We start from the raw sequence: 137755 nt of genomic DNA on the forward strand, positions 1-137755 counted from the left end.
GTAAACATGCTTTTCTCCCCCAAGCCAAAGAGCTGGAATTTTTGGATTTAGAGGTCTGATCTTCTTGATCTCAAGTCACAGGATGCGGTAGATAAACCAGAAAATGGAGCCCTGGGAAAAGAAACTCTTCTAAGAAGGGAAGAGAATTCCTTATAAACCGTTAGGTTTTTAAACTGAACTAAGGTCATTCCTGAACTAAGACACATAAGGGCCCACAATATCAAAGACTAAAGACCAAGAGGGATAAAGTGAAGTGCTCCTTTTTGAGGGCAAGTAGGAAAATCTTAGGACCCATTAATTAAGTCCCTAAGTAATAATCTGCCTATGTTATCCTTAATGGGATAAGGACCATTCCCTTTTGCCCTCTGGCTGATCATATGGATGGAGTTAGAGCCAAGGCTACCACTACTCTACGTATTCAGGATGGCAAATTCCATTTCTATAACCTACATTCTTTAAAGGGAGTGCCTACGGTGTGCGAAGAACAAGCCCTTCTACCTGTCTGCGTCTTGGTTTTCCTATACCAAAAAGAAAATTGAAGTAGATCATCTCTAAGGCCCCTTCCCTCTTAAAGACTGTACGAAGCTGTGTTTTTCTGCTAACTGTGGGGCAGAACTAGGTAAAAGTAAAAGAGGCTTATTTTGGCTTCTCCCCAAGGAGAAAGGATTCATCTGGGCGGCTTCCTGAGGCTCTTGGAAAGGTAAATAAAGACTGGGGTTGCGATGCTGGCATTAGCCCAGCCCCACAATGGCACCGAAATGAGATCAAGGGGGAGAGGCCACCTTTCCTTCCTCCCGGAGGATGGGGAATGGGGAACCAGCATGGGTCCACGGAGGTTTCCGGCTCCGAAGCCCCATAGGGCTCAGAGATGTTTCTGGCAGAAACAGAACTGCCCTGCGTCCCTGGCCTCCGCGAGCAGGAGGCTCGTGTGCTGCTCCTCTTTTCCCCTTTGCAGCGGCCCCTCCGAGGGCAAGACACACCCTCTCTGCTGCCTTTTTTTTTTTTTTTTTTAAATCACAACTCAAATTTGGGTATTTTTCGCCCACTACCAGCCCCGCCAAAACTTTCAGCGGACTCCGCCCACTCCACGTGTACCTCCCTTCCCGGTCCCAGCAGCCCCTGCGAGAACCGCCCCCCCAAACACGTGACCAATTGTTATGTTTCCTTCCTGGGGCTCCCTTGTCTCTGGCACCAACGACTGAACAAAAGTGCCCCCTTCAGGGTGAATGTGGGGCAGCAGCCTGGGAGGAGAGGAAGGTTGAGGTGTGCAGTGCAATATGGGAACGTGGCTGTGTCTACTTAAATAATGATTTCATGCCGCATAGCTCCCCCATTAATAACCTTAAGGATCACATAGTTTAAAAGACGAGGCAAATTCAAGAGGAGATATCATCAAAGAAAACGGCCAGGGGTGGAGTTGGGTAAAGTTTTAATCCCTCACTGCACAGTTGGTTACCTCTACTCCAACTCCCATTTCTCCCAGAGTTCTTCATTGTTGTTGGCAGAGCTCTCTGAAATCCACAGATAGCAGACAAGAACCAGGAGTTCTTTAATTACATGGCCTCTCCTAGAGCAAGTGTTCTGCTTCTTGCCTCCTTCATCACCTCCCCTTCCCCAGCCCACACTGGAAGCAGTTCTCCCTCTATGGGCTGGTATTCCTCCAGAGCTGACATAAATTTTATTTCCAAAGCGGAGTTTTTTGTCTCAGCGTTAAGGACATCTGCCCTAGATGGGAAGAGCACAGGGGATCATGTTGGAGGGAGAGGTGGGCAGGACAGCAAAATTAGTCCAGTGGGAAGGCTTGATGCATGGATCAAGAGGACTAATCAGGGAAGGCTAGAATATAGGTCAAATGAAATCAAGCAGGGAACCAGCTTTCTTTGGAAAAAAAAAAAATTCTCACCTGGCTTTGTCCATTCATCCCCACTCCCTTTCCCCACATGGGATGTGAGGTTGGGAGATTGCGTTGGGAATTGGGGTGATGGAAGGCATATGTTAGGAGGTTGACTAGGAGAAAGAGTTATCTATCAGGCAGTGCTTAGAGAAGGAAGGGTAGGGAAGGGTAAATTTAAAATCAGAATGAGGGATCCCTGGGTGGCGCAGCGGTTTAGCGCCTGCCTTTGGCCCGGGGCGCGATCCGGTGCATGGAGCCTGCTTCTCCCTCTGCCTGTGTCTCTGCCTCTCCCTCTCTCTGTGTGACTACCATAAATAAATAAAAAAATAAAAAAAATTAAAAAAAGATTTAAAAAATCAGAATGATCACAGGGCCATTTGTCATTCACAGTCATAGAGGTCATGAATAGTAGTCGAAGAGCTACAGGTCCAGGGGCCCCAAAAAGGGGGACCTTAGTGTAACCAAGTAGCAGGCTCTCCGTGTGCATGTTAAGGAGCAATGTGTGGAAGGGAATGGGACGAGTCCAAGGGCACCTATTTTCAAGGGAAACAGCCGAAAAGCGAGTAAGCTAGGACATTAAAGACTAGGGACACTTGCTCTCCTATAACTCAACATCTGTCAGCGCTCCCATTACCAGGTGCTATTTCCAGAGTCCCGGGCCTAGAGGAGGAAAAGGAGGGGCCCGGGTGGAGAGACAGTGGGAGACCCATTGGGCTCCTCCCCCAGCCCAGCTGCAGTTCCAGACTTTCGCCACTGCGGGGCTCCAGAGCTCAACCACAGCCCCAGAGTAAGGGACGAAGAGAGAACCTCCCGACTGCGTGAGACGTCAGTGACAACCGGGCGCAGAGAGGTGACCTGGAGGTCATCTGCTCTGAAGCTCCAGACCCTTCACAGGGCCGTTGGGAAGGCATCCAGCCTCAACTCTTCTGTCTAAAAGGGACTTGTGGCACTGGGAACTAGCTCTCCATCTCTTACCCTTACCCTCTTCTCTGTGGTCATTTCCTCCCCCGCGTGTTTCCTTACCCTCTCCCCAAACTCAGGGTGGGAGCACCACCACCATTCCCCCAGCCCCCAGCCTGTCAGAGTCCTGAGGAATGCTCTCACTCTGGCTGGGTGCCAGGCTGTGGACTTCCTGGGCTTTGGGGGTGGGGCTTGGCGGAGGGGAAGCCCTTTGGAGAGAAGAGCCATCCAGTCCTGCACTGGCTGTGTGCTCTCCCCCTCAGGAGTTTGAGCAATCTCCCCCCCCCCCATCCCCACCCACCCCCACCCCGTAAGTAAACGGCTCATCTATCATTCTCTGTCACCACCACCTAATTTCTTCCCCTACAATAGCATTTCCTTACCAGGACAAAAAAAATCCACAATCTGGAGGTAGCGGGCATCCTAAACACTGGTTTATAGTGAGAGAGAGGGAAAACACCTATTTCGAACCTGCCTTCCAGTTCCAGAAGCCTATAGCTGGAAGGAGAGGTTCATCTGCCAGGGTCCTGAGGTAAGGGAGTTATAAATGGTAATTCAGTTATAGGGCTTCTTTTGAATCCTGCTCAGAACCTCAGATCCAAGGAAGCACATGGGTCTCTATATAGTAAAGCTTGGGAGTGGATTTCTGCATATCTGACCACCTCTACTCAGCCTTCATATCCCTGAAATAAATCAGCCGAAATCTGAACTCACTGATCCACATCAAGCCAAGGAAATCTTTCCAGCCTCTGCAGGCTGGGGTGGGTTCAACAAGAATGGGGAGCAAGCGGGCAGAAACCACTTCCAAATCTAGTGAATAGAGACCAGGGCCTGTAAGAGACCTCTGCCTCTGATCCAAGGGGTCCTCTGCTCAGAAATGTTTTCATATTTGAGGTTTGGATTGTCTTCTGATGTTGTCCACCAACGACAAACTGAGAATGCAGTCCTGCAGTATCCCCTGCCTGTGGTGCCTCAGTGCCACTTTTGCAGCCTCTCTCCCTGACGTCATCTGCAGACCTGTGCCAGATTCCCAAGTTCCTATCTTGAAACCTCAGCCCCCACACCCAGGGCCTAGGGGAGAGCCAATGTAGGTCACTGCAGCTGAGCCTGCAGGGCTGTCTGCTCCTTGAGCCCACAGCCTTTCAGGCACAGAGAGGAACCCTTGCAGAGAGAAGTGAGAGAAATGGCTCTGTGAGAACCAGAGGAAAGCATATTCCTCAAAAAATGAAGCAGGAAGAGGCCAGGAGTCAATCTGTCACACCTGAGACAATAATAGGACCTCTCCTCCTGAGAAGCTACATGGTGATGCAGGAGAAAAGACCAGAGGAGACTGGCTGAGCATGGCTCCCGTCTCTGCTCTCCACCAACCCCACCCCCACCCCACCCTGCCCCATGCCTCATCCTTGTTCTGTTTGCTTGTGAAAGGGAACCCTTCTTTTTTTTTTTTTTTTTTTTAAGATTTTATCTATTTATTTGAGAAAGAGAGATAGCTAGAAAGAGCACACGCAGGGAGAGAGGGAGAGGGAGAAGAACCAGGCAGGAAGCCCAATGTGGGGCCAGTACCAGGACCCTGGGATCATGACCTGAGCCAAAGGCAGACACTTAACCAACTGAGCCACCCAGGCACCCTGAAAGGGAACCCTTCTGATCTGATGTCCATTCCCCTACTTCCCTACTCGCTTTGCTTTCCAGGTTCGGGTTTCATTCTCAGGAGCCTTTGTGATTTGCTTCAGAGACCCTCTGCTTCCTCTGGTTGCAGTTTCTGGGGCTTAGGAAGCTAGAATAGGCCAGAGTTGTCCCCACCCTCCCCCATTGAAAGACTTTTCCTGCTTGTTATCTGTTAAACTCATTTTGCCTGGGGTACTTCCAACCCTCTGGGATCTCATTCCTTTTCTTGGCTGTCCCTGCCCATCTCCGAGATCCCAAGGAGGGTGTGTGTGCGTGTGTGTGCATGTGCCTATATGACAGTGCTCATATTCTCTTAGTTATGCATGAGGAGTCAAGGAACTATGGCTCTAACTAGCTTGTGGTTCCCATGGTCAGCAAAAATAGACAAGGAACCAGTTTCTATCTCCAGCCTCAAAACAATTTAAGCCACAACCAACTGTTCTAGTAGAAGCCTCAGGAGAGGACAAAGAGTAGGTAAGATGGAAAAAGGACAAATTATTACAACCCTAACCCTCGCTTCCTTTATCCCTCTCACCCAGTACCTTTCCTGCCCTTTTCAGTTCTGTCACTCATCCTCCCAATACTTTTCTGCTCTCGTTTCCAGAATCCTTGCACACAGTAGGCACTTGATAAATGCTTTTTACACTGAGTCAAACTGAATCCAGTTGTGCTCTCTGGCTAAACTTAGCTGAAGCAGCACGAAAGGGGAAAGTGGACATTCCACAGATCTTGGGCTGGATCCTGCAGGACTGATTGCTGGGGAACAAAACCTCAGAGCAGTGGTGCTCACCTCAGCGTGCATCTGAATCCCCTGCAGGGCTAGGCCCTACTGCCAGAGTTTCTGATTCAGTAGGCCTGGAATGGGACCAGAGAATTTGTATTTCTAATAGGGGCTCAGGGTATGCTTGGGTGGCTCAGTGGTTGAGCCTTTGGCTCAGGTTATGATCCCAGGAACCTGGGATAGAGTCCTGCATTGGGTTCCCCACAGGAAGCCTGTTTCTCCCTCTGCCTGTATCTCTGCCTCTGTGTGTATGTCTCTCATGAATAAATAAATAAAATCCTTAAAAAATAAACATAAAGGGCAGCCTGGGTGGCTCAGCGGTTGAGCGCCGCCTTCAGCCCAGGGCATGATCCTGGAGACCAGAAATTGAGTCCCACATCCGCTCCCAGCATGGAGCCTGCTTCTCCCTCTGCCTGTGTCTCTTCCTTTCTCTCTCTGTCTCTCTGCCTCTCATGAATAAATAAATAAAACCTTAAAAAAAACATAAAAAGAATAGGTGCCTAGGTGATATTGACCCCACTACTAATCCTGGGATCACCAGTGGATCCTGAGAACTACTGTGTTTGGGAAGCATAGTCCCTGACCCCAGTGCTCACCATGGGGACCTGACTGGTTCCAATATTATATAGTTTAAGAGGAAAAGACAGGTGAGAATTGGAAATGTGAAACGTGATTCCTGCTCAGCCCTCCACCCCAACGTGTATAGGGATCTAAGAAAGATAGGGCAAGGGCAGCAGAAGTTGGTGTCGGGCTGATTATCTCTTCTACGTCGTTTAAAATAGCCCATGGACTTGATCCTGGTTGAAAGTCACTTCCCAAAAACATGTTTTGCAGCAGCAGCAAAGGAGCACTAGGAATTTCCTGTGGCGAGGCAGCGCCAGCGTGGGGAGGGGAGAGGCAGTGCTGAGCGAGAGCCTTCCCTTGGCTCGGGCAGGGCCACGTGCCCCACCCCCTCGCTTGCACATGTCTCCGCCACCACCGCCGCAGCAGCCGGGCTGTTTATGAGCGAGTTGTTGTGGTAGAAATGGAGCAGGCTGCACATGCCCAGGCCATGTGACCTGGGCAGCCCGCGTGAGCCTCGGCCGGCGCAAACACCCTCGGCCCTGTCCTCCACGGGCCAGAGAACCAGGAGGAAAGATGGGGAAGGAGCAAAAGGGCACTAGGCTTGCTTCTCCCTGCCTCCTGGCTCTTTATCCTGCTTCTGTCTCCTTTTGTCTCTCCTGAACCACTGGGGGAGCAAATACCCGGGTAGGAAACATGGTTTCTCCAGGCATATTCTCCTCCCAGGCAACCCCTTGGCGTTTATACTACCCAAAGCCTTAGACCCCACATGAACAAAGGGCCTTCCCAAGCCAAGAGCACAGAGTGGCCCCCCCAGCCCTGGAGTTGATGTGCCAATGTCAGCCCGGAGCCAAGACTTGGTTTCCCTGAAGCCTGGGCTCCCCAAATCAGGCTGCCTGGCCCCCTCTTTCTAGGAAGAAAGATGCCACACAGAGATGCAGCAAATGCCCATTCCAGGATTAGAACAAGGAGAGTTCGGGAATTTGTGGGGTCAGGGATGGGAAGACAGGGTTCTTTCTGCAGCAGTGGTCTATGGGACAGGAAAAGGAAAGTCCTTCTGCCAATCGGGGATAGGGAGGAGCTGAGGGTGGGGTGGGGGGTGGGGGATCTGGAGGAACTTCACACTAACGTCGGTCCAGCTGGAGAACAAACGCTAGTGCTAAAGACAAGCTCAGCCTCCATCCCTCATGGAAGCGTCCCCTCCCATCCACCTGGCCCTCCCAGCCCCATAGAGTCCTTCTCTCAGTACTTAACCCCAGACCCCCACTTCAGCCCTCTGCTCAGGGCCCCCTGCCCCGTGACCCCGTTTTTGAGCAGCAGTGCCTCTTGCTGGGATGTGAGACCGCGCTGGAGTCAGGCGGACAGTAGGTTAGCAGGAACAAGCAAACGAAACGAGCACGACCCACATTTCCTCATCGCACCAAAACTTCGCAGATCCTGCATTGCAGAGCTAGCGCTTTTTTTTTTTTTTTTTAATCTCCGCTGGGCCCCTACACACGTCTGCATTTTTGCAACCAGCACAGATTTTTTTTTCAGGGTGCAAACTGTGCATTCTAATGAGCCAAAGCTCCTTCCTGTGGCATTGAAAATCTCTTTGGCAAATTGCTTCTCCCCCTTTCACCCCCCCAATTTAGAAGAAGGGGGGGATCCCAAATTTGCAAAGTCGCATTCTCTCTCTCCCTCCTTCTCCTGCCCCCCCCCCCTCAAGATACTGCAGTCTTTCCGGGCCCAACTCACAGCTGCAGACCAGGGGAGAGGGATGGGAGGACGAAAATGAGCTTCTTTCCTTCTTTCCATGCAGGCTGAACTAGAGGGGCCAAAGCTGCTTTTTTTCCTGGGCAGCCCATTGCACCCTTCTTTTCCCTCCCCATCCTAGCCAGTGTTTATGTAGGCCTCCCAGAAGCTATGCACAGCCCCTAATGTCTGCCCAGGCCGTCACTCCTCCGAAGGTCCATTCTGCTCACCAGGACTGTCATGAGCCTCTGGCCTCCCCAAGCAGCTAGGAGAAGATCCATTCCAAGGTATGGGAATAAGGAGAGGGTTTGACCTAGAGCTTGTGGTAAGAGGTGGAAACAGAGGCAGGCACACAGGTACCCCTCCACTCCCCCTCTCACTCCCCTGTATCTCAGTCCTACAGAGGCTCAAGGACAGACAATAGGCTTTTGCCAGACCTGGAATAAAGAAACACCAGTAGGCTCCAGAAGCAGCATAGCTTCTGGTTGGACAGGATGGCCTTAGCATAGCATGTGCTGGATGGCACCATTCCCCAACCCAGGAGAAGGAACCCCATGCCAAAAAGAGGGTAATCTGAGACTTAAGTCTTTCGCTGCCAAGGCCAGTCATGTACCTCCTGGATCCTGGGATGTGAGTTGGATCCTGGGCTCTGAAAGGGGGACCCTCCTTCCAGTTCCCCAAAGCATCTGATGAAGCATGGCCTAGGATGGTGGAAGGCTTTAGGAGGGGCACATTGTTCAAGCAGGTAAATGGGGAAGTGGGAATTGTTTCATTAGGGCTTTGTACACAATTATTTAGGGGGCCTTCTCTTTTTTAAAAAATACTTTTTTCTTTATTTATTTATGATAGTCACACAGAGAGAGAGAGAGAGAGGCAGAGACACAGGCAGAGGGAGAAGCAGGCTCCATGCACCGGGAGCCTGATGTGGGATTCGATCCCGGGTCTCCAGGATCGCGCCCTGGGCCAAAGGCAGGCGCTAAACCACTGCGCCACCCAGGGATCCCACAAATTTTTATTTTACTATTATTTTTTTACAACATAGTGATTCAACATACCTATACATTACAAAATGCTCACCATGGTGAGCATAGCTACCATCTGTCACCATGCAAAGTCATATGAACCAATCCGTTCTTAATTTTTTTTTTTAAGATTTATTGACTTATGATAGACATAGAGAGAGAGAGGCAGAGACACAGGCAGAGGGAGAAGCAGGCTCCATGCACCGGGAGCCCGACGTGGGATTCGATCCCGGGTCCCCAGGATCGCGCCCTGGGCCAAAGGCAGGCGCCAAACCACTGCGCCACCCAGGGATCCCCGAACCAATCCGTTCTTAATACATCCACTGAAGGAAGCACAGTGGTGCTTTAAAGGGCCCTGACCTACCTGCCCCCTCCACCTGCTGTGGATCCCAAAGTCAGAGGGAGACAAGAGGGTTCAGGTGTCTGCTTCAATGACTCATCTGTGAAGCAGTCACTGTGGTCATTTGTTTGCTTTGTTTGTTGTACCCTATTCTGGCCCCTGTCTACCTTTACAATCATGCAAGGAGAATGTGGGAGGGAGACAGGGGAGAGGATGAGGAAAAAGGAAATGGCTCTGGGAAGGTGAGGTACTTGTGGGACAGGGGTTAGGGTGCTTCAGGCTTCTCTTCTTGTTGACACCTCACGTTAGGAAACACCAGGATGAGATGGCTGCTCAGACGTTTCAGTGTTTGAGTCGAAGTGATCACTTTCTCCAGGAAGGGCAGTCTTGCTAGTGGAAATAGTTGCACCCTCATACTTGAGGTCAGATTCCCAACACCCCTGAGTCTTCACTGTGACACTGGCAGTGGTAGTTCTAAGAGATAGCTGAGGGAGCTTCAGCCTCTCCAAAATTCTCTATCGACTCCACCACTATTTGATGTGACATCTTCTCTTTGGTTTTCTTTAAAAAAAAAAAAAAAAAGATTTGTTTATTTACTTGAGAGAGAGAGAGCATGAGCAGGGGTAAGGGCAGAGGGAGAAGGAGAAGCAGGCTCCCTGCTGAGCAGGGAGCCCAATGTGGGGCTCGAGCCAGGAACCTGAAATCATGACCTGAGCTGAAGGGAGACACCCAACCAACTGAACCCCCCAGGCACCCCTGATGTGACATCTTCTCAATTCTCAGTGCTTCACTTCAAGTAGAGCTTCAAGGCAAATCGCCTAGCCTCTACTGCATCTCAGGCAAGCTAACAAACATCTCAAAGTCTCGGGTTCCCTCTCTCTAAAATAAGAATGAGACCTTCATCATAGTGTTGTTATGGATATTAAATGAGATAATATGTGTAAAACACAACACAGTGCCTGGCATACAGTTGGTACTTAATGTGTGCTTATTATTTCCTTTCCTTGGAGAAAGGAGTAGTAGCGAGGTGAGGATAGAATCTGAGGCAAAACATATCCATGGAACTCAACCCTAGACTATGCTTCACCTTCTCTTTCTCCAGTTCCCCCAAAGAACAAATCAGCTCAGATTTAAGCCCTCCTGTGGCATGTTGTTGAAATTCTCCCCAAGAGTAGGTAGGTGAAGGAAAGCCACCTAGCCCTTTAGAGACTAGGAAAAGAACGTAGGAGGGCAAGGCAGGAGTCTTTCCCAGGCACATGGCTGCTTCCCTGATTCTGGGAATCCCCGGGGTTTCTGACCCAGGTTTGCATCACCTGGGCAGGGAGGTTACTCCCCTGGGCCATAGTTTGCTTGGTGAGAAAGGAGAGGGAAGGGAAGGCACCTACTGAAGCCTGACCTGGTTTCTAGAAAGGATCCACCCTCAGACAGTCAGTCAAGCAGTCAGCCCAAGATTTAGGCCACCCAGGATTTGTACGGGGCGTTGCCCTGTTACCCAGAACAACACACTGGCAAGGAGCATAGATCCTGGATCGAACACACGCATCCCTGCACACTCATACCATTCACACACACTCACACATGCAGTTTTTCACTCATAAACAATTGCATGCATACTTCGGGTAGAGTTTGGAGCTCTTGATCCCTCTCCTTCCACTGCTTTATCTGTGCTGTCCACTCCCCTAACCCCCAGTCCAAAGAAATCCAGGAGAATTGAAGACATATTTGGAAACACACACACACACACACACACACACACACACACACACGATCCAACCCTGCCCCCAAATGGTGAGATCAGTCCCTAAATCCCAGACTCTGAGAAATCTAAGTAGAAGTATGTGCAACATGGAGCCAGGGCTTGCCTTGCTGTGTCAGGTCTTGGATACGTATCCTTCCACACGGTTCTAATCTGAGTACTGTTTATTAAGAACCCAGTTACTTCTTGAGCTGAATTTGGCTATAGGAGGAATGGTTGTGTGTGTGTGTGTGTGTGTGTGTGTGTGTAGTGTAGAAGTGAACTGGAATGTCCAGCTGGCAGGAGAGGTGGGAGGCTGTGTTGAATTGCACCTGTTGTCTTAAGGTCAAGGTTGAGGTTAAAGAGAGGCCAAAGCTAGATTCTATTCCAGGTCCCCAAAGGCAAGACAACTCAGCCTTTTCTCCCTCCCTTTGGTGGCTCTGGGTTCCATGGGCCTCTGTACTTCTGCCAGTTGCTGCTGGCAGTAGAAGGAACAGGGCAGATAGACTAGAAGCTTCTGGAGCCAAAGAAGAGTCCTGCCTCTTCATTCTTCTGTATCCTTCCCTCCAATTGTAGAAGGAAGATCCCAAAGTTACCTCTTTGTCAGGGAAAAAAAGAAAGTGGGGCCCTATTAGAAGCGCTGCAGAGTAAGGAGGCAGCAGAGGTAACCCCCCTCCTTTACTTTCTTCCTCCCAGCCTCCGCTTTCATACCTCACTCAGACTGCAAAACAACCCAAGTCCTTGCCAAGAGTTAGGCTGACTGAATTTCAGTGCTCCCTGCTTCTGCTTCCTCTTCCCTCTCCCTGGCTGCAAACGCAGGGAGTCTTGACCCCTGGCCCTTTCCCCATAGGGAAAAAGACCAACAAGCAGAACAGGGGGTGGACAGGATCATGAGCAATGAACAGAGCTCTGGGCCTCAGGGAGGGTCCAGGACAAGCAAGGGGAGTGTGCTGGTGTTGTTGGTGGAACTGGTGGAGTACTAGAGCTCATGCCAAGGGCCCTGATTTTGAATCTAGCCCTGGCCCTGGCTGTGAGGAAGAGGCAGGGAGAACACAGAGGGCATGCAATACTGGACATGGCAGCTCATCTCCCAGCATTCCCTCCAGAGCCGGGCAGGAGGGGGAGGGGAGAAGGCTGAGGTCAGAACCAAATTTTCCTGAAAAGCCTCTTTCCGTGTTTGTCCTAGCCCCTCCCAGGCCCTCCCACGCTCTGCCACAGCTTCCCAGCTCTAGGCTAGAGGACCAGGGCAGGCCAGGGAAGAGCTCACTGTCTGCTCTCTCCCACATTTCCTGGGGTCGAGGGGGGTGGGGTGGATAAGGCTGAAACCCAGGGTATTCAAAGGAATCCATTTTAGACAGCACATCTCCTGGGAGTCAGAGGGTCAGTGGTCAAGGCAGCTATTCAGTCACCTCCTCTCAACCTCATGGTCCACTCGGTTCGCTGGTTTCCTCACTACCCAGGTCCCTCCTTCCTTAGTGCCCACACTCCTTTTCTCTACCTCTCTGGTTACTGTCATGTTTCCAGGGACCTCTCAGTGCTGCCCCAGGAGCTGTCTGTGAACAAGTGGGGAAGGGCTTCCTGTGCAGAACAAAACCCTCCCTAGAAACCCTGGGACAGGAAGGAACTAGTAGGAAGCAGCAGGTGGCTCAGGCTCCCTTGGTTGCTTGAAGAGGCCCCATCTCTCCCCACAGTCCAAATCCTCAAGCGGGAGGGGACCCATTTTCACCAGTGGGGCAATTGCTGCTCTGAAGGGAGATGCTGGCCATCTCTAACCCCTCTGGGCAGTGTTTCCCTTGCAGGTCTGTCCATCTCCCTGCTATTTAGGGTGGGCAGAGGGAACTAGGAATGAATGTCTGACCTTGGGCCACTCACTTCTAAGCTTCATTTTCTTCTTACCAAGGAAAGGATGCTAAGGAAAGGGGAAGGAGTTAAGATGATCTTTGGGTTCCCTTCTGTGGGATCTACATGCTGCATTCAAGCACCAGGTGTTGGGGGTGGGAATGGGTCACTCTGCCCCCAGACCCCTGCCTCACGTTTTGCCCCATTACTTTAGGACCTCAAAGCACTTTCACCATAAAGTTCCCCTCCCTGGTCTTTTTTATTTCCCAGACAAAGGGAAGTGACTCACCCCAAAGTCACCTCGAATGAATGGGGTGGTGTCATACAAGCAAACAGGGAGTCCCTAGGGACAACCTCACCCCCATAGCAACTCCTTTTCCTAAAGATGTTCTCCCTAAGGAGAGTGGAGGGAAAAGGGGTCACATTTCCTTTTGGTCTCAGGACTTGGTTCTGCAGCAGAAATTCAGCTTAAGTTCCTGACTCTGGGAATATCTCCCTTCCCTACTTGTCATCTCTCCCTGTGTCACCAGTAACCTCAAGGCGCAGTCCTGCAATCACGTGAAGCCCTCACGTTTGCAAGGTTTGCAGAAAGAGCCTGTTAGTTTTGATCTGCCAGGGAGCAGCCAAGCTTGCCAGTCCCTCCCCAGGAATTCACATGCCTCTGCCATACAAGCTTTCCAAACACGCCACCCTGACTTTTCAGTGTACCCCACCCCATTCGGCTCTTAGCTCCTCCCGCGTCCCAGTAGCCGCTTCTTGCAAGGCAGAAAGGGGGAAATAGACGCAGTCCGCCCCCTTTGCCAGTGGACTACAAATCCCGACAGGCTTGGCGTTACGCAGGCGCACGGAGCTCAACGTGCCTGCTGCTGGAAAAGTGTGTCACTGGGGCACGAGGCGCTCCCTGGGATCACATGGTACCTGCTCCAGTGCCGCGTGCGGCCCGGGAACCCTGGGTTGCTGGCGCCTGCGCAGAGCCCTCTGTCCCAGGGAAAAAGGCTGGGGCAAAAGGCGGCTGAGATTGGCAGAGTGAAATATTGCTGCCGAGGGAACGTAGCAGGGCACACGTCTCGCTTCTTTGCGCCTGGGTGCCCCGTTTCTCCCCATCACCTACTTACTTCCTGACTGCAACCTCTCTCCCTCTGGGACTTTGGCACCGGGAGCTCCAGATTCGCTACCCTGCAGCGCTGTGAAGCCGTCAGGCAGTGGCACCCCGTGCACTGCAGAGACCCGACTCTCCTAGCTACCTTCCAGCCAGAACTACAGCAGGCTGATTCCCCCTCCCCCACACCCTGCTCTTCCCATGCAAAGCAGACCTCCGTTGCCTCTGCGTCCTACCCTTCTGCAGGGCTGCAGTCCGGCCACCCCGAGACCTTGCTGCAGCGTGCCTCGGATCCTGCTTGTGATCCGCGGGGTCCATTCCCCGCCCTCAATCAGTGCCCAGGGGGAGACAGCGGCAATTGCAACCTCCAGCCTGTGTCAAGGTCCGGTTTGAATGACCGCTCTCGGCCAGTGAAGACATGACGACCCTGGACTCCAACAATAACACAGGTACTGAGATTCCTTTACCGTCATCATCCTTTGTAGTTGTCTCCTCACTTTCATATATGCCTTAGAACAGGAGGAACTTTGTAAGGCACTGGGGACTCCCTCGGCCCGGGGATTTGCTAGCATAATGGGGACCATAGGCTGGGATTTCCTGAGCGAGTTGTTCGTTCTGGGAAAGAGCCCGGAGGCGCCCCACCACCTCTCAGAGTCCCAAAGCTCCTTTTAGCCTGAAGGACTCGGATCCCGGGCAGGAGGAAAAGGAGAGCGGGTACGTGTGGTAAGATGCACAGTTTTGAGGGACTGGGAGCCTTGGAGCAGTGCCCCAAACACCCCTATCTCCCCTCCCCCCTCGCCTGCAGCTGTGGCATGCCTGGCCTTCTCAGAAAGGGGACCCCCTCCTCTCTCTCTTCCTCTTCCCCTAGTTCCTGCAAGCTCAAGGGAACCTGAGAAGCAGTGGGGCGATAGGGGCTCGGGGCAGGAGGGGCTGAGGGAATGGGTCGGATCTCACTGGGGAATCCTCAGTGACAATAGGGAGCGGCCCTGAAGGAGCCAGCAGAGTAGTTGGTGCTCTGCCCCGGGGAGGACACCCACAACGCCCGGGAGGCCAGGAGGGCTCACATGGCTGCGGAGTCCGGCCCACGTGCTGCGTTTGTTTTCATTCAGCAGAAGCCGTGGCCGCCACCCCATTGGTCGTTGCCTTCCGGCCCCGTTACATAATGAGCTCCGCCCCCCGGTCGCCCCGGCAACGCGTGTTCCCTTCCCTCCTTCCCTCAGTTGCCCCGGCCGGGCTGGCGTTTGGGGCCCAGCCCAGGACCCGGAGGCCCGGGAGGGGCGGGACGGGGGCGGGGCCGCCGCTCCCGATTGACGGGAAGCGGAGAGGGCGGGGCCTCGGGTTCCGGGGTTCCTCGTTGGGGAGCCACGTGCAGGAGGCACACGTGGAGTGGGGACGTGAGGCCGGCTGAGGGCTCGGCTCCCGCCCCGCCCCTCCAAGATCTGGGTGAAGCCGGGCTGACTCACCGCCCCCGCCTGCCTCTTTTCCTGTCCGCCTGCCTGGGGCCCCCCTTCTCCCCATCATCGAAGCAGAGTAAGATGGAGACATCCCTGACCTCTCGTGGCCTCATGTTTACTCTCCTCAATGGTACCTCCTGTCTAGCTGACCTTCGCCTCTTTCCTTTCCTCTCACTTTAATGCCTTTAGACTCGGTGTTACCATGGTCCAAATTCCTTCTGTTCCTGGAGCATCTCTTTCCTTAGTTCCGCAAACACTGTCTCATTCCCCATCCCCACCAAGCAAGCAGCAGTTGTCATGAAGGACTTTCCCAGAATCATAACTGAAGGTCTCCTTCACCTTTCCCCCCCCTCCCTTCCTCACAGAAAGGAAAACTGACACCCAGAGAGTGGAGTTAATTTCCTCTAAATCAAGTTGGTTGTGATAGATCTAGATCTAGACTAGACCCTTTTGGGCATGCCCCTCACTTCCAGGTAGGATTATCTTTGGATGAAGGTCTTATTCCCCTTTGGGGGGATGGGTGAACTAGGTCAAATTCATTTACCACTCAGTAATATCCCATCCCCCTCCATCTCTGATGGGATATTCAGTTCCAACCCTGAAACTGTAGGAGCTGATCTATTGTGCAACTACTTTTACTGGGAGCTAGGTTCACCCTGACCAACCTTGAGCTATTTTAGGGTTGCCCTGCCCAGCTCAGTGTGTGTCAGTGGGTGAGCAAGACATGTGCTCTGGATACACGGTGACATGGCTTGTGTTGGCTCACACGTGTCCTAGGATCCTCCCTTCTCCCACCCGCCTGTGGCAGGCCAGGCTAGGTGCCTGGCAAAGGTGTGGCAAGCAGGTCACCTTTTCTCCTAATACCACGGGAACACAGCCACCTGGTTGGGCCAAAGTTCCTGAATGGCCAGAGAGCCAAGGTCGTTGTCACCAGGCTGAGAGATCTAGAAGGGGATTTCCAAAGCCCTATGCTGGACAATTTGTTTTTCATGTCCACCTCCTGCAATGTGCACTGCTAAGTCTTTCCTGGACTCAGAGGGAGAGTCCACTCTGACTCTTGCTCTTGGAGCCCAGGGCAACCAGCCTGGGCATGTTCAGTACCCTCAGTATCTTCGGAGAATATGTCTTCCAGTTTTGGGGGAATGTGACTGGTTACTCTTGTAAGACCTCTACTCTCCTCAGTGTTGGCTAGCTGGCCTTCCATAGTCTCATCCCTGGAATGCATCAGCCACGGGTTTTTTTTTTTTTTTTTTTTTTTTTGGTGAGGGGAGGGGAAACTGGGCATGCTGAATGGGTCTCAGTGGCTCATCCATCCTCAGGTCTGCCACTGACCACTAGGTCATCAGCTGCAGTCCATAGTCCCAAGGACAGCGTTCAGGGCAGAGGGGATACATACGTGAGATGCCTGCAGAGGTCCCGCCTCTAGGGAGGCACCTCACACCCAAGGCAGAAGCTGAATGTACCCTGCAAAGGGTCTTAGGGTATTGGTTGGCCATGTTATGTCTGATATGTGTTGGGGAATTGCTCACTGCAGCTCTTCCTGGGACTCCCAAGATTAAAGGTTCCACACGGTTAAGTTCTGAGCATCCAGCAGTATTTGGAGGAGGGAGGTGGGGGGATGAGCAAAGTGGTACCCTGGGACCAAAGATGTGTGACGGCTGACATCCCTTCCCTTGTGTTTTCCTGCCAGGTGGTGTCATCACCTACATTGGCTCCAGCAGCTCCTCCCCAAGCCGCACCAGCCCTGAGTCTCTCTACAGCGACAGCTCCAATGGCAGCTTCCAGTCCCTGACTCAAGGCTGCCCTGCCTACTTCCCACCGTCACCCACTGGCTCCCTCACTCAGGACCCAGCTCGCTCCTTTGGGAGCATTCCACCCAGCTTGAGTGATGATGGCTCCCCTTCTTCATCTTCCTCATCGTCATCCTCCTCCTTCTATAATGGGAGCCCCCCAGGGGGTCTACAAGTGGCCCTGGAAGATAGTAGCCGAGTGTCCCCCAGCAAGAGCACCAGCAACATCACCAGTGCGTAAATTTCCAGCTGATTTGGGGAAAGGCGGACAGGCCTAGGTTGGGACATGGTGTTCACATGATACAGTTATTCCCAGGGCCTTCCCTGGCCTCAGGGATTTCTCCTAGAGTTGCACCAACTGCTGTCCAGCCCAGAAAACCTCCACGTCTCTGGCCATTCAGATGGCCCTCCTGCTCACCCGCTGCCTCTTTCTCCCCACAGAGCTGAATGGCATGGTGCTACTGTGTAAAGTGTGTGGGGATGTTGCCTCAGGCTTCCACTATGGCGTGCATGCCTGTGAGGGCTGCAAGGTGAGGCAGGATGGGGGTAAGGGCAGAGGCATGTGACCTCATCCTTCCGGACACATAGGCCTGGCCTGGATGGAGTGGCTCACTAGCTGCCCCTGTCCTTCCAGGGCTTTTTCCGTCGGAGCATCCAGCAGAATATCCAGTACAAGAGGTGTCTGAAAAATGAAAATTGTTCCATTGTCCGCATCAACCGGAACCGCTGCCAGCAGTGTCGCTTCAAGAAGTGTCTCTCCGTGGGCATGTCTCGAGATGGTAAGGCAGCACCGTTGCCCCACAATGTCCCCTCCCTTCCTTCCACCCAAAGTTTCTGAGCTAATCCCTCCCTTTAAAAAGTCCCAACGGAGACCCGTCACACTGGGAGTCTCCTTTGCACAGGGGACACCCATCTTTCATAAAGATAAACGCGCTTCTTTCCTGTTAGTTCCTCTGGCCACCTCCTAAGCAATCCCTACTTGGAAAACCCCCCTCAGTGGGCGTGGCTGTGGTTCTGGTTTTGATGTGAAACCCCAAGCGTTCAGGGCCTTGCCCTTTCAGGAGGAAGGAAGGAAGAGAAGCATGTGAGTGTGTGTGAGAACTTCCTGACGCTGCTCTCATCCTGTCACAGCTGTGCGTTTTGGGCGCATCCCCAAACGAGAGAAGCAGCGGATGCTTGCCGAGATGCAGAGCGCCATGAACCTGGCCAACAACCAAATGAGCAGCCAGTGTCCATTGGAAACCTCACCCACCCAGCATCCAGCCCCAGGCCCCATGGGCCCCTCACCACCTCCCGCTCCGGCTCCCTCACCCTTGGTGGGCTTCTCCCAATTTCCACAACAGCTGACGCCTCCCCGATCCCCAAGTCCTGAGCCCACAGTGGAGGATGTGATATCCCAGGTGGCTCGGGCCCACCGAGAAATCTTCACCTATGCGCATGACAAGCTGGGCACCTCACCTGGCAACTTCAATGCCAACCATGCATCAGGCAGCCCTCCAGCCACCACCCCACACTGCTGGGAAGGTCAGGGCTGCCCTCCTGTCCCCAATGACAACAATGTCATGGCTGCCCAGCGTCATAATGAAGCCCTGAATGGTTTACGCCAGGCTTCCTCCTCCTACCCTCCTGCCTGGACCCCAGGCCCTGCCCACCACAGCTGCCAGCAGCCCAACAGCAATGGGCACCGTCTATGCCCCACCCATGTGTACACAGCCCCAGAAGGCGAAGCACCTGCCAACAGTCCACGGCAAGGCAACTCCAAGAACGTTTTGCTGGTGAGGGCACTGGGGGTGAAGTGGGCAGGGGGCCTGGGAGACTGGATTTAGCATAAGGCAGCTGGGTGTGCCTGTATGCTAATGCAGGAATATCCTCTTGTCAGGGGAGGATGCTCAGCCCTGCCGTAAGGGCTCTGTCGGTGAATCCCTGATCTCCACCTGGCACCTGATTGCTACTTTACCTAAAAGACTCATCCTCAGGGCCACAGTCCCTAACCCAGGCAGAAGCTGGGGTCCAGCCCTGCTGGGGGAACCCATCTGAACCAACCTAGCTGATATTCCCCTCCCCAAATCCATTCCTTCTCCAGGCATGTCCCATGAACATGTACCCACATGGACGCAGTGGGAGAACCGTGCAAGAGATCTGGGAGGATTTCTCCATGAGCTTCACACCTGCTGTGCGGGAGGTGGTAGAGTTTGCCAAGCACATCCCCGGCTTTCGCGATCTTTCTCAACATGACCAGGTCACCTTGCTTAAGGCTGGCACCTTTGAGGTGAGTGACCCTTTGTGATCCCTGTTCTTGACCCGGGGAAGGATCCAGCGTTGGGTATCTGCGATAGGCAGGGGTTCTGCAAGGCTTTGGAACCCCCAGTATCTTTGTCCTGGCAGATTCTGACTGCTGAGGGAGGGGACAGGATTCCTCTCCATCCTGCCTTGGTATGGCTGGGTCTTCTGTCTTCTCAGCTGGGGTCAAATAACATTCCAATACCTTAAAATAACATCTTAGGGCACATTGCTACCCCCACTCCAGGCATGAGCAAACTCACCTTGGTGAGCTTTTGTGACCTTGCCCAAGGTCACGGGTAGTGACAAAGTTAAGACTCAGATTCAGGCCTGTTGGATTCCAAAGCCAGGGTGATGTTCTCCATCCTTCCATTTCTCTCCCACTCCTACCCACCTACCCATTCAGAAACCACCCCCACTCTTTACTGAGAAATCTAAGGCAGCACCAGTAAACCCCCTGGAAAACTTGCGGGGCAATTTAGCAAGTGCTCCCCCACCCCACCCCCAAGGATAACCATCTCTGCCCCCCACTCCCCCCCGCCAGGTGTTGATGGTGCGCTTTGCATCGCTGTTCAACGTGAAGGACCAGACAGTGATGTTCTTGAGCCGCACCACCTATAGCCTGCAGGAACTCGGAGCCATGGGCATGGGGGACCTGCTCAATGCCATGTTCGACTTCAGTGAGAAGCTCAACTCCCTGGCGCTTACCGAGGAGGAGCTGGGCCTCTTCACCGCGGTGGTGCTTGTTTCTGCAGGTAGGTCAAGCTCTCGCCTGAGCCTGACCCCGGGGGAGGAGGCGGACGCAGTTCAATTCAACACACCTTTTATGGAGTACCTACTCTATGCCAGGCCCTGCACCGGGCACTGGGGATACAGACATGATTCAGACACAGTCTAGCTGGGGAGACAGACTCATGCCCGACTAATTATAAAACAGTGAGATAAGTGTCACAGTAGAAGCATGAACCAAGGGCTTTGGAAGCACAGACAACTATTTCTGCCTGGGGGAGCTGGGAAAGGAGGTGACACTTGAGTGGGGCCTCACAGGACAAATAAGATATTGCCAGGCAGAGAGGGGGAAGGGCATCCCAGGCAGCAGGAACTACAGAGCAAAGAGCAAGGGAGCCTGGACGTGTGTGGCCTGTTCGGGGAAGGAGAATGGCCCTGTGGGATGGGAGGTGACCAGCCCTGTGGAGACCATGCTCCTGGCTCTCTCCACCGCTTCCTGCTCTCGGGGCAGAGGTCTGGGGGAAGCAGTCACGCTCCCCTCCTCCTCCTTCCCCGTGGGCCCTCCGAGGGGCTTCAGGGAGAGGCTGCTCCGGCAGCAGCACCAGCAGCAGCCGTGTTCTCCTCCTCCTCCTCCTCCTCCTGGCGGACTTCCTGGCAGACCTCCTCACAGACCTCCTCCGGTTCCTCCTCAGAGGAGCTCAGGGAGCCTGCCTCACTGCTGTCGTCTTCCCCACAGACCGCTCGGGCATGGAGAACTCCGCTTCGGTGGAGCAGCTCCAGGAGACGCTGCTGCGGGCTCTTCGGGCTCTGGTGCTGAAGAACCGGCCCTCGGAGACTTCCCGCTTCACCAAGCTGCTGCTCAAGCTGCCGGACCTGCGGACCCTGAACAACATGCATTCCGAGAAGCTGCTGTCCTTCCGGGTGGACGCCCAGTGACCCGCCCGGCCGGCCTTCTGCCGCTGCCCCCTTGTACAGAATCGAACTCTGCACTTCTCTCTCCTTTACGAGACGAAAAGGAAAAGCAAACCAGAATCTTATTTATATTGTTATAAAATATTCCAAGATGAGCCTCCGGCCCCCCGAGCCTTCTTGTAAATAACTGCCTCCCTCCCCCATCACTGACCCTCCCATCCTCCCCTATTTAAATCACTCTCCCCCCTCCCTCATTCGCTAGCCCCCTGATTTGTTCTATTCCTGTCTCAAATCCAATAGTTCACAGCTGAGCTGGCTTCTGTGGTGTGTGCTCGTTTTGGGGGTGGGGTGGGGTAGAAATACTGCCAAGGCTGGGGCACACCTCTCCATCTGGTCAGTTTGTGGGGTGGGTACTCTGCCAGCAGATGGGAGGATACAGGGAAACAGCACACAAGTCTAAGGGGGGTGCCCAAGGGGGTTATTTTCATCATATATTTATTACATAAATATATAGTAAAATAGACGAGCAACAATTACCATAAAAATATCTTTCTTTAAAATCCTGACCCAAAACACAACGGGGTGAAAAATCGCACGTAACAGACATACTGATTGTCAATGTGGGGCAGGAGTAGGAGCCCCCCAAGTCACCCCTACCGGTTCCCCCTCCCTGGGGAAGGGGACCTACCTCCTTCCCTGTTTCTGGCCACACACCCCCTCCCCCCACCCCAGCACCAGCTTCTCATACATTCAGTAGCGCCTCCAGGGAAGTGTCTCCTCCCCCCACCCAGGAGTTCCTGGGGCAGGAATTTCTGTGCCCCTATGGACAGTGTCTGTGTCACACGCCCTGCCCTCTCCCAGCCCTGTAGACCCGCCACCAGGGGAAGGGGTAGGGGCTCCTCCACCCCCACCCTCCCCAAGGCTGAGCAGGGAGGAGGCTGGATGAGGTATGTGTGTTCTGAGTGATGGGGGGGGATACTGAGATGGAGAGGCGGGTGGTGGGCACGGGGGAGTGGTCATGGCTCTGGCACCCCCTTGTCCTGGCCTGGCCCATTCCCAGCAGTCCCTCCTCCCACCAATACTGCACCTGCTGCCCGGCCCCGCCTGCCCTAGTGCCCCGGGCCAATACTGGGGGAGGCATGCTAAGCACCCACATCAAGGCCATCCCCCTCATTAGCACCAATGGCCCCCAGGAGAGGGCCCTGTCCCCCACTTCCAAAGCAGGGACTGGGACAGCTGCCTCTCTAGAGCAGGTGCGTGGCGCTCCTGAGTCCCCTGGCTCCTGCCCCACCCACATGTACTTGCTCACACATTCACGCAGAGAAACGCACACATACACCCCACATCACCTAGAGTGAGGGGGGAGGGGTCAGAGGTGGGGGAAGGAGTAAGGGATCACAGCTCTTATGATTGGGGAGGGGCAGGGGAGGGTTCCCAAGTGCCTGTAAGAGGCCAAGCCCCTTCAAGGCCTTTTCTCCACCATATCCATGGCTGAGAATGGGGATGCAGGGGTGGAGGTTGGGATGGAAGGATGGGGAGACAGCAGACAGGTCAGGAATTCCACTGGGCCCCCAGGGGTGGTGTCCCCCCAGAGGAGGGTACAAGAGGGCTTACCCATAGGACTGGAGTAATACAGGAATCAGTACCCCAGGAGAGAGAGAGGATAGAGACAAAGACAGCAGGGGCAGCCCACTAGCCCGAGGGGGGAGGCGGGGGGGGCAGGGCAGGCACATGCACAGGTGACAGCAGATGCTCTTCCAGGCCCTCCACCCCTGTGAGAACACCTGGACAGTGGGGGAAGGGCATGCCCTAATGGGCAGCATAGCATTGCCTTCCCGTGTGTATGTGTGTGTGCGTGTGTGTGTGCGCGTGCGTGTGTGTGTGTGTGTGTGTGTGTGTGTAGGGGGCTGTGGCAGGCTGAGGGTCAGGGTGGGGTGGCAGGTTCCCCACTGCTTAAGACATTTTGCCCCAATAGTGCAAAGCGCAGGAAGCCCTGGCACCCCTCCCCCTGCCCCTGCCCCATTCCCCATGGCTTCCGGGGGCATCTGTGTCCACCCATCCATCCCTGCCGACGTGCAGCCCTGAGCCCGGGGCCCTCTGGTCTGCTCTGTCCCTCCCCATCCTCCTCCCCACACCCACGGGAGGGCTACCTCCTCCCTCCCTCTCTTCCCTGTGGAGTGGGCAGTGGGCGAGAGCCAAAACGAAGAGGAGGGCAGCTCACCCAAGTGCAGACCAACAGAGCACTCCTCACCACGAGGGTGGGAGGTGGCTCAAGCCAAAGTCCCTGAATTAGAGAAAAGAAGAGGGGAAAGGGGTCCCAGGGGCAGAGGGGCGGCTGGCCTAAAGAGCTTCAAAGGAAAAAGGAGGAGCACCAACCGCCCCCTCTCCTAGGGCCCCAGCTAAGTGCCATTTGTCTAGGCAACCCCATTCTGGTGCCTGCCTGCCCAGAGTCTAGGTTAGTGCATTGAGTGGGAGTGGGGAAGGAAAAGGGCAGAGGTTAGAGAGAGCCCAGAAGACAGACGGGGACAGGGTCCTAAGGGGGTAGGCTCTGGGAGAAGCTCACGCATACCGCCCCACTACCCCCCCGCCCCCCAGTGCAGCAGCATCTGGATTGTATCCAATACTGCAGGTGTGAGGAGGGCAGGAGTTTGAGCCACAGTTTTCCCTGTGTGGGTGCCAAGGTGTGGAAGGAGTGGGGGTGGGGGTGGGGAGAGGCCCCTGGGGCTGGGCACTTGAAAGGGGAGCTGTGTGGGCAGCAGGGCAGGCTGGTGAGGGGCCAGCTGGCATCCAGCGTGAGAGGTAGATGGAACTCAGCGGGCACGAGTGGCAGAGAGCAGAGGGAGCACTGGGTAGAGGGTGGGGTAGGAGTGGAGGGCGGGGGTGCCGAAGGGGCACAGAGGGGCAAGGCGAGGAGGGATGGCCAGGACCCTGTTGTGGTAACTCACAGCTCTGATCGGCAGCCCTACCCTTGGGGACCTGGTATGGGGGGGCAGTTCTCTCTGATTTGGGGGGAGGAGGGGCAGCTCTCAAAGTGCTTAGGGGTGGTAGGGGGCCAGCCTCGGTTAATAACTTAATATCATCTCTCTCTCTCTCTCATCAGTCGCTCACTCTCTCTTTTTTCTTTTTCTCTCTGTCTAGTTTTTCTTCATTTATCTTCTCCCCTTGCCTGGTTTCCAAAGTGCAGTTAGAATGACTAATTTTTAACCTCCAGGGGGAGGAGCCAAGCCAAGCCTTTCTTTGCACCCAGGCATCTGGGGAAGCGGAGAGGCCCTTAGCCTGGAGGGGGGGAACCTCAGTCAAGGGACTGGGCCAGGGGGCTCTCTCTTGTGTGTGTGTAGGGGCTGAGTCGAGGGCATCCCCCCCACACCCCACATTCCTCTATCCCCTACGGTCAAGATGGCTTGTCCCCTCTTGGTTGTCCCTCCCTCCCCCTACCTTCTTAGAGGACAGGGTCCTGGGAAGTGCAGGACACGGCCCCCCAACCTCCCACACTGTCCTTTTCATAGCAAGTTCATGTGTTTGCCCTGTCCCAGGGCTGGAGGTTCTGAGGAGGGATGGGCAGTGCGGGGAGGGGGGTGTGTGGGAGAGGAAGGAGAGAGGAGGGGTGGGGGGCCTCCCGCAGCCCCCCAGCTCTGCCCTTTCTCTCCACGCTCCTCCCCACCAGCTCCGCACACCCTCTGGCCGCCTGAGGCTTTAGACTTCCTGATCCTCAAAGACCTCGAGGAAGAGTGGGGGGAACAGTTCGGTGGGGCACTCGACTTTCATGTGGAGGAAGCGGCTGGCGTGGCAGGCCCCGATCATGCGGAGGTCAGTCACCTTCATCAGCAGCTTGGGCCAGAAGTGCGGAATGTTGTGTTTGCGGTGGTTGACGTAGTGCTCAAACGCCAGCAGGTATGCCTCCTGACTCTTCTCGATCTTGTCCACACACAGCAGGCCCGAGCGATCTGTGGGGAAGGAGGGACGTGCAGGGGGAGGGGGGGGTTGAGCCAGCGAAGGGAGACTGAGGCAGAGGAGCCAGGGTGGGGGAGGGGTGAGAAACCCGCTGTAGTACATGCACTGGAGCTGGAGCCAGAGGCCCAGCTGAGGAGGAGGCTGGGGTGCTGGGGGCTTGAAGAGGTAAGGAATAAAGACCACAGAGGGGCTGAGAGGTGGGAAGGGAGGGGAAACCTGGAGACAGGGCTGGTGGGAGGAAGTGCAGAGGGGAGGAGGCACAGGGAGAGGGGACTGGGCACTGAGGAGGGATGAGGGATAGAAGGTGGCTGGGGGTGGGGAACAAAGGCGAATCCAGGCAACAGAACGGATGGGGGGGGGGCGGCAGAGAGAAAGAACGGGGTAAACATGGGACGAGGAGCAGAGGAGGCATGGGCAGGCAACAGATGGGCCTGGACATCAGAACCCAGGGGGTATTGGTGACAGAGCAGAGCACAGGGGACAGAGAATGGGCTCAGTGACAAAGGGAAGCAGAGAAAAACTATAGGGGTCAGGGAAGAAGAGTGTGATGTGCCCAGGGCCCACCCAACCTCTGGGCCCCTGGAAGCTTCTGAGCCCTCCCAGCTGGTAGGCAGGTACCTGTTGACATTAGCAGCACAGCCTGCAGCAGAGCCACTTCTGTATCATCCAGGTTAAAGGCAGAAAGTGACTTGCCCAGTTCAAAGATGGCGTCAGAGACCACGCCCAGGCCGCCATTCTTGAGCTGCTCCCGCTTGACGGCCATCTCCCCGCTCAGCGTCAGGGTGTCGCTCTCTGGGTCATAGCGGACAGCCGCCCGCAGGGACATGATCTCCATGCAGCACCCCTTCAGGAGGATGATCTGGTCTTCGCAAGGCAGCTGCAGAGTGGCAGGGCCACAGGAACACTCAGCATGCCCCTCCTGTCTCCTGTGGGTGCCCTTTGGGAGCCAGGAGGTCACCACTGGCCTCAGCCAGTAAGGTGTACTCCAAGCGGCTAACCTTGCTCTGGGGCCATGGGCATGGCCTAAGCCATTAAACCTCACAATTACGCCTATGTGAGTTACCTCCCATCATTAGCTCCATCCCACTGCCAAGGAGGAAAATGAGGTCCGTGGGTAGGTAACATGGCCAAGATCCCACAGCTAGGAGGGCAGTCTGTGCCCAGAGGTGGTGCTCACGCTGCTATAGCCAGGATGGCTATGTAGATGTGGGGGGAGAGGGGTAGGGAAGGGTTGGCGAGGCTGGGGACTTGGAGCCTTTGGTTCCTTAGGCATGGGCTGTGTGTGTGTGTGTGTGTGTGTGTGTGTGTGTGTGTTATAGGCACTGGGTATGTGTGTGTGTTAGCTGTGTGCTGACCTACAGGAATCGCTCCCTGTCCAGAGAACCTCAGATGAGCATGTGCTGACACCAAGTGACCTAGGGAGCAGCCCCAGGTTTTCTTCCAGTGTGGCACCATGCCTCTTCCCATCAGCTACTCACCTCGGAGAACATGGGCAGTTTTTTGGCAAAGTCCACCACACGGGTGATGGCCGGGGTGATGATCTTGGTAAACTCGCTGAAGGCCTCTAGGTCCACCTTGTCTCCATCCGGCATGGAGACGATGGGTGACTGGCCGATGTCATCCGGCTAAAGAAGAAGAAGGGGTCAGCTGGGGCTGCAGACCCCTTTCAACCTCTCACTGAGGCTGCCTGCCCACCAGGGGGAGCTCCAAGGCAGGTTGGGGAAGAGGGGCCACCAGTATGTGGGGAAGGCCCCATCCAGGACCTAAGGCTTCTCCTTCACCTTGGGGCAGGAAACAGAGCAGAGCCAGAGCTCCAAGTCGGCTAATAATAACAATGATCATAACAGTAGTAGAAATAATAACATAATAATAGAAGCTATGTTTACTGAATATTTAATACAGGAGACACTAGGCTATGTTTTATATATCTCATTTAACCTTATGAGGAGGATGTTCTACTTGCCACCATTTCACAGATGAGAAAACTGAGGCATAGTGTAGCTAAGTAATAAGCCCAAGTAATAAGCCAAGTAATAAGCACATGACTAGTAAGTGGCAGAACCAGGATTAAAACTCAGGCAGTCTGACTCCTGACCATTATACACACATATGCTTGGTCTTGCAGCCTGTGCTCTGAACAGTGTACTGTTCCACCCACTGGCACACTCCACCGGGAACCAGACACCAGTTTTCTGCCTTTACTCACCATATACAACCAACTGTCCATCTCTTCCCTAACTGACCATTCACTGAGCACTCTGTTTTGCCAGGGCCTAACGCAATGCCTGGCACCCATCAGGGGCCCCGAAATGCTGTTACATAACTGAGTCTTCACCCTCTCTTCTCAGTCACTGTGGGCAGGGAAAAGAGCAGCAGCTACCCATGCTCTCTGGAAATTCAAGGAGGAAGGCCAGGTCCTGTCCTCATGGAGCCCCCCAGTCTGATGAAATAGGCCATGCTCAGACAGCAGCAACATATACTCAGGTGTATGAGTCAGGATTGCCAAATTGTAGAGAGCATCAGCTTTGGGTCAGATTAAACTAAGAAGGCTTCCTGAAGGAGGCAAGACTCTGAACTCACTCTCCCTCCTGGTCACCTGGCTGCAGCTCTTGGGGGGGGGGCGGGGAGGCCTCTCTCCTTACCAGGAATTTCCGCCTCTGCTTCCAGTGGCTACCCTGGGCATTCGTGCTGCGATGGGCCTCTGTGGCAACATGGATCAGGTCCCACTCTTCGGGAGTGGGCTCTGGTCGCTGCTGCAGTGATCGGATCATTTCCTCCTTCCGTCGTCTCTCCCGGTTCTGCTCAATCAGCTTGCGCTTGGCCACCCGCTTTGAGTCATCTAGAACCACTATCAACAGCAGAGAGACACGATGCCCTTTGCATGGCACTCTCCACAACCTGTTCAGAAACTACTCCTCCCAATGTACAGGTTGGGAAACTGAGGGCCAGAAAGGTTAAGTGACTTCCCAAATCACCTAGCAGTTGGGTGGCGCAGTCTGGGATCATGAGAATCAGTGCGACCACATCAATGCTAATTTGAGCTGATCCAGGTGACTCGCATATCCTGGTCTAAAGGGTTCCAATAAGTGGTTACTAGAAGACCCTGCTATTTGATCTCTAGCCGATGCGATGCAAGATGCCCTCTCTCACCCAGAAGTGGGGTACCTTCTCTTATAGTCAAGAACCCTGTGCTAGGGTGGGATGCTCAGGACTCCTTTCTACCTGACAACTCTCTCTAAAGCCCTGGAGTGCTGAAAGGCAGGTAGGCACTGGGGCCCACATGTAGGGCTCAAAGAGAGATCCTGTTTCCTTTTCCTCAGGGCAGCAGGGACCAAGATCCCGAACATTCATTCCACTATCAGCCTGAGGTGGACTGTCACTCTGCCTTGAGTGTCCTGAGGATTCCCTGGCAGGAAGCAGTCATACCTGAAATCACCCCCACCCGCAGCCATCTGGCTCAACTCTGCCCCCTGCAACCCCTTACAGTCCATGGCCATGCCCACGGCGATGCACTTCTTGAAGCGACAGAGCTGGCACTGGTTGCGGGTGATCTTGTCGATGACACAGCAGCTGTCATATTTGCAGGAGTAGGTGGGATGGAGGTTCTTCTGGATTGTGCGGCGAAAGAAGCCCTGGGGTGGAGGGAGATGAAGCATGGAGTGATCGTGATTTCCCCTTCCCTAACCAACCATGCAGTCCACTGGGGTGTGGGGGGATTAGTGAGGGAGCCTGGCATCCTCCTGACACCAGCAAGCCCAAGATCACTTGGCTGGGTCAAAGGACCATAGAAACATGTGCCCTCAGCTCCTAGGCTGCTGAGGGGCAGGGGCAAGTGGGTAGTGGTGGTGGCAGGGGTAGGGATGAGGACCACAGTACAGAGACATGAGCCTGGGATGGTGTCAGGTGCTATGACGCCTGAAGGAAGAGCAGCTTTGGAAGTCCAACTGATATCTCATTTTCCATCTTGCTAACCAACTCTGAAAATAAAACTGACCTCCCCAAACCGTTCCTATACATGGTGCCTGCTGCTCATGCAGGTGGAATTCTTGAAATGGGGCAGGGGGTAAAAAAAAAAAAAAATCAAGAAAATGCACTGTGTATGTGGACCCTACCAGCTTTAAAAGAAAATGTTTAATTCTATATATAGGGTTTCATCTTTGCTTTAAAGGAAAAACCTGGGCAGCTCGGGTGGTTCAGTGGTTTAGTGCCGCCTTCAGCCCAGGGTGTGATCCTGGACACCTGGGATCAAGTCCCATGTCGGGCGTCCTGCATGGAGCCTGCTTCTCCCTCTGCCTGTGTCTCTGCCTCTCTCTCTCTCTCTCTCTCTCTCTCTCTCTCTGTGTGTGTCTTTCATGAATAAATAAAATTTAAAAAAAATAAAGGAAAAACCTCAAGAATCAAGATGGCAGTAATAATACCAAGAATTAACATGTGCTGAATGCTATGAGGCACTTAAAAGCATTTTTTTGTTTATTTTTTAAAGCATTTGTGGGGTTTTTTGTTTTGTTTTGCTTTGTTTTTTGGTGCATCATCATATTTGATGCTGTGTCAACCCCATGAGGTAGGAACCCATTTTGAGACTAGGAATCTGAAGTTTGGAGAGAGTAAGCAATCTGCCCAAAGTAATACTGGCTAGATGGGCAGGAGAGCCAGAACTGGACCTGACGTATGGGACACAAGGTCCGAGTTCACAGATTCTGCAGTGCATTGAAATCATCTAATGCACTTATGAAAAAATACCAATTCCTGGGTCTCACTCTAGACTTACATCAGACTCTCTTGGGGTAGGGCCAAGGCATTTCTGTCTTTCTGGGATGCTCCTCTAGGACTTTGCTGTCCTTGAGGGTGAGGATCCTTGCTCTATGTTACGCTATTTGTATTGCTTCCATGAACAATGCTACAGGATGCTAAACCCCGGGTGCTCTTGGCTTGGTTGATACTAAGAAAGAGAGAAACTGGAAGCCTTAACATATTTTTAAATACTTTTGTTTCTTGGAAGGTCTTACATTTTCACGAGGTGATGATCCTGGAAAACCCTAGCAGGTTAAAATGAGCAAAGTGAGATCTAATTAAGGCTCCCCAAGTCTATGACCTTGTCCCGTCTGCCCAGGGACACTCTGTCATCTTCTCCCACTCTGGGCCCCACCATGCCCCGACCCCCAACACTGGTTCTCAACCTTCTAGATGCAGGGGAAGCAACCAGGGAACCAGTTTCAAGGCAGAGTCCACGAGGCTTCACCACAAAGAGGTCTGACTGAGTGGGGCTGGAATGGGACCTGGGGCTCTGCACTGAACCCATGAACCACATTTTGAAAAATGATGTTTGTTTCTAGTGTACCTCTCTTGGGTAGGCCATGAGCAGCCCAAGGGCAGGGCACATATTACATCCCTCATAGCTGATACACCAAATGGATGGACAATAGCTGGGATTTTTATTGAGCACTTCTTATGTGCTTGGCACTGTTATTAAATACTCTCCATGACTTAGCTCATTTAATTCTCCCAACAGCTCTCTGAAGTAGTAGGTAGGACGGTTATGCTCATTTTATAGATGAAGAAATTGAGGCCCAGAGAAATTAGGCATCTTACATATGAGTGGCAGAGCAGAGATTGTGCATGAACAAATGAATGAGAGAGAGCAATGGTGGAGCAACAGGTGGGCTTTAGGTGACATGTTCATAGGGCTGGCCTTGCCAGGTGCTGAGGGCCTTAAGGTGGGTGAGATGGGGGCTCAGGTGGCAGGGGAGGGGCAGGAGCTGGCTGGTCCATACCTTGCAGCCCTCACAAGTGATGCAGCGGTAGTGATAACCGGTTGCCTTGTCCCCACACACGACACACTGCTCGTCTTTGTCCAGGTAACTAGGGATATACCCTGGGAGGGAGGAAGGGAGGCAGGCAGGCAGGCATGGCTTGGGCCCCCAGCAGAGAGGCTCCTACACTTTCTTCTTCCCCCAACTTTTTCCTTCCTGGCCCATCCCCTAGCCCAGCCTCCTTGAAGGGTTTTGTGTCCAGGTAGAATCCTGGAGACACGTCAGAGGTCATCTTGTCCATCCCCTTCCCTAAGAATATGGAGAATCCCAGTTCTTCCGACTGCCCAGTTGGGGATTTTCTCTTGCTGCATCTGAGGGGCAGGGAGGGGGAATGCAGGAGAAGCACATGTCAGCAGCTAATCTCTGGAAAATATAGTCCCTTGGCTCCTTAGCCCAGACTCTGATTCCAGGGTGCAGGGGGGTAGGGCTCAGGCAAGGGGGTTGCCGGAGAAGGGAAGAGGCCCTTCTTGACCTAATCCATCCTCAAAGGCCGGGGCATGCCCTCTTCACCCCTCTAACCTTCAGACAAGTCGGTCCCAAGCCCTCTAGGAAGCTCTCCCCAAGGGACACAGGAGCTGCTGGTCCATGCTCAGGCCCCGAAAGAGCCCTGGCCTGGTTTAGTGGGGTTGTGGGTGGGGAGGAAAGGCACACACAGCCTGGCTCACCTGACATGCTGGTTTTCAGGGAACATTGGCCGTTCTTTCTTTTTCGCTTTCCATCTGGTGACCTGGCACTGGATGGGGGCAAAGTGGGCAGAATCACAGAGCAGTCTCTTTGGGCAGCCCCCTTCTCATCCACTAGGTTTATATAATCCCCCAGGCCCCACTCCCTCCATCTTGTGTCCTCATTCTACTTCCACCCCTAGGTCAGGTGACAAAACTGAGGAGGGTCCAGCTATCTAGAAGCTTTGAGGAGAGACATAAAGGGCTTGGCTGGGACGCAGGCACGTTCTAGGGCCCAAACACACATTACATGCACATGCATACACATGCACACACGCGCATTATAGATCCTTGAACACCCATAATCCACAAGATATCCATACGTTTTAGCCTTCAATACATGACACCTATGCAGAAAGAATCTTCAGGACACGCTTAAAGCTATATAACCTTTAGAGCACCCAGATATACGTAACATAAGACCAGCACATCTGAATGACTAAGCCTTCAGTATAAACCTAAGCATAGTAAATAAGCAACAAAATCTATATATCTATGAAATTTTCTGGGCATTCTCAAATGCATTATATGACCTCTAGGATATGCCCGTCTGTTACACAACCCTCTGGAGAGACACTTAATAATACCATCTCCCTCCCCCCAGTGAACATGTTGCTTGATTTCCAGGTCATGCACACATGGTGAATAACCATAGTATTGAAAACATATAGTGCCTAGCAACTAGAACCTAGAACCTGGAATATGAGAATAAGAAGAGACTTCCAGAGTCACCCTGTTCATGGCCTCCATTTAACAGAGCAACAAACCAAAGCCCCACTGTGGCCTGGTGACACTGGGCACTGGAGTCAGAGCCAGGACAAGGACTCTGGACCCCTCCATGCAAGGTATCAGCAACCCTCAGCCACTGCACATATATGTCACTGGCCTCTGCCCATATGTGTTACATAACATCAGCACACACAGGTTATATAAGCCTCTACATGCATGCTCGGATTGTATAACCTCCCACACCCACCCTGCATGTGGCATACTGCAGGGCTCCTCCCCCCAGAGCCTGATGCGGCTCCCAACACACTGACACAGTGACCTTGGCCAGGGTCACAGTCACAGACAAGTCTGTGTTCTAGGCCCCCAGGGGATTACCCCTGTCTGATTTCTACAACCACTGGAGACTCAGATCTCCCTCCTGCCTCCAGTAGGAGTAGGTGTGGGAGAACTCCAGGCCTTCCAGCCCCTAGTTGAGCTGGCGGTTTTCAGCAATTATGGCTCACAGCCTCTGGGTGCAGTCCCAGGGACAGCCACAAGGTGGCGCACGGACATGGGGGGAGGGGAGGAAGATGGGGGAAGGAGGGTAGTGCTGGGGACCAGGAACCTGCATTCTTACTTTTCTCTGAATTAGGAGCAGACTCTCCCAGACTCACATAAGTCTGAGCAGGGAGGTACAGAGGCTGCAAGTGAGAGGTATGCAGTGACAGGCCAGATCTTTTTTTCAGAGGCCCTCTGGGGTGAGGCTTTGGGAGGGATACCTGAGGTGTCCTATACAACTGCCAGCTTCATCCACTTCCTCCATCCCTCCAGGGACCTAGACTTGGGCCCCAAGGCTTTGCCTGGCCAAGCCTCTGGCCTCTTGGCTCAAGATCTGGTCTCCAAGGCAACGGCCACACTCCTCCCCAGAGCACCCTCACCCCCAACCTCTCCCTGGCCATAGGCACAGGCTGTACCCAGCTCTTGGGGCATCATGCCAACTGGGACAGAGCTCTGTGCTACTTAGGGCTGATGGGAGAAGTGGAGACCCTCTGGGCTCTTCAAGGGCAATGCAGATAATAGGTAACCCATCCCTAGTTGTGTGTACAGGGCTGATTCCTCCTCCACGTGTTGAGTAAAACCTTCAGAGCTGGCATTCACTTCCACTTCCTGGGAGGAGCCGCACAGCACTGCTCGCTCCTGCCCATGAACAAGGAAGAGCTTGTGGGGCTCCCAATAGGTTCCAAATATAAGCATGGGCCGTGACCAACAGTCACTGGTGCATGTGCCCTGAAATGTCATGTCCCATGCACCATGGGTTCTGGACCACACAGTAGTCTGGTAGGAAGAATAGGAAAACGGCAAGGCTGTATGCATTCCACGTGCTCAGGTGAGAGCTGCCGAGGGACACTGGGAGGGCATGTGAGATTTCCTAGCACTGTCAAGAGAAGAACCACATGCCTGCTGCTGTAATCGCTCTGCATCACCTCCCCCCTCCAAAATGGACATCTCTCAATCCAGGTGCCTAATTCCCTGCCACATGTGGCCATGACCTCACCTCCTGGGCAAAGGTAGGCAGCAGATATGCTGGTCTCATGCCCATCCCTCCAAAGGTGCTTAAAAAGCCCAAGCTCAGTTCTCGTTTGCCCAGCCAGGTGAACATGCCTGTTGCCTAGGAATTGGCATGACCTGGCTGCCAGACCCATTACCTGTTCTCCTCTGGGTCTGACCCACACTCCACCTTGCTTGGCTTCTGTTCCATTCACTTCAATTCCATCCAGGATGCCCTCCAGCACGCCAAGAGACTGGGGTGGGCACAATGGCCCCCCCGGCACACCCACAGGCCACCCACCCCCTGCCACCCAGGCCCTAGGGCACAGCACCCATGGTGCCTGCCTCAGCACTTGGCCTTTCACACCATGCCCTGTGCCCCAAGGGGGGGCGGGCGGTGAGAGGGGCCAGGGAGTGGCAGGTGGTAGGGCTGAGGGCAAGGTGGGTGTGGGTCCGAGGAGGGGTCTTGGACTGGGGGAGTAGCTTTAGAGTCTTGTTCTGTCCAGAAGTCCCTGCAAAGAGAGGAGAGAAGCAGGGATAAGGCAGGGCCATGGTAGGAGTAGGTAGATAGGATTCCTTTGGTGGCAACATTTTGGGCTCTCGGGGGCTCATAAAAAGATGGTGGGGGGCATGGAGGGCAAGCACAGGGAGGGGATCTGGACAATCTGTTAGATCAACAGGTGCAGCAGGCAAGACTGGAGATACCCGTTCTAAGCCCCAGACCTGGGAAGGTATGGAGGAAAAGAATGAGGTGATCATGTACCATGTCTCAATCCTTTTTTTTTTATTTTAAGATTTTATTTATTTATCATGAGAGACAGAGAGAGAGAGAGAGAGAGAGGCAGAGACACAGGCAGAGGAAGAAGCAGGCTCCAGGCACCGGGAGCCCAATGCGGGACTCGATCGCAGGATCCCGGGACCACGACCTGAGCCAAAGGCTCAGCCACTGAGCAACCCAGGTGCCCTCCCATGTCTCAATCCTGATGTTCAATCAAGCACCTGGCCCTTGACAAAGCACCCATTAATCGTTAGCTATTGCTACCACCCCTCTCGTCGAGTTTTTGTAAGACTTATCAGTATTACAGGGCAAGAGGAGACCCAAAATGAGCAGTTTTCAGCCCAGGTGCGGGGGGGTACTCAAGAAGGAAGCGTGGGGTGTGGGGGCAACATCCAGCGATCATGAACCCCCACCTGAGTGCCTTTATGGAGAGAGATGTTGAAAATAATGGGGAGCTGACATCCCCCCCTGCTGCTGACCAAATTATGACTCCCCAGTCCCAGTCCCCCAAGGACTCCAGAACTTCCTGTCCAAGGTCCCAAATCACACTTCCCAGCCTGAGGATCAGACTTCCCAGTTGGCTTAAGTGTGCTGCCACCCACCAGGACAGCAAGGGAAAGGGGAAAGGAAACCAACATGTGCCACCTGAATACATAATATATGCCCCCTCCGGGGTGGGCATCAGAACTCTACAGATGAATTTGCAGGCTGGATCATTCATTCCCATGCATGTAGCTAGGAAGCAGGTGACTCCGGGATTAGAACCTCACAGCCTGTCTCAACGCTAGTGTTGGTCCACTAGCTGGGGTCCAGGGCAGTGCCAGCCCAGGGCCCACTGTTCTGTCCACACCGCCCCTCTGACCACAGGTGACAGACCTGAGGCATACTGCAGCCTGTGCACACACAGGCAGGTGTGGGCATGTGAGTGGGGGACAAAGGGTACAGTTCCCCACACACAGCCTCCATCACGTGGCTGCAGTTGCAGACACCTCACTCCTGGGCCCCCCGCCCCACCCCCAGGAACTGATAAGGAGCCAGGGTGGGAGGGGAGACAGAGATAAGTCAGGTCACTGGGCAGGGCAGGGCAACAGGACAGGGCCTCTGCACCCCACCGAGCCCCCAGCTGGAAGAACATGGCAGGAGCACAGAAGGGTGGCTCATGGTGCCTCTGCTACCCCCACAGACCAGGACTGGGCACTGGGGGCTGGACAGGAGACTGAGGGGGGGGGCAATGAGCGGGGAGTCTTAGCCCAGGGAGCCGTCAAGAAAGTAGGTCAAGTTTTTCTTGGCTTGTGAAGAAATTCCTGTTATAAATTTATAATGGCGTAGCCAGCCCTAAGGGGTAGAGGTAGGGGGAGGAGAAGGAGTGGGTGGGGATGCCCAGGGACTGGGCACTGGGGCCTGCTACTTGAGAGGTAGGGGGCCAGGGAAGTCGTAGGGGTGCGACTGCACAAGTGAGGGCTATTTTGCGTCACCTCTGTTTCCACTTCTATCTGCGCCCCAGCGAGGCTTCCTTTGGTCGTCTGTCTGCATTTGAATGTGTGTGTGTGTGTGTGTGTGTGTGTGTATGTGTCTGTCTGTCTCTCTCTCTCTCTGGGTCTGGGTGTCTCCCTGTCTCCCCCCTGAGGCTGTGCCTCGGTGCTTGGCACACCCTGGCTGCGGTGCTGCCCTCGCCTGTCTCCTGCCCACCTGGCACGCTGCCACCACTTGTTTACAGAAGCTGGAAAAATCCACTCGCCAGCCGGAGGCCCAAGCGCCCCCAGGGATGGGAGGAGGCAAGCACAGGAGTGGGCATGCTGAGAGAAGGGCAGCCCCCAGGAGCAGGCCCTGGGGGCAGGCCCAGAGGACCAGGGTATATGGGAATGGGTATTAGCAGCTGGGGGCCAGGCCAGGCGGGCAACACTAGCAGCAGCCACAGGGCCCGGACAGCTCCTACCTGGGGCCATAGCTCCAAAGGACCCCCTCCTCCTGCTCCCTGCCACTGCCAGTTGCTACAGGGCACACCTGGGGTAGTGCCAACCTAAGCCACCATGTTTATTTTCCCTTCCTCCTCCCCAGCCCAGCCTTCACTCCAAATGTGTCTGGGCACTGCCAAGGGCTTGCACGTGCCTGCTGGGGGGAGGGTCAAGCTCTCTCTCTGCCCCACCTCTGTGCTGAGCTGAATGGTGCTCTGGTGCCCTGGCCATGCTGACCCTTGTCAAGGGGCAGAGGAGCAAGGTGCTGCCCTCATGCTCAGGGCACCCTCACGTGGCACCCAGCAAGAGCCTGGAGAACCCCGGGGGACCCCTGGGCTCTAGGGACATACCTGGACCTCTGAGACATCATAAGAGCAAACAGAGGGTCCAGCATGCAGGGAGGTGGATAGCATGTGAGCCTGGGTTAGTTGTGGGAATGAAAAGCTCAGCCGGGAAGAGGGGGTGAGGTAGGGATGTCCACCCTGCAGGGCAGCCTCTATTCCCTCTTCCTGGAGTCTAGCTTAATTCCCCAAGCTCCTTCCTGGCACTCGGCCTGCAGAGGTGGAGGCTCAGCCTGAGGAAGGGGAGGTGGAGCTGTGGGGTTCTGAGACTAGACTGGACTGCCGGATGGCAAGACCCACCTGTCAGGTGGGCTGGCCACCCACTCCCTCTTTGTCGGATAAGAGCTGTTGGGTGGCAGTATGGGCAAGGTGCCCGCGGAGGGGGAAGCATTTCATTAAGCTTAAGTGCTTTTGCAACGGGGTGTGGAGGGGGACAGAGACAAGAGGCCAATGCAGCATCCATGGGCACCATGCCAGGTTCCCACTGCTGGGCTGCCCCACTCTGTAGTCCTGTGGGCCCAAGGGGCCTCTCTGGCCCCAAATTCTACACACACGACTCCTCTGAGTGTCTGCTCTTGGCTTTGGCCCCATCTGTGTGGGGCCCTCGGACTTTGTCCTTAATGCTCTAGAGAAAGCCCAGCCCTCCTCCTTGCCAACCATGAAGGAAGAGACACACATGTATAGAGGGGGCTGAGAAAAGTGGAGAGAGAGGAGGAGGAGAGGGGCAAAAGGGATGATGGAGGAAGAGGGGGAGAAAGATGAGGAGAGGCAAGAACAAAGAGATGGGCAGGGGTGGGGGGGTCGAGCTGGGATGACAATGAAGTAGAGGGAAAGGCAGCAATGAGATGGGGGATGGGGGACAGAAGGGGTGAGGTAGGGAGGAGAGACAAATGAAGGAGAGGGGAGACAAAGAGAGAAAGGTAACAAAGAAAGATGGGTGGGGGGTGCTTCATGCCCCGCCTAAGTCCCACCCCACAGAGGCTGGGGGAGGGGGGAAGTAGAAATGGTTTCCACGGTGACAGCTGGTTCTTGGTGGCCTGGCATGTGGGTTATTAATAGTGCTGTGGGTAGGTTCACGCCTCCCTTTCCCCTTCCCCTTTGCCTGATGCTAGGGTGGGGGGCAGTACTCCCCCCCCATAGCCTGGCATCAATACCCTGACTCCACACTATGGGTGCCAAGAAGGGTGATGCTAAGGGGCCCAGGTGGCCACTGTAGCCCAAATATACACAGGGGCATGCACAGGCAAACACAGGCATCTGTGTGCACACAACCGCTGTGCCAACGTGGGCTCCCACGGGCAGCCACAAACACCAATAGCCCCAGGGAAGTCTGGTGAGAGTGAAGGCTACAGCACAACACAGGCCCCCGTGTGGAAGGGTAGGTAGGCACCTCTTAGGGTTAGGACCCTCTTTCTACTTTCCCAGGTCACCCTATTTTATTCTCAGGTATGGACTGAGTAGGACTGCCCCACCCAACTCACTGTTAGACTTGTGCCAGGAAAGAGAAGAGAGTGAAGGCGGGAAGAAAGGTACTATTTGGCAGGAATGAGATGGCAGAGGAATACACAGACCAGCTTGGCAAGCAGGAGGGAAGAGAAGAGGGAGGCAGCACTCCTTGGTGGGCTCTCACTGGCCCCCTGAGATGGGATTCTGGAACTTAAGAGCAGTGACCCTTAAGCCTGCTCTCCTAGCTCACCAAGGGGCCCTGGAGGCTAGAGAATGAGAGATGGGGGTAGGGGATATGACATGGGGGGCGAATGGTTACTTAAACAAAAGATCCTCTCCCCCCAAAGAATATAACAGGAAACTCCCCCCTGCAGATCAGAGACAGAAAGACATAAACAGCAGCCTTGACTTGGGCCAGATGCCCAGTATTAACATCAAAGACTGGAAAGATTGTGTGCATCCTACCCCCCCACCGCCATAACCTTAACCACCTGCTGCTCTCCTCTCCCCCTTCCCACCCCAGGCCAGCTCCAGTCAGGTATCAAGGTGGGTGCCCAAGGTCTAGAGGTCAACTCCATTCCCCACGCCCACAGCCACGCTCCAGAGCTTAGCCTCTTCCCTGCCAACCCACAGAACTTCTTGCCTCTGTCCCAGTTCCCCTCCGGAACGGGAAGGGAAGCAGGAGATCCAAGTAGCCAAGAAGGCAGTTAGGAGCACCCCCAAGCTGGGCATGGCATATTCTCCCCCCTCCCCGCCCCCCCCCACCCTCAGCAGCCAGCCGGGGAGGGTAATCGGAGCTGGGAGCTAGGGCAGCTGAATGCTAGAGGCATGAATGTCACGGGGCCAAGGCACTCGCTGCAGATGGCACCATGGGCACAGAGCTTGGGGTCCTCCCTTCCCCACTCTCTTCTTCCCAGGAGGCCATAGAGTTGTCTGCAAGCCCTGGGGAGCATCGCCCAGGAGGGAAGGGAACCGTGGAGGCGCAAAGACAGGCAGGGATGTTCTCCCAGGCACCCCAGGGACGCGGGACTTAGCCCCCACCCAGGCAGAACTGGCAGAGGCAGAGAGAGGGGGCGGGGAGAGGGAGGGAGAGTGAAAAAGGGAGAGAGGGAGGGAGGGAGAGGGAGGGAGGGAGAGAGGGAGGGGGGAGAGAGAAAGAGACGGCGCGAGCGCTAGAGAAGGGGGAGAAGGGGAGGGAGGGAAGGGGAGAGAGAGATTGAAAATTGTGTGTGTGTGAGTACGTGTGCGCGCGCGAAAGAGACAGCAGGAGAGAGCGAGAGAGCGCGCGAGCAAGTGAATGCAGCTGAGTCTCCGGCACACACACAGACACGTGCAGACACACACACTCACCCCGCATGCGCAGAGCCCGGCGCCCGGTTCCAGCAGATATTCAGAGCCCTCCCCAGCCCACACATGCATAAAACACGCACACATGGATGCGCGCACCACACACCCACTCACTGATGTGTACAAAAACGCCGATAGCCACCAATAGCCGATAGCCTCGGGTCCGCGTTCCCCTTCCCCCGCCCACGCGCCTGGGTAAAAGAGAAAATGAAACAGCTTAGGCTCTGGAAGCCAAGAACTCATCTCTTCCTTACAAGAGGAAGACCGGAGGAAGGAGGGGAGGTGGGCTGGGGCTGCTCCTTGCCACTGCTGGGGGTGAGGCTGTGCCCCTGGCCCTAACTTCTAACCTGAGTCCCCTGTCCCCAGACTGAGGGCTCACCCTCAGAGCAGGGACGAAACCATAGTATTTCCTGGGCACCAGTGAGTTCCACCTTGCTTTCCTTGTCTTCCGGGGGAACTTCTGTCCCCTCCCTCTGGACCACTTCATACAAAGGCATGCTAGAAGGAGGCCCCCTTTGTTACCTCAACCTTGGCCTACCAGGGAGGAGGGCAGGCAACCCACTATGCCCGAAAACCATATGCCTCCACCGCCACCACCATCACCACCACACACTGGCCCCAGATGCCTCTGTGAGAGATTGGGAACGATCTCTGGTTCCAGGGGGCAGGTGGATCCCCACCCTGGAGCATGCAGCCCCCAGAAGAACAGGAGAACCCATGGGCATTGCTTATCAAGCCAGGACGTGACAGGGTTTGACCACAGGTGTCAGGCCACATTATGTTATTTATCCTCGCTTGGAGTGAGGGGGCATCATTGTCTCCAGATGAGGAAAACTCAGGCCAAAGTCAGCAACTGGTGAATGGCAAAAACCCAGCCTCCAACTCCCAGCCAGTGCTCTTTCCACTATAAGCATGCTTGCCTCCCTCCCCAAGAGGCACAAGTCCCCTTTGCAACCGTGAGAACTGGAGTTGAGATTAACTTCCCAACCTTGAAGCTCCCCAGTGACCCACCACAGGGCATCCCTGTACGGTCTTTGCTTGCACCTGCAAGAGGAAGTGCTGAAGAAAAGGGATTTTGGGGAGAGAGGAATCTCATCACCAGACTCACCACAGTAGAGAGGCAACTCAGGACAGACCCTGGCCCTCAAGGTGCCACACCCACCCGCTGGTCTTTACTCAGTGCCACCACCCTTCACACAAATGCCCCCTTGGTGCAGGGATGGGGACTCTGGTATCTATCAGCTGGTGCTAGATCCTGGGTGACTAACTAATGGTTAAGTAGCTGGACGCTGGGTCTCCAGCAGAGAGGTAGGGTGTTGTACTCTACATGCCAGAGGTAGAGGGGCTCCAGCTTGCAAAAACTTATAGGGGAGAGAGATGTGATATGAAGGCGGAGGAGGCTGGAGATTAGGAACCCACTATCCTCCCCAACCCCCACCCCATTCCTATGAAGTCTGGAGATCCAATTCTCTACCCAGCTTCCCCAAGAAATCCAGGGGATCCCAGACCCACAGGCTTCCTCATTATAACAGCTAACACATACAATGCTTTTATGCACCAGGCACTTTTACAAGCATTTTATATATTCTAACTCCTCTCATCCTCAAAAAGCTGAATGAGATAGGTATTACCATTCTCAATGTACAGATAAGGCAAGGGAGAGGTTAAATTGATTGCCCAAGGTTATACAACCAGCAAGTGGCAGAGCTGGGCCTGCCAACCCAGGCACTCCAGCTCCCAAAAAAGAAGAAGAAAAAAATCCCTTCTCTTAAGCATTTTATTATCTGCTAAAGGAACAATACCTTGTTCTTTGATCCAGCTGTCTCCCCTGTGACTGAGCCTCAACTTCCCCTTCTGTAGTGGCCAATGGATTATCTAATGTAGAACCACTACCAATGCCATCTCATCCAAATAGGTCATGGCTAGAGGGGAGCATGGCTAGAAATGCTTGGTGCCCCCTGGGTTCTGGGCTCCCTGCTCCATTACCTCCTGCCCCAATTCCCACTCTGGGCTGGAGCCTACACTCATGAGACAGGGCCTCACTCAGCCCCCCACATAATCTGGGCAGCTGTACCCTCAGGACCAGGCTCTGAGGCTGGGCAAAGGGCACAGCTGTTGGGCATCTCTGAGGTGGATCTCAGCTGCCAGGGGTGTGGAGAAAGGCCATTGTGAGTACTGCCACTGACCCTGCTCAGTTGAGCCCTGCCAACTCCCGCCACTGCCCATGGGGGTGACTGTTTCCAGTGGGTCAATGTGGTGGGGAGCCTCCTCACTGGCTCTCTTAGGAGCTAGCTGGCTGTAGGCCGCATACCAGGGGCTTCCACTCCACTGGTGTGCCCTGGCTGAGCATGCCAGCCTAAGAGGTCAGTGTGTGCTGTCACTGACCCCTGTCCCCCCCTTCTCAGACCCTAAAACTTGCTGCTGCAGCTGCAGTGCTGAGGAAGCGCAGGATGTCCTGAGCAGCCAGCTGAGCCCCCCACACCCCCCCACCCGAAACCTCTTGGTGACCCCAGAGGCAGGGCAGGCGGGGCGAGGGGCGGGGTTTGAGGATTAACAACTGGAAAAGTATGAGGCTCATCACTGCCAGTTCCCAGCTCTGAGAAAGGAGGCTGTGGCAGAGACAAGAACATGGGTAGACAGGGGGCAGCGACCGGGTGAGAGAGAGTTCCAGACTGTCAGAGAAACAAGGAGAGGGGAAAATCAGACACAGCAAGACAGGGCAAAGAAAGACAGCGCGTTAGAGAGAAATTCCAAGTCAAAAATACACATCGCTCACCCAGACACTCACCAGCATACGGCCTCCTAAGGAAGGCTTCCAAGTTTAGACAGGAGGGCAGAGGTGGGAAGAGGGGCCAGACTCATGGTGGGAGGCAGGAACTCCGCTGGGGGCAAGTCAATGGCCCCAGGAAAGGCTCAGGGAAAGGCTCAGATAAACGACCCTGGCAGAAGCCGCTAGATCCCACATTTGCTTTTAAGGTGGCGATAGGGACCGCTCCCTAGGAGCTGGCTCTCCCCAACTCCACCCCCTCCCCCCCAGCAGCTAGGATAATCTCAGCTGCTGGAAGCCACTGGACATTGCTTCAGCCCCATGACTCGGCCCTCTGGAACCCCCCTGACCCTGCTCTCATTGCTCTTGTTTCTCTGTCCCTCAAAAAAAAAAAAAAAAAGGCTGAGAATGGAGGAAGACAGGAGGAAGCTCAAGAGAAAAAAAAATCTACAACTGTGTGTGCATCTAGGGGTGCGCCTGACTGCATGGCTACAGTGTACAGTGTGCACGTCTGGGGGTTGTCTGGACACAGCTGTGGGCGTGGACCTGTGACTGCATAGACCTGAGCCTTGTGAATGCCTACTGCACCTGAGTCCCTGAGACTGTGTGCAAATGAGCACACCTGTGTCTGGAGTTCCCAGTCAATCAATTAACAAGTATTTACAGAGCACTTCCTGTGCTAGGCTCTGGGTGGGATCCAGAGCTCCTGGAGTGATTCTCTGAGGTCTTAAGGAGCTCACCACCTAAGCAGTGGGGGGATGACAAGTGATAGAGACTGATAATATTATCGTGAATGCATGTGTTGCACCATTATGCAGGAGGACTCTTTTCACAGAGATGAATTTGATTTTCCTTGGAGTAGAGGTTTTGTTGTATCCAGAACCTTAGAGATCCACAGTAAGAGTCCAGGAAAATACTTGTTGCTAAGTTGTATACACATGTGTTGATGTGTAACTGTGTTTGCTTTTTACTGAGTGACAGGCACTGTCAAGGCAGGCAATGATGCCTGTGTGACTGGGCTCATGCTAGCACGTGTGTGCCTGTGAGTGACAGGGTCTTTTGTAATGTGCGGCTGTGTGCAATTGCTCTGTGTTCATGCATGCATTCGATAGTGACTTTTTCTGTGTGGGTGACAGCAACTCCTCCTTGCCCCTGTGTGTGACAGCATCTCCGTGTGACCCTGTGCGTGGGTATGTGCATAGGTTGGTCTCCCCACTCTTGGTCTCCCGTGGGTGTGTCCCACCCCTGTGAGCTCTCCCCAGCAGCGGCAGCCTGCCTCTTCCCTTGTCCCCATGTGGGTGTGTCCAACAGCTCCTGTCCTTGAGTCTGCCTGGGTGTCCCTGGGTGTGCATGCATGTGGCTGTCTGTGTGGGCATATCTCTGTGCCTGCATGTCACATTTGCTTCCCCTCCCTCATGGAGGACAACAGCCCCCTTCATCCCTTCCCCTTCCCGGGGCCAGAGCCAGCATTGAGGGGCAGGCTCCTATCCCACTGGCTTTCCTTCTGCGACCTCCACCCCTGTAAACGGTGGCTCTCTCCTTTGGCCCTATCATCCCTGTCCCCCGCCCCAGGCCTTTCTTTCACACCGGACAAGGGAGGGCCCCAGGCACAGAAGGGGCACCAGAGACACGTTGCAAGGGGAGGGAAACAGGGGGGGCAGACTACACAGGTCCCTTCCTCCCTCTCTTCCCCAACCATACTAGCTTGCAACTCTCCTGATCATCTAGGGACCCTCAAATACACTCCCCCCTACATACACACTCCCTCCCCTCCAAGCAGCGTTTTTGCAATTAGGAGTGTTGCAACCAGAGAGCCATGCTCAATTGGGGAGGCGGGTGGAATGGGGGGGGAGGCTTCCCTCTCCCGGGGCCTGTGCAAGCCCACCCCCACCCCACTCAAACAGCCATCCGCAGCTGCAGGCGCCTTTGCAAAGGCCACTCAGCCTCGGCCACGGCCTCGGCCTCTGCCTGGGAGGCTACGGGTGGGGGCTGGCGCGGGGGGGGGGGGGCAGGCCTCCGGCGCACCGTAAACAAACCGCGGCGGGCGGGGGAGCTCCGGCGGCCGGCAGCGGGGCCGGGCCCGGGAGTGCGCAGCAGACGGGCCGGACAGAGGCCGGGCGGGCCCTCGAGGGGGAGGCCTGGACGCCATCTCTGCCGGCGAACCCCGGGGCCCACCGACCTCCCAGCAACACCTCCCTTCCCCAGGGTGTAAGTTGCGAGCTCCCGGACTGTGACAGGGTGACCGGGACGCCGGGGAGAGCCGAGGCTGGCAGCAGGTACCCCCGGCGCCCCCAGCCCGCCGGGGAGCTGGCCCCAGAGCCCCACGGCTTTGCATAATCAATTGCGAGGCATTTGCATATTAATGCCCCCTCGCTCCCTCCCTCTTACCTCGGCGTGGCGCGCTGGACAGGGCTGGGCAGCGACGCAGGGTCTCAGCGCCCCGTGCCGGGGGCGTCCATGGGGGGCCGGTGGGGCCCGGGCCGCCCGCCTCCAGCGCCCGGGTGTGAGTGCGAGTGAGCGCGGGGGGGGGCGGGGGGCGAGTGTGGCGGCCCCGCGGCTCCTCCGGCAGAGGCGGCGGCCGCTCTTGGCTCCTCCCTCCCCCGCCCCGCTCCGGCTGGGGCTCGGGCTCGGCGCGCCCGGCCGGCTCGCGGCTGCTCCCTGCAGGCCGCCGCGCCGCCGCCGGCCCCCGCCCCCCGCCCCCCGCCCCCCGCCGCGCCCCGGGACCCCGGCCAGCCGCCCCGCCGCCCCTCGGCCGCCTCTGCCCCCGCCCCGCTCGCACTCGCCCGCCCCACTCCCGGCGCCGCCGGCAGGAGTGGTGCTCGGTGACATATTTTAAAAAATAGCTTTGGCTTGCTGGAAGAATCGGAGGTTTTTGGGTTTGCACCACGGGGATGGAGAAGGGAATATAGACGGGCCGCCTGCACCTTCTAAGTCGGGGAGAAAGTCTAAATACCAAGCCCTAGGAGCTTTAGAATTTGTTTCTGAGTTCAGGGGCCCTTCTTTGCCAGTTACTCACTGTGTGACCTTGAGCAAATCACCACCGCTCTCGGGACGGAGCTTCCTCAACCTTAAAATGTTAGGGCTGGGCAAGTGACCCCTGAGGTCCTTTCTCCCTCAATCATCCCACGTTTTTAATCCTTTTGGAGGTTTACTCCCTATTACCCCCTCCCCTTCTCATTTCTAACATTATTACCTGATCCACTGCCTCCTCTTTCAAATGTCACCCTCTTTCAATATAGGCTTTCTATTCACTGCCACCAGCTATTTCCTCAACAACTGGTCCCCTTGGTGAGCTGGGGAGGGGGCAAGGCCTGCCCTACCTCCTCAACTCTCAGCCCTACAGTGGTGGTATTTCCTCTTGTGTTTGCCCCCACCCAAATCCAAATGGTACTAGGGCCAAACTAAAGAGGAGGGCAGGCTGCAAAAAAAGGATCTTCTTCCCCAAAGGAGAGGTCTCCGCCATTCCAGCTCCACCTCCCATGTGCGTGCACACACACACACACACACACACACACACACACACACCTGCATTCATGGATATAAAACCATCTCAGTGACGCCAGAGCCCCTTTCATCTCAGGATCTCCCAGCGCCAGGCAGAACCCTAATTACCCCAGCACCCCCCTGGTCCCGCCGGTTCCCCCACTATCATTAGCCCAGTTTTACCAGCGGGGGCCACAGCCTTCCCTTGGCTCCCAGGGCGGAGCCCAGTCTCTATAGTCTGCTCTTGGGAAGGTGTGTGTGTATGTGTGTGTCTGTGTGTGTGTGTGTGTGTGTGTGTGTGTGTGTGAAGGGGAGCTGCTCTACCAATTGCCCAGTTTATAATGGGCAGAATCACTTGCCAAGTGGGGCTCTAAGTCTATCTGAGTCAGGCTGCCCTTGTTCATATTATCCTCAGGCTCTTGCCTCCTCAGCTCTGTTGGAGCGACTCCTCTTGGGGGGAGAGCATAATTGGGGTCTGCAATGCATAGAGGAGGGGAGAGGAGGGTGCCTCTCTTGGGACCCCTTGGAATCCTGGGGATGAGAGGGGCAGCTGGGATGAAACCCACAGGATGCAGAGTGGGTGGTGATGAGGACTATACAGTGGGTGAAGGGAGCCTGCAGGGTGCAGAGTCAGCATGCAATAAGTGAACCTGTGGGTTCAGCCTGGGCTTGCAGTGGACATGCACCAGCTCAGTGTGGGGCAGTAGGCTGCATCGTGCAGCATCAGGGCAGTGTGCAGTGCGAAGTGACTGTCTTCGGGTCAATGCCACGTCCTCGATGATCATGTTTGGCTGAAACCCGGGGGAGCAAGGCTGTAATGTGCAATGCTTAGGGTGCATGCTCTCTCCTGTATGGAAATAGTCTCTTGGGATTAGCCTGCCCAGGGAGTTGAGATGGAATCCCTGTGCATGGGATACATTTATGAGATGAGCTGCATTTATACTCTGCACCCGTCAGGCAGAACCAGGAGGCAATGGGGAAGTTTGGCACTAATCTGGATTAGGACAGGGTGACGGAGTCCAGAGCGGGAATACGAAGTGCTATGGTTTTGTCTCCCTTCCACTATGGCTTCCCCCACATCTCTGACGAAAGGCCCTAAAGATATCTAGTGAGGGAGACTTTTTGAAATCCTAGACCCAAAGCCATAGAAAATGAAGTGCTTCCTGATCCATCTCCCTACCTCCCCCAGGGGCAGAATGGGGCAGCTTGAACTCAAAGACCAAAGTTTACCATTCCCATCTTCTCCTTACCTCTCTTCCTTGGCTCCCAATATGGGCTGGTAACAGACCTGGGCAAGGGCAAAGTCAAGGGCACACTGCCTCCAAAGCAGGCATCCCGCCAGATGCCGGGATCCAGCCCAGGTCTGGAGTTATAGCCCCTGCCTGTTATTGCATCAGCCCCCTTCCCACCCCACTCATCCTGCCTACCCCCATTTCTTGAAGCTTCTAGCTCCTCTCAGAGTCATTTCAGCCCCAGCTTTTGTTGTCTCCTTGCCAGGAAACCCCCACCCGGGGCCGCAGTCTCCTCTCATCCCCCCCACCTCTGCTTTAGGGCCCAATCCCTGGGGATAGTAGGGGGGTGGGGCACAAGTAAGGATGGATAAAGACCCTCTGAGGGGGATCTGCCTGAAGGCCCCCTCCCTCTTAGATTTTGGTTGCCAAGGAGGCAGCAGGAACAGCCTGTTCTCTGGGCTCCCATCGGAGCAGCTATGCCTGGGCCCCGCCTTCTCTCCTTTCCTCCTTCCTTTCCTCTCAGACTGTTGCTAGGAAGCACCCCAAGATTTCTCAGGGTCCCCCCTAGAAGCCAGAGGATCCAAATATCTTTCTGAAGAGCTTCCCCAAAAGCCTGGAAGCTAAGACCCCACACAGTATCCTCTACCCCTGCCAAGAAGCCACAAACAGTTGGGGGTGAGGGAAACAAGGGACAGGCCCTGGACCAACCTGCCCTGGAACTACTGCCAGGGCCCAAGCCTCAGTAACCCCACCTCTCCCCCATTTCCAGCTCCTGCACTCTGGGTGATGTCAGCAAGTGATGAGGTGTCCAGCGGATACCCCTTGACTCTGCAGACACAGCCCCACTTATTGGGGAGTTCTGGAAAAGCAGCAGGGGAAACCAGCTAAGAGAACCCAACCCCCAGATGTTTCTCCCCCTTAGAGATCTTTCAATCGAGAAAAGGTAGTGGAAATGGAGAAAAGAAAGAGGTTTGAGCCTTACCACACTGCAGCCCTCCCCCTCCAATGAAAGGAGATGGGACAAGCTGGTGTGGAGGCCAGGAGCACACAGTGGTTCTCAGGGCCTGAAGGGAGGGGTGGTGGTGCAAAGGAAATGGCAAGCGGGCTTCCTTTCCCTGCCACTGTCCAGGCCTCAGGATCACAGGACGTCTCTTCTCTGAGCTAGGAAGGAGTGTGGAAAGGGGAGGCATCCTTCAGGGTGTTGGAGAGGAAGCTACTTCAATAATTAGTTCAAATTCTGCCTTTCATTGTCCTGGCTGGTCTCTTTCTGGACCTCTGTAGGGCAGGGGAAATCCAGGAACTATTTTAAAGTGGGTCCACATTGTAGGCTTCTCCCCCATCCTCTTCTCTCCCAGATAGAAAGAAAGTGGAGATTTTAATGTGGGACCTGTCGGAGAAGGGAATTGGTTTGGAACCAGCTGTGTATGAGTGTGTGGGAACAACTCTTCATGCCTCTGCTGCCAATTAACTCCCCAGAGCAGGGGGACTCAGGCAAGCTTCCAAAGAAAATGTTCCAGCTAGGGGAGGGGAATGACTCAGTTTCCCTGTGGAGAGAAGGGGAGCTGAAACCCTTTGTACCTTGTATGCTTACCAAGTATTTCAATGTTTCTGGGTCTAGACTCTTGCCACTTTTCCTTATATTTATTTTTCACCTAGAATGTCCCCATCCCTTTGGGCACCAAAACCCCTATTCCCTACAGCCTCTTATCTAACCCTAAGCCCCCACTCTGGCCTTTTTCTGCCTCTGTTCAGTGTTGCCATGTAACTCTACCTGGCTGGTTTCCATCTGCCCCACTTCTCCAGGTAGACCCCTTCCCCAGCCAGACCAGCCAATAAGATGAAGAGGTTGGAGCTTGGAACTAAGAGAGCAGAGGTGGGAGCTAAGCCTTTATCAGTGCTCAGGGGGGAAGAAACGGACAGCAAGAGAAAGTGGGGTAAGAAGGATTTTTGAGAGGGGCTGTATGGAAGGGCAGTTTTCCTCTATATCCAAAGAGGATGCTGATAACTTTTCTCTTACCCACAGGAGGATTTTCATAGAGTCCTATCCTTGGGGAAAGAGGATCCAGCCAGAGAGCCTGTGGGTCATAGGAAGCTAATGTGGTATGGAGGGAGGAAGTTTGTGGAGGTACCTGGGTGGCTCAGTGGGTTGAGTGTCTGCCTTCGGCTCTGGTCCTGATCCCAGGGTCCTGGGATCGAGTTCCGCATCCGGGCTCCCTGCTTAGCAGGGAGTCTGCTTCTCTCTCTCCTTCCACTCTTCTCCATGCTCATACTCTCTCTTTCTCTCTCTCTTTCGCTTACTCTCTCTTTCAAATAAATAAATACAATCTTTTAAAAGAAAGAAAAATTGTCTCTGATATTTACAGACTAGAGAAGCCAGACATTAAAAGCAGAGAAATTGAAGATGGCCCAAGTCCAGAGCTAAGGGGGTCCTTGTAGTCCCTTAGGAGTCCAGTCCTTGGGGGAACCCTGCCAAGCCTAGGAAAGGAGCTGCTGGTGAGAGGTGGGGGGACAAGGAAGGCAGATGGCCTGACTACAAAAGCCGCCTCCCTGCCTCTGTGAAGTGGGAAGAAGGTACCCCAGAGATCTGCCAGGCTTCCTGCCAGAGAGGGATGGTTGAAGCTCAGAATATCACTATCCTCAGGGCCCAGATAGTCCCCCAAATGTACCCAACACCCACTAACTCAGTCAGGAGCAGTCTCAAAGTTGACAGCTTCTCTCTAAGAGTGGCAGGCTGGGTGATGAGGGATGGGAGAGGAACTGTAGGATCTAAGGATGGCTCAGGGTCGGGGGCCCTGGGGCACTATAACCAGAAAGGAAGGAGAGGAAGGAGCAGACAAAGGGAAAGTGGGGATCTGGGAAAAAGGAGGGAGACCAGGTACATGTGAGGCCACACAGGAACAGGGTTTGTGGTCATCTCGAGTTTGAGTGTGTGTGTGTGGCTGGGGCAATTCGGAAGTTAAGTGTGGGGAGTCTGGGTTCTCCCCCCTTCCTGTTTTGGAAGCTTTAGCTCCTCATATTTGGCAGCTGTTTTGCAGAAGTACTCTTTCTTGGTGGTGTCACTTGAGTAGGCACAAAAGGGAGCAGAATGTAGGTGGTGTGGATGGGTCTATGGGGAGGGAGAAAGGCCATAGGCAGTGACCTCAGAGGGATGTGATCTGGCCCTCCTTCAGCAGCACTCGAACCCTCAGAACAGGAGTCCTTGTCTCTGTATTGTGATTTTGCTCCAATACCTGGGATCCTGTTATTATCTGTCACAAGGGCCACAAGTTTGCTTCCAGACCCTGAACACAGTGCTCTCCCAGATTCATTCCCCTGATGACTGATTTTGCCAGTGAAAGGGTTGCCAGAATGGTTGCTGGGGAATACGGATGGAACTTGGCCTCATGGACCGGGATATCAGGCTTAGGGTATCGGATGGGGGAGCTGAAAATGGGCGGTGGTGGAACTGGCTGGGGCCTCCATGCTTACTTTTGTCCTAGGTTATAAATGTTAGGGATGCTCTGCTCACAGGCCAGGGCAAAGGATAAGGGCTGTCTATAGGAAAGCTCAGACATTGGAGTCAGAGGGGAATAGTATTTGCTTCTGAGCTTCCTACTGGAGGGGGAAAAAAGAGCTAATGTCTAAAGGCCTAAATATAATTATGCACAATATGGTTCCATAGGATAAGCAAGACATCATATTGTTTTGTTTTAAATATTTTATTTATTTATTTGTCAGAGAGAGAGAGAGAGAGAGAGCGCTCACAAGCAAGGGGAGCAGCAGGCAGAGGGAGAAGCAGGCTCCCTGCTGAGCAAAGAGCCTGGTGTGGGACTCAATCCCAGGACCCTGGGATCATGACCTGACCAGAAGACACACTCTTAACTGACTGAACCACCCAGGCATCCCTATCATAGTATTTTTAATAAACTTAAAAAAATGGGTTTAGGGATCCCTGGGTGGCTCAGTGGTTTAGTGCCCGCCTTCTTTTTTTTTTTTTTTTTTAGTGCCCGCCTTCTGCCCAGGGACTGATCCTGGAGACCCAGGATCGAATCCCACATCGAGCTCCCTGCATGGAGCCTGCTTCTCCCTCTGCCTGTGTCTCTGCCTCTCTCTCTCTGTCTCTCATGAATGAATAAATAAAATCTTTTTTAAAAATGGGTTTAGGGATCCCTGGGTGGCGCAGCGGTTTGGCACCTGCCTTTGGCCCAGGGCGCAATCCTGGAGACCAGGGATCGAATCCCACATCGGGCTCCCGGTGCATGGAGCCTGCTTCTCCCTCTGCCTGTGTCTCTGCCTCTCTCTCTCTCTCTCTGTGACTATCATAAATAAATTAAAAATAAATAAATAAATAAATAAAAATAAAAATGGGTTTAGATATACAGGAAAAGATATAGTAGGGAGCCCCCATCTACCCCATACCCAATTTCTCCTTTTATTTAGCCTCTTATGTTAGTATGGTATTTTTTTTACAATGAATGAACTACTATTGGTATGTTATTATTAACTGATATCTATGCTTTTCTCGTATTTCTTAGTTTTCACCTAATGTTCTTCTTCTGTTCCAGGACAACATCTGGGAGGGATACCAAGTTACATTTAATAATTATGTCTCCTTGGGGATCCCTGGGTGGCTCAGCAGTTTAGTGTCTGCCTTTGGCCCAGGGCGGGGTTCTGGAGTCCCGGGATCGGGTCCCACATCGGGCTCCCTGCATGGAGCCTGGTTCTCCCTCTGCTTGTGTCTCTGCCTCTCTCTCTCTGTGTGTGTGTCTCTCATGAATAAATAAATTTTAAAAAATTATGTCTCCTTAAGTTCTCTTGGCTATGACAGTTTCTTAGACTTTCCTTAATTTTAATAACCTTACCCCTATTTTCCTCCTTAGTTCTCCCCATATTCAAGCAGTATGCGGGGCCAGGAGATTCTGGGAGGACTGCCAAATCTGGGGGTTAAATGGTGATGTATGTGCAACTGATCAAGCCCCAATGTCGCCTTTGGAATACGAGAACTCTGGTATATGCAGAGGTGTAGGAGCACCAACTAATTAATTAATTAATTGATTGATTTAAAAAAAAAAAAGGCCAGAGAAGAGAAAAACGTATTACTGAACAAAAACCACACCCCTACTGTGCCTACTAGCATATAACGAAAGAGTGTCAGAATATCATTTAAATGCCTGGTCAACAGTGACGTCTTTGGGCGACGCCTGTTTACGAGCAGTCTTTTGAGAGCTCTCCCCGTCTTCGCTCCCGGAGTCTCTGTGATGCTTCAGCTCCTGCCTGTCCTTTTCCAAAGCAGAGAAACAATGCAGGCTGACTAGCTTAGTCCCTTGGGTTCTCACTAGCCCAGGCCAAGGAACTACAATTCCCAGAAGACATCGTGGAGTGACCTGTCTCTTGCCGCATTCTTATTGGCTCATGTTTGTTACTCCCAGCCAATAGAAGTTAAGCTCTTTGATAAGTGCCAAGATGGCGACACCTAGGATGTAGAACTAGCTTGTACGGTAGGCTTAAAATTGGGGAGGTGGTGGATGAAAAGGAAATAGGGAATTATAGTTTCAAGGTTGGGGGAGGTGGAGGAAATGGAGGAAAAACTGTGGGTTTGGGGTGGTAGGGGCTGAGGGACGCAGCCAGAGCTGAGGGCGTAATTAGGCATTCGTATTGGCTTAACCCCTTGCCACCCTCTTTACTCTTTATATTAAGTCCCTTTGACACCCTTTTCTTAGTGCTCCAGTTTAAGGAAGGATGATTCAGGAGGGAGGAACCTGACAGAATCTCTTCCTTGTCCTCTTCCCCATTTTTTCTTTGTAGTTCCTCTGCCTCCCTTAAATCTTCCCGTATCCGTTTCATTCAACCTGGCCCTTCTCTGTTCTTTCCTTCAGAATCTCCTCTCCCCTTCTCTTAGCTCAGTTTCTCCCACCTCAAAGCTGACTGCCATCGGCCCCTTCTCCGAGTGAAATCATGAAGGTAGTGAACTTGAAGCAAGCCATTTTGCAAGCCTGGAAAGAGCGATGGAGTGACTACCAGTGGGCAATCAACATGAAGAAATTCTTTCCCAAAGGAGCCACCTGGGACATCCTCAACCTAGCAGGTCTCAAGTGGAGTAGGAAGGAAGGATGGGAGGGCTAAACCCATAAAAATTATAACCACTCAGTCTTGCTTTGTTATTCCCCTTGCAGAAGCACTACTGGAGCAGGCCATGATTGGACCTTCCCCCAATCCTCTCATCCTGTCCTACCTGAAGTATGCCATTAGTTCCCAGGTAAACTGCCCCACCTATTCCAGAGAGTGAGGATTTGAAGGTAAAAGACTTGGAGTACAATCGTCAGCTCTCGCTTTCTAGGTGGATTTGTTTCAACACAACACTTCTCTGAGCCTCAGTTTTCTTGTGAAAATAATAATACTTCATTGGTTGTGATGAATGTTACATGAATTTATTCTATCAATAAATATTCATAAGTGTGTCAGATAGTGGTATAGGCCCTGGGGATATAGCTGTGAACAAGACCTGATCCCAGTACACAAGGAATTTAGTGAGTAATAACAGACATAAGCAGTCACAGGATGGGTTTATTTATTTATTTATTTATTTTTTATTATTATTATTTTTTTATTTATTTATTTTTTTTATTTATTTATGATAGTCACAGAGAGAGAGAGAGGCAGAGACACAGGCAGAGGGAGAAGCAGGCTCCATGCACCGGGAGCCTGATGTGGGATTCGATCCCGGGTCTCCAGGATCGCGCCCTGGGCCAAAGGCAGGCGCCAAACCGCTGCGCCACCCAGGGATCCCACAGGATGGGTTTATGACGAAGGTTAAGACAGTACTAGGGGAGTATGTGCGAGAGGCATGGAATTCAGCTAGGCAATCAGGAAAGGCTTTCTGGAGAAAGTGATGTTTAAACCAAGATCGTATTGTTAATAGGAGTTAGCCAGGCATATTGGTGAGAGTGTACTAAGCAGAAAGAAAAGCATATTTAGAGGCTGGGAGGCAAAAATCACATGTTGTTTAGGAACCGAAAAAAATTTATATGGGTAGAGCAGTAGTTTTGGTCTCAGGACCCTTTTATTTTCTTAAAAACTGTTGAGACTCCCACAAAGCTTTTGTTTATATGTATTACGTCTATCCATATTTACCGTTTTAGAAATGAAAACTGAGAAATTTAAAGAATAATTATGAACTTATTTAAAAGTAATAAAAAGTAAAGTCTGTTAAATAAAGCCTGTTATATTACACATTAATATAAATAACATTTTAATGGAAACCATATTTCCCAAAACAAAAAAGCTAGTGAGGAAAGTGTCATTGTTTTACGTTTTTGCAAATCTCTTTAATGGTTTAATAGAAGACAGCTGAATTTTCATATCTGCTTCTGCATTCAATTGTTGCAATAGGCTATTTTGGTTGAAGTTTATGAAGAAAATCTGGCCTTACACATCAGACATTTAGTTTGAAAAGGGCAGAGAATTTTTTTTTTTAAGATTTTATTTATTTATTCATGAGACACAGAGAGAGAGAGAGAGGCAGAGACACAGGCAGAGGGAGAAGCAAGCTCCATGCAGGGAGCCCGACGTGGGACCCGATTTCAGGTCTCCAGGATCACACCCCGGCTGCAGGCGGTGCTAAACCGCTGCGCCACCAGGGCTGCCCAGGGCAGAGAATGTTAAGCTTTTCAAATAACTGGATATTCATTGACACCAAAAATTCAACAGGTGATGTGAAACCACATAAATGAACTTAAAAATAAGTTAATTATTTTTTAAGTAAGCTCTTCATCCAATGTGGGGCTTGAACTCACTCACTACTCTGAGATCAAGAGTCTCATGCTCTGGCTCAGTTGGAGCCAGGCTCCACTCAATGAACTTTTTATACTCTGTTACATTGAAATCCATTGGTCTCTCTCTTGCATTTTGAACAGATCTTTTACTCATGCATGATTTTATAATATCACGAAGTGGTCATGTGGAAAATATCTGTTACTGGGTTACACAGATATTCCAATTGTTGACACATTTAATTATATGATTCACATGTCATGGAGCCTTTGGGATGTTCCACATACAGTTGTGGGAGAATGAGAGTAGAAAAGGCAAATAACATCTTAGCAATACTTTTTTTTTTAAAGATTTATTTATTCATAGAGACACACAGAGAGAGAGGCAGGCAGAGACACAGGCAGAGGGAGAAGCAGGCTCCTAGCGGGGAGCCTGATGCAGGACTCCATCCCTGGACCCTGGGATCATGCCCTAAGCTGAAGGCAGATGCTCAACCACTGAGCCACCCAGGGATCCCCAATCTTAGCAATATTTAAAAAATAGTTTTAACTTCACAGATTCCCGGGGTTCCTGGACCATATTTTGAGAATTGCTGGGCTAGCATGTCAGGAAGAAGATGGATTGGGATCCCTCGGTGGCTTGGCGGCTTGGAGTAATCTTGGAGTCCTGGGATCGATTCCCACATTGGGCTCCCTGCATGGAGCCTGCTTCTCCCTCTGCCTGTGTCTCTGCCTGCCTCTCTCTCTCTCTCTCTCTCTCTCTCTCTCTGTGTCTCTCATGAATGAATAAATAAAATCTTTAAAAAAAAAAAGGAAAAGGAAGGAGATGGATTTAGAGAGAGATAAGGGAAAGCATAAAGGACCTGTGGGTGATGCTGAAGAGTTTGGACTTTATCCAAGGGTACCGAGTAGTCATTTAAAGAGTTTAAAGTTGGGCAGCCCGGATGGCTCAGCCATTTAGCGCCGCCGTCAGCCCGGGGTGTGATACTGGAGAGCATGGATCAAGTCCCACATCGGGCTCCCTGCATGGAGCCTGCTTCTCCCTCTGCCTGTGTCTGTCTGTCTCTCTCTCCCTCCCCCGTGTCTCTCACGAATAAATAAATAAAATCTTAAAAAAACAAAACAAAACCCAAAACCTTAGGGCCACTTTCCAGGCCCAGGTAGGGTTTAAAAAAAAAGAGTTTAAAGTGGAGGAATGGTGTGATAGGATTTGTGTATGTGTGTGTATGTATAGATATTTTATTTTATTTTATTAAGATTTTATTTATTTATGAGGAACAGAGAGGTAGAGACAGAGGCAGAGGGAGAAGCAGGCTTTCCGCAGGGAGCCCGACGTGGGACTCAATCCCAGGTCTCTAGAATCATGCCCTGGGCCGAAGGCAGCGCTAAACCACTGAGCTAACCAGGCTGCCTTATATAGATGTTTTATAGCAATAAAATGCACAGATCTTAAGATGAATTCAGTGAATTTTAGCAACTGTATATACCCATGTTACTAATGTTCAAAATAAGATACAGAACATTTCCATTTTCCCAGAAAGCTCCCTTGTGCCCCTTTCTGGCCTGTCCTCCTACAACCACTAACTGTTTTCTGTCACTGTAGATTAGTTTTGTCTATACTTGGATTTCATAGAAATAGAATCATATAGCAAACACTATATACTCTGTCTTCTTTTGTTTAACATAAATGTTTTTAAGGGGTGCCTGGGTGGCGCAGTTGGTTAGGCATCTGACTCTTGGTTTCTGCCCAGGTTGTGATGTCATGGTGGTGAGATGGAGCCCTGTGTGGGCTCTGTGCTCGGTGGGGAGTCTGCTTGGGATTCGGGATTCTCTCTCCCTCTGCCCCTCCCCTGTATGCTCTTGTTCTCTCTCTTTCTAAATAAGTCTTTTAGAAGAAAATAAATGTTTTTGAGTTTTTTTTTTTAAGATTTTATTTATTTATTCATGAGAGACACAGAGAGAGAGAGAGAGGCAGAGACACAGGCAGAGGGAAAAGCAGGCTCCATGCAGGGAGCCTGACGTGGGACTCGATCCCAGGTGTCCAGGATCACAACCTGGGCTGCAGGCGGCGCTAAACCGCTGCACTACCAGGGCTGCCCATGTATTTGAGATTTATCTATGTGGCTGTGTATGTCAGCAGATCATTCTCTTTAAATTGCTGAGTAGGGGATCCCTGGGTGGCTCAGCAGTTTAGCGCCTGCCTTCAGTCCAGGGCATGATCCTGGAGTCCTGGGATCGAGTTCCACATCGGGCTCCCTGCGTGGAGCCTGCTTCTCCCTCTGCCTGTGTCTCTGCCTCTCTCTCTTTCTCTCTCTCTCTCTCTCTGTGTGTGTGTGTGTCTCTGTGTCTCTCATGGATAAATAAATAAAATCTTAAAAAAAAAAATTGAGTAGTATCCCTCAGGTGGCATGTAGTTCTTGTACTCCTTTTTCTTCTTGGCTTATGTCTGCTTTCCATGTGAGCACATATTCATCTACCTTATTCTTTTTATTTGCTGCAAAATGTTCTATATGTACTGTAATACAGGTTTCTAATTTTTTACTGTTATAGTCAATGTTTCATTGAACTTTCTTTAAAAAAATTATTGGAGAGAGTGTGCAAGAGCATAAGCAGGAGGAGAGGCAGAGGGACAAGTACACTCCCTGCAGAGCGGGGAGCCTGATGTGGGATTCATTTCCAGGACCCTGAGATCATGACCTGAGCCGAAGTCAGATAGATACTTAACCAACTGAGCCACCCAGGCATCCTTCATTAAATAATCTTATACTTGTCTGCACTACTAGGAATGTTTCCCTAGGATAGATACCTAGAAATGGAATTGCTAGTTTAAAGAATTCCCACATATTCAGGGTGCCTGGGTGGGTCTGTCCATGCCCAGCACAGAACCTGCTTACAATTCTCTTTCCCTCCCCAACCCCTCCACTTTCTCTAAAATAAATGAAGGAAGGAAGGAAGGAAGGAAGGAAGGAAGGAAGGAAGGAAGGAAGGAAGGAAGGAAAAAAGAAGAAAGAAAGAAGAAAGAAAGAAAGAAAGAAAGAAAGAAAGAAAGAAAGAAAGAAAGAAAAAAGAAAGAAAGAAAGAGAAAGAAAGAAAAGGAAAGAGAAGAGAAGAGAAGAGAAGAAATTCCCACATATTCAATTGCAGTAGATCCTGCAAATTACCCTCCAGAAAGGATGGTTATTAATTTACACCCCTTGCATAGTGTTTGAAAGTGTTTCCCAACACCTTTCTGATGCTGAATGGAATTTTTAAAAATTCCTTTCTAGAAAACAAAAATTACATCACATTATAATTTGTGTTTCTGTAATTGTGATTTTGAACTTTTTTTTTATGTTTATTGGCTCTTTGTATATCTTTTGGGAATTGCTTATACATATCGTTTGCCCTTTTTTTTGTTTTTTTATTGTAAAAGCTTTATTGAGATATAAATCACATACTATACAATTTACCCTCTTAAAGTATACAATTTACTGAATTATAGTGTATTCAGAGTTGTGCAACCACTACCACAGAACCCCAAGAAAAATTCTTACTGATTTTTAAGTGTCTTAATATAATTGATCTGTAATCCTTATCTGTTATTTATGTTTTTTTTTTTTTTAAGATTTTATTTATTTATTCATGAGAGACACAGAGAGAGAGGCAGAGACACAGGCAGAGGGAGAAGCAGGCTCCATGCAGGGAGCCCAACGTGGAACTGTATCCCAGGTCTCCAGGATCAGACCCTGGGCTGAAGGCAGCGCTAAACCGCTGAGCCACTGGGGCTGCCCTGTTATTTATGTTTGGCATTTACTATCGCTCTTTTTTTTTTTTTTTTTTTTTTTTTTTTTACTTTTTGGTTTTATTTTATTAGTATGCAGAAGTTTTTAATGTTTTTGTTGTCAGATTTAACCATTTTTTTCCTCTATGGCTTTTGTCTTGCTTAAGGGCTTCTCTGCTCCAAGGACCAAAATATATTCTTCTCCAATTTCTGCCAACACTTCACTTTCACTTTTATGTTTTGTATTTATTTTGTTTAATCCATTTAGAATTTATTGTGGTGTGAGGAAAAGATCCAAATTTATTTATTTTTCCAAATAGATGAGCTGTTGGCTCAACTGCCTTTATTGAATAGGCAATTTATTGTCATATCCTAAATTCTCTTACAGACAAACGTCTCTTTCTTGATAGTTTAGTTCATTGATATATTTGTTTTTTCTTGTAATAGGACTTTACTCTTTTTTTTTTTACTTTACTGTTTTAATTACTATACTTTTCTAGTATGTTTGATGCATGGTTAGACAAGTCTTCCCTTAGTTGTTTTATTTTTCAAAAATTTCTTGGCTGTTTTCAGGCATTTTCTTTTCCAGGTTTTAAAATCAACTTGTTAAACTCTTTTAAAAAAAAAATCTGATTGTATTTTGATAGGGATTTCCTTGACTTTGTGGATTTGGGGAATTTGTGGATTAATTTTAGAAGGATCACTCTGGTTGTAGTTTTAGTTAGAAGGAGGTAGGAGACCATTTAGTTAGATATATATTTTTTTAAATTGTATGTATTTATTTATGTATTTATATAAAGTCTACACCCAACTTGGGGCTCAAACTCACGATCCTGAGATGAAGAGTTACATACTCTTCCATTGAGCCAACCTGGCGTCCAGGCTTTTTTTTTTTTTTTTGGCAAGGACCAGATAGTAAGTACTTTCCACTTTGCAGGCCATGTGGTCTCTGTCACCATTATTCTATCATTATAGCTTGAAAGCAGATATAGATGGTATATAAGTAAATGGACATGCCTGTGTTCTGATGAAACTTTATATACAAAAAGATGATAAGTCTGTTTTGGCTTGTGAGCCATGGTTTTCCAACTCCTGATTTAGGGTATTGCAGTAATACAGGTAAGAGATGATGTTAGCATAAGCATGGGAAGTGGCAGCAGAGATGATGAGTTCAAGAACCATTTAGGAGGTGGCAAATGAGAAGGTTCAGTAATTACCTGAATGAGGGCATGAGAGAGAGGAAGAAATCATGGCTAGTACCTAGGTTTCTGGGTTGGACAACTAGATGGTTGATGGGATCATAAGGAGACAGTGAGAGTAGAGTAGGGCCATTGTTAGGGTTGTGGTGCTGCTGAGGGGTGGAGAAGACATGGATTTTGGGCTTTTTTTTTTTTTAAGATTTATTATTTTAAAAAAAAAGATTTATTATTTGAGAGAGAGAGAACAAGCATAGTGGGGAGGGGCAGAGGGAGAAGGGGTTCTAAGTCGACTCTGTGCCAAAAGCAGAGCCTGACACAGGCAGGGCTCAATTTTATGACCCTGAGATCATGACCTCAGCTGAAACCAAGAGTTGGACACTCAACCAACTGTGCCACCCAGGTGCCCTGGGCCTTCTTTTTAAAAAATATATATGTATTTTTAAAGAGTTATTTATTTATTTTAGAGACAGACCTAGAGCATGAGCAGGGGGAGGGGCAGACGGAGAGGGAGGGAGAAAATCTCAAGCAGACTCCTCACTGAGCTTGATGCAGGGTCTGATTCCATGACCATGAGATCATGACCTGAGCTGAAATCAGGAGTCAGATGCTCAACCAATAGAGCCACCCAGGTGCCCTCGATTTTGGCCTTGTTAAGTAAGGTGCCTGTGTGGGGTATCAAATATAGGCAGTTGAGCATTGGTGGTATAGTGGTTAGCATAGCTGCCTTCCAAATATAGGCAGTTGAACATCCATTTCCAGAACTTAAGAGAAGTAGCCTAGACTGGCACTGTTGATTTTGGAGTTGTCAACTGTAGATGGTAATTAATTGAAGCTGTGGGCATGGATGACAGTTCCCAGAGAGGGTAGAGAGTGAGCAAAAAAAAAGTGACCCAAAGGTAGCCCCGGCCCAGAGGTTTAGCGCCATGTTCGGCCCAGGGCGTGATCCTGGAGAGCCGGGATTGAGTCTCACGTCAGGCTCCCTGCATGGAGCCTACTTCTCCCTCTGCCTGTGTCTCTGCCTCTCTCTCTGTGTGTCTCTCATGAATAAATAAATACAATCTTAAAAAGAAAAAAAAGTGACCCAAGCCAAATTCCCAAGGAACCAATGGAATATACATAGGAAAAAGATTCCTCATAAGAGTCTGAAAAGAAGATGCCAGTGAGGAGGGAAAAAAAGCAAGAAAGGGGGGATCCCTGGGTGGCTCAGCGGTTTAGCGCCTGCCTTTGGCCCAGGGCGTGATCCTGGAGTCCCAGGATCGAGTCCCGCGTCGGACTCCTGGCATGGAGCCTGCTTCTCCCTCTGCCTGTGTCTCTGCCCCTCTCTCTCCCTCTCTCTCTCTTTCTCTCTCTCTCTCTCTATCATGAATAAATAAATAAATCTTAAAAAAAAAAAAAGAAAGAAAGAAAAGCAAGAGAGTGGTATCGAGAACAGCCAAGGGAGGAGAGGACTGAAAAGTGAGAAAGTGTTTCCTGGTGTTGGGTGCTGCTGAGAGAGGTCCGTGAGATAGGAACTGAGAATCTCACAGAGCTCTCATGGGGTTTAACAACCAGTTTGTTGATGAGCTTACTGAGGAGATTCCTGCAGTGGTCAGGACACAAGTGATGGGAGTGGGTTGAATTAAGCACGGAAGATGGGGAGGTAGAGAGTGAGTACACAGGATGCATGTCTGTGGAGAGCAGGAGAGAGAGTGTGGTGGTTAATTGGAAATGGGGGGTCTGCAGGAAGTTCTCTTAAAGATAGAAGAATCTCGAGTTGTGTAAACACTACTGAGAAAGCAAGAGAGAGAGCAAGTAACAGAAATAAATGCATATGCAGGAGCTTCAGTACTTGTAAAGTGCTATTAGTCATTGATTCTTCCTTCAGAGTCTAGAGGCTTTTCAGTCCAGTCTGTGCACATGGAGGACACTTAGGAGTAGTTGGGGGTGTTGAATATGGAAAACAGAGGAGAAAAAAAAGAAAAGGAAAAAAAGAAAACAGAGGAGAGGAGAGAGCAGCTGCAGGTCCATCCAGGCTAGCCAGGTGTGCAGTGGGCCACATAGAGGGTCCCCAACCTCAGGGGCTTGGTAGCTTAGAACTTCTAGATTGGTAGATAAATCTAGAGTGGAATAGGTTAAATCCTGCTATGAAAACTAGTTCGTCTTGTGGAAAGTATTTTTAGGTCTCAAGAGTAGCATTGCTTTATTGATACTGTTAGCAGAAACTTACTGGACAGAATTCTGAATTTGGAGACCATAAATACATTGGAACATACATCACCCCTCTGAACATACAGAATTAGAGGGATTTCTCTTCTGGTAATTTGGGGTCAGTTTCAGTGGGAACATCCAGCTCCCCCTTCAGGTTGGTATCCAACAAGGTTCAGTTCTCTGCCAAGCTCTTGCTATGGGGACATCAGTTATAAATAAACAAACACTCGCCTGGAACGTTATGGTCATCCTGCCCAGGCAGGCTCCCAACTTTCTGATCACCATCAGACACCAGCTATGGCTTCACAGAACATCTTGCTGAGAGTGGCGCTAAACACTAATTGTGTATTTAAGTCCTCTGTGTGTTTTGCTCTTGTTTATTCAAGAATACTAGTTAGAGGTGTCCGAACAGAGAGCATTCTGTTCACATGCTGGAGAAATTATACACAGAAGGCATTACCATGCATGTAAAATCCATCATACTAAGGCCATTGAGGCTCACTTCACTTTCTTCTTAAATCTTTGGAAATTTTGATTTCTCTAGGAAAGACAACTCATGAGGCAGGTGATTATCCTAACAGTTTCTATCATTGTATTCTGCTTTTTTATTTTGGTATATTTTGCTATTGATTTTGAGTATATAATTGTCACTACTTTCTAAAGTATTATTCATATTTTATCAGCATGCTGTAATTATTTTTTTAATATGATAACTTAAAAGACTTTCTGTAGATTTTCATCTCCTTCAGGATATGTTAGTTATTTCTTTTGAATTACATCTCCAGTCTTATGGTGATGAACAGGTTTTACTAATAGAGATTTACTTTATAATTTTTTCAGAATGCTCAATCCTAGAATTCATCAATCCAAAGCAATAAACACTATTTTATTAATTAATTAATTTATTTTTAAAATATTTATTTATTTATGAGAGACACACAGAGAGAGGCAGAGGGAGAAGCAGGCTCCATGCAGGGAGCCCGATGTGGGACTCGATCCCAGGACTCCAAGATCATGCCCTGGGCCTAAGGCGCTAAACTGCTGAGCCACCCAGGGATCCCCAAACTTTTTTTTTTTTTTAAGATTTTATTTATTCATGAGAGACAGAGAGAAAGAGAGGCAGAGATATAGGCAGAGGGAGAAGCAGGCTCCATACAGGGAGCCCAATATGGGACTCGATCCAGGGACTTCAGGATCACACCCTGGGCCAAAGGCAGGCGCCCAACTGTTGAGCCATCCAGGCATCCCAAAAGCAATAAAAACTTAATGAGGACCTACTATGTCCTAGGCCCCGGCTAGGTTCAGATATAAATTCACCAGCATTTCTTTTCTTAGGGAGCTCACAGTTTAGGGAGGATTTCCCTCACTCAAATAAGCTTTTTGTTTCCATTTATCTTAAAGGTTCTCAATGCATATAAACATATTATGATTCAGAGATACCCTATAATGAAGAAAGTTCTTTATTCCAGGGTTTCTCAAATTCCTATCACACAGAAGCTCTCTCTTTGTGTGTGTGTATGTGTGTAAAATTTCTTAACAACTTGGCGAATCTTTGGAATATCATATAATAGAAATTGCTGCAATGACAGAAATGATCTATTTCTGTGCCGTCCAGTACAGTAGCCACCAACCACATGTGGCTGTTGAGTGCTTGCAATGTAGCTAGTCTGATAAGGACCTGAATTGTTAATTTTACCTAATTTATTTTTTTTTATTTTTATTTTTATTTTTTTTAAAGATTTTATTTATTTATGATAGTCACAGAGAGAGAGAGAGAGGCAGAGACACTGGCAGAGGGAGAAGCAGGCTCCATGCAGGGAGCCCGATGTGGGATTCGATCCCGGGTCTCCAGGATCGCGCCCTGGGCCAAAGGCAGGCGCCAAACCGCTGCGCCACCCAGGGATCCCAATTTTACCTAATTTAAATTTAAACAGCCACGTGTGGCTAGTGGCTTCCCTATGGGACAGTGCAACCTTGGAAGTGACTGTGAGAAATGCTCATCCAGGGGTGTGTTTTTACTTCCTCATTCTGCAAACATTCTCTGTGAGTTCATGGTGATCCCTGAGTAAAAGCATCCTTGACCTCAAGGAGCCCCTAGTTTTGTGGGGGCAACAGGCACCCACTGTGTCGTAATGGGTACATAAGGGAATTACTTGGAGCACACAGGGAAGAATTTTAGCTTTGGCAGGAGGTTGGGGTTGATCAAAGGTGTCCTGGAGGAGTCCTGGGGAGTAAGTCCTAGAAATTTAGTAAGAATTGTATGTAATGAAATTTCCTACTTGTTTCAAGGTGCAAGTGCTACCTGTTCATTGCAGGGAATGTTTGTTCATCTCCAGTTCTTGTGCAAATAAAAGTGCTCTTTATAGAAGCTGTAGGAGTAAAGTAACATAACCTCATTCCTGTCCATTCTTCTGTCTCCCAGCAGTCATTTTAACCTTGTACATAGTGGACAATGAGTAGCACGTGAACATGGAGCATGGCACCTTTGAACGCCCACCCTCATCTTCTCAGTGGGCATATGCTGATGATGTCATTTACGGTGATCTGATAGACGCAGGAATGGGGACAATGCCTCTTCTTTTAATGGTTGAAGAAGGCCTCTTGAGAGGGTTGAGGTTTTTGGAGAGCTGGAGAAACGCGAAGTGTCAGTATTAGGTCCTGTCCAGCTGTGTGACACTAGTTGTCTGAACTTTGTCTTTTCTTCTTTCCCTCCAGATGGTGTCCTACTCCTCTGTCCTCACGGCAATCAGTAAGGTATGACCAGAGCCATAAAACAAGCTAGGTGGAGGGCAGGGGGTTAGGGAGATGTTAGTGACGGATGGGGCCTGACCTCCTCAACTGCTCTGATCATAGGAACTCTGAGGCTGGACAGGCAGCACATAATGCCTGTAGCTGGCCTTGCTGTGTTCCATTGGAAGGAGGGAGGATCCTGGGAAGTGGGGGGATGGCAATTAGGAGCCAATTTTCAGTGTTGAAAGAATGCCGGGTCTGAAACCTGAGGTAGGAGGAAAGAAGAGCAGGCATCCTGAATATGCCATCTGCCTCACATGTGAGACCAGCGGTAGACTGGGATGTTCCGTAGCATCATTACTGTTCTTTCCACAGTTTGATGACTTTTCCCGGGACTTGTGTGTCCAGGCTTTGCTGGATATCATGGACATGTTTTGTGACCGACTGAGGTAATGGCAGGGCTCATAAGCTTCCAGCATTATCTTAGTGTAAAAGAGAAGCTCCTTAGCCCATAGACTGACACCAACCCAGTGGGTTCCTGCACTACTTCTTCCCATCTGCTCTTCTGCACCCACCCATCCCCATCCTTCTCTACTTAGTCCCTTAGGACAAAAGGCCTCTTCTCTTTGGAGTGGCTCATTTGAAATCGTGTCTGGTGGAAGTCGACGGGGCTGTCTTCCCTAGGACTTTGCTAGCTTCCCAGCTCTCTTCCCTAGTAGGGGTGTGCCAGGCACTCTGGGGAACATTGATGTGGGTAATATTTCAGCCCTTGGAGCCAAGACAGATTTTGCATCCTTTCCCGGTAGCTGTCATGGCAAAGCAGAGGAGTGCATCGGGCTGTGCCGGGCCCTTCTCAGCGCCCTCCACTGGCTGCTGCGCTGCACTGCAGCCTCTGCGGAGCGGCTCCGGGAGGGGCTGGAGGCCGGCACTCCAGCAGCTGGGGAGAAGCAGCTTGCCATGTGCCTGCTACGCCTGGAGAAGACCCTCAGCAGCACCAAGAACCGGGCCCTGCTCCACATCGCCAAACTAGAGGAGGCCTGTATGTCCCCTGGTTCCCCTGAGCCCCACCTGCCACTGTTCCCATAGCCGGTTCTTTAATTGAGAGGGGAGAGGCAGGATGCCATCCCACTTCTTTCCAGGAGGATCTGAAATCATCCCACTTCCTTTTTTTTCTCCCCATAAGCATTGCATACATCCCAGGGACTTGGGCAGGGTGGCACCCGAGCCAATCAACCAACAGGTATTTACTGAGCATTATTGTATGCCCAGCACTGTGCCAGGTGCTGGGGGCGGGGGGTGGGGGGCTACCAAAGGAGCATGTGGCAGGGTCCCTGCCCTCAAAAAGCATACATGCTAGTGGGGAGCAAGACCAGTATGTAATATACATGGAAGAAATTAGAGGACAAGAGAAGCACACCATCCATCCTTGTGTTTGTCTCCACACTACTCATCTGAAAACAAATGCCTCTTGTTGTTTGAGTGTTGCCTAACATGTCCCTTTAAACATGGTACCTGTCTGCTATCAGGCCTGTTGTATCATACACCTCTTGACTCAGGTGCAGATGTTAAATATTGGAACTCTCCAGAGTCTGAGAGGAGACAGATAGGAGGGGAAACTCTAGTGTTTCTGGACATGGGGCCCAAGGCCACAGTCGTGTAGTAGCTTGAGGCCACCTAAGGTTCTCTTACTCTCCAGCAGCAAGAATGCTAGAATGGATTACACCCAGGTCTTCAGGACCTGTTTGGAGAATTTATTATAGGATTTGTATATTTGTTACTTCTTAAAGTATGTTTTGTTACCTGTCAAAAGTCCAGAGAGATGATCCCTCCATAAAAATGGACTATGTTGATAGTGTCTTACCTATCTTGAGCCCTTGACAAAGGTTTTAGTGGCTGAAAAGTGAATGAATATTTACCTTAATTTTAATGGATCTTAGGTCTTACCTTTTTGTTTTTTTCCCCATGCCACATGGAGGTTAACAGGCTAGTTGGTACCAGTATTCATCATTTGACCCTCTGGAGTTGTAACTAGGATAAGTGACTCTTAATTAAGTGCAAAATAATGCGGTATAGACCGTGAAACAAGCATTTAGGAGGAGAGGTCAGTGGGTTGGACCAGTTGGGTGAGTTGTGGAAGGAAGGATCTGGGCTTGAACAAAGGCTTGAGGAGAGTGAGTTTGTGAGGTGGTGATGAGTGTGGGCACCTGCAAAGAGGGAGGGCAGTGAGAGCAGAGGCCTCAACAGGGCAAGGCAGGGGTGAACCCGGGAGGCTGGTTGGGAATCTAACTTAGCCCTATATAGTGGTGGCCGCTTGCAAGGCTGGCTGCTTCTAAGGCGATTTGTGGCTGCCTCCCTGTTCTAGCTGCTGGACTCCAGCCCCGCTGTGCCTCTCCCTGCCACTGCCCATGTTAAGCCATATCTGTGTTAGGCTCTAAAGTCAGCTACGTGCAACCCTAGGAGGCAGGCCTCTGGGGATAGTTTCTAGGGCCTTCACTGTTGGTGCTCACCTCCCCATCCCCCTTCTAGAAACCGTGCATGCTGCCCTCAGGCCCCTGGCCTCCATGTCATCCTCAGGGGAAACCTCCATGTGTGTGTTTGAGGGCCCAGAGAGGCCAGTTGAGGAGCTCAGGGCCAGTGTCTTCCTCTCTGTTTGCCATCGTATGTCTGCATGTCCTTTTCTCCACCAGCCTCCTGGACTGCCATTGAGCATTCTCTCTTGAAGCTCGGGGAGATCCTGGCCAGTCTCAGCAACCCCCAGCTCCGGAGCCAGGCTGAGCAGTGTGGCACGCTCATTAGGAGGTACTGGGCCCCAGGCTGATTGGGGTGGAGGGAGAGAGGAAAGGCCCTGGGTGTGGGTGGGGAGATGTGGCTCCTGGCCTCCACTCACCTGCTCTCACCTGCCCCCTCGCTGTGTACCCGTTCCCTTCAGCATCCCCACAATGCTGGCTGTACACTCGGAGCAGCTGCACAAGACCGGCTACCCCACAGTTCATGCCGTGGTCCTGCTCGAGGGCACCATGAACCTGACAGGCGAGACCCAGCCCCTGGTGGAACAGTTGATGATGGTGAAGCGCATGCAGGTGGGGGGCCCAGGGCTGCTTCTCCATCAACATGGTGGCCTGGCCACTTGGGGCAGTGGGGAGGATTCTTCTGGTACTTCTTGGGAGGAAGGGGATTTCTCCTGATCCCATGGTGGCAATCAGATCCCTGTCGTGCACGGTGGTGCCATTTCACCTGTTCTCACATTGGAGTCGTGAAGCACCTGTCCTGCACAGTCTCTGAGCTTGCCTGACCGGCCCCTACCATCCCCCCAAACCCTGGGACCTTCAGAAGATGAAGGGGGATGGACACCCTCTTAGTCTTCACTTTCGGATCATCCTACAGCATATTCCCACCCCACTTTTTGTCCTGGAGATCTGGAAAGCTTGCTTTGTGGGGCTCATCGAGTCTCCCGAGGGTACGGAGGAGCTCAAGTGGACAGCATTCACCTTCCTTAAGGTACCTGGCACATGGGAGCAACAGAGCCAAGTCTAGAAATGGTTCTCAGGAAAAGCAGCAACACCTAGGATCTTTGTCCAGCATTTCTCCCTGCTGGTGTTGGCTGCAGCTTGCCAGGTCCTCCGGTGCAAGTTCCCATCGAGTCTTTTCTCTGAAAGTCCTGGGGCTATATTTAGCCTACTTGGCAGGCGTGTGCCATCTCTTAGCACACAGGTGCCGTTTAGCTCAGTCATCAGCAAGATTGGCGCGGGGCAGTTATAGGAGCCAGAGCAGTGGCCCCGGTCCTTGAATCAGGATTCCCTTTGCTTATGGCAATTCCTTGTGGAGACAGCAGAAGTGAGGGGTCTCTGTGTCCTGTAGGCATTGGGCACTAAGCACTTAGATGCCTGCCAATTTTCTAATTTGGCCCTAAGAGTGCTTTCATTTCCAAGGTGGAAGGGATCCTGCGTCTGTTCAGAACAAGGAGATGGAAGGGATGCCTTTAGTTCTGGGGGAAAGAGAGAAGAAATTGATCTTCATGTTTTTCTCTTGCCTCACTCTCTAGATTCCACAGGTTTTGGTGAAGTTAAAGAAATACTGTCATGGGGACAAGGTAAGTTGAAGAAATGAGATTAGGGGAAAGGTGGTCATGGGAATTCGTGAATCCTTGTTTCCACAAGGGCAAAGGAGAAATGGGCAAGGGAGGGGTCAGTCTTGCATTCTTGCACCTGGGGGCAGGTTGGAAAGGTAAGTGCGCATGCTTGTGTGCATGCCCATTCTCCAGATAGAGGTGGCCAGGCCACACGAGATGCAGAGGTGACCAGGGCCAGTGTAGAGATTGGTCCTCTACACTCCTCCCTGTCATGTCACTGGAAGCCAGTGGTGGGCATGGCCAACTTTTTGGTGTTTATGTCCAATGGGGTGTCCTCGTAAACCTGCATCACAAGCTATGGGTGGAGTAGAGGACCCAGAAGGCAGATGGCAGCTTCTGGCTCTTTGTAGGACTTTACCGAGGATGTCAGTTGTGCTTTTGAGTTCCTGCTGAAGCTCACACCCTTGCTGGACAAAGCTGACCAGCGCTGCAAGTACGAACTCCCCTAGCTCACCCCTGCTCTACCTTCTAGAAGGTGTTCTGGCTCTTCCCCAGCTCCTTTGTGCCAGGCCAATCTCAGGGGACTGTCACCTGGTTCGTACCCCTGAGCAGGGGCAGGAGGCCCCAGCCCCGTAGTTGCTGGGTGCCAGAGCCCATCTGCCATCCTGAAGGAGGGAGGAAACGAGGCAGAGGCCTACTGTCCCCATCCCTCAGTCATCCCTGCTGTGTGCCCAGGCCCCTCATGATCTTTTTCCCTCACAGCTGTGACTGTACAAAATTCCTCCTCCAAGAATGTAGCAAGCAGGGGCTTCTGTCCGAAGCCAGTGTGACCAACCTTCTGGCCAAGCGGTAAGCATGAGTTCCCCCCGGCCTGGCTGACGTGCCGCTTGCCCCCCTTTCCTCCTGTCCAGGCTGGACTGCTGGGTGCCTCTCCCCTTCCCGTGCAGGTGCCTGGGGCCATGCCTAGGCTTACCAGGAGTGGCAGACACGGGTTTCTGTGCACTAGGCTTCTGCACCCTTGGGTGCTGCACTTGAATTCTCACCCTCTGTGAACACAATAAAAATCCTAAATCTTCCTTTAATCTCAAGTGAACTTTCAGAGTTGAGGTAATGATCAGTGACAAACTGAAGCAGTCACACCAGTGGACATGCATGCATGAACATCACCCCAACCGCAGAGGTTCTTCTATGCTCCCCACCTTCTCTGGGCCTCTGCTTCTGGCGCTGGACCAGGGAGCACATCAGGAACTTCTTTCTTTTCCCTTCTCTTGGCCAATGGCTTATGGCCACAGCGCAGCAGACCGGGAACATGCACCCCAGCTGAAATCAGGAGAAAATGCCAACATCCAGCCCAATCCTGGGCTGATCCTCCGGGCAGAACCCACTGTCACAAATATCCTCAAGGTGAGTATGCCCTTCCCTTGTCTCCAGGGTCATCTCTTCCTGTTTTCCACTTTTGCCTCTGCTTCCAGATAAAGGAAATTGAGGCTGTAGACCTCTTTGTCTTCTGGCTTTTATATGTAGTTACTTTGGAAGTAGAGAAGCAGGCAAGGCAGGGAAGCTGCCAATGAAAACTAGCATTTGTTGGGCACTGCTTGGAAGATAGGCACTGTGGTAGATGCTTCCACCTGCTCCTGCAGAAGCAGTGGGGACTCTCACACACACACACACCCACACCCCTACCGCCATGATCCCAGTTTAGTTGAGAGGAATGGATCAGAGAGCAGATGGATTTGGGGAGTGATTTTCCAGATTGGAGTCAGAAAGATATAGGTTGGATTTCAGGCTGTGGTATGCCACTTGATGGAGACGTGCAGAGCAGGAAGCTCTGGTTGATTAGGCTGTATCTGGTGGTCGTGGGAGGTCTTTGGGTTTTCTTCAGGACTTGATTTCCTGTTGTGTCCCTAGACGATGGATGCAGACCACTCCAAGTCCCCAGAGGGGCTGCTAGGAGTCCTGGGCCACATGCTCTCTGGGAAGAGTCTGGATCTTCTGCTGGCCGCCGCTGCTGCCACTGGGAAGCTTAAATCCTTTGCCCGGAAATTCATCAAGTAAGGAATGGTGAGCCCCTAACCGAGTTGGGAAGGCGTGTCCAAAGGAAGAGGTAGCAGAGTAGGGGCAAGACCCCAGGGTCTAGGTCTCCCTGGAGATGCCTAGGGCAAGCCAGAGCATCCCAGTTGAAGACACTGAGCGAAGGGCCAGGTCTCTGGATGTCAAGTGCTCTTTTCTCTGCTGCTGAGCATGAAGTAGAGGTGTTTGATGAGATGAGAGGCACTAAATGGTGGAGTGAAGGGATTCGGGTGCGCCCAGTTGTTACTAAGGGGCTCTCAAACACTGTTGACTCTTTGGTTGACATGGAATTTGATACATAGAACTTTGTTCCATCCGGTGAGCTGTTCTCTGGGCCTTGGATTTTTTTTTTCTTAAGATTTTTATTTTTAAAGATTTTGTTTGACACAGAGCATGCGTGCACCTGCATAAGCAGGTAGAGGGAGAAGCAGGCTTCCTGTTGAGGGGGTAGCCCAATGCGGGGCTCGATCCTGGGACCATGGGATCATGACCTGCGCTCAAGGCAGATGCTCAACCATTGAACCACCCAGGTGCCCCAAGATTTTTATTTATTTTTATTATTTTTTTTATTTTTAAAGATTTATTTATTCATGAGAAACACACACAGAGAGAGAGGCAGAGACATAGGCAGAGGGAGAAGCAGGCTCCATGCAGGGACCCCAACATGGGACTCGATCCTGGGTCTCCAGGATCACGCCCTGAGCTGAAGACGGCGCTAAACCGCTGAGCCACCGGGCTGCCCAAGATTTTTATTTTTTTTATTTTTTTATTTTTTTTTAATTTTTATTTATTCATGATAGGCACACAGTGAGAGAGAGAGAGGCAGAGACACAGGCAGAGGGAGAAGCAGGCTCCATGCACCGGGAGCCTGACGTGGGATTCGATCCTGGATCTCCAGGATCGCGCCCTGGGCCAAAGGCAGGCGCCAAACCGCTGCGCCACCCAGGGATCCCAAGATTTTTATTTTTAAATGATCTCTACATCTGTTTTGGAACTCAAACTCAAAGCCCTGAGATCAAGAGTTACATGCTCTAATGATCAATCCAGCCAGGCATGCTGCCTTGGAAATCTTTTAAAAACAAAGAGTTCTTTTTGTAGTGGTAGTGTTCATTTTAAGTTTCACCCTTAATTCAGACTTTAGTGACTGCCTTTCTGGACAGGCGTAGCCCCCTGAACCCTTGCCCTGCTTGCTGTGACCTATCTCTGTTCCTCCCCCAGTTTGAATGAATTCACGACACATGGCAATGAAGAACTCGGTAAGTCAGCTCTGTGCCCCCCGGACCCAGCACTGTGGAAGGGTCGGGGGAGAGAACAGGGGAGGACAGAGGGCCCGTTGCTCCTCCTGGGGAGGCTCTTTTCTCCCCTGAGCAATGACTGACTGAAGCTTTTGGGGAGCCTTGAAAGGGGAATGCTGGGCAAAGAATTCTTCCAAAACCACCTCTGTCTATTGCCCTCCCTCTTTATGATTTGGTTGGGTGCTGGGAAGGAGGAGGGTATCAGGAGTCTTGGATTCCAAGGAAGGGATGATGTTCCAATTGAGACTCAAGAAAAGGATTCTGAGCCTCAGAGCTTTGAAGGAGCCACTTGATCACTGACCTTCCTTGAGGCAAATCCTGACCCCCCCCTTCCGATCCAGACGAGGGTTCTGGGCCCTGCTCAAGGCTGTGGAGTCAGGCTTTTTGTTCCCCGTAGCCAAAGCAGCCTCAGTTCGAGCCTTGCTCTTCGACATCTCCTTCCTCATGTTGTGCCACGTGGCCCAGACCTATGGTTCAGAGGTGAGTGAGAGGAGAGCAGTCAAGATTAGGGGCACCAAGTGGGCAGGGAGAGGGGGAAGGAAATGACCAGTAACTTGGCCGCCCCTCCCCACCCCGCAAGCTACTTAGTTCTGCTGGGTGCAGAATGAAGGTGCCCCTGGGCCCATAGACGCCCCCTTTGGTTACTCCGGAATCCTTCAGTGCCACACCCACACCCACCACTAGGTGGCAGCGTAGCCCCTGTCTTTCTCCCTGAGACCAGTGCATCTTTAGTTCTTCAGGCTGGAAAGAAGCAGCAGTGGGGCAGGAAACTGAGGCACAGAGCACTGGCTGCTGACCCTCCCTCCCTCCCTTCCTTCCCTAGGTGATTCTGTCCGAGTCAAGCACAGGAGCACAGGTGCCCTTCTTTGAGACGTGGATGCAGACTTGCATGCCCGAAGAGGGCAAAATCCTGAACCCTGACCACCCATGCTTCTGGCCTGACTCTACCAAAGTGGAGTCCTTGGTGGCCTTGCTCAACAACTCCTCGGAGATGAAGCTGGTGTCAGTGGCCGGGTGCCTGCCCCAAGAGTGGTGGTGGGGGCAGGCCATGACCCTCTCCCTCAGCCCATCCCACACTCCCCCGTGGTGATTGTTCTCCCCCCTACATCTCGTAGGCAGATGAAGTGGCACGAAGCCTGTCTCAGCATCTCAGCGGCCATCTTGGAGATCCTCAATGCCTGGGAGAATGGGGTACTGGCCTTCGAGTCCATCCAGGTAGCCCCACCTTTCCAGCAACCTTTTCTCTTCCCTGAGACACAGAGCCCGTGTTTGATAGCTTGTTACACTTTATAAGAACAAAAAGACCCTTAATCCAGGAGCTCATGTTTGGATGTTGATTTTACTTGTAATCATAGGCTTAGCCACTCCCTCCCACCCAGGTAACTTTGGGAAAGGCATATTTGTGGTGAAAAGAGGTGGGGGATGCAGTCCAAGACTCCACCTGCTGCACTTAGCTGCCCACAGAGGCCAGGGAAAGTGACAGGGCGGGGAAGAAAGCGGCCTCAGTCACCCTTTCCTTCCCCAGAAAATCACAGATAATATCAAGGGGAAAGTGTGCAGTCTGGCAGTATGTGCTGTGGCTTGGCTTGTGGCCCACGTGCGGATGCTGGGGCTGGATGAGCGTGAGAAGTCGCTGCAGATGATCCGCCAGCTGGCAGGGCCGCTGTACAGTGAGAACACCCTGCAGTTCTACAATGAGAGGTCAGTAACCCATCCCCTCCCCTCTGGAACTCTATAGGCCTGTTGTGAGAAGTTGGCACCTCCAGTAACTAGTATCCCCCTCTTCTCTTACTTTCCCAAACATGCTGCTCACTTGCTCACTCACATTCTTATTTACGTGTTCATGCACTGACTCAGCAACATTTAGAGTGTGTCTCTGAGCCAGGAGTGTTTACGATCCAGCCCCTGCTGTGTCCCAGAAACGCAGACCCTGAATAGCTGTGATTCTGGTCTTCAGAGAGCTCAAGTTCTGAAGAACTAGCTTACCAGCAGAACAGAGTAGTTTATTAGCTGTAGCTAATAACCTGGAACCCATCTGTAGAACTATGAACCTTGGGCCTGCGCACCCTCGTTATCCTCCCAACTGCCTATCTTTTGTGACATTTTCCTGCCATGGCTTTTCAGAGCTGAGGGGGACCTCCCTGGCAGCTTCCATCTGTGTTGAGTTCAGTGGTTTTGGGTCATTCCCCTATCTAATAACTTTCTTTTTTAAATTCTAGTAAGATAGGGACGCCTGAGTAGTCCAGCGGTTTAGCACCTGCCTTTGGCCCAGGGTGTGATCCTGGGGTCCCGGGATCGAGTCCCGCATCGGGCTCCCTGCATGGAGCCTGCTTCTCCCTCTGCCTGTGTCTCTGCCTCTCTCCCTCTGTCTCTCATGAATAAATAAATAAAATCTTAAAAAAAAAAAAAACATAAAATTGGCTGTCTTAACTGCTTTTAAGTATGTAATTTAGCAACATGAGATACTCACATTGTTGTGAAACAGACATCCAGAATCCTTTCTTCTTGTAAATCTGAAACTTTGTACCCATTAACAACTCACCCCTTTTCCCCTCCATATCTTCTGGTAACCACCAATTCTACCTTCTCTTTCTATGAATTTGACTACTTTAGGTACCCCATGTAGCTGGAATCCTACAGTGTTTGTCTTTTTGTGCCTGGCTTATTTCACTTAGCATAATGTCCCCAAGGTTCATCCATGTCATAGCCTGTGTCAAAATTCCCTTCAAAATAGTATTCCATCATATGTATGTGCCACATTTTGTTTACCCAATCATCGGTCAGTGGACACTTGGGTAGCTTCTACCTCTCAGCTATTGCAAATGGTGCTGCTATGAAGTGAGCATGCACGACCGGTAAGCTAGGAGAGAGGGCTCACCAAGTAGCTGTCAGGGTGCCTTAGAGTGGAGAAGTGGAAACACTGTGCCTAGATATGGTTGGTGAGGGCCTGTAAGGTCACATCTTTTTCCTCACCTCCTTCTCTGTTCTTCTTCCCTCACATCCTTCCTTCACAAGTAATGGAGAATTTGCTCTGACATAATCCATGCTAAGCACCCTGACTCCTCTCTGGGTGAGAAATAGTGGGAAATCTGTGGATACATTATGCAGGTGGAAAGAAGTGGCTCTGAGAATCATAGCAACGTTCCAAGAGCCATCCAGCATTCCAGGAACAGTTAGCACTCAGACCTGGGTAACTCACTGGGTAACTCACCGGGTAACTCATGGGGGTCTGAGTGCTAACTCAGTCAAAGACTGTTAGAAAATTCCTGGACATATGCTTCTGTTTGCCCAGCTAACAGAGGCCGGGAAGAGTCTTGTGGGGCAGCCCTTGGGCCCCTGTCCTGGAAGTAACAGTTTACTTTGGGAGGAGGCCAAGGCTGGGCGGGGACCCCCCCCACCAGCACTCAGCCCAGAGGGAAGTGATTGTATTTATTTATGTCCAGGGATTGGCAGGGCTCAGGTTTGAGGGATGGGGGAAGTTGGAGACAGAAAAAGAGAAAATATGAATATGTCACTGGAATAACCTGGGGGAGGAGAGCAAACTTGCCCCCCACCTTAGGCTTTGTGCCCAGCAGGTGAGAGACCTGCCAGGAGCAGGACCAGTAGGGTCAGGTCTGCTAGGAGATTGTGACTTCCTCTTGTCTCCTCCCTCAGCACAGAATGGGGTTCATTCCCCAGGAATATTTCCGTAACTCAAGTCCTGGGATAAGTTTGGCCTGGGTGTTTGTTCTGCTCTTAAACCTGGTGTTGCCTGAACCTGAACCTGAGGTCCTCTCCCTGTCCCCCAGGGTGGTGATCATGAGCTCAATTCTGGAGCACATGTGTGCTGACGTGCTGCAGCAGACAGCCACCCAGATCAAGTTCCCATCCACGGGTGTGGACACAATGCCCTACTGGAATCTGCTGCCCCCCAAGCGACCCATCAAGGAGGTGCTGACGGACATATTTGCCAAGGTGCTGGAGAAAGGATGGGTGGACAGTCGCTCCATCCACATTTTTGACACCCTGCTGCACATGGGAGGTGTCTACTGGTTCTGCAACAACCTGATTAAGGTACCAAGGGCATGGCAATTAGGGGGCCAGATGCTCACCCAGTCCTTGGCTGGGGGAGCAAGTACCCTCAGACTGGGAGAGAGCTGAGAAAATACCAACCAGGACCAGAGTCCTATATGTAGCCTGGTTGGCGGGGCTTCTCTGAGAGGCTGCATCAGTCCTGTGAGAAGATTCCTCGAAATACAGAGGCAGGGCTTGGTCTCGGGGCTCCTGGGCTCTGAGGGGAGCCAGCTTCTCAGGAGCAGTGGCCAGAGGCTGGTGTGGCTGCCCCTGTGTGCCCTCCTAGAGAACCCTGTGTCGGGAGCCCTTGGCTCCAAACCCTTCCCTGTTCATCCAGGAGCTGTTGAAGGAGACACGGAAGGAGCACACTCTGCGGGCCGTGGAGCTGCTCTACTCCATCTTCTGTCTGGACATGCAGCAAGTGACCCTGGTCCTGCTGGGCCACATCCTGCCTGGCCTGCTCACCGATTCCTCCAAGTGGCACAGCCTCATGGACCCCCCTGGCACTGCTCTGGCCAAGTAGGATTCTCTTTGAACCCCAAGTCCCCACAGCAGTGCCGAGTGCCCCTTGCCTGGGGCTGCCCAGGGAGGCTGGGCTGTGGGGAAGCCCTGTCAGCTGGGGCACAGGCACAGAAACCCGCTCTGGGGCCCTCTGACTTTACCCTCTTCTCCTGGAACCCTTTGCCAGGCTAGCTGTCTGGTGTGCCCTGAGTTCCTATTCCTCCCATAAGGGACAGGCATCCTCCCGCCAAAAAAAGAGACATCGTGAAGACATCGAGGTAGGGGACCCCTCTGTTCACTTGTTCATGTGCTCAGCAGACATTTACTGAGGCTTTTGGGGTAGGAGGCACGGGTCCTGCCCCTGGGTGGCTGTGTCAGGGCTTGGCTGGCCAAGCATCTGCAGGGGTGTCCGTGTGAGGGTGTCTCTCATTAGGACTGTGGGAGGGTGAGGGAGGCTGGCCCTACTGAGATGCCGGCAGAGGCCTATGGGGAGCTGAGTCTTCCTCACTCCTGTATGAGCCGCAACTCTTTTCCCTGATAACGGAAACCTTGGGGGCCCAGGGTGGCTAATAGTGACCCTTCCACCCTCCAGGATTATGTCAGTCTCTTCCCCTTGGATGACATGCAGCCCTCAAAGCTGATGCGCCTGCTGAGCTCCAATGAGGAAGATGCCAACATCCTCTCGAGTCCCAGTGAGTGTTCAGATGGGGCTGGGCAGGCTCCTCCTTTTCCTGGGAACTCACTCCTGACTGGGAAAGCTGCGTGGCGTAGTACCTGGCCGCCAGCATCTTTGCTTGTCAGAGAATGTGTGGGGGGTTGTCCCATTCTGCTCCCCACTGCTGCTCTGCTTTCTGCCTACGGAGAGACCAGAGGTTGCTGGGGACTCTCTGGAAGACTGAAGCTCTTCTGCCCAGACCCCAGCCCAGCCCCGGACATACCACCGTCCCTTCCCTACCCTTTACTCATCACAAGTGAGCTCATTACCTCAGGCACAGTCTATACCATTGACTCACGAGCTCTGGTCTTCCTTCCCTTGAAACAGGCCCTGAGGCCTGGGCTGGGACTGGGGCTGCTCCCCACTCTTCCTGCCTGAAGAGCACCCCTCCCCTACCAGCTCCCCTTGATGTCATTACCGCTCCCTGCCAAGGGCTGCTTCTGTGGCATTTAATTTTTCTTATTTCCAGAAATTTCTCTTGAGTCTAGGAAGTTTCTCTAAGGCCTTTTAGGTATTAGGGCACCAACTGTGCACTTGGGCAGAGGAAGGGTGCTATGTCTGCCACCCACAAACCTTATGACCTTTGGCTGGTTACTCAGCAAATCTGAGTCTTAGTGTCTTTTTTTTTTTTTTTTTTAATTTTTTAAATTTATGATAGAGAAAGAGGCAGAGACACAGGCAGAGGGAGAAGCAGGCTCCATGCACCGGGAGCCTGACGTGTGACTCGATCCCAGGTCTCCCAAGACCGCGCCCTGGGCCAAAGGCAGGCGCTAAACCGCTGTGCCACACAGGGATCCCTGAGTCTTAGTGTCTTTATTTGTGAAGTGAGGGTGTGAGGATGAGGTGGGCTGATCTGTGTGCAGCCAGCAGATTGGCACCTGGCGGTGCTCACCAAATGTTCTCTCTCATCTCCCTCTGAGATCTCTGTATTTAGGGCCCCTCTGTGACTCTGGATCTGGGGACTTCCCCACGCCTTCCTCCACGCCTGATGGGTGAGGGCATCCCCTGGGAAGGGGGGTTTTGAAAGGTTAGGGGGCCTCTGCCTCAGGCTCCCTCCACTTGGCCCCACAGCTGACCGCTCCATGAGCAGCTCCCTGTCAGCCTCTCAGCTGCACACAGTTAACATGAGAGACCCGCTGAATCGAGTCCTGGGTGAGTCCTTCCACTGCGCTCTGGCTGGGGAATGGGGGTGCTGAGGCCTCACTAGCTGGAGGGGGGGGGTCTCCTGGTGCCCCTTCACCCCTGTTATGTGTTCCCATCTCGTTCCTCCATCTCCCCAGCTGCTGGCTCTCCTGTCACCCCCAGGCTCCCATCCAGTCCCACGATTTCCTTTCACACTTCCTCTTTCTGACGCCCCCATTTGGGGGGCACTCTGAGCACTTCTTTCTTTTTGTTTTTCAGTGCCACTACCTCCCAGTCTCTCCTCTTCTCAGATCCCCCCTCACAGAGTGTTTCCCTCTTCCTTCTGCACAGCCAATCTGTTCCTGCTCATTTCCTCCATCCTGGGGTCGCGCACCGCTGGTCCGCACACTCAGTTTGTGCAGTGGTTCATGGAGGAGTGTGTGGACTGCCTGGAGCAGGGCAGCCGAGGCAGCATCCTGCAGTTCATGCCCTTCACCACCGTGAGTGCTTTGCCCCAGGCCCGGCCCGGCCTGGCCCGGCCCCACCTTGGTGCTCAGATGGGGGCAGCAAGTCTTAACGCAGATGGGGTTCAAGTACAGCCCTCAGAGTAGGAGGGCTACCCCCGGGACCAGAGCAGCCTCAGTGAGTGGCCATTTGTCTGGCAGGTATCAGAGCTGGTGAAGGTATCAGCCATGTCCAGCCCCAAGGTGGTTCTGGCCATCACGGACCTCAGCCTGTCTCTGGGTCGCCAGGTGGCCGCCAAGGCCATTGCTGCACTCTGAGGGGCTTGGAGTGGCCGCGGGGGGCCATCTGGGGGAACGCAGCCCCAGGCGCCTCAGAAGGGAACAGTGAAGGAAGATGAGACATCATTGCTCATATCCATGTGATGTAAGAGCCCTATGTCATTTCCAGATTATTCCCCTATCCTGATATCTGACCTCTAAGACGTCTCCCAGTTTCTTTCTTTCATAATTTCCTCTGCTCACTGCCAGCACCTGAAGAATGTGTGCAGCCTGGCTCTTAGCCCAGGCCCTCAGCACCCCGCACCCCTGCTTGCCCTCTTCCAGCAGTACGTGTACCTCTGAGGAACTTTGTAGGTGCAAAGTTGTGTGTGTGTGTGTCTGTTTGTTTTTTTGTAACACATGAGGGAAGTTCACTCAATTCATTTGTAAATAAAGACTTTTGTGGGTCCCTGTGTGATTCTAAGTGATGTCAGTGTCTGTGTCCCACTGAGGCAGGGAACAGCATCTTCTCCTTAGAATCCCATGTGTTGTGCCCAGGAAGAGGCCCAGTCCTTGGCTGAGGAGAGCAGGAGAGGTGTGCAGAGGAGGGCTGGGCAGGCTTGGGTTCCTGTGTTTGTCCGCTCAGGAGGGGCAGGACTTCCCTTCCTCCTACCGGCACCAGGCAGTAAGGAGTCAACACACGCCCGCTGCTTACCCTCACACCCCAAAGTCAGACTGAACTCTGAGAAGGGAGAGGTTTTGGCTAAAGGCCCTGCTGGTGCTGGGGTAGGGTGTCCTGTCCTTCTGACGCTCTCCCAGGAGACCCAACCCCACCCCGAGTCTGACTGGCTCCAGTTTGATCTGCCCCTCTCCAGAGGAGGACTAGGGGCTGAGGGGCTGGATCTGTTTAACCCTTGCTCTTCTTGTACACACATCTCCCAAGTCCTGGTTTCTTCAGGAGCAAGTGGAGAAGGAGGGCTCTGAGCCATGCAGCTGGGGGTTCTGGCCCTGCTCAGCCAGCCCTTCCTTTCTGAGGACCCAGATTGGGAAGGGAAGTGGGAGGTGCCACGGGCAGCCCGGTGGCTCCGGGGTTTAGCGCTGCCTTCAGCCCGGGGCCTGATCCTGGAGACCCACGTCAGGTTCCCTGCGTGAAGCCTGCTTCTCCCTCTGCCTCCCTCTCTCTCGCTGTCTCATAAATAAATAAAATCTTAAAAAAAAAAAAAAAAAGGAAGTGGGAGGTGCCTGAAGAGCCAAGGGGAAGCCTCGAGACGGGGACCTGGGGACCAGCTGGCAGTCTGGACTTCACAGGTCTGGTGGAAGCACCGTGGGACCACAGGTGCATCCTCGGCTGGGGACACAGGAGTGCATCTGACCTGTGGTGTGAAGCAGCCCCTCCAATCTCTGCATCTCCCTCACATGCACCTGCCCAGCTGCCCTGTGAGCTCAGGCTCGGCAGCCCCTGAGGCTGAGAGCAGCAGGAAGATGGTGGCTGGCATGAGGTTGCTCCCTTGCCCGTCAGAGGCAGAGCTTGAGGGAGAGGAGTGCAGGGCTCAGATCAGCTTGAGTTCTGACCCAAGTTGAAACCTTGATCTCAGATCCTAATCTCTAAACGGCACTTCTCATTCTACCTTTGTGGACACCTGTGAGCGTGGATGGGCTGGAGTTTATGGAAGATGACAAATATTAAATCCTCCCTTGCTCAGTGTCTGTGTCTGGACCATTAAGTTTCCCCTTTCCCCACCCCAACCCCACGTTCCCCTCTGCCTGTGTGGTGACCCATCTGCGTCCTGTCCTCCCACTAGGCTGTGTCTCTGTGAGGGCAGGAGCCATGCCTGCCTGGTCTGCTGCCACATCCCTAGCACTTAGCCTGGCACCTGCCCAGCGTCCCTACAAGAGAAATCCCTGCTAAAAGCATGAACGTTGATGAGCTAGAGGATGGCCTCCTGCACCCCCTCTTTCCCTCCCTCTTGGCTTCCACCACCATTCAACTCCCCGCCTCCCAGCCTCTGGCTGGGCACCAGCTGGACCCAAGAAGGAGGAAGGACATTTACTGGAGACAAACAAAATACTTTATTATCACCAAGTTTGGCTACAGTGAGAAGGTACGGGCAGAGGTGGAGGATGAAGAGCTGCGTGTTCCTCTCACGTGTCACATAACCCCCCCATCTTTCCCTCCCCACTTCCAGTCCCCCTCAGTAGGGCCAACACATGACCCGCTGGCCAGCCCTTGAAGGGTCAGAATCCTGACCCTGGTGAGAGTGGGGCAGGTGTCAGGATCTTGTCATTGTTGCCATAGGGCATCGAGAAAGAGGAGAGAGTGATGCCGAGGCTCCCCATAACTGGAAGTCAAAATATTCCCGAAAACGTCTTAAAAACTAGATTCCCCAGCACATTCGTGGGACCCCAGGGTCAAGCCTCCCCACTTTGGCTGCCTCTGCCGGGTTTGATGCCTGTGGGGAAGGGGACGTGAGGAGAAGCGAGACAGCCCACCTGGCACGTGCAAGCCAAGCTGGTGAGGCCAGAGTGGGGGGGCACCCAGTAGGGGAACACTGCTGTTTAAATATTAAACAGGGTTGTTTTGTCTCCCACCTGGAAGACTTCCTGATGCTTCCATGGGCCTCAAGGTGGGTACCCTTGGGGTAAGGGGGTCACTGGGATTCTACCCAGTGCCCACCACAGAGCCAGGCCAGGGAGCAGTCACAGGAATCAATACTTGGTATTTACCTATCTACCTCCCCGTCCAGGGGACAGGAAGACAGGGGCTTTTCTCCCTGCAAAAGCAGGACAATGAAACTCAGAGACGGCAGGAAGGACCCAAGAGTGCAGGGCTCCTTTCTGTTTGTCCTCATCTTTAAATATTAGATTTAAATAAACATAAATATTAAATAAAGATAAATACACTGGCTGGGGAGGGTTTTGCTCAGGGTTTGGCAAAGTGGCGCAGAGCGCGATATGCCAGCTCCAGGAAGCTCTGCAGGTTGGAGGCCACCAGGACACCTCCTGCCCGGCGCTGGAAGGCCGAGGTGAAGGCTGGCATGGTGCCCTGGGTAGGTGGCACGGCGGGGGCCATTCCTAGATCTTCCATCTGTGGGGGGAAAGATGAGATCTGCAATCAGGCCCTGCTGAGTGGGCATTTTTGAATAAGGAAATGCAAAGGGGTGACAGGCCATGGAAGGTGACACCACGCAGTTAATGGTGGAGTCAGGCCTTGAACCCAGGTCTGTTTCAGGGTCCAGTGACCTGGTTCCTGCCCTCATCCAGGGAGAGCGGGGAAGGGCCAGCAGCAAGAGGGGCCTGGGATGGAGTGGTAGCTCCCGACACACACCCTGGGAATGCTCTCACCCTGGCCCTAAAGAACCGGGATCCCAGGCTTGCAGCCTGATCTTTGGGGACCGGCTCCATCCAGGCCCCTAAGGCTTGCCACTTCCCATGAGGCTCACCTGCTGCCAGATGTTGATGGCAAAGTCGGTGGTGTCCAGCTGCAGTGTGTCCAAGGTGGGCGCTAACTCGGGGGATATCCCTGCCAGGGCCTGCAGGAGGCCCTGGTAGAGGAAGAGGCCGCTGTGGAGTTGACGCAGGCAGCCCATCTGGGGGATGGAGTAGAGGAGTCAGGACGTGCTGCCTGGGACGCTCCTCTCAGGGCCCCACATTGGAGCCTGGGGGTCCAGGGAGACTTCCAGACCATCCTTCCCTCTCCTTGTTGCCCTCCTCCCCTCCAGAAACTCACCAGCTGCAGGGCCTGGCTGGAGCAGCTGCTCAGGGGAGGCTGGGGGATGCCCAGAGCGTGCCCGAGCAGCACCAACTCCTCAGGATGGCACAGCTGGTGGGTGGCACACTGGGGACAGTAAGGATGCTGAGTGAGGGGCACCTGACAGGGCCACGGCTGCTCCTGTTTCCTAACCTTCCCCGTCTCTCCCAGGTCTTCCCCTCTCTCCCAGCCCTCCCAGGCCGCTGCCAGGCTGCTCAGCCCCATCCTGCCCTCCACAGCGATCCTGGCAGGCCGGCCCGCCAGCCAGCAGCTGCTCTGAGCCCTGTCCCTGAGCACTCTGTTCCCCGGTTCCTAGCCAGGCTTCCATGGCTCCACCTCTGAGTTTCTTCCCTTTCCCTTGGGTCTCTCCTCTCCCACGTCCCTCCCTGATCATATCTTCTCTCCATTCCCTTTCCCACCCTCAGCTCTTCCCCCCTGTGCCTGCCCTCAGCTGTCCGCTCTGGGTCCCCCTTCCCAGCCCCGAGGTCCCCTCCGGTGCTCTCCCTCACCAGCGTCTCCTGCAGCGCCGTGCCATCAGCCTGGACCTTCCTCATTTGCTCTAGGCACTTGAGCAGGAAGCTCTGGGGCAGGGGGCCGGTAGGGCCCAGGGGGGCGGCTTCTTGCACCATCCAGAGTGCGCTGTGCCACAGCAGCAGCTGCAGGGCTGAGAGCAGATGGGGTGGGGGGCTCAGGAGCCCTGCGGTCCACTGCAGGGCCCGGGGGCCCTCCCAGCCCTCTGCCACTCCAGCCTCCCTCCCTGGGGCCAGGACACTCACCGGTCAGCTTCATGGGGCTCTGGGCTGCAGGCTTAGCCGAAGGTCTGGGTGGGTCTGCAGGCTCTGGGCTCTGGCAGGGACGGGCTCCAGAGGGCCTTTATAGAGGAGCCCATGGAGGCCCGGGAGGAAATTACCTGGTGCCACGACCAGGGCTTAGTAATAATTTCCTAGGATTTATGCAAATTTGGTGTCAGGACAATGTAGGGGGGCACTGGGACAAAAAGCTGTTTGCGAAAGTTTTGTGAAATTGTGGAATCTCTGATCGTTCTTTGACGTCTGATCCCCCTCACACTCTTCCTCCCCTCAGCCCCGCCCAGGCCGAATTGCCCCAGGGTGTTTGATCTGAAGCACTGAACTAAGTGAGCTTGAGCCACAGATAAGAGCCAAGGAGCCTGGAGGCCAGTCAGGCCCACACTGCCCAGGCAGGCCAGGGACAGCCCCTTCCTCCCTCCCTCCCTCCCTCCCTCTTTCCCTCCCTCCCTCTCTCCCTCCCTCCCTCCCTCCCCTGCCTGATCTGCGGGAGTAGCCCCCTGGCGCTACCCCCCTTGGGATCCCCGAGCTACCTGTTCCCTAGACTCTAGAGTCTAGAGTTGGAGGGAAGAAGCTAGTTGCCCCCCTTTCTACCCCTCAAACTCCCAAGAGGCTGCTTTCCTGAGTCCCCCTCCTGAGAGGCCAGGGGCCTGAGATGGGGCCGTTGGGATCTAGCCTCCTGTCTCCACCCCATACTTTGATGGGCACCATCCCAGGTCCCTATCTTGAACTGGTTAGCTGGGAACCCCCCACTCCCCCCCATGACTCATTCCTCCAAGCCCCCGGAATCCTGGCAGAAACCAAAGGAAACCGGATGTCTGTCCCAAATGAAGCAAGACCCTTGAGGTTCTGGGGCTCTGGGTTCACCTGACCTTGCCCTTCCTCCTCCTCCTGCGCTCCCCCTCCCTCCAGTGGTGTCCCAGCACTTGGGAGCTGGGGGAAGGTCCCTGACGTGGCTTCCCGGTCACTGCCTGCCAGAGTGTGCGCTGCCCTGAGGCGGAGAACGGCTGGGGGGCAGAGAGAAGAAATTGCCCTAGCCCCAAACCCCAGAACCGCGCCAGTCTCTGATTCGGTTCTAAACCCCATGAACTGGGCCGGAGAGGGAAGGGCCTAGCCTAAGGTCAAGGAGAGCCGATTCCGACTCAGGGTTGCAGCCTGGGCCTCAGATCAGACTTGAAGGTTTCCCACGGCCACGGGCCGGCCTAGCTGGCTGCCCTGCCACGCCCAAGGCTGTCACTTTCTGTCTCAATTTACCCCAGCACCAGCCAAGGAAGGACACCTTTTGATGAGGAGTGGGTGTGTCTGTCTGGGTGAGGGCATCTCTGGGGCGGGGGTGCCCCCTGGTGGCCACAGCTGGCAGGGCCTTCACCTGTTGACTCGCATCCTGCCTCTAGTCCCCTGTCCTCCCAGGGCCTCAGGGTGCTCCCCACTTCCACCTCCCGCTGGGTAGCTGGTCACCATGCGCTGATTGGGGCCAGCTCTGTGCCCAGCTCTGCGGCAGCAGAGGGGTGGGTTTGGAACTGGGGGGCAGGAAATTCACTTCCACAAACGTGTCCCTTCATCCTCCCCCAAAGAACCTCCAGAGGACTCATCTGACTCCACAAGGCCCCTAACCTTGTGCTGAGCCCTCTCCACACAAGGAGAGCAGTATGCCTTTCTTTTTTTTTTTTAACATTTATTTATTTTTTATGATAGACATAGAGAGAGAGGCAGAGACACAGGAGGAGGGAGAAGCAGGCTCCATGCCAGGAGCCTGATGCGGGACTCGATCCCGGGACTCCAGGATCGGGCCCTGGGCCAAAGGCAGGTGCTAAACCACTGAGCCACCCAGGGATCCCCAGGTATGCCTTTCAATAAGCCTATGAGAAAGATACTAGAACCATTTCCCCTTTTACAGAAGAGTAATCTAACCTCAAAGAGGTTAAGTAACTTGGCCAAGTGGCAGAATCAAGGTCTGCTCTCTGCCACAGTCTTAAATTCTTTTGTTTTAAGATTTATTTATTTTATTTTAGAAGTGGGGGAGGAGGGGCAGAGGGGGAGGGCGAGAGAATCCCAAGCAGGCTCCCCATGAGCACAGAGCCAACACGGGGCCTGATTCCACCACCCTGAGATCAGGACCTGAGCTGCACTCAAGAGTTGGATGCTCAACCGACCGAGCCACCCAAGAGCTCCTTAACCATCGGATCTCTTAACCAGTGTTTGGCCTTCCTCACCAGTGGCTGGGCAGCCCCAGGCCCAGACTCTTATCTTCACCTATAGTCCAAGTGTGTAGGATGTTTGATTGAGAGAACACGTTAATTCTAACGAGGGGGGCCAGAAGGGTGAAAGGACTCAAGATCCCACTTGAAGAAAGCAGGCTGTGTTGACCAGGGGAAGGGAAGGAGGGGGTTTGTTGCCGGGTCTCCAGGGCTGGAAGTGGCCCAGGGAGTGGAAGCCACAGCCGGCGAGTTTTCAGCTCCACAGAGGGAAAGAGCTTTCCAATGATCAGAAGTGTTAGAAGATGGAGTGGGCAGCATCCAGGGGAAAGTGAACTGCTCATCCCGGGAAGTGTTCTGACATCCATTCCATAGGGAGAAAATCCAAATGTTGGCTGACACTTATTTGACACCTCTTGTACATCAAGCACCTTCCATTACACTCTTGTCATTTCATCCTACAAACCTAGTAAAAGGATGTGGGTTACTCCCACTATAGACAAGGGACAGCCTCAGAGAAGCGAAGGGTCTTGCCCAGATCACAGAACGAGTCATGGCAGAGCAGACAGGATGTGACACCAGGCTTCTCCAGCTCGCATCCTCCCCATTACACTACCTTCCTGTTCAGATAGCTGTATTGGAGAATGGCTCAATCCAGACTTAAGCCTTACCCGAGGGACAATAAAGGCCAAGTAGAGAGCCAGGGCTTGTTAGAAGCCATGATGCACTGGCAAAGGCACTGGCTCCAGAGACCCCTACTGGTCATTCCACCGTCCAGCCTCCTAAAGGCTTTCCCAGGTGTTTCTCAAAGGCCAGAACCGGTGGCGACTTCCCCTCATGCTTCCTGTTTTCATCTGGTCCTGGACTTGGAGCCTCTTTCTAAGGCCTCTGGAGTGACTCATTTGTTGCAGACTTGGCCTGTGAGCCAAGATCTGTACACCTCGAGCTAAGAATGGGTTTCACATTTTTAAATGGTTGGGGGAAAAAATCAAAAGAATATTTCATAACATGTAAACATCCTATGAAATTCAAACCCCAGGGTTGTTAAATAATTTTGTTTATATATTGTTTATAGCCGCTTTCAAGAAGTGCAGCACTGAAATGAAGAGTTGTGACAGACCATATGGCTCAGAAACCTAAAAAATGTGCGATCCGGCCCTTTAAGAGGTTTGCACACCATGTACACAGTCCCCTGTAGCAGGAGACTCCCGGAGCTGTCCTCAGTGGCATCCTATGTCCGAGCAAACCAACGCGCCCCAGTCGGGGAAGGGCTAAATAAATCGTGGTCCATTCATACCACATGCGCCTCCCCCACCAAGTCGTCACAGGATGAAAACTCCTTGAGGAATTTGCGGTTTCGCAGTGCCTAGGACAGTGCTGAGCCTGGTCTCACCACCACTAATCTCAAAACCAAGACTGAGTGGAGAGCAAGTTACATTCATGTGATATATCATTTAAAAGTGCAAGACACTACTTTAATGTAACAAAATGTATTAAAGCATAAACTGGAAAGCTGCCCAACTGAATTCATCAGAGTGGCTGCCTCTAGAAGGTAGGCAAGGGTCTGGGAAAGGAACAAGAGCGGCTTCCTCAACAGTTTGTCTTGGTTGAGGAAACTTGCATGATAACCAGTGTCACCATTTATTAAACTGGGGGGGAAAGCACATGGATATTTGTTATTCTTCCTGCTTCTCTATTTTTTTAATAGTAGTTTTCTATTTTTTTAATAAAGATTTTATTTATTTATTCATGAAAGGCACAGAGAGAGGCATAGACACAGGCAGGGGGAGAAGCAGGCTCCATGCAGGGAGCCCGACGTGGGATTCGATTCCGGGACCCGGGATCGTGCCCTGAGCCAAAGGCAGACACCAGGTGCCCTTCTGTAGTTCTCTAATTAAAACACCACCACCACCCAGAAAGTGGAGAACACGGTGAGCTCTCCAAGCATAAAAAGGGCAATAAGCTTCTCTGGGAAGAGAAAACCAAGCTCACGGGAATGAATTACAAGAAACTTCCAGACAGCAAGCAGACAGAAAAAGAGTCCATAGACTCAAGGTGGGTGAGAACCAGGGAATCACAGCAAGTCATGAAACCCTTCAAAAAAAAAAAGTCATAAAACAAAACAAACAATTGCACCATCCAGAGTGCGCTGGACCAGGGTGACACACTCTCTGGACCATCTGTTACCAACCAGGAGAGGGTCTGAGGGACTAAGGGCTTGGTGCTGGGATTTATAACCTTGGGGGTTCAGTTGGTAGAGCACGTGACACTTGATCTTGGGGTTGTAGGTTCATGCCCTACATTAGAAAGAGAGATCACTTAAAAATTGTTTTTTCTTAGAGTGCATGAGTGACCACAGGGGAGGGGGCTGGGAGGGGAAGAGGAAGAAGGCAAGAATCTTAAGCAGGCTCCACGTCCAGTGCAGAGCCCGATGCAGGGCTTGATCTCACAACCGAGATCATGACCTGAGCCAAAACCAATAATTGGTGGCTTAACCGACTAAGCCAGCCAGTTGCCCCCAAAATAACTTTTTTTTTGAAGGGTTTCATTATATGGCAGGGGGCAATTTTTTCTTTTAAAGGAAGTGGCCAATGCCAGATCACTGTGACCATGGCTGGGATGGGAGGAGGAACAAAAGCAAGGCTAGTCTAAAACATGCCTTTAATGGAAATTAGGGTTATTGGGGGATGAAAATCTTCAGTTGTGATGGAGAGAGTGTACCTCCTCTAACAAACAAGACTTCATTGAACCCAGTGTGCCACGCACTGGGCAAAGCCCAGGGAGGATACAAATGCCTCATGCTCTCTAAGAACCTACAAACTAGTTAGGAAGGTTAAGACTTTCACACCATCTCCTATAAGTATCTGATCTCAAGTGAGTGTTCCAGAAACCAGGGGGATAAATCACTGTGAGGCAGGAAGCCTGGAGGAGGTGTAGAAATCCAGGAGGTGGAGAGCCAGAGCACCACAGGGGAGGGAAGACAGTTAAGTAGAGGCAGAAACCCACAAGGCTGTGTTCAGGTAACAGAGCGCTTGGCAGGAGCAGAGAACGTAGCAATAATTCAATGGCCCAAGATGGGGAGTTACCACTGTTAGTGGCCAGGAGACTTCAAGACCTAGGCAGACACATTTCCTCACCATCCGCAGCTAGTGTCAGTGGGCAGGGGCCACAGGGCCCCCCTCCTGCCTGACCCCACTCGGCTCTCAGGGAGGAGCCCGTCTTCCATATTTAAGGGCCAACTGGGGAAAGCCCTGCTCTCCTCCAACTGCAGCAGACTTATGAGAGCCCCTTCTCTCCTCTGCAAACCTCACCTGAGGGCTAGACTCCCAGTTTTTCTTTGATCATCTAGAGGTCTAGATTTTTTTTTTAAGATTTTATTTATTTATTCATGAGAGACATAGAGAGAGAGAGAGGCAGAGACACAGGCAGAGGGAGAAGCAGGCTCCATGTACCGGGAGCCTGACGTGGGACGCGATCCCGGGTCTCCAGGTTCACGCCCTGGGCTGAAGGCGGCGCTAAACCGCTGAGCCACCCGGGCTGCCCAAGAGGTCTAGATTTCTAACTTTAGGGCCAGGTCACTGAGTCTAGTCCTTTATTGGACAGATGTGGGGAAGGAGACTGAGAGGTTTAGTGACTTGCCCAATACTGGCTAGCCAGTTAGATAGGAGAGGCCCTTCTGGTGACAGATCACCTCTTCACCCTGTCTTTGGCATCATCCTCAACCAGTCATACTGGATGATTACATTGGGCCATTCCCCCCAAGAGCAAGAAAAATCTGGGTCTGTCAATACCCATAGGTGTGAAAGTGAAGCAGTGTCATTAAATGATGCACAAAGAACTCTGGAGAACTTTTTATTGTTTAAAAATCATAATTGAAGCTTCAAAAAACATACAACCCAACCCATGTCCCAATTCCAGTCCCCAGCTCTCTGGAGAGCACAGGGCTCTCCCCTCCCATCCTGCTGCCCGTATCAGTAGCCAGGACCCTGCCCTGGGGAGGCCACCTGCCCACCTCCTGCCCACCGTGTGCTGTCACCGGCTGGGGAGGGGTCCTGGGGTGAAGGTGGGGGTGGCTAGCTCCCTGCACCCTTCACCCCCTGCACATGCGGAGTCTGTGAGACATGTACAGGAGAGGGGCCGGTTCCCTGGGCAGGGGACCCTGAGGGGGAAGATAAAGAGCCAGTCCCCACTCACCACCCGCCCCCCTCAGTCCCTAGTTCAAGGGAAGCTGTCGTCATCGTCCTCTGCCATCTCCTTGGCAAACTCCAAATCTTGCTGCTCTCGCTCACGCCGTTCCTGGGGCAAGAGGTGGGGAGAGGGCTGGGCTGCTGGGGGCCAGCAGGGCTCTCACAGTGTTTCACCCAGCCACCCCAAGGCAGGGACCACAAAGCTTCAGAGCAGCTCCGAGCCCTTCCAGAAACTGCCTCCCTCTTCCCTCTCTGGAGGAAAGCTTGACCTTTCGGTCTTGTCCAAAGCAAAAGGCACCTTACCTCTGCAGACTCCAAGTCCTTGTTGTACGATTTGGGAGGAAACCTCATGGCCTGAAGCACAGTAGAGAGAGGAGTAAGATGAAGAGAAGGCACTCATTTAACATACGTTTATTGTGCTGCTTCTGTGTACCGGGCACCACGACAGGAATAAGGTCATTCGCTCTCCAGTTTGGTCTAGTGGGGAGCGAGGCATGCAGGCAAATTACTACTATAGCATGCTAAATGAGGAGGAGGGGGAGGGAGGGAACACACTGGTGGGGGAAAGGGGGAACGGCATTCCAGGCAGAGGTTTCAATGTGTGAAAACGCCTGGCCTGAGCTCAGTGGGGCCAGCTGGGGGGTGGGGGGAGAAAGAAAAGCAAGGAGGGGGAGGAGAGAGGAGGGTTCACCAGGCAGAAGTAAGGCTACAGACACAGGGGACCAAGTTGCAAAGGGCCTTTTGTCTCTCTGAGCGCGGCATTTACCTGATTTTAAGCAAAGCAACAACATCCCCAGTTTCTTGGGGCAAGAAGAGACCAGGAAATACTTGGCACACAGTACCAGCACCCAAGTCAGTGTCTGCCACTGGATAAGGGCTTCATAGCCTTTTGTGGAACTAGATACCCATCCTGGCTTCCCCACAGTTTAGGCTTCACTAGGTGCCTGGAGACAGTGACTGCATTTAATGTCATCAGCCCTGAAGCAGGCAGGGCAGGTAATCTCACCATCAGCTTCACGGATGGAGAAACAGAGGCTCAGAGAAAGTGAGTGACTCAAATTTGGAAGCAAATCTAGAACCCTGCTCCCTGAATCCATCCAGTCCTCCCTGGCAACCATACCCTCAGAAGCTGTTGAAGGTCTTACAGGCTCACGAGTTCTTTGCTCCCTCTGGGGCCCCCTGCCCTGCCATTTAGTGACTTTACAGAGATGGGTCAGGAACTAGGCTAATCTCCTCTGGGGAGTCCTTGGATGCTGCCAAAACCCCCTCTGCAGCCCCGGCTTCTCACCTTGACAGACATGTTGTGGATATCTAGGCAGAAGGAGATGCGCTGGTGGAAGGCCAGCTGGGGCTCACGGGTAGAATAGATATCAATCATCTCCTTGGACTGGACGTAGCCCTTCTCATGGTTGATGCTGGCCTCAATGACGCCATCCCGGATGGCCTGCAGGCCCCCAAAGGGATACAAAGTCACCAGAAAGCCCATCTTCTAAATCCAAGAACACCCTGTCCTGTCCCTTTCCTCCTTACACTCTCACACACTCACTCATGTACACATTCTCTCTGGCAACTTCCTGGCTTCACACTGTAAGACCGGCACTCTCTGAAAAGACCATGCCCTCCCCCTTGGTCAATCTCCTTCCATTCCCATCCCCTGAAATGTGGCAGCAACGTGGCAATTGCCCTCTCCGAATCAGCTCCACCTTGGCAACAATGAACTCTGCGTCCTCTGGGCTATCCAGCTGCAGTTTCTGGGCAATATCGGCCAGGGAGATTCGGGAATAGGAGAGGCTGATCATGCGCACACCTGGGGGAGGAAGCAGCACTGGGGTGGGCAGGGTAGACACAGCCCCTTCACCCACCCAAGGATATCTCTAGGGTTGCCCATTCCTTGCAGAAGCCTCATCTGGGTCCTGCTCTTCCAGTGGCCCCTCAGACTCTGATCCACACCTGTCTTAATGACGTTGTGCCGCAGTCGGATGATTAAGGTATAGGTCCCATCTGCTTGAAACTTCTCCCCAAACTGGTCCAGGACCTGGTTGAACTTGGCTAGGTTTCCGGTCCTGACAGCTGGAGGGGGAGAGGAGTGGATCAGATGACACAAATGGGCAAACGCACTGAAGAGGCCACAGCGTCAGACCTTGGCAAGCTCTGTGAGCGGGACCAGCCTTACCTTGGGTCAGAAGGAAGTAGGGCATGAGCGAGCGCTTGAGGGAAGGCTGACGGAACTGTAGCCGATCTGGGATCTCCCCGAGCAGCAGCTCCACCACAATCAGGAGCTTGTGCACCTGGTGGTGTGCGACACAGGAACACAAAGGGCAGGGAGCCCCAGCAGGAGGGAGGAGAGAGAGAAACGGGGCTTCAGTGCAGTCTGACACACTGCGAGATGGGGAAGATGGTACTGCAATCAGGCCCACGTAGAGCTGGGCATGCCCCCGGGAGCCAGGTACTGGGAATAGTGGCAGCTAGGTCAAAGTTGCCCCTCTGACCATGCCGAGCCCTAAGCTCCATCTCAACTGCCACTCCACTCGCACGCTACTCTGCAATGGCAATGCTCTGAGGTACAGGCCAGAGGGGAGGGTCCTGTGGCTCTGAAACACTGGGGGAGCAGGGCCCAGAGGCTAGAGAATGGGACAGGAGTTGGCCCACGGTGCTGGTCGCTGGAGGAGAGGAGGTGAACGTGTAGAGGCAGAAGCACAGGAGGAGACTGGGAGAACCTCAGTGAATGGGCCGCAGCCGGGTAGGGTACAGGAGGCTGGTGGGAAAACCCGGCCCTTCTTTCTCCACAGAACTGTGAGGGATTTCTAGATGCTCCCTACTGTGGATTTAGCACCAAGCGAGGAAAACCACAATGGGGGAGGTGATGCCAGCAATGAAGGAGCTGCCCACTAAGTAGGATGGACAGGACCACAGACGAAGCAAGAGTCATGATGGAAGCAAGAGGTTATAAGATCGTGCCCACACTCACCCCCACACACCTACGATGCTGCCCTGTTCCCTGGAGTAACCTAGGAGTGACGGGAAACCCAGGGAAAAGGCAGAAGTTAACACATGCTGTACACATGCTGTAAGGATTCAGATGAAGCAGGGGGAGGAGGGAGGATGTTTTAGTCAAAGGAACAGACCGGACAAGTGTAGCACATGTCTCAAGGAAGTCTGGAAGGTTATGGGGGATGCTGGGCCAGCCTAGGGATGTGCGGTTTTGAATGCCAGGCTGAGTTCAGAGTTTGGAGACAGAATGCTAGTCTTCACTCACTAGCTAGGAAAAGCAGAGCAACCAAGCCCTCAATTTCCCAGTCCCTAAAATGGGTGGCAGTGGCGGCAGCAGCGGCAGTGGTAGCAGTAGTGTCCTCATAACCCCCAGCCTGACTACCTCACAAAACTTGTCATCCCTATTGGGGAGATAATGGGGAGCAATGCAAGCTTCCTGGACAAGGCAGAGCGCTCTGGTTAGTCAGGCAGGTGTGTGAAAGCTGGGTTCGTAAAGGGGAAGACGACGACCAGGGATGCTACTGGCTCAAACAAGGGCGCCAGTGATACCAGAAAGGAGACAAATACAAAAGACATGGAGGCAAATCAACAGACAACTGGGTGATGGGGAAGGAGGAGTGGGGCGGGGTGGAGGAGTCTGGGGTCATTCCAAAGCTCCTATCTTTATCGGGAGAGCAGGAGGAAGGACTGGTAAGGGGCACCCAGAGGGGTCTATTTTTGATAAGCTAAGTGTGAGGAGTATCTATACAGACGTGTGGTGGGAAGCTAGATTCGTAGGTCTGGTGTTCATTAAGAGGGGTCAGAATTAGTATCACAGGCTGAACTGTGAAACCCCAAATTTGTATGTTGAAGTGCTAACCCCTCAGTACCTCAGAGATAATCATGGGCTGTGTTCCAGACCACCACAATAGAGCGAATACCACACTAAAGCTAGTCACGGGACTTTCTGGTTTCCCAGGGCACCTAAAAATTAGGTTTATGCCATACCGTACTCTACTGAGTGTGCAACAGCATTACCTAAAAAAAATAATTTAATGTACATACCTTAATTTAAAAATACTTTTTTTTTTAAAATTTTTTTTATTTATTTATGATAGGCACACAATGAGAGAGAGAGAGGCAGAGACACAGGCAGAGGGAGAAGCAGGCTCCATGCACCGGGAGCCCGATGTGGGATTCGATCCCGGGTCTCCAGGATCGCGCCCTGGGCCAAAGGCAGGCGCCAAACCGCTGCGCCACCCAGGGATCCCTAAAAATACTTTCTTAAAAAACACTATCATCTCGTCCTTCAACAAATCATGTAACCAGTGATTGCAGGTCACCATAACTGATATAATAATGAAAAAGTTTGAAATGTTGCAAGAATAACCAAAATGTGACACAGAGACACTTGCTCAATGCAGGGTCACCACTAACCTTCAATTTATAAAAAATATAGTATGTGTAAAAAGCGCAGTAAAACAAGCTATGTCTGCATTTGGAGACAGAGCTTTTAAAGAGATTAAGGAAAATGAGGTCATATGAGTGGTCCTAATCCAATGACTGGTGTCCTTACAAGAGATTAAGATACAGTCATGCACAGAGGGAAGACAGTTTCAAGAGAATAAAAGATGACGCCCGTCTACGAGTGAGACCCTTAGGAGAAACCAACCATGCTGACACCCTGATGCTGGACTTTTGGCTTCCCCAACTATAAGGAAATAGATTGCTGTTGCTTAAGCCACCCAGCTGGTGGTAGCTTGTTATGATGGCCCCAGCAGACTAAGACAGTTAGAAATAGACTTTGGTGAAGCACCAGGAGGTCAGCGTTGAGCTGAGATCACCCAAGGCGAGAATGTGGGTTTTACTATGGATGGATAAGCTTTCAAAGTGTTCTGTTGTGGACTCCACTTCAAAGCTGAGGCCTCTTTTTACACATTCTCCGCCTCCCTGCTTTTAGCTCAAGTCAGCTTCTCTACCTGTGTTCTTTAACCCTTCCCTTCTTTAGCTCCTCCAAGGCCTTGGCCTACCACTATTTGCTTAAGTCTCTGTGGGTGGAAGTTCCCCCAACTCTTCTTCCTCTCTCAAGCAACCATTCCATCTCTTTTCTGGCTTCCTCGTCAATAGTCTGCTGGCCAAAGATCTCACTTCTGCTCTCTCTGTTCCTCCCACCTGGCTCCACCACAGAAATCCCAGAAACCTTATCCATCTATAGTAAAGTCTGATTTGAGAACTCTGATTTACCCCACACCTCTTTCCAGACACTGCACAGTTTATACGTTGATTACGTGTATTTTTAGGAACTTTAGTGTATGTCATATATTGTAAGCAATCTAATAATCTGCACATGTATCATGATATGTCTGAAAAGCCATTCCCTTCTGTGAAAATTCTACCTTCAAAAACCAGATTAAATTTAACTTTTTCTTTAAGGTATCTTTAATTATTTGACCAAAACCAAACCTTTCTTTCAACTTCTGAACTTGACTATACTGACCTAGTCATTCTTAGTCATCTTCATCTTGTTCTTTTTTTTTTTTAATTTAAAAAAATTTTTTTTAAAAATTTATTTATGATAGTCACAGAGAGAGAGAGAGAGAGAGAGAGAGAGGGGCAGAGACATAGGCAGAGGGAGAAGCAGGCTCCATGCACCGGGAGCCCGACGTGGGATTCGATCCCGGGTCTCCAGGATCGCGCCCTGGGCCAAAGGCAGGCACCAAACTGCTGCGCCACCCAGGGATCCCATCTTGTTCTCTTTCAAGGGCATTAGGAGGTAGAGGTCAAGTTGAGGTGGAAATAGGTGTTCATGGTTGGGAAAGCAGGGTCCAAATTCTGGCTACCAGGCTCTGTGACTTTACACAGGCCCTCAAGCCTTTCTGAGTAACAATCTTTTGCAATCTCACAGTGCTCAACACCAAGGTCAGCACTCAGAAAAAGCCTTGGTGACTGACAGCTCTAGGTGACCAAGACTTATCCACACCTGAATCAGTCAGCCTCATGGGGATTTTCTGGGTTCCCGGGCCACAGAAAACATTGCTCTCAAATGGGCATGTGAGGGACCAGTAAAGAGCCTGGGGTTTCTCAACGCAATCCAGGCCCATGCCTGGAATGACTGTAAGGAGTGCTGGGGAATCAGGAATATTCTAATCCCATCTACGAAGGAGAGTCCTCTGAACATAAACCACTGGAGGTGCAGGGAGGGTCTGCTTAATGTGTTCTGATCAATGTTATACACAAATGGACATGCAATTTAACCTCTGGATCATGAAGGTTGAGGATGCCTCCCCTGGCCCCGAAGTAGGGAAAGAGAACTAAAGCATTATCAGATGAGTAAGCAGTGAAGGGATGAGAGCTGCTGCTCACCGTCTGTTTGAAGCCGACAGCTGTGTGCTGAGGGGCCTTGCGAAGGGCATTGGTCATTGTTCTCCGGGCCTCTGAGTACTCCAACTGAATGGCTTTGATTCGCCCTGAGTGTGGAAAAGAGAGTGGATCAAAGAATGGTGTCATCCAAAGCCCCCTACAAACCAGAGTGCCAAAATGGGCCCCTCAGGCACCAAGTACACTAAATTTTCAGGAAATTTGCATCACGTGAACCTGAGACACACTCCCTGACTTGAGGGGTGGGACCCCTTGCTCACCTGTGTAGTAGAGGTACCTGGCCCACTCATTGTTGTTGGCCTGCTCAGGGAACACGGACTTGGATACCAGCTTCTCAGCCTGGTCGTACAAGCTATAGTGGAGGTAGTTCCGCAGCAGGAGGTTCAGCAGGGTGGCCTGCCCGTCTGCGTCATGCCGAAGGGTGGCTGTCCGGAGCCGGGCATGCAAGAAGCTTCAAGAAGGAAAATAAAAAGACGTCAAACACCTCAAATAACTCTTTGAATGGCTTTGACTTCTCTATTGTCTCTCAATTCCAAAAAGAGTGACACAAATTGCCTTTCTGGTTATTCATTGAACATTTAACTATCAAGTGCTTGTGGTGTGAAGCGCTATTCTAGGTGTACAAAAAGGACACAACTAACTCTACATTCAAATAGGTGAGACAGTTGTGATAAATAAGTGCCTTAGGGAGCATGACAGAAGATCGGGGCTATGCAGAAACCAGGGTAAGTGTGATGAGGAACATAGGAGGCGAGAAGGATGGGGTGGCCATTTGAAATACCTTGGTCAGAGTAGGATTCACTGAGAATTTAACAATTAAACAAAGGCTTGAAGGAGGGAGAAGGTCATTGTGAGCAGAGGGAAGAGCGTGTCTGGCTGGCTCCAAGAAAAGCAGGGAGGTCAGTGTGGCTGAGAAGTGAGTCAGGGAGCAGTGAGAGGTAGAGTCAAGCAGGCAGTGAGCAGGGGCTAGACCTCGTCGGGACTCACATGCAATCATGAAGACTTCAGCGTTTCCCTGAGGAAAATGGGGAGCCACCACAAGTTTTAAACAGAGGAGTGAAGTGTTTTCCAGCCCATCCTCCTACGCTTGATTAGTCCTCCCTTGATTGGAGTATAGGGAAGAGCCTGGGGGACAGTTCTTAACCTTGGGTCAGACCTTGGCCACCTGTACCTGCGCACCACGTCCAGCTTATCCAGAAACTCATAGACCCGGGCGTGATAGTAGTAACACTTTGCGGCCACAAGGTCCAGAGCCCGGCGGTTCTGAGTGCTGATCTTCTGCATCAGGTCGTCAGAGATCTTCTGTGCCTGGGGAGGCAGCCAAAAGAGAATCAAGTGGCAATTCCTCAAAAAGTTAAACAAGGAGCTATCATATGAGCCAGCAACTCCCCTCCTAGGCATAAATCCAGGAGAATTGGAAACGTATGTTCACATAGAAGTCTGTACACAAATGTTCACAGCAGCATTACTGAGAATTACTAAAAAGTGGAAACAATCAACCCAAGTGTCTATCACCCAGCGGATGGAGAAGTTAAATGCAGCATATCCATACAACAGAATATTATCCATCCATTACAAGGGCTGAATACACACTACAACATGGACAAACCTAGAAAACATTATGCTAAGTCAGAGAAGCCAGGCATGAAAGGCCATGTGTTACATAATTCCATTTATAGGAAAATCCATGAGCCAGAAAATGTAGATGAGTCGTTGCCAGAGGCTGGGGTGAGGGGAGAATAGGGAGCAACTACTAACAGCAATGGGGTTTCTTTTTGGGGTGATGAAATTATTCTGGAATTAGACAGTGATGATGGCTGTACAACTTGTGAACATACCAAAACCCACTGAGCCCTACACTTTTAAAAAATGCATCCAATCAAATTAATTATTTTAAGTAATCTTTGCAGCCAATGTTGGGCTCGAACTCACTACCCAGAGATCAAGAGTTGGATGCTCTACTGAAAGCCAGCCAGGTGCCCCTGAATCGCACACTTTAAAGGGGGTGAATTATGTCTAAAAACACACAAAAATCAACTTGTGGCAAGGCAAGGAGAAAACAAAACAGGATGGAGCAGAGGGAACTGTCACTTCTTTCTTTTTAAAAAAGATTTACTTATTCTAGAGAGCACGTGCGCAGGTGGGTACGTGCATACACTAAAGAGCAGAATGGGGGTGAAGGAAAGGTGAGAATTTCAGGTAGATGCTCCCCCTACCCTCCAGCTGAGCGTAGAGCCCAATGTGGGGCTTGATCCAACAACCCTGAGATCATGACCTGAGCCGAAATTAAGAGTCAGTTGCTTAACTGACTAAGCCACCCGTGCATCCTGGACCTTGGACGTCATTTCTTGAGTGTGGTTTCTGGATAGTGGCTATGACTGACAAAGAAGTTGGCCCCAACTGGAGGAAGCAGTGGCAGTACAGTATCCATGGAGTTGTTCAGTCCCATGAAAAGAACTGCCAATTACTGAAATACTGTGAAAGCTTACTATATGAAGATCATTGTGGTAGTACTTTATTTAATGTCAATGGTGATGCTGTGAGTTGGGCATTGTTTTTCCCATCTGATATAAAGCCAGGAGAAATTAATTTGTCCAAGATACAGCTAGGATTTGAAGTCAAATTTCTGTCTCCAAATCTCCTTTTCCAAACAGAATCCACTGCACTGTGCCACAGATAAGCACAGAATGGCGGCTGCCAGCCCCTTCCCATGGTATCTGAACAGGAGCTAAGGGGGTATCCCTGGATGTGGGGTTAGGTATGTTTCTACATGGGGGAAGAGTCTAGGGGGACGATTAAGAACTCAGTGACTCTCTTCAATTCTTCACCAGAGACATTCTCTCCCACCAACCCCATGCACTGCTTGGGGCATGTTATTCTCGCTCGCTGGTCCCGGATACCTCTTTGTAGCGCTTGCTGTTCATCAGAAAGATGACCATGAGGAGTTGTAGGTAGGCTTCCACTTCAGGTAGAAGGGGTGCTGATGCAGCTTTTCCTGTTCGGGGACGGAACTGTAAATCAGCTTCGGTGTCCATGGGCTAGGAGAAACCATGAATTACTGTGGAAAAGCTCAGTCAGATCAACCAAGCAAGAATGTATTTCACTCACGATGCATTTCAACAAATATTCACTGAGTGTCTACTATATGCAAGATTTTTCTAGGTGCTGGGATATAAAAATAAAGATGGCATAGTCTCCTTCCAAAGGAAGTCAAGGAGGCTGGCAGTAGAAACAAAAAAAGGCTTAGAGAAGTAAAACAGACATCTTCATAGAACATAATGGGGATGGAAAGGATGATGTAAGGACCCCTCAAAGAGCCTACAATCTAAGTAGAGAAATTAAACCACCACACTTGGAACCACTGCAAATTTTATCAAAGAGAATTTAATAAAGTAATATAATTCTAGAGATGAGATCAAGAATAATGAGATCCAATTTTTTGGGGGTAGGAACAAAGGAAATTTGGGGGTAACTGACATATATGTCATACTTATTTTAAGATCTAGTCACCAAAACTGGAATAATGTGCAACAGTTCAAAAGGGAAACATGTGGGGTGTATTTAGAAATATACAGGTTAGGGATGCCTAGGTGGCTCAACAGTTAAGCATCTGCCTTCGGCCCAGGGCGTGAACCTGGAGACTCGGGATCGAGTCCTGCGTCAGGCTCCCTGCATGGAGCTGGCTTCTCTCTCTGCCTGTATCTCTGCCTCTCCGTCTCTGTTTCTCTCATGAATAAATAAATAAAATCTTGAAAAGAAAAGAAATATACAGGTTAAAATTTTTTTTCCCAGATGATGTTGGGGAAGAGTGCTTTTCCCTTTTCCCAGACAATAAATTCTTCACCATTCCACCTCAAGGGATTTTTTTTGAGTCTCTTCTATGGAATAGCTCATGTCCATGATGGCTTTACGGAGATAGCTGAAGGGACACTTAGGTTTGAGAAGGGGCAGGACCTGGACATAACGGGTATTGTATAGCTACACAGAAAAGGAGAAGTCTTTCTTGACACAGAGTCCGCTGCCAGCACCAAACAAACTTCATCAGCATTTACTATGTGCCAGGTACGGTTCTAAGAGCTTTACACATGTTCCTTTCCACCTCTTTGTCCCCCAAATCTGTTTGCCACATTTAGCAAAGGAAGAAAATGAAACATAAGGAGGTTAGCTCACTTGTCCAAGTCCCACAGGTACCAAATGGTAGAGCTGGGATTCAAATTCAACTCTACCTCCAGAGCCTGTGTTGTTGTTGTTTAAAATTTTATTTATTCATGAGAGATATCGAGAGAGAGGCAGAGGGAGAAGCCGGCTCCATGCAGGAAGCCTGATGTGGGACTTGATCCTGGGACCCCGGGATCACACCCTGAGCCAAAGGCAGATGCTCAACCACTGAGCCACCCAGGCGTCCCCAGAGCCTGTGCTCTTAGTCACTATTTTATATGTTCTCCATGGTGAGGCTTCAGAGGCAGAGAGGTGGTGGTACCTTCTCTTAGGACAATGGAGACACCACTCAACTGGAGGAGAGTATTCTGCTGGGGAGCAGTGGGAACTGAGTTTGGTTGGAAGGGTCCTGATTCCCAGCTCTTTTCCCCTGATTCAGAAGAATGACACTACAAGGCAGAAGGATGGTTCCCTTGTTAGTGGACAAATGACTATTAAAACGGCCTGCTTTTTGCTTCACTACTCAGCTATAGCAGGTAATAAGTCAGGTCTTTAGGATGGGAAACAATTACATTGAGGGCTGGGGGGGGCGGGTGGTTGACTCACTTACCTCTTCCAGGAAGGGTAGCAAGAAGTCTCGAGTAGCGTTATTTGAGGTGAAGAAGCCATGCACAGCCTTATACAAAACATAGTGGTTGAGGCGGCGTGATGTGGAAGGCAGCATCCGCAGGGCCCTCAGCACAAATCGAGGCTCCTTGCCCGATACTGCCTTCTCCAGCTGTTTCACGTGCTCCTTTATGTCTATGGAAGACCACAGAAGAGAAAAATGTTACTTCTAACTCTTCCTATTCCTCCCACCACTCTAGGCAAGTGGTCTAGGGAACCTCTTATAAAAGGGCGAGATGTAGCCAGTCACTTCTTTTGCCTAATATGGTTAAACAATACTTACAAGATGCCTACAATGATTTTAAGACAAAACCAAGAGACAAAGAAAAAAAAAGCTGGGGTAAGGAAAAGGGTAGAGGGTGACAAAAAGAAGAAAGGAAAAGCAACCATAAGAAATAAAAAAACAAGACAAACACGTGGAGATTTATTTTCTAAGTGTAAACAATATGGAGAAATCTCTCTCTCTCTCACACACACACACACACGAATGATGGGCTCTACTCTGCAAAAAAAATCTGAGTATCTGTGTAAACAAAAGAAAAATATTTGCAGCAACTGTGATCAGAGAGTCATACTCCTTACAGAGTTTGCATAAATTAGGATAAGTAAAAACAAACATAAATAGACAATACAAAAAGACAGCTAACAGACATGAAAATATATTTCAGTAGCATCTGAATAATTGCAAATGGAAATGTTTTCAACTACCAAACTGGTAATATTTAAAAAATCATAACATGGGTGGATGTGCCTGGGTGGTGCAGTCAGTGTCCAACTCTTGGTTTCAGCTCAGGTCATGCTCTCAGGGTCCTAGGATGGAGCCTGTGTCAGATTCCATGCTCAGCATGGAGTCTGCTTGAAATTCTCTCTCCCTCTCCCTCCACCCCTCCTGCTTGTGCGTTTGTACATTCTCTATGATAGATAAATTTCAAAAAAAAAAAAAAAAAAAAAAAAGAAAAAGAAAAAATCCTAACATAGAGTCAGGGTGAACACAACATTTCTGTTAGTAATATTGTAAATCAGTACAGTTTCTCTGGACACTACCTATTCAAAACTCTAAAAGAGATCTACTCTCTCAACTCAGGCATATTGAGAATCTATACCAAAAAAATAATCATAAAGATAGGTTAAAAACTTGGGCCACAAAGACGTTGCAAAGCTATTTATGATGTAAAAAACTGACACAACTGAAGTGTCCAGGAGTAAGGGAATACTCTGAATCGGTAGTTTCTTAGTTACCTTTGTATACATAGTATAGGGTGCCTGGGTCCCCTTAATGGCACAATAATGATAACTGCTAACATTACAAAGGGCTTAATTTACTATGTGTTCATCATGTGCTGGGCACATGTTCTAAGCATCTTAATCTTTACATCAACCCAGTGAAGTAGGTACTATACTTTCATTTATAGAGATGAAGAAACTAATTCCAGAGTTTGTATGCTTAGCCACTACATCGGGTAGTCAATAAATGTTTCTGGAAAAAATTGAATGCTATGTTTATGGATATGTTAGATGAAAGCACACAAAACCATCTGTATTTGGTTAGGCCTTCTTCCAAACTGTCTGTATAGCTTGATCTCAATTGCATGAGAACAGCTCAAAAATTCTTAGGAAAAAATGTTAACCATGGTTCATGTTACTCCCTGCTTCTGATATTTTCCAAAATTTCTACAAGGAAACATGAATTCCTTCCTAACAACAAAATGAAGTGTTTATAAGAAACATATGTATGTGCCCGGTAGCACCTTTGCCACCGGGTATCATCATTTTAGGTAAGAGGATCTTGATTAGAAACTGAGCCTGTTGCCCAACTTTTGACAGGGGCAGATGCAGTCAACATTACATCCTCAAACACATCACCCAGGAGGATAACTTGGCTTATCTCAATGCTTTTGAGCAAAGTTCTCATGCAATTAGAGAGAAAACACCATAAACAGTCTGGGCCCGCTTGAGCCAGAGCTGGGAAAACAGCACCAGGTTCACAGTGGGAAGCTCTCATTCTGCTCACTCCAAATGCCCACAGGACGCTCTGAGAAAAGTGAACCGTGAATTTGGAGGAACAATCCTAGGGAATGAGCACCTAGGAGAAAAGAAATGGGAGGTGGGGGGGACTTACATAGTTCAGGATGAATGTATTAGGAACTCAAGGATAACACCCAAAGTCTGTAATGTGTTTTTAAACTCTTTAGGAACAGAAAAAAGGGCTTGAAGGGAGAGAAAGAGCAACGGCACCTTAATTACAGAAAAGAGTAGAAAAGCTTCTTTCTCTCAAGGGAGTTTGCCAGGCGTAGATAAGACAACAGAAAACTTTTGTAAAGTCTTAAAATTCATGGGCATCACCCTGACCCCCTTCACGCCATAAATACAAACACTGGTTTGTTTCTAGAGGGACCAATCACATGTGGGGGTGTTAGAATAGGATGTGAATAGAGTAGGTCAGAGGGGCCTTAAAAGACGGAGGGAGACCACCGGCCCAGCGGGACCTACTAGATTCAACGCAGGTAGGGGGAGAAGAGGTGTGTTAAGGGAGGAGCCCGGAGCCCGGAGAGGAGGTTACTAGGGCCGGGGTCAGGAGTGTCAGGGTGGTGGGGGGCGGGCAGCGGGCAGCGGGGGTGATCCTAAGGAATCGGGGGTGGCGGAAGCTGCGCTGGGGTCCCGAGGACAGGCTGGATCACCGGGGCGCTGTCATCCGTGAACACGGCACGTCCCCGGCCCGGGCTCTCGTACCCTCCAAGGTGACGGTATCCAGCTCTCGCTGGGAGTGCTCCGCCGCCGCCGCCGCCGCTTTGCTGTCAGGCTCCCCTGCTGACCCGCCACCCGCAGCCGCCTCCTCTTTCATCTCCACGTCCTGGGGGGTCGGGGGCGGCGGTGGTTCTTGTTCCCCTCCACCCGGCGGCGGCTTCGCCTTGTCCGCACCGCGGCGCCGCGCCGAGCCCTCCTGTTTCATGGCGCCCGGGGTCGCGGCCTAGTCCGGGGACCGAGACCGGGGCCTCGCGTGAATCCTCCCACCAGAGACCAGGAACCGAGCCGGGCCTGCACCCAAGCGCGGGCTCGCGACGGGCCGCACGATGACGGAGCAGCTGCAAACCTCTTCCCGGCGCTGGGCCTTCTGGGAAACGCCAGGCCCGACAGGCCGAAGGCCGAGTCCACAAAAGCGAAAGAAATCAACGGCCGAGGTGCAGGATGGAGGCGGATCTTCGAGGAAGGAGCAGGGAGGAGCCTGTATGGGTTTGCCCCTTGTTCTTTGGAGTGCTTCAGCGTGTGGAGTTTCTTCTACGTTCCTCCGGAGTGCATTTCCGTGCGTGTCCACCAGATGGCCCCTCAGGCTCCAGTCTGGATCACATCAGACTCCTAAGAGCATTCTAACCAGCGTGGAGCGGGTGCGGCCTATAGCCACGCAGGGCGTAATGACGTCATGAGTTGCTGTGCGGTTTCTTGCCCCAAGTCGCTCAGTCTGAGCCACCGCCTGCCTCCCGGCCCCCAGCTTGGGGTCTGGGTCTCGGTTCGCGAGGCTGGTACTCAACCGCCGCCCAGTGTGTCCGGCGCGAGGGAGGAAGCTGCAAAAAAGAGGGATGTGAGCGCCGAACTGGGATTCAGACTTCCTTGTCAGATTTTTGCAAATGCTGTGAATCAGGCATAAAATCCCTGCAGCCTGGGAGTGCGGATGGGGGGGGGGGGGGGAGTCGCCTGTGGACAATCAGTCCAGTATAAAATATACGGGTCCGCTCTTTGTACGGCCCAGGCTAGCACGTTCGGGGCGCGGAGTTGTTAAAAACAGCTTCAGAATGTAGCCTGCTGGAGGCCCCCCTGCTCTGCCCTGTATTGTGAGGAAAGCAGGTGGAAGTTCCTATTGGCAGAGGCTTAGGGGCGCCTGTTTGCATCCAAACACACCGTAGTGCAATGGGGAGCAGAGTAATAGTGCACCTAAAGAGAATCTAAGAATCCCCAGGGGAAGGAAATTGGACCAGAAACTCTGTCCACTTATTTTTCAAAGGAATTCTCCAGTGATTCTGCAGGAGGAAGATGGAGGTTCCAAACTCTTGAGACACAAAATAAAAACTCCCTATCTTTAAACTTTTCTCTCTCCTGTAGCTGAAGTCCTAAGGTGTTTTTTTTTTTTTTTTAAGATTTTATTTATTTATTCATGAGAGACACACAGAGAGAGGCAAAGACACAGGCAGAAGGAGAAGCAGGCTCCATGTAGGGAGCCCAATGCGGGACTGGATTCCGGGGCCGCGGGATCACGCCCTGAGCCAAAGGCAGATGCCCAACCGCTGAGCCACCCAGGCGTCCCAGAAGTCCTACATTTCAAACCAGGTCAGACCCTACAAGACAATCTAGCTCTGCTATAAGGGTATAAAGGACAGAGAATATGTTTTGATCATATTCTTTATATTCATATATAGAGAGGGTGTTCCTTGTCTCCCCTTTGTCATTCTATTGCAGCAAATAGCTCCTTGCACTAAACAACTGCTTGCTGAAGGGAAAAATGTTTTCTCCAGTTTTAGGGAACGTGTCTTGACCAATTCTTCCCTGTCTCTCTTCCCCCTTGGGCTGTGGGATGGATAACAGGACTTTTGAATCATTGCTGGAATCAACTCGTTAAAGCCTCTTCTTCATAACGCCAATCTAACTGAAGGTGGGCGAGAAGGGTAAAGGAAGAAAACAGAAAACAGATGAGCTTTGTTGTTCATCCTTACGAAGTTACCCTTCTGGATAGTTAAGGTGTTAGCTCACCTCTTTATTAAGTATACATCACAAGAGAAAAACAACCAAGTCAGCAGATAATTACTCAGGATGTCTTTGAGCAATGTAGTGAGGCATTGGAAGATGCCCCAGAATGGGGGAGGATGGCTTAACACAAAGCTTTTGGCAGTTGATCATGAATTCTTGTTGAGTGAGGGAACTAGCCGGGGGAGGGGGTGGCTAAGAATGGGGAGAGTCTGAGTCCTGAGGCCAAAAACCTTGGAGAAATTATTCTTCTCATAAAACTACTTTGAAAGAAATTAGTGAAAGATGTTAAAACCCAGCTTTAGGCAGAGGAGGATGGTATGAACCCACTGGTTTTATAAGATTGCAATATTCATATTTGCAGGTCCATATGGCAAGCCCACATTACTTCCTCCCACAACCACCCTGAAATGAGGGCAGAGAAGGGAAAGGTGAAATAAGATACTATCACAATTTCTTTTTAAAAGTTATGGGTCAGTCTTATTCTTGGGTACTATTTTTTTTAACTTATCTGCATTTCTTTTCTTTTTTTAAAATATTTATTTATTCATGAGAGACACAGAGCATGAAAGAGAGAGACAGAGACACAGGCAGAGGGAGAAGCAGGCTCCCCATAGGGAGCCTGATGTGGGACTCGATCCTGGGTCTCCAGGACCACAACCCAGGCTGAAGGTGGCGCTAAACCGCTGAGCCACCAGGGCTGCCCCTCTTTTTTTTTTTTTTTTCTTTTTTTTAAGATTTTATTTATTTGTTCATGAGAGACACACACACACAGAGAGGCAGAGACACAGGCAGAGGAGAAGCAGTATCCATGCAAGGAGCCTGATGTGGGACTGGATCCCAGGGCTCCAGGATCATGCCCTGGGCCAAAGGCAGGCACTCAACCGCTGAGCCACCTAGGCATCCCACTTATCTGCATTTCTTTTTGATATACTTGAAAGTTGTCTTACTCTTGTTTTGGGTTTGTACCATAAATAAGTCTGTCCCAGTCCCTCAACTCGAGTCAAGAGCACCCTAAACCCTCCTCTTTGAAGATAAGCTGCTTTTATGATCTTCTCACTTTAGAATCTAGATTCTAAATTCTATACCCTTGTAGTTCTCTCGGCATTTTCCAGCTGGACCGTGAACAGTATAATAGTATTTATATACACATGATCTATATGTAGTATGATAATGTCTATTTTTTTCTTGGCAGAAGTTAAGAAAAACACCAAAAGACATTTCATCCAAAGTGAAATAATATTTTCCATTAATTCCAGTAAAACTTGATTTGTAAAAGCATAAGTAGGAGGAATTGGAACAAGAAATTAATTATTTGTGGTTTTGCTGAAATGGTTCATAGTTTTAAAATTTTGAAATTTTCTACTTTTAAAGGATTTAAGCATTAGTAGATGGGTTGCGGAGCTGAAGGGATAGGGGGAGAGGTAGAGCTGGATAGGTAGAAATTGCTTATCTTGGGTGATTAGGGTTTCCATCATCTTCGGCCTGATGGCTCTAACATACCCTTGGGTATTAAGGACATGGCACAGTGAGGTAGGGAAGGCATTAGGAGGCAGGAAGCAGGTGGAAAAAGGCAAATTAGGAGGCCTTGGTCAGCAGCTGCAGGAGGGAGAGGCCAGCGTAAAGGGCACAGAGTCTAGGGAGGGTGTCTGGGTCCCACATGTACTGGGGGCCCGATCTCTGCACTTCGAGGCCACTCAGCCCCACTAGGGCCTCTGTGAGGGTCAGTTCCTCTTCCCCAAGGGAGGAGAGCAGGTCAGGCTGCAGGGGGAAAACACCCTCTTTATCCTGTAGGAAACTGTGTTCCATTGTGCTCTCCACCTGCAAGGAACCAAAATAGCATGAAAAGAAAGAACTGGAAACCTGTCTTCCTTTCTCTTAACTCATAAAAACCATGGAGAGGGCTACCTTTCTCTTATTATAACTCCCTTCCTTGCATTACAACTCCTTGTGAGCCTTTTAACAATCCTGTACGGTGGGCAGCACTTTTCTTTTTAGCCTTATTTACAGAGGAATGAATTGAGACAGATTCAGAGACATGAAGAAATTTTCTCACATCACTGGGCTGTGGATAAGCTAAGCCAGGGTTTTCTGTCTTCTCAAACTGAAAAACCCAGATAACTGCCCAGAAATTCACTCTTCTGGTTGCGAAATAGCAAACAAGGGAGAGCATGGAGAAAAGTGAGCAGTGGGCATGAGCCCCTGCCCTATGACAGAGGCCCTCCAGGACAGTCTTTCATTAGGTTAAGTCTCTCTTTCCATTGGTTCTAGCTGACTCCCTCCCAAACTCTCCCCAGCACCTGTTCTTTTTTCTCACCAGCTTTAGCTGCACGGATAGGATCTTTTTCTCCATCGATTTTATCAGTAGCTTCTGTTGGGCTTCACTTAGCTCTGGAGGAAAAAAAAAAATCAGAGAAATAAATGTGTGGTGCTGGTACAAAGGGGACTCCAGACTCCAGAGTGGTACACTTCAGAATTTCAGCATTAATTAATCCACACATTTATTCAAGGTTGAATGCTGCTCTATGCAAGGCACCTTTGCTGGGGGTATCAGGCAAGAAATCATACCTCTTCACTCAGAGAACTTGCAGGCTAGTGGAGAAGACAAAGCCATGTGCAGGGACAATATAGGGTTTTAAGGGAGTGATAGCTGAAGAGTCTACTTTGGTCTTGACATTTGACGTTTTTTAAGGGGACAAACATTGCAGCTTACTCCTAAAGGACCCAAGAGTTTTTCTAAGTGGGGCAATGTTTCATGCAGAAGGAAGAAGAGAATTCAGGGTAAGATAGAAGGTGTTACTCTCTGAAATTAAAGCTAACAAATTTCTATAAAAGAGATATGAGTTTAGCTATATGTAGAAATTTTAAATATGTAGCTGGTAAAACTAAGCTTACTTCCCAACTTCTATTAGCAAGACTAGGCCACTTTCTCAGATGATCCAAGGTGCCCAGATGAATCCTTAGAAAGGTAAATAATTTTTAAATTTATTTTATTTTATTTTATTTTATTTATTTTATTTTATTTATTAAGGCAATCTTTATTCCCAACATGGGGCTCTAACTCATGACCCCCAAGATCAAGAGTCACATGCTCTACCAGCTGAGCCAGCCAGGCAGCCCTATAACCAATTTCTTTAAATGTAGATGTAAACTACTTTGTGGTATAATTTGCTTGGCATTTATTCATTCATTCATTCATTCATTCATTCATCCATTCATTCATATATCTGAGAATTCACCTAGGGATTCATTCCTATCACCGAAAAGGTATATAAATGAAGACCTTATTCTCTATTTACCTGTTAGGGCTCCAAGGAAATAGAGGATGCCACCCATAGCCTCCTTTGATACCAAGACATCTTTTGGGAGTGCCTCCAGGGTCACTTCATGTCCTTTGTCTAGAGCCCCTTCAAGCTGTGGGAAAAGGTGGGTGACTATTTAAGATAACACAGGTAAGAGGCCCAGCACAGTGTTTGGCACGTCACAGTCCCTTGAGATGTGTTAACCATCTCTCACGTCCTTTCTTTTCTTTCTTTCTTTCTTTCTTTCTTTCTTTCTTTCTTTCTTTCTTTCTTTCTTTCTTTCTTTCTTTCTTTTTCTTTCTCTCTCTCTTTCTTTCTTTTTTAAAGATTTAATTTATTCATGAAAGGCACAGAGGAAGGCAGAGACATAGGCAGAGGGAGAAGCAGGCTCCCCGGGGGGAGCCTGATGTAGCACTCTATCCCAGGATCCCGGGATCATTGCCTGAGCCAAAGGCAGATGCTCAGTCACTGAGCCACCCAGGTGCCCCTCATGTCCCTGTTTCTTATTTCAAGGTATCAAGTCCTGAAAAGTACCAGACTCCTAGATTCCTTGGTCCTTGAGCCTTGAGCTCTGGGAAGGAAAGGTTCCTTCCCATCCCCTTTCCAAGAAAGGGCCCCGCTGGCCTTGCTGCCTACCCTCTGTCTGTCGGCAAGGAGCACATGCTTTCAGGGAATCTGCACTGTTTGCTCTTTTCCAGGGGCACGAGGGGAGCAGTGGCAGCCAGGCAGGCTGGGGGTACTTGGCCAGCCTCTAGGAAGACATCCACTATCAATTCTCCAGGCCCACTGACCACCTTCTGTCACATCAGATCCCCTGTGAGTTACAACACCCACACACGCTCCCACTGGCAATCTTCCTCTGGGAACTCACCGTGAGCTCCAAGTCTTGTAGCTCCTTTTTCTTCCCAAGAAGTTTACTGAGGGAGGTGAGCAGGGATCTTTGCCCTACCCTGCTCAGCTTCTCCACTTCTTGGATCTCTCTTTGAACTTCTTCTTTTAGGGTTTTGAAGTTTTCATGTTCCTCCCCTATTGAGATAATAAATATGGTAGACAAAGTGCCCTCCATTTGGCAGCCTTCCCACCCAGCCCCCTTAGGGCCCTGTGCTCTGCTCCCCGGCTGAGCCTGGCCTCTCTTCTTGACCAGGGAACATGATTATGAAGTTTCCACGAGCCCTGACTTGAGGTGTTGTTGGGGATGATCTGGGGCAAGGAGGTGGACCAGGACCCATATTATTATCTAAGCGAGCATTGATTCTCCCTAGGCTCCAAAGCTCTATCAAGTGTCAGTAGACAGTTGACTTCCCTTCCTCTAAGACTCCACATAAAGTTGAGAAGGAAAGTCTATTTCCCCTTCTTATGAGCTATTCGACAAAGAACGACTTTGGTGACTGAGTGAAGGCTAGGATGGGTGAGTCTTTATCTGGGGATGTGTGTGGATCAGGGGTAAATTGAATCTTGGCCTGACCCTCTAGTGGCCTGGCATCCGAAGAATATGTCCAGGAGAGTAACTTCCTGGGAGCGGCTCCAATCGCCACTGAGACTCAAGTGCTGGGACTCAGCACTTGTCTTTCATTCCTTCCACCCCACTGCCTTCATGCCAAAGTCTTGGGAGAAATTAAAAAAATTCCTTACCAGCATCAGATGCCAGGATGACTGAGGGGAGAAAAGAAAAGACAAGAATGTACTCCAAAACAGTATCCATACCAGGGGATGAAACATTAATGGGGGTTAGGAAATATATCTTGTCTCCTGGGATATCTCAGCCATATTAAGGCTATACTTGCTCCATTGATGGGAGGCAGAAATGGGGTGGGAGAGAAGCTAATGTGATGTGAAATAGGGATCCTGGATTGATTGAGTTGGCATCACTGTGAGTCAGTGACTCATCCTTCCTGGAACCTGGGCAGCAGAGCAACAGATGTGCGTGGGACAGGTTATAGCTAAGGAGGCCCTCGAGGACAGAGGTCTGAGGCATCAGAGACGACCTGGGTACCTTGTCCAAAGAGATCCCCCATCCACCACTTTTCCCTAAGCTATTGGAATTTCTGCCATGTTTTGGGACAGTTGTTTGCTGAGATCTGCTCTGCCATGTTCCCTGTCAGTCTTTCTGAGAAGAGAAGAAAAAGATTGTGGAGTTTTAAAATTCTACGTCAAGGTGTGCCTGGGTGGCTCAGGCGGTTAAGTCAACTCTTGGTTTTAATCACGATCTCAGGGTCACAGGATGGAGTTCTGTGTTGGGCTCTGCGCTCAACTCAGAGAATGGTTGAGATTCTCTCTCCCCCTCCCTGCCCCTCTCACTTGTGCTCTCTCTAAAATAAATACATCTTTAAAAAAAAGAAAGAAACGAGAGGAAACACTTACAGGTGAATTTCTCCTCTGGCTTTTCTGAAGACAGAAACAATGCACATATGTCAGCATAAAACCTATTTGTACCTTTTTATCTAGAGCGGATGTCAAGGCAGCTTTATCAGTGATCATTATAAAAACACACGGAGATTATGTTAGCTCCCCCCCCCCCATTTGGGAACACACAATATCTCTGAGTCTTATTTCTGCTTCTGATGGTGCCCTCCGGTCTCTTTATCTTTCTCTGTCTCTCTAGGGCAGTATTTATGTGCTTCTGTCTTTCCTAAAGAGGATAGATATTGATGATAGATATCTTTATAAAGGGACTTGTAAAAGAAAATGAGGGTCTTCTTGAGGGATTATGATATATGCTATTAGAGGGTGCAGGATATTAGCAGATAATGTCAGGGCTGGGCAAAAGATAGGGTAGGCAATGTCACTTACCTTCGGGAGGGAAGGTTTGCATGCTATCATTGCAGATATGTGGAATATCTGTAAGGGCAAGAGAGGGGAGAGCAGGAGGACACTTAACAGCTGCCCATCTTTCCTTCTTTCTTCCCAAGTCCATGGACTCTGCTAAGGATTAGGTCTCTGTCCCCAGATGCCTCAGCCAATCCCCTGCTCTACCTCTGTTGCTCTGTAAATCCTTTCCTATGACCACACTATTTTCTGCCTTGCATCCTGGTGCTGGTATCTGTGTTTGTTTCCTCCACTGGCCACAGACTTCCTGAGAGCAAGGCTGTGCTTGCTCATCTCTCTGCCTCCTGCCCCCAGCTAGCACCCAGGAGGTGCTCAGAACCCAGGGTGTTCCTTCCCTCCCTCTCCAGAGCCACTCCTGCACTTCTGCGCCTGGCAGTCGGGCCATGTACAGTATGTTCCTGCACTCATTCCCTGGCTTGCCACAAGAGGGGACCAGGACACCTTAGTACTAATGTTGGTAATGCTCATCTTGGGAGGAGAACATGCCAGTGTCTGCTCACCCCACTCTTCTTTGCCTTTGACCATGAGTTGTCTCACTCGAAAGGCCAGGATGCAGCCCTTGGGGATGGTTACGGCCTCCTTGTGGTCTATGGATCCCTAGGATCAGACAATGAGGATTTAGGAACCTGCAGAGATTGAGACATGGGGTTGGGGAGGGGAAGGCCTGAGTGCCTCTGGGGAGATGAGAAGTTGAAAACCCTTCATTTGTGTCCTTGAACGCCTTTCTACCCAGTCTGAACTTGGCATGCACTTCAGAGCCCTTCTGCATCATCCCTCTAACGATTTGTATCTCTCTTCCTGGTTCAGACACAGGAAGGAACTGGGCAGACCTGCTTCATCACCTGCCTGTGCATCTCCATCCCACCTGAGAGTTTCCACAAGCTCTGTTCCTTCTTCCTCTTTGCCATCTCATCCATGCCCATCTCCTCCAGGAAGCCTTCCATGACTAACCCTCCTCTCAGTTCCAACTCACCCCTTGAATATTTATACAAACTAGATTTAGGTATGTAGAGCATTGCTTATTTACATCAAGTTTTCCGAAGCTGTGTTCTTGGGGCTTTCACCTGCATGTCTCCTCCACGAGACCGAGAACTTTCTGAGAGCAAGGACATCTCTCTGGTATACTGGGAGCACCATGAGGAATAATCCATGACTATGAGGTTTTCCCTTTCCTGATAGCTCCCTGTGGCACCTGACATGGGGATCTGCTCACACAGAGCACCCTGGACCAGATTGAGGATCTGTGTTTGGCCCAATTGGGCCTGGATCTTGAAAAGCAGAAAGGAGTGTGTCCTTTCCAGGATCCTAGGTTGGCACTGATCAGGCAAAGTCAATGTGTTAATGCGGCCTTTGAGGAGAGGCTAAATGTGTGTGTGAACCAAACCTGTAGCCCCAAAGGAGCGAAGAACGGGAGGGAGAAGCAGCCCTCCGCCTTGCTGGCTCGCTCCAGGGTGACCTCCTGCACGGTCTCCACCACCTCCATCACCACATACAGGTTTTCCCCTCGGTTTCTCATCTCCTTCAGGAATGGGTGCTCAGCCGACAGCTTCCTGTGGCAGGAGAAACAGTAAGGTGCCACTTGCTTCTCTTCAGTCATTCCCGGGAGCTAGCCGGGTCGCCTTAGGGGAAGGGTGAGGACTCTGAGTCAGAGATGGAGGCTGAACCCCAGCTCTCCCACTGTAGAAGGGCAGCTACTCTGAGTCCGGGGAGCCTCATCTATAAAATGAGGATAATGACACCTCTCTCCAGAGAGCCTGAGAGGAAAACTAGGAAATCATCTGGCACTGCTCCTGGTAGGGAACCCAGTGGACCCTGATGGAGCCCAATGGAGCCTGATTCCAGGACTCTGGGATCATGACCTGAGCCCAAGGCAGTGGTTTAACTGAGCCACCCAGGTGTCCCCTCCCCTCTCCCCTCGTGAGATTAACACCAGTTCCTCCTCCCCACTTGCTTGCATACCGAAACAAGTCCTTTGATCTTGCCTCTCCCTCAAATTACCATTCTGTTTCTTTCCTTCTCTTCATTGCTAAGTATCTCAAAAGATGAGCCCCTACACACTGTCTTTACTTTCTCCTTGTCCACTCCTAAATTCTGTATAATTTGGCTTCTATTTCCACTCCTCAACTGAAATCCCAAGGACCTTGCACCCACCAAATTCAAAGACTTTCCCTAACTCTGCACAACACTGACTCTGCTAGCCAAAGCCTCCCTGAGACTTGGTCTTCTCTTGGCTTCCAGTCCCACTGTGCCACTCTGCTTCTGCTCCTACCTTCAGGCTTCTAATTCACATCCATTCTGTCTGCATCTCCTGTGCTAGTTTCTTTGGTTCCTTAAAATTTTATGTTCTCTAAGATTCTGTTCTCAGTTCTCTGCTGTCTGGATTTCTTTGAACATCCCCTCCCTGATCCCCACTCCTATAGTTTTCCAATATTTATATGGCCGACCACCCCATAGGGAACTTCACCTTGGCTTCTCTCCTGACCTCTGGGCCCTCATTTCCAACTACCTTAAAATGTTTCTTTTAAAATGAGATATAGGGGCACCTGGGTGGCTCAATTGGTTTAGCATCTGCCTTAGGCTCAGGTCATGATTCCAGGACCCTGGAATCAAGCCCCTCATCTGTCTCACTGCTCTGTGGGGAGCCTGCTTCTCCTTATCCCTCGGCCTGCTGCTCCCCCTGCTTGTGCTCTCTCTGTCAAATAAATAAATAACATTTAAAGAATATAAAATGAGATATAATTGGGGCACCTGGATGGCTCAGTCTGTTGAGCATCTGGCTCTTGGTTTTGCCTTAGGTCGTGATCTTGGGGTTGTGGGATCCGACCCCACGTTGGGTTCCAGGCTCAGCAGGGAGGTGGAGTTCTGCTTGGGATTCTCCCTCTCTCTCTCCCTCTGCCCCTCCACCTACTAACACGCTCTATCTCTAAATAAATAAATGAATAAAATCTTAAAAAATAAAATAGGGATCCCTGGGTGGCGCAGCGGTTTAGCGTCTGCCTTTGGCCCAGGGCGCGATCCTGGAGACCCGAGATCGAATCCCACATCGGGCTCCCGGTGCATGGAGCCTGCTTCTCCCTCTGCCTATGTCTCTGCCTCTCTCTCTCTCACTATGTGCCTATCATAAATTAAAAAAAAAATTAAAAAAAAAGATATAATTGACATATAACATCATATTAGTTTTAGATGTACAACATATGCAATGCAGTGTTGTTAACTGTGGTCACTCAGCTAATGTCTCACTGCACCCCCGAACTCAAAATGTCCAAAAGGCATCCAGAGTCTTTCTTTCCAAAAACGCTTCTAAAGTCTGTCTTGTTTCTGTTAATGTCATCACTTGGGGCAAATCTCAGCATAATCTTTTTAACATTCTCATATATTTAATGATTTATTTTAATAAAAGCTGTGTATACTTAAGGTGTATAACACTTTTTAAAGTTTATTTAGTTATTTATTTTTTAGTAATCTCTGTACCCAACATGGGGCTTGAACTTACAACCCCAAGATCAAGAGTCACATGCTCTTCCAACTGAGCCAGCCAGGTGCCCCACAGCATGTTTTGATCTAAGCTATCCATATAGAAATGATTACTATAGTTACACTAGTTAACATATCTAGCTCCTCACATAATTACCATTTTGTGCATGTGTGGTGAGAGCACCTAAAATCTACTCTTTTTTTTTTTTAAGATTTTACTTCTTTTTTTTTTTTTTTTTTTTTTAAAGATTTTATTTATTCATGGGAAACACACACAGAGAGAGGCAGAGACATAGGCAGAGGGAGGAGCAGGCTCCATGCAGGAAGCCTGATGTGGGACTCGATCCCAGGACTCCAGGATCATGCCCTGAGCCAAAGGCAGATGCTCAACCACTGAGCCACCCAGGCGTCCCTAAAATCTACTCTTTTAGCAAATTTCAGTGTACGGTATAGAATTATTGACTGTAGTCATCACACTGTACATTGGATCTCCATCAGTGTAATCTCTGACCAATCTGGCCTGCGATCAGCTGCCAAGTCCAGTCTATTCTTTTTTTTTTTTTTTAAGATTTTATTTATTTATTCACAAGAGACAGAGAGGCAGAGACACAGACAGAGGAGGAGCAGGCTCCATGCAGGAAGCCTGATGTGGAACTCGATCCCGAGACTCCAGGATCACGCCCTGGGCCAAAGACAGGCGCCAAACCGCTGAGCCATCCAGGGATTCCCAAGTCCAGTCTATTCTGTAACCCAGAGGTCCCCCAGCCCTGACAGCTTCTCCTTCTTTATTCTGACTGCTCTTCCCAGTTCACATCCTCATTTTTATCTCCGATGGACAGTGCAACAGTGTCTTGCCTGTCTGCCTGCTTCAAACCCCAGTCTCTCATCCTCTAGCTGCCATACTTCATCGTCTGGCCAGATTAATCATGACACACATCAAGGCATCATCAGGGTCCCCCTGAAGCCTACAGAATAGTTTCACATCCTTGACCAGGCACCTGGGCCTTCCGTCCACCTCCCACTTGCTCCACTCCTGCGTTGTCTGCTCCTGCACAACCAGATGTTCATGTTCCCTAGAGGTTTTGAGGTTTCACACCCATTTGCCTTTGTAATGTCCTTCTCTAAACCTGCACGTTCAATTTCTACTCATCTTTCAAGGTCTAGATCATGAGCTGCCTCCTCCGTGAAGTCCTTCTTCATTTCCCCAGCCAGAAGTCTCTCTCTGGCCTGCCACAAAACTCAGGCAAAGTCTTCCTATGGTACTCCTTGCCTTGGATTATATAGTTACATATCTTTTTTCACAACTCCTAGATTGCAAGGTTCTTGGACAAAGATGTTTCAGTACCTGGGCACCTAGTGGGGTGTTTTACACTTTGTTGAGGATATATAAATGTTTACCGGGTGACTTGCCAAGATCCCAGCTCTTACTTCCTGCCTCCCTTCTTTCAACCACTACTTAACTAATTAGGAATCAGTTCCCCTGGCAAGCCAAACATCTGAGGCACTCAGCATCAACATGGCATCTGCCACACCCCTTGTGCTTCTAGAATAGCATTCTTGAGAGCTACCTGGTGTATGGACAGGACCGGGCAGATGGCTTGATTTAGGGGAGCAGAAACTTCAGTAGGGAGCAGAAAAGACCCTTTCCCTTTTATAGAGTCATAGTTTAGGAAGGAACTCTAGAGATTTTCTTGGAACCCCATCATTTTTTAGGAAAGAAAACTGAGGTCCTGAGAGGAGAAGTGACTTTTCCAAGGTCACACAGCAAGTTAATGTCAATATGCTCATCCTCGTGTGTGTGTGTGTGTGTGTGTGTGTGTGTGTGTGTGAGAGAGAGAGCGAGCAGGGGGGTGGTGGAAGGATGAGAGGAGTGGTTAGGGGATGGCCCAGATGCACATATGGGCCAGAATGGTCATCTTTAAGAGCTCCCTTGTGCTGGCCCCATAGTCAGTGGTCACCACAGGAGTGAAGGTCAGTGTGAGGGCCTTTTAACTCGGGACCCAAGCACCCTTTCCATGCACCACCCACCCCATCCCGGTAGCCCCCCAGCCCTGGCCCTCTCACCTCTCATGGTGCAAGGTCTCCAGAGCTTTAGGAGCCACACTGAGTGTCTGGACCTCCAGGGTACTGCTCCTGGACAGCCCTGCAGTCCCCGTCACCTTGACTGTCTTTGGCACATCCACCTCTCCCTCCACTCGGGCATCCAGCATGTTCTTAAAGCTAAAGTTCCCAGAGTCTGTTGGATCTGCAGGAGAGAGAAGATGAAAGGGCCTAGGCTGAGAGGCATCCCTCTTCCTCTGCCTCCTGGGAGAACGTTGGGCTACATGACACCAAACCACATCTGGGCAGAGGGAGTTTCAGGCTTCTCCTGGTAAGCCAACCCCTAGCCCCCATCGTTCAGTACCCAACACCATACTCAAACTGACCTGAGGGTGAGCTGCCAGGTTCAAGCACATCCAGGAGGGTGTAGTCAGTGCGGACATAGCGGGCACCCCAGAAGAGAGTGCTCTTCCTCTTCCTCAGCACCAGGCAGAAGGGATGGAAGCGCTTGAAGTCTATGAGGCTGTCAAGGGGTGTCAGGTCCCCTCGAGGGTTTAGTTGTCTGGCCAAGGCCCGGGTGACATTTTCAAATATGGTCATTTTCTCTGTGGAGGTGGGGGAAGATAGGAGGTGACAAGCTGAGAGACCAGGAGATGGTAAGGCCCCTGCAGAGAGAGAGATCACCTGGCTCTGGGGGAGAGGGTGCCTTTAAAGAAGCCTAGACTCTAGGAGTGTTGGAATTGAAAGGAACCAAAGGAGTTCCTCCATTTATGATGAGGAAACAGCCCTGAGAGCTGAGACTACCTGCCCGGAAGTCACATGGCTGGTTAAAGAAGCCAAGGGCTTCTGTCAAGGGCTCTTTGCTTATCCCTCGTTCATGTTCCTCATGGAGTTGGAGCCTGGCTGGAACATCTCATTAGTGATGGAAGTAAAGCTCCTCTCATACAACTATGCCCACCTTGTCTTCCCCAGAGAACTCTGATGTCTGAGTCCTAGGGTTCCAAGGAGGGGGGCAGCCACCACTGGTGCCGAGGGCCTGAGGGGGCGGATGCGGTTCACCTGGCCCAGTTGCCCTTTCTTTGGGTGGGGGTCACTTCCCTGTACCCTGTGCTTCCCTTGTGCCACCTCCTGCTCCTGGCTGTGAGTAGACCCACTTCCTTCCAGGTGCCATCCATATACCCAGGCATTTCAATCTTTGCCTTTGCTCCCCCTGCTTGTACTACACTCCCTCCCAATGAATCCCCATTCATCCTTTAAGATTCAATTTGGGTCACCTTTTTCATGACTCTCTTCTCGCTCCCCTACAGGCAGCTAGTCACTCTATCCTGTGTCCCCAAAGCACTTTATATGTGCCCTTCAGAAACACCTGCAACCTCACGTTGTTACGATCTGTTCACCTGACTCTCGCCTACTCGACTGTGGCCTCCCAGAGGGCAGGAAATGAGTCTTAGTCATCTCTGTAGTGTCAGCACCAAGCACAGTGCCTGGTGCAGGCCTGGAGCCTTTCAAATGTTGTGGAAAGAATGAATGAAGAAATGAATGAATGAATGTGGCCCTGGGAGACGTATATTGGGGCAAGAGGGTCCTGGAGATGTGGGTTCTGCAAGAGCCTGAAACTTCATAGTCTCAGGTCCCTGTCTTTGAGGTTCAAGTCTAGGTGCTTTGGGTGGGTGGCCAGCTGGCACAGCCGTGGGTGGAAGAGGACACAACCAGCTAGCCCAGAACTGCCTCACCACCCCCGTGGGCACCTCACAGAGTCAGAGAAGCAGGAGGCACACACATAGGTGCACGGGGCCACCTGCCAACCGCATAGGTTCCAATGTGTCTTTTTCACCCCTCATTCCTAGGTGGGCCAGGATGGGACAGGACAACCTCCAGGGGTTGGCCAGATGCCCCTGGGAAGGCACCAGAAGACTTCTGTCTCTTCCCTACCAGAGAGGTGCTCACAGGACCACTTCTCACATCTCTCTCCAAAGCCTATGAAGATACCTACATCCCCCCTTCCCGGGCTCTAAGGGACTTCTAGGCTCTCCTCTTCCCACCCATGTTCTTGTTCATCCCCAGAACACTCCCCACCTCCCCTGATGTCATCAAGTGCTTACCAGAGAGCAGTTCTAGGTCTTGTCCAGCAGCTGCACCTGGGACAAGAGCCCAGGACTCTGCAGGTGAAGAGAGCTACTGGTCCTCACCAGGACGGGCTATAGCTTTATGCCTCTCTGGAGTCAAGGATGTAGGCTTCCAGGGACCCCGCCTGCCCTAGTGACCCCACCCCTCTCCTGCTCTACTTCCAGGAGAACAGCATCAACCTGTTCCACGTGCCCTGCCCCAGGCCCTGGGCCCTGGCCTCCTGAGGGCTGAGGGGGTGGGGAGCTGCCAAGCAGGTGCCAGTGTGGGTGGAGGGAGCCAGACCACAGAAAGGTGGCTACTGAAAGTTGATTTGATGGGCTGAGAGGAGAGGAAAGAGGGCACCTTTGGAAGAGGGGCAACAGAGAGGCAGTGGGAGTTGGGTGTGTGTGCGCGTGCACATTAGTGCACGTGTGATGAGGAAAGACATCTCTGTTCTGTCATCATCATGGTCATCAGGAAGTATCTAGGATTCATGATGAGACCTTGTGGATGTGATAAGGGGATAAGAAATCTTGTGTGTCTACAGATTCCAGCAGAAAGCAGAGAGCCTGAAAAGTTGTCCTCCATCTCTCTGCAGGTCTGTTGTCTATCACTCTCTCCCTCCCTTTGTTTTAGCTACATATACATATCAATGGCACTGCTAGCCACCTCTGTCTGTGTAGGCAGAGATGGAGAGAGACCAAGTGGTTTTCTGTTGTTTTGTGTTCATTGTGTAGGCTCCTCTTGGAGTGTTGTACCCACACATACTAGCACAAACATAGGCAGAGGCAGAGCAGAATTAGTGGCAAGGCTAAGGGGCATCTGTCTTGGGAGTTGTTCTAAAGTTCATGCCTGATAGGAATTTTATTTTATTTTTAAAAATATTTTATTTATTTATTTATTTATTTATTTATTTATTTATTTATTTATTTATTTATTTAAATATTTAATTTATTTATTCATAGAGACAGAGAGAGAGAGAGGCAGAGACACAGGCAGAGGGAGAAGCAGGCTCCATGCACAGAGCCTGACATGGGACTTGATCCAGGGTCTCCAGGATCACGCCCTGGGCTGCAGGCGGCGCTAAACCGCTGCGCCACCGGGGCTACCCCTAAAAATATTTTATTTATTTATTTGACACAGAGAGAGAGAGAGAGAGAGAGAGAGAGAGGGAGAGAGAGGCAGAGACAGAAGCAGACTCCATGCAGTGAGCCTGACGTGGGACTCGATCCCGGGTCTCCAGGATCAGGCCCTGGGCTGAAGGCAGCGCTAAACTGCTGAGCCACCCAGGCTGCCCCCACATAAGAATTTTAAAGGGCACTTTACACACATGGTTGGGTTTCTAGATGACAAATCAAGATATTTCCAAGCAAGACTCCTATAGTGTTGGATATGTGTCTATGTCTGTATGTATATATAACCTGAATACAACTGAACCTGGATTCATGTTCTAACTTTGGGGCTCTCCTCGGTTCCACTCATTAAAAAGGAAAAGCTGCCTTGAAAACCATGAAAAGGGGCATCTGGGTAGCTCTGTTGGTTAAGGGTCTGACTCTCGATTTAAGCTGGGTTCGTGATCTTATGGTGGTGAGATCGAGCCTGGCATTGGGCTTTGAGGTGGGCGGAGGGCCTGCCTAGGATTCTCCCCTTCTCTCTCCCCCTCCCCTCCCCTCCCCTTTCCCCCATTGAGCTCTCATTCTTTCTCTCTCTCTCTCTTTCTAAAAAAAAAGAGAAAGTCATGAGATAAAGAGAAGTTAGGTCTTTACTGGAAGGTTATTTTTATTTTTATTTTTATTCATGAGAGACAGAGAGAGAGAGACAGACAGACAGACAGACAGACACAGACAGAGGGCAGAGGGAGAAGCAGGCTCCATGCAGGGAGCCTGATGTGGTAGGACTTGATCCAAGGACCCCAGGATCACACCCTGAGCCAAAGGCAGATGCTCAACCACTGAACCACCCAGGCATCCCCCCTACTGGAAGTTTTCTTGAGGGGCTGGTGGTGAATACCAAGAGCAGACCACACCACGCTTGGCAAAACTCCCTAAAACCCGAATTATACCTCTGTCCCCAAAGTGTCATTCAATATGACAGATGCTCCCAAATCTCTCTTCTCTGTGTCATAAAATAAAACCTCTGGGTCTCTGGTCCCTGCCCTCTATCTTTGGGCTTACCTTCCTTCCTATACCCTAGCCCCTTCTTGTGTGGCTATCTAGCATTCCTCCTTCAATGGCTCCCACCAAGGGCTTGGATGTGTAGGAAGGCTGTCATTAGTCATTTGATCCTGTCACATGGGCGCACATATGCAGAAATAGGTGTATGTGCTATATTCATTCCATCTCTACCAGTTTCCTATCTCTTCCCTTCTGTATCTCTTAATCAGTGTGTTGATGTGATGCCACTGTAATCAGCACAGTCCTGGGCTGTGCAGTCTCTCATCTTTAATCACCTCTGGAGAAGGTGGCCCCACTCCCCACCCTCTCACTGGCCCACCATTGCCCCTGTAAGACTTTTGGGAGTTTCCCACTGGTGTCTACCTTCTTTCCACTGGCTGCAGGTTGAAGTTTCCTGTCCAAGTCATCCTCCAAAGATCTGGAGAACAGTGATTTTTAGAAGTCACATGTGTATCTGCTCTCTCTGAGAATCTCAAGAGTCCATGTCACCAGCTTTCTTTCCTCTGACCTGGATGTCTTGCTCCTTTCATATCTCTCGCCCTCCTTCATTTGCTCTGGACCCAACCAGGCCTGTCCTCGTTCTCCTTATGCCACCCCCCATCCCACCTCTGTCCCATCGCACCATTCTCCAAACTGCCTAATGGTGTTCTGAGAAGGCGGCTCTGAGGTTATAAGGCAAAGAAGAAGTAAGGGCTTGGCGCCAGGCAAGTTGAAGATCTTTTGCTTTTGTTGGGCTTATCCCAGTGCTGTTCCTCCCACCTATCCAGGATACCCTGTCCTTTTTTTTACTTCTCCAGCCCCCTTCCTTGTAGTCTTACGGATAGGCTGCAGAATCCTCCCCCCGCCCTTTTTAAAAGATTTTATTTATTTATTCATGAGAGAGAGAGAGAGAGAGAGAGAGACAGAGACACAGGTAGAGGGAGAAGCAGGCTCCTAGCAGGGAGCCTGATGCGGGACTCCATCCCTGGACCCTGGAATCATGCCCTAAGCTGAAGGCAGGTGCTCAACCACTGAGCCCCCCAGGCGTCCCTGCAGAATCCCTTTAGAGTCCAGAGGCTCCTTCTCCTCAGAGTCTGGGTTTATCATCAGGGGAATCTGGGATATAATTTAAATTGTGCTGCAAGAGAATTAATTTAGACTAATTCGTAAGAGCTGTTAGGTCAATTAAAAGTGACTTACTGAAAACAGGAGGCTGGGTGGTGCTTGGTGTTGTAGGTGGCAGGCTCTGCTCTCTATCTCCCTCTGGTGGTCACTCAGGGGAGGTAATGGCCATGATCACCTCTAATGTGGGCACCAAGCTAGGGATTCCTGTGTAGTTGCTGGAAAATGGGGCTCAGGGAAGGGAGCTGACCTAGGGGAAGAAGCCACCTGTTCTCTGGGAACCTGAATATCTCTCTGCCCCATAGAGTGCACTGCAGACGCAGACATTGGGATGGGCTGTTATTTCCTTACCCATTTTTCCTTTTATTATTATTTTTTTTTAAAAAAATATTTTATTTATTTATTCATGAGAGATAGAGAGAGAGGCAGAGACACAGGCAGAGGGAGAAGCAGGCCCCATGCAGGGAACCTGACATGGGACTCGGTTCCGGGTCTCCAGGATCACACCCTGGGCTGAAGGCAGCACTAAACCGCTGAGCCACCCGGGCTGCCCCCCCCCTTTTTTTTTAAAGATTTTATTTATTTATTAATGAGAGACACACACACAGAGAAGCAGAGACACAGGCAGAGACACAGGCAGAGGGAGAAGCAGGCTCCATGCAGGGAGCCTTTATTATTTTTTATTTTCTCCCTAGGAAGTGGCCAAAGAGGACAGAGAGGGTCTAGGCAGTGGAGTTCAGAGGGTGGAAGGTACTGATCCTGGCAAGAATGGGAAGCAGCTAGCACAGACATAATGCCAGATCTTCTCTGAGCAAAAAGAGGTGAGCTGGCTATGGAGGAAGACAGGCTGGAATGGAGGCGTGACTGTCTGGTAGAGGGGCAGGAAGAGCCTGCCCCAGGGGCCTTGCATTTTATATTTCCTATGAGAGGTTGGAAGCTTTGGAGTGCAGGTTGCAGACTGTGAACTATAGTTCTATACATTCTTCTTTCTGAGCAAAGTTAAACTTCTGGAATCCTTTCTTATCCCTAAAATACCTTGGGGTCTGTTCCCAAATTCCCAGGTTAGCTTTGGAGCCCAAGACAACTCCAAAGTCCTGGCTGAGTAGACACAGTTCAAGGTCTTGTGATACTTGTTCAACTTGCAGTTTGTGCTGAAGAACTAAAGAAGTGTGTCAAACTTCAAGGTGTCAGTCCCCGCTGCCCACAGCCCTCCACTGCCAATCTCTTGACCCGTGCATCCAGGGATGCCTCCTCTGTCAGTTGATCCCCCTCAGAACCCTAGCTCTTCCTGAGCCTGTGAAGATGCAGCTATAATGGGTGTTGGAGCTCTGTCCACTTCATGGTTTGTTTGTTTGTTTAAGGATTTTATTTATTTATTCATGAGAGACACAGAGAGAGAGGCAGAGACATAGGCAGACGGAGAAGCAGGCTCCATGCAGGGAGCCCAATGTGGGATTTGATCCTGGGACCACGGGACCATGCCCTGAGCTGAAGGCAGACGCTTAACCACTGAGCCACCCAGGCGCCCCTGTCCACTTCATGGTTGATGAAAGAGAAGCTTTCCTCCTCAGCTGTGATTGATAGGCCCCTCCTGATGGGACAGAGCCCCTAGATCCTTATAAAAGATTCCAGGTCCCAGGTGCCTGGGTGGCTCAGTTGGTTAAGTTATCTGCCTTCCACTCAGGTCATAAGCTCAGGGACCTGGGATTGAGCCCTGCATTGGAGCTCCTTGCTCCGTGGGGAGCTTGCTTCTCCCTCTCCCTCTGCTGCTCCCCCTGCTTGTATGCTCTCTCTCTCTGTCAAATAAATAAATCTTTTAAAAAAAACATGATGCTGGGCCCCAGATGGACGCTTGAAAGTTTGCCTCCAAGAGAACTTGGAACCCAAGTGCCTCCCCGTTTCATTGGCAACCCTGGGTCTATGCAAAGGCCCATTCTGCTTTCCCTAGTCCTGGTCAGGGAAAGCCAGGTGTTCTTGGCCAGCACCTGAAGGATGGATGGGTGGCATAGAGGGCAGGGTGGTGACAGGGCATTGTGCTCCCTGGTATAGAGGGGTCCATCCCCTGGTATGGCAAGGCTGCAGAGGCCTGCCAGGGCCTGTGTCACTTTTAGCTCCGACCTGAAAGTCCCTGAGCAGCTTGAAGTGAAGACAGAAGAGGCCTACCTCCCCCTCGATGAAATTCTAGTCCAAGGAGGTCTCCATCTGCACAACAGAGAATAAATATCATGAGATATTTGCATTTGGGGAACTGCCAGCTTCAGGGGTATTCTGCAGCAAAATTTAAAATTTCAGCACCTGCCACCACCCCTCTGCTCATTAGTGTCAGAGTTGAGCAGAAATGGGCACAGGTTAAGTGTCTGGAAATCTGAATTCTATAGAGCTCTGTTGGAGCCTGCAGTGTGGCTCTGGAGAAGTACCTTCCTCTCTCTGGGCCAGAAAAGTCATCTGAGGGGGTGGAGCTGCATGAGCTTTTGCACCCCTTCTAGTGCTCAAACTCCATTTTACCCTAGTTGTCATTCCCCACACCTGTCCTGTGACCCCCAGGCCCCTCACCGACTGGGTCAGGAAGGAACTCTTTCTGCATGGACACAGCCAGCAGCTGCTGGTGCTCCTTGCTCAGCTCTGAAGAGGGTAAAGGAGAGGAGATGGTGTGAGAGATGCAGCCATATTACAATCTCTTGCCCACCAGGAGAGGGAGAGAGAACATGCTCCTGTGTGTGTGTGTGTGTGTGTGTGTGTGTGTGTGTGTGTGCGTGTGTGTGTAGAGGCTAGGTGGGCTTGCTGCCTTTTCCCTGCAGAAAGAGACGACAGAGTTTGGACCCTAATTCACTCTGCTTGTAGTTTGGTGCCAGAGGGCGTGCAACCTGCGAAGGCACACAGGACTCCATGCTTGGTTTAATGCTCTGCTGTTTCCACTTGGAAAAATAATTCTTAAAAGTTTTAAGAACTCCTGTAGTTTTCATTTTGCACTGAGACCATACGTTATGTAGCAGGTCTGGCTCGGTACCACTGGGTCTAAGCCAGGAGACCCGCCAGTCACATCAGCCCCGCCCTCTACCAGAGCATCTCCACCCCCGCCCCGGATCTCCTCTGTCACCCCACCCCCGGCCCGAGGGAGCCAGCTCGGCCCGGCCCGGCCCGCCCCGCCGCGTCCCCGAGCTCCCGCGGCATCCCCGGCCCAGCTGGGCGGCTGCGCTTCCCGGGTCAGGCGGCTCAGCGCCAGGCGCTTCCTTCCGCTCCACCGCAGCCCGCAGCTCCTGAAACTCCGTGCGCTCCCGGCTCAGGCCCGATTGAGCTTTGGGTTCAGGACAGTGGTGACCAGGATCCTACCCCGCTTCACCCGCCGCGACACGACTTTATTCAGCGGGTCCCCCATCCCCTGGCCTAGAGGCCCCGTTCTGGGCCGTGGTGTCCTGTACCCTCCCTCAGATACCCCTCCCCAAGGGGAAGATGATCAGGGCAGGTTCTGCTCCTTACAGTAGTTTCCAGTGGGCACTGAGGATCCTGCAGGGGGCAAAGGGACACACCCCGTCACCATGAGTGGCAGCGATAGAGGAGCAGGAGAGCCCCACGGGGACCCGGGAGGGAAAGCTCAGCTGAGACTCCCCGGAACCTGGATGAGCCATTGGACCTTTCCAATGCAATCTAACCCGCCTCACAGGAGTCAAATTGAGACAATAGACAGAAATGTCCTCAAAGAGAAGAGGGGGGCAGCCCCGGTGGCGCAGCGGTTTAGCCCTTGCCTGCAGCCCCCTGCAGCCCGGGGCGTGATCCTGGAGACCCTGGATCGAGTCCCACGTCAGGGTCTCAGTGTGGAGCCTGTTTCTCCCTCTGCCTTTGTCTCTGCCTCTCTCTCTCTCTCTCTGCATCTCTATGAATAAATAAATAAAATCTTAAAAAAAAAAGAAAGAGAAGAGGGGAATTGTAAAAGATGAAGGTGCTATTAGGGGAACTGAATGAGAGGCAGGTATGGAGGAGAGAGGTCAGGTTGCCCTAATGGTGGGCAGGGATGCAGGGGAAAGTCCAGGGCTGTGGGAGGGGAGGAGATGGGCAAGTGTGTGTGAGCACAGCGGTGGGGCAGAGGAAGCATTTGGAAATTCCCAGCTGTGAACCCCACAGCAGTAAGGGGGAGATGGAATGTCCGCTCCGGCCTTGCCTGCCTCCTCCAGGGTGGCTTCCTCCAGCGTCTCCACAGCCTCAGTCACCAGAACATACAGGTTCCCTCATGCTGCCAAAGCTTCTTCAGCTCCTGTGGTGGGTGGAGTGGGGCTGGCTCTGAGTGGGTGGGGCGCTCTTCCTATCCCCCTCCAGTTCTCTTCCTTGCATCCCTGGGTCCACCTTTGTTTCTCCCTATCCATCCCTGGTCTCTTTTCCTTAGAAGGGTCTATGTGTGTGTGTCCCAGAGGGACAGGGCCCCTGTAGGTCCTAGTCCCAGTTCTTCCCTGACTTCCTGTATAATCTTGGACTACTCACTGCCCCTCTCTGGGCCTTTTTGTAAAATAAATATCTCTGCCAGCTCTGACAGCCTGTGCTGCTCTGGTAGGGACACAGCCCTCGGTGCCAGCCCTTCTTACCCAGCCTGGAACCCTCCACCTGCTCCCCTACCTCACCTCGCAGTATTTTCTTGGTTCTAGAGGACAGATATGCCCTTGTGCTTGTTCCCATACATCCCTTGCAGGAAACTCCACCAACATGATAAATTGCCCCTGACCCCAGAAGAAGAATTGAGGGCTGACTTCAGACACTCAGTCAAAAGACTGGAGTTTTTTTTTTTTTTTTCGGTGTTCTAAAAGAGGGAGATAGTGATGGCCCTACAGGCAGAAATGAGTATTGCGACTGGGAGCAGGTAAGATAGATTCCAGGGACCTGGAGGTGGTGGTAGTGGTGGTGGCAGTAGGGGACAAGAGCTGAGAGGCACTATGATGTGCTCATTCCCGATACTGGAGATTCTAGAGCCATCTTCACCCATCCAAAGAGAATTGGGCTTGAACCTTAGCATTTGCTTTCAGTGCCCCTCTGGGCTCACATGGCCCCGGTGCATGCCTCTGTCAGGGGAGCTGGCATCACTACCCTGTCAGGTCCCCACCAATGACTGCACTGAACAGGGTGCCCAATGCGGCCTGAATCCCAGGACCTGGAGATCATGACCTGAGCTGAAGGCAGATGTCTAACCAGCTGAGCCACCCAGGTGCCCCAGAGCATACATTTTATATCAAAACGATTTGCTGACTGCTTTATGTATCAGGCACTGTTTTAACTCTATAGATAGGGCAATTAATCTCAAGTGAGCTGCTATTGTAAACAAGAGAAGTACTTTAACCCTGTTTTATTTTTTTTCCTCCCAGCTACAACACCGCAGTTAAATACTGAGAAAATAAAAATGCAATGATACCTTCAAAAAAAAAAAAAAAAAAGATGACTTCCTCATCTTTGTATCTGTAGTACCTGGCACATAGTAGCAACTCAATAAACGTTTGTCTAATGAATGAATGGGCTTGTCTTGGTGTCTGTTTTGGCAGCTCAGGGCCTCACTCTGCTTTGTGTTCTGCCTTCCTGGTTTGGGGCACCATTCTTCATAAGCAGTGAGGTTGCTGGTGACAAAGTCTGCAGCCAGATGAGACGAAACTTTATAGTGGGAGCTCCTCTTAATCTCATGGGGGAGGTGCAGCCCTCCCTTTGGAGTAAGCTGTCGGTTTGCCTGTTTTTTTTTTTTTTTTAAAGATTTTATTTGTTTATTCATGAGAGACACACACACAGAGAGAGGCAGAGACATAGCCAGAGGGAGAAGCAGGCTCCCTCTGTGGAGCCTGATGTAGGTAGGACTCGATCCCAGGACCCTGGGATCATGACCTGGGCCAAAGGCAGGCTCAACCACTGAGCCACCCAGGTACCCTGCTTCTGGTTTTGAGGCTGATATGCCCCCTCCCCCTTTGTAGGAGAGCTCAGTGTTAGACTTGAAATGTCTGCATGTGAGCCCAGGACAGGAAGGGTGGGGGAGTTGCACCCTATTCGATGCTTCTTCACCGCTTCCCTCAGCCCCTGGGTACTCATGGTTGGCTCCCTGTTTACTTCCTTTTGTAAATAACGAGGCTTTGCAGATGCTCGAGTCTGTGTATTTGGGTAGATCTTGGTCTCCCCGGGTTCAGAGGTCCTCAAAGAGAAAGGATCCTATTTCCTCCTTTAGTCTGGCAGTTCCCTGAGAGTCAAGTTCATTGTCTCGCCCCCCTCAGGCTGGGAGCTCCCTCAGGGCTGCTCCAAGCTTCTGCTCCACAAGGCAGGAAGGAATTGGTAGTGGAAGGGCTGAGTGAGGGACTTCTCTTCTCCCACCCCTACCTACAGCCCTCTGGCTCCAGGATGCTGCATGTGGATGCCAACCTGGGTCCTGCCCCAGACCTCCCAGGTTCCTCTGGACCGGATATGTGGTCGGGCTCTCTTGGCACCTGACAGCTTTGTTCCTGGCTCCTGCACATCCCGGTGGGAGTGCTGGATTTGAAAGAGTGCATCTGTATCAGCCAGAAGTGTGAGAGGCAGTCAGCAAAAATGAAACTGTCCAACTTCCAACTTCCTCCTTGGCATCTCAGAACACAGGTCCTATGATCCTTGGTCCCTGGTAGAGGGAAAAATGGGGGAGAAACCAGTTATGACACCACTTTTTCCTGCCTGCCCAGTGGACAAATACAACCCAGAAGCCAGGGTGCAGAGGGACAGGCTTAGGGGTCAGGGACTGTTGCTTCAGGAGGGAGCATCTCCAAGTCTGTGGAGGCCCCACTCTGTCCAGCGTCCTGTAATGCACTGAGCTCAAGCTGTAGCTTCTGATGGCCCCTTCTCACCAATTTCTGATTCAGGACCTCAACTGCCTGGGGTGAAGGGCTCTCTCCATGGAGAGAGGAGCCAATGAAACATCTCTCCTGCTGCCTCCCAACCCCCCATCTTCTGTCCTAGAATCTCCCCGCTTGTCCTTCCTCTCCCTCTCCTGCCCTAGGTCCCAAGAGGGAAAGGAATTTGAGTCAGAGGAGGCCATGGGGATAACTAGTAGATAACGTTTAGTATCCAGGGCTCTAGGACCCTTCCTGATCTGGGTTCCAGGCAAGGTTTCCCTCCCAGGATCTTTTTCCATCCTGGGCTTACCTTGGGGAATTGGTGTTAGGTGTCCAGGTAGGGGAACCAATTCTCTGCAGATCTTAAAGATGCCATTTCTGCTGCTCAGCATGACAGGAAGTCAAATGAGGCTCCAGAGATGGGCACAGATGATAGAGTCTCAGGGCTCCGCCTGTCCCCCAGCTTCCCCGCAGATCTACGTAGTCTGTTTCCCAGCATTCAGTGATACATGTCCCAGCCTGACTTCAGGAACAGGTGGGTGAACAGAGAGGGACAGGAAGTGGTGGGGGAGAAACTGATGGAGGGTTTGATAGGGTCGGGGCCAAGATTCCAAGGCCCAGGCCAGGGTGTGGCTGGGGTGGAGGTCCAACTGCGGCCTGCATCTTCCCACACCCTTATTCTCTCCCTATCCCTGAGCATCCCTGGAAGTGGAGAGGCCCATGTCTCCTGAGAAAAGAGGATGGGGGGGTCCCAAGTTTTTCTGAGATAGGTCAAGTCGAAACTTCCTGGATGACATGAGGGAGCTCAGCCTTGGAGTGGTGGAGGGAGATGGCAAGAGGAGGTGGGGTGTTGGAAAGGAGACAGGGAAGTCAGGGTGGGTCAGAGGGATTGGGGAGGTGATGGGTTCCTCTTTGCTTCTCCTTGAGTGGCTGCTCTGTTTGCCCCAGGCCTTGCCCCAAACTGGGTGGAACCCTGGTTCAATGGTTCTTATCTTCAGCTTCTATTGTGGTTTCCCTGAGCTTCCCCAAAGCAGCTGTTTCCTCCCCAGAGGCCACATGGGTAGATCATCCTACATGGGGGCAAGGGATGGAGTGTGTTGACTCCTTTGGCCCCTTGAGAAGCCCATTTGGTAATAGAGATCTCATGTGGTTCCCCCCTGCCTTTAGCCAACTTGGTCTCCTCCACCCCAGGAATTTTTTCATTAACGTTGAGCACATCTAGTTTCCCTGTACCCCCAAATCAGACTCCCACTGAGAGAAAAGACAGATTGCTAAGAGGGTTAACAGCTCCCTCTTCCTTTGCTTCCTATGCCCCTCCAACAGGCTGGAAGCTGCCAACTAATGACTGATGCCTGGACCTTGTCCTCCATCCCTCCTCCCTCTTTGTCCTCCCTCCAGCCACCTCCCATCCTCCATTCTGGTTCCATCATCACTAATTCATAGGCCCTGGCATCCCTAGCAGATAGACTCCGGTGTCAGGAGCTGGGAGGTAGGACAGGAGAGAGGAGTTGGCATCCATCCTAGTGGGAGCACCCACCACCAATGTGGTGGTAGAGCCTGTGGTAAAGAGCTCAACACTCTCCCACTCCTCACTGTCAGGCCACATGCGTTCAATGAAATGGACAGTAGGGGTGCCCAGGTGGCTCAGTTGGTTAAACATCTGCCTTTAGGGATCCCTGGGTGGCGCAGCGGTTTGGCGCCTGCCTTTGGCCCAGGGCCTGATCCTGGAGAGCCGGGATCGAATCCCACGTCGGGCTCCCGGTGCATGGAGCCTGCTTCTCCCTCTGCCTATGTCTCTGCCTCTCTCTCTCTCTCTGTGACTATCATAAATAAATAAAGAAAAAATATTAAAGATAAATAAATATTAAAAAAAAAAAAATAAACATCTGCCTTTAGCTCAGGTCATGATCCCAGGGTCCTGGGATCGAGCACCGCATCTGGCTCACTTCTGTGGGGAGCTTGTTTCTCCTCCTTCTGCCTGCTGCTCCCCCTGCTTGTGCTCTCTCTCTCTCTGTCAAATAAATAAATAAAATCCTTTTTTTAAAAGAAATTAACAATAAAGAAGAGATCAGGGCATTAATAAAAGTGACTTTATTGATTTGTCCAGTGATATTCTGGGAGTGGCAGATCTCCTGGTCTCATCCCCCTCCAGCTCCCAGTGACCCATTTTCCGCTCAGACATAGAGGAGACCACTTTTCTCCTAAGGGAAAGAGCCTGTCAGCGTATAAAGGAGAGAGCAGAGAGATGGGGCATCTCTGGAAAAGGAAGCAGGGCACGTTAAGCCAGGGAAGTCCCCAACAGAGAGTATGGGGAGGGGAGCCTGGGGCCAAGAGAGAGGGAGGAACTGAAGGTGGAGGGGAAGGCTTCTCAGTAAAGGTGGAGAGAGGAGAGCAGGAGCCCACAGGCCCACCCTCCCTTGCCTCTTTCTGCACCCTCTACTCCAGCCTCAGGGTGGGTCTCCTTGCGGCCCATGCTTTCCAAGTTGTTTGCAGCCTCTTTATCTTTGTCCACCACTTCTTAGCTGGGATCCTCCCTCTTCTGCCCAGAACCTTTCTCATTCTTAAAGAGTCATTTCAAACATCCACACAGTGAAGCTCTGAGATCTCTCAGCCAGGTAGAGGCTTCCTCCTCCGTGTTTCTGACACCACCTGCCCCTACCCCTGAGTGGGCATATGGATCACCCACCATCATTCTCTGTTCTGTTGCCCCCACCAATGTGGACTGGGAAGCTTTGGGTGTCTGAGTCTAGCTCAAATCAGGCATGGGATAGGCATCAAAAACTCCAGGCATCTGGGATGCCTGGTTGGCTCAGCGGTTGAGCCTCTGCCTTTGGCTCAGGTCATGATCCCCGGGTCCTGGGATCAAGTCCCGCATCAGGCTCCCTGTGGGGAGCCTGCTTCTCCCTCTGCCTATGTCTCTGCCCCTCTCTCTTTTTTTCTCTGTGAATAAATAAATGAAATCTTAAAAACAACAACAACAACCCAGGCATCATAGAGGGTGTTAGCTGAGAGACAGAGAAAGAGAGAGAGGGGTGGGTTTTTAGGGGAGACAGAGGAAGAAGGGGGGGTGGAGCTTGGGAGATGGGATGGGGCTGTAGAGAAGGCAGAGAGGGTCAGAGAGGGCACAGGGGGAGGGTGTAGGCCAGGGGGGCTGGACTAGTGGCGCTGGTCATCAGAGCACCGTGCTGAGGGTGGACGAGTCCTCTGAGCGCACGGGCAGCACTGGGGCCCGCTTGAGGGGGCGTCGGGTCTCATCCCGGTTCTGCCACACGTAGTGGACCAGATAAGCCACCACAAGCACCAGCCAGCCCCCCATGGTGACCAGCAGGGCCACGTCAGTGCTCCTCTGGGCCCCGCCTCGCCCTGTCCCACACAGCTCCTCCTCCCCTGCCAATGGCAGGAACTCCTGCCCCACGAGGTCTGGTCGGGCTCCGGGGCCGCACACGATGCCTGCTCCAGTGCCCGGTGCCAGCCTCACCTGCCTGAGCACCTCCTGGAGGGCACAGTCACAGTGCCATGGGTTGGCGGACAGATTCACTTGGATCTGCAGGCCCATGAAGGCCTCTACGGGCACTGAGGCCAGCTGGTTGGCAGAGAGGTCGAGGTGGCGCAGCGTGCCTGCCAGGCCCTGGAAAGCAGCCTCTGAGAGGTGGGCAAGGACATTATGGGACAGATCCAGCTCCTCCAGGACAGGCAGGTGCTGGAAGGCTCCAGCTGGCACTGATGCCAGCCGGTTGGCATCCAGGTAGAGCTTGCGTGTGTCATTGGGGATGCCGGTGGGCACAGCACTCAGGCCTGCCTGGCTGCAACGGAACGTCCGCTCACCAGCTTCTTCTGCCATGTAGCAGCCTTGGGGGGGTACCCAGGGACTGGGCACCGTGCCACCTGTACCTATCACCAGCAGGAGAGATAGCAGGTGACCGGCTGGTGAGAGCATGGCTAAAGATTGGCATAGTCCTGGAGTGGAGTAGGATCTGGGGAAAAAAAGCCCCATAAAGGAAGAATGAGTCGAGAGAATTCCATTCCCCACCACTACTAGCTCTCTCTTCTGGAGGTTACCCCATGGAGACTCTGTGGGCTGGGGCTTTCCTGTGGGGGTTCACTCAGGTCTGGGTGACTTTTGCTTCTTCTTTGGAGTTTAAGGCTCCTTCTGTTTCAGGCCCTTTGGGTATAAGGTCCCCTGGGCCTGAGATTCTTCTAGCGTCCCTTTGTTTCTGGAGGGTCAATCTATGAAGTCTCTTGGTCCAAGGCCCTGTTGGTCCCTTTGGGTCTGGGGGCTTCTAAGTCTCTGCTTCTGCTCATGTATTAATTTCTCCTACTGGAATAAATAGTCTTTTTCTGCCAAACTACCCGGGTGGCTGCCAGGTGGGCCTTGTAGCTGCCAGAGGGCCAGGCTGCTACTGGTATGGAGACAAGGAAGACAGATGAGTGATGGGACTTCAGGGTATTCAGCTAGGCTAGGTCACTAAGGCCTGCTTTCCATCTTCCCCTTTTCCAGGAACACCCACTCCTCTGCCTGACCCAGCTTTGTCCTCTCCACCCCGCTCTTCCTCCCCTTTCCCCTCCCTCCTCCTCTCAGCCTCTCACCCCTGTTGGTGGGAGAGCCTCCTCCTGTGTGTCTTCTCCCGGAAGTAGTCTGTCTCCCTGCTGCCCAACTCTGGAGACCCGCTTCCTCCTCCAGAAGCCTGTTTGCTCGTAGCTGCTGGACGTTGGGGGCTGGGGCCCAAGTGTTGAGTTTCTTGGCATGTGACTCTGGGCCCCAGGTGTCAGATACCTGAGCCGTGGCCTGGTCAGGAGATGCCAAGACAGGGCAGATCCTGGACCCTGATGAACTCTGCCATGGGGAAACCAGGCCCCAATTCCTTTCTCTGCCTCAGGCTCCCCTCCCAAGGCTTTGACATCCCATCTCCTGTCCCTGTTCTCTGAGCTGGGGCTGAGACTTGGCCTCCTAGAGCTTCTGCTGCTTGCCCAGAGCCTAGCCCAGAAAAAGGATCCCTGGTTGGCAGGCCTGGGGGTGGGGTGGGCAGAATTGGGGTGTGTCCCATCTCACATCCACAGCCTCCAGCAGCCATCTCCCCCACTTCCGTCACTCTTCTCTGTCCTTCTACTCTGCCCTGGGCCACCTTCTTCCATGGTGAATGAACTTCCCCTCAGCCTTTTCCTTGGAAAACTTGTCTTTCTCCGGAGCCTTGTGTCCTGGCTCCTCCCAACGCTCTGGTGCCCAATGCTCTCGCCAGGTAGAGGGCACTGTGGCTCATTTTTCCTTTGTTCTCTGCAGTGGTAGTGGATGCCCCCTCCAGGACTTGGAAGGGTCACCTACAAGTTTTCCTGCTGATTTTCCTGCTGATACTTGTAGGTATGGTCACCTACAAGTTTTCCTGCTGATTTTCCTGCTGATACTTGTAGGTATGGTCACCTACAAGTTTTCCTGCTGATTTTCTGTTTTGGGTTGGAGCTGACTCTGATTGTCTCTGCTGGAGCCTTGGGCTCTCAAGTTGGTCCTTTTAAGTCTCCCTCATGTCTGGGAGCCAGAAAGGGCTCATTCTTCAGAGCCTCTTGATCTCAACCATCATTTGCACCCCATGCAACTGTTACAGCACCCTCTTCTAATGCAGTGAAAGAACACTGGAGAGGGGGAGTGGGGCATCACACAGTCTTTTCTTGCATGAAGGAGGCTGACATCATAGGCTATGGAGACCCTTCTTTTTTTTTTTTTTTTTTAAGATTTATTTATTTATTCATGAGAGACACACAGAGAGAGGCAAGAGACAAAGGCAGAGGGAGAAGCAGACTCCTTTCAGGGAGCCTAATGCAAGACTCCATCCTGGATCCCAGGATCATACCTGGAGCCGGGAAGGCAGATGCTCAACCACTGAGCCACCCAGGCATCTCAGCTGTGGAGACCCTTCTAAGAAGGAAAACCTTGCTGGATTTTGTAAGAGACTGTGAGTGACCAGAAGTGGACACATAATTTCAGGGCTGGTGCCAAATGAAAATGTAGGGCCCCTTGTGGAATTTCGAGATGGCAACAGCAGATTGTAAAACCAAGGGTAGGATCCTCCTGAGTATGGGGTACAGGGCTCTCTGGGGCTGCTCAGGCCACATGCTTGTGAAACTAGCCCTGGAGGTGACCTTTGAACAAGCAGTTTCAGAAGTGTGATGGGAGCCAGAATCTGATATTGGATGATATCATCTCTGGAGATATTCACCACTGACTCATTCTTGTGACATCAACAGGGGCATTTCTCAGACTCACATTTATCCAAGAAATCAGATAAGACACATTTTCTACACTTGGGCAGGAGAAGCGAAAATTTTGTCTGTGGATTGCTTGTTAGGCACCCTGCCACTGAATGCTCGGGTGTCCATTTTGGGATTGTGGCTGAATGTGGAATAGCAAACATTTGGAATCCTACCCCTCACATTATTCTTCTCTCACCCTGGGTGGGAGTTTAGCTAAGTAAAGCACAAGAATTGAGCACGGCTGCTGTTGACAGAGTGACGTCCTTCTCAGACTAGGGCAGCTACCAAGAGAGAGTAGGACTGGGGTGCCCAGCCCAGCAGGCAGGCAGTGTGTGTAGACAGGAGAGTCCAACCGGAGCATACACCTGGTTAATTGAGGGTGGCTAAGTGTAGTGCTCAACAGAGAAGGAACCGAGAGGAAGGGGAAACCACAGGGGATGGTGTGCAGTGCAGGCTGGGGGTTGACGAGGTTGGGGCAGAAATTCTTCTCTGCCAGTATTCATTCATCCATTCAGTGAGAAGTTCCTGTGCACCTCATGTTCCAAGAACTGTGCTCCTTGAAGGGGATAAAGACTCTGTTCTTAAGGTAGCTGGGTGTATAGCAGTGGTAAGCAGCACTTGGAAGGCTCTTACAGATTAGTTATGCTTGGGCATCACCTGGATCAATTAAATTCAAATCTCTGTGGCTGGGGTCTAGGCACTGGTATTTTTCAAAAGCTCCCCAGGCATTTTTTTTGAATTTTTATTTATTTATGATAGTCACAGAGAGAGAGAGAGAGAGAGAGAGAGGCAGAGACACAGGCAGAGGGAGAAGCAGGCCCCATGCACCGGGAGCCCGATGTGGGATTCGATCCCGGGTCTCCAGGGTCGCGCCCTGGGCCAAAGGCAGGCACTAAACCGCTGTGCCACCCAGGGATCCCATCCCCAGGCATTTCTAATGTGCAACCTGAGCTGAGAACTGCCAGTCTACGAAGACACAGACATGTTGATACATGTCTCCAAGTGGGTTCATGTGATGTCTGCCATATCTGATGTGTGTACAAGGAGCTTTAAAGGCGACCCAGAGAGGGACGCCTGGGTGGCTCAGCGGTTTAGCGCTGCCTTCACCCTGGGGTGTGATCCTGGAGTCCAGGGATCGAGTCCCACGTCAGGCTCCCTGCATGGAGTCTGCTTCTCCCTCTGCCTGTGTCTCTGCCCCTCTCTCTGTGTGTCTCTCATAAGTAAATAAATAAAATCTTAAAAAAAAAAAACAAAAACAAAAACAGAGAGAGAATAAGTGACAGTGGCAGATTCTGTTGGCTGTCAACTCCGTATCATGGGGATAGGTGACATCTTCCCCCTTCCCTCTTAGGGCTTTTCAGCTGGGCCTGAGAACTGAACTCATAACAATCAATTAGAGAAAAGCACACACATTTATGTAAAGCTTTATATGTAAAGCTTTATGTGACTCTGGGGCCTTGTAAGGAAATGAAGACCCAAAAAAGTGGCAAGTTGCAAAGACGTTTATACTTGGTTGAATAAAGAGAGGCAATATATGGAGAGGCTAGAGAAAGATAAAAATTATTTTTAACAAGATCTGTTTGTACAGAATTCTCTCAGCTTTGACTCCCCATCGAGTTCCTTTTCTCCTGGTACTGGGAGGGCATCTTTACATGGGAGTTTGTCCTCTATTCCCAGGAAAAACAAGGGGGAGACTAGAATACCTCTCTTGCATCTGTTGTTTTTTATGTGAATTGAGCTCAAAATAATCTTAATGCCAAAGTGGCATATTT

General features: G+C 51.3%; 6 protein-coding genes, 2 long non-coding RNA genes and 1 other non-coding gene across 12 annotated transcripts; 4 read left to right on the forward strand and 5 right to left on the reverse strand.

Moving 5' to 3' along the window:
- Nucleotides 1–8664: 8664 nt before the first annotated feature.
- On the reverse strand, nucleotides 8665–14940 carry LOC125755729 (uncharacterized). The gene is made up of 2 exons (XR_007412888.1): nucleotides 14588–14940; nucleotides 8665–9521 (listed from the first exon to the last, which is right to left on the reverse strand). It is a non-coding gene; the product is annotated as an uncharacterized LOC125755729 (long non-coding RNA).
- Nucleotides 13436–21109, forward strand: NR1D1 (nuclear receptor subfamily 1 group D member 1). 2 transcript variants are annotated; one of them, XM_025440425.3, is made up of 8 exons: nucleotides 13436–14082; nucleotides 16778–17110; nucleotides 17319–17407; nucleotides 17512–17656; nucleotides 18009–18652; nucleotides 18961–19146; nucleotides 19702–19912; nucleotides 20623–21109. In XM_025440425.3, the coding sequence occupies exons 1-8, from the start codon at nucleotides 14052–14054 to the stop codon at nucleotides 20820–20822; spliced, it is 1839 nt and encodes a 612-aa protein (XP_025296210.1). In that variant the 5' UTR covers nucleotides 13436–14051; the 3' UTR covers nucleotides 20823–21109. The 2 variants fall into 2 exon arrangements, with proteins under 2 accessions (XP_025296210.1, XP_025296211.1); XM_025440426.3 differs by lacking the exon at nucleotides 13436–14082 and adding an exon at nucleotides 14895–15217.
- On the reverse strand, nucleotides 19964–44808 carry THRA (thyroid hormone receptor alpha). Its single transcript, XM_025440427.3, has 9 exons — nucleotides 44560–44808; nucleotides 33696–34049; nucleotides 31225–31292; nucleotides 30521–30621; nucleotides 28234–28381; nucleotides 27392–27597; nucleotides 26228–26374; nucleotides 25368–25626; nucleotides 19964–24742 (listed from the first exon to the last, which is right to left on the reverse strand). The coding sequence occupies exons 2-9, from the start codon at nucleotides 33746–33748 to the stop codon at nucleotides 24492–24494; spliced, it is 1233 nt and encodes a 410-aa protein (XP_025296212.1). The 5' UTR covers nucleotides 33749–34049; nucleotides 44560–44808; the 3' UTR covers nucleotides 19964–24491.
- Nucleotides 44809–52204: 7396 nt separating this feature from the next.
- Nucleotides 52205–79541, forward strand: MED24 (mediator complex subunit 24). 3 transcript variants are annotated; one of them, XM_025440422.3, is made up of 27 exons: nucleotides 52205–52363; nucleotides 52742–52950; nucleotides 53039–53121; nucleotides 64496–64534; nucleotides 64886–64959; nucleotides 65317–65549; nucleotides 65694–65750; nucleotides 67198–67309; nucleotides 67440–67590; nucleotides 67895–68008; nucleotides 68553–68600; nucleotides 68990–69072; nucleotides 69342–69428; nucleotides 69872–69983; nucleotides 70488–70630; nucleotides 71868–71905; nucleotides 72342–72424; nucleotides 72768–72946; nucleotides 73060–73159; nucleotides 73470–73645; nucleotides 75733–75997; nucleotides 76335–76516; nucleotides 76686–76776; nucleotides 77091–77190; nucleotides 78285–78365; nucleotides 78687–78835; nucleotides 79001–79541. In XM_025440422.3, exons 2-27 carry the CDS (start codon nucleotides 52821–52823, stop codon nucleotides 79115–79117), a joined length of 3027 nt encoding a protein of 1008 aa, XP_025296207.1. In that variant the 5' UTR covers nucleotides 52205–52363; nucleotides 52742–52820; the 3' UTR covers nucleotides 79118–79541. The 3 variants fall into 3 exon arrangements, with proteins under 3 accessions (XP_025296207.1, XP_025296209.1, XP_025296208.1); XM_025440423.3 differs by having other exon boundaries at nucleotides 52215–52363; nucleotides 52765–52950; XM_025440424.3 differs by lacking the exon at nucleotides 65694–65750.
- LOC112655686 (small nucleolar RNA SNORD124) lies at nucleotides 72157–72260 on the forward strand. The gene has a single exon (XR_003133824.1). It is a non-coding gene; the product is annotated as a small nucleolar RNA SNORD124 (small nucleolar RNA).
- A 1562-nt stretch (nucleotides 79542–81103) lies between the features above and the next one.
- On the reverse strand, nucleotides 81104–83977 carry CSF3 (colony stimulating factor 3). Its single transcript, XM_025440821.3, has 5 exons — nucleotides 83582–83977; nucleotides 83315–83469; nucleotides 82785–82892; nucleotides 82498–82644; nucleotides 81104–82142 (listed from the first exon to the last, which is right to left on the reverse strand). Exons 1-5 carry the CDS (start codon nucleotides 83592–83594, stop codon nucleotides 81978–81980), a joined length of 588 nt encoding a protein of 195 aa, XP_025296606.3. The 5' UTR covers nucleotides 83595–83977; the 3' UTR covers nucleotides 81104–81977.
- A 5668-nt stretch (nucleotides 83978–89645) lies between these two features.
- On the reverse strand, nucleotides 89646–104437 carry PSMD3 (proteasome 26S subunit, non-ATPase 3). The gene is made up of 12 exons (XM_025440027.3): nucleotides 103896–104437; nucleotides 101110–101300; nucleotides 99242–99379; nucleotides 97513–97649; nucleotides 96602–96792; nucleotides 96327–96430; nucleotides 92167–92281; nucleotides 91944–92063; nucleotides 91697–91800; nucleotides 91282–91437; nucleotides 90297–90347; nucleotides 89646–90102 (listed from the first exon to the last, which is right to left on the reverse strand). The coding sequence occupies exons 1-12, from the start codon at nucleotides 104113–104115 to the stop codon at nucleotides 90025–90027; spliced, it is 1605 nt and encodes a 534-aa protein (XP_025295812.1). The 5' UTR covers nucleotides 104116–104437; the 3' UTR covers nucleotides 89646–90024.
- A 119-nt stretch (nucleotides 104438–104556) lies between these two features.
- LOC112655408 (uncharacterized) lies at nucleotides 104557–110099 on the forward strand. The gene is made up of 3 exons (XR_003133652.3): nucleotides 104557–105485; nucleotides 109206–109325; nucleotides 109900–110099. It is a non-coding gene; the product is annotated as an uncharacterized LOC112655408 (long non-coding RNA).
- Nucleotides 107120–119802, reverse strand: GSDMA (gasdermin A). Its single transcript, XM_025440524.2, has 12 exons — nucleotides 119644–119802; nucleotides 117928–118146; nucleotides 117566–117746; nucleotides 113412–113577; nucleotides 112528–112624; nucleotides 111992–112039; nucleotides 111563–111586; nucleotides 110834–110854; nucleotides 110073–110227; nucleotides 109199–109313; nucleotides 108217–108290; nucleotides 107120–107720 (listed from the first exon to the last, which is right to left on the reverse strand). Exons 2-12 carry the CDS (start codon nucleotides 118139–118141, stop codon nucleotides 107478–107480), a joined length of 1338 nt encoding a protein of 445 aa, XP_025296309.1. The 5' UTR covers nucleotides 118142–118146; nucleotides 119644–119802; the 3' UTR covers nucleotides 107120–107477.
- Between the last annotated feature and the right edge of the window lie 17953 nt (nucleotides 119803–137755).

The sequence above is a fragment of the Canis lupus genome, chromosome 9 (assembly GCF_003254725.2).
Source record: "Canis lupus dingo isolate Sandy chromosome 9, ASM325472v2, whole genome shotgun sequence".
Taxonomy (NCBI): domain Eukaryota; kingdom Metazoa; phylum Chordata; class Mammalia; order Carnivora; family Canidae; genus Canis; species Canis lupus.

What these genes read in the sequence shown, in the direction of transcription:
- NR1D1 (XM_025440426.3), top strand. Translation starts at nt 15,169, where the DNA reads ATGGAGACATCCCTGACCTCTCGTGGCCTCATGTTTACTCTCCTCAAT. An exon ending in GAGCACCAGCAACATCACCA is followed by an intron (nt 17,111 to 17,318) that starts GTGCGTAAATTT and finishes TTCTCCCCACAG; the next exon opens with AGCTGAATGGCATGGTGCTA. An exon ending in ATGCCTGTGAGGGCTGCAAG is followed by an intron (nt 17,408 to 17,511) that starts GTGAGGCAGGAT and finishes CTGTCCTTCCAG; the next exon opens with GGCTTTTTCCGTCGGAGCAT.
- THRA (XM_025440427.3), bottom strand. Translation starts at nt 33,748, where the DNA reads ATGGAACAGAAGCCAAGCAAGGTGGAGTGTGGGTCAGACCCAGAGGAG. An exon ending in TCAGACCCAGAGGAGAACAG is followed by an intron (nt 31,293 to 33,695) that starts GTAATGGGTCTG and finishes GCCCCCATCCAG; the next exon opens with TGCCAGGTCACCAGATGGAA. An exon ending in AACTGCCCATGTTCTCCGAG is followed by an intron (nt 25,627 to 26,227) that starts GTGAGTAGCTGA and finishes GCCACTCTGCAG; the next exon opens with CTGCCTTGCGAAGACCAGAT.
- MED24 (XM_025440422.3), top strand. Translation starts at nt 52,821, where the DNA reads ATGAAGGTAGTGAACTTGAAGCAAGCCATTTTGCAAGCCTGGAAAGAG. An exon ending in TTTGCCCGGAAATTCATCAA is followed by an intron (nt 70,631 to 71,867) that starts GTAAGGAATGGT and finishes TTCCTCCCCCAG; the next exon opens with TTTGAATGAATTCACGACAC. An exon ending in CCTGGCACTGCTCTGGCCAA is followed by an intron (nt 76,517 to 76,685) that starts GTAGGATTCTCT and finishes ACCCTTTGCCAG; the next exon opens with GCTAGCTGTCTGGTGTGCCC.
- CSF3 (XM_025440821.3), bottom strand. An exon ending in CGGCGCTGCAGGAGACGCTG is followed by an intron (nt 82,893 to 83,314) that starts GTGAGGGAGAGC and finishes TACTGTCCCCAG; the next exon opens with TGTGCCACCCACCAGCTGTG. An exon ending in CCAGCCAGGCCCTGCAGCTG is followed by an intron (nt 82,645 to 82,784) that starts GTGAGTTTCTGG and finishes TCCATCCCCCAG; the next exon opens with ATGGGCTGCCTGCGTCAACT.
- PSMD3 (XM_025440027.3), bottom strand. Translation starts at nt 104,115, where the DNA reads ATGAAACAGGAGGGCTCGGCGCGGCGCCGCGGTGCGGACAAGGCGAAG. An exon ending in TGCTACCCTTCCTGGAAGAG is followed by an intron (nt 99,380 to 101,109) that starts GTAAGTGAGTCA and finishes GGTTTCTCCTAG; the next exon opens with CCCATGGACACCGAAGCTGA. An exon ending in AAGCTGGACGTGGTGCGCAG is followed by an intron (nt 96,793 to 97,512) that starts GTACAGGTGGCC and finishes TCCTTCTTGAAG; the next exon opens with CTTCTTGCATGCCCGGCTCC.
- GSDMA (XM_025440524.2), bottom strand. Translation starts at nt 118,141, where the DNA reads ATGACCATATTTGAAAATGTCACCCGGGCCTTGGCCAGACAACTAAAC. An exon ending in CAAAGGCAAAGAAGAGTGGG is followed by an intron (nt 112,040 to 112,527) that starts GTGAGCAGACAC and finishes TTGCCCTTACAG; the next exon opens with ATATTCCACATATCTGCAAT. An exon ending in GCAAACCTTCCCTCCCGAAG is followed by an intron (nt 111,587 to 111,991) that starts GTAAGTGACATT and finishes TTCTGTCTTCAG; the next exon opens with AAAAGCCAGAGGAGAAATTC.